The 113634-nt window shown below is 34.4% G+C and overlaps 4 protein-coding genes across 4 annotated transcripts; 3 read left to right on the forward strand and 1 right to left on the reverse strand.

Moving 5' to 3' along the window:
- Positions 1-20617: 20617 nt before the first annotated feature.
- Positions 20618-24982, forward strand: LOC133197768 (uncharacterized). The gene is made up of 5 exons (XM_061333972.1): positions 20618-20734; positions 20873-21296; positions 21682-21794; positions 22155-23860; positions 23994-24982. Exons 2-5 carry the CDS (start codon positions 20880-20882, stop codon positions 24275-24277), a joined length of 2520 nt encoding a protein of 839 aa, XP_061189956.1. The 5' UTR covers positions 20618-20734; positions 20873-20879; the 3' UTR covers positions 24278-24982.
- A 7973-nt stretch (positions 24983-32955) lies between these two features.
- Positions 32956-36607, forward strand: LOC133197769 (uncharacterized). Its single transcript, XM_061333973.1, has 5 exons — positions 32956-33043; positions 33164-33556; positions 33673-33782; positions 33999-35698; positions 35891-36607. Exons 2-5 carry the CDS (start codon positions 33164-33166, stop codon positions 36112-36114), a joined length of 2427 nt encoding a protein of 808 aa, XP_061189957.1. The 5' UTR covers positions 32956-33043; the 3' UTR covers positions 36115-36607.
- Positions 36608-41543: 4936 nt separating this feature from the next.
- LOC133196764 (non-homologous end-joining factor 1-like) lies at positions 41544-42869 on the reverse strand. The gene has a single exon (XM_061332624.1). The coding sequence runs from the start codon at positions 42837-42839 to the stop codon at positions 41859-41861; it is 981 nt and encodes a 326-aa protein (XP_061188608.1). The 5' UTR covers positions 42840-42869; the 3' UTR covers positions 41544-41858.
- A 3162-nt stretch (positions 42870-46031) lies between these two features.
- Positions 46032-108334, forward strand: LOC133197070 (uncharacterized). Its single transcript, XM_061332910.1, has 31 exons — positions 46032-46123; positions 46432-46622; positions 47294-47403; positions 58649-58687; positions 58808-58921; positions 59917-63166; positions 64512-65729; positions 66312-69636; positions 69700-70688; positions 75083-75148; positions 76068-77208; positions 77321-77404; positions 77488-77713; positions 78047-78259; positions 79652-79846; positions 82503-82684; positions 82924-83134; positions 83564-83788; positions 83972-84151; positions 84403-84564; positions 84885-85085; positions 86364-86533; positions 88253-88412; positions 95746-95829; positions 96353-96511; positions 96864-96987; positions 97108-97445; positions 97894-98044; positions 99169-99447; positions 106709-107320; positions 107591-108334. Exons 1-31 carry the CDS (start codon positions 46032-46034, stop codon positions 107620-107622), a joined length of 14523 nt encoding a protein of 4840 aa, XP_061188894.1. The 3' UTR covers positions 107623-108334.
- Positions 108335-113634: the final 5300 nt, after the last annotated feature.

Genomic DNA, 113634 nt, shown 5'->3' on the forward strand with positions numbered 1-113634 from the left:
ATCCTCCGTAAAGCTTTAGCGCTTTCATTAAAAATCTTCAGAAGCTTTACATTACAAAAATGTATACAACGGTAACATAGTAACAATGATTATGACGTTAAACTAAGCGGAATGTTTAATGTCTATATTGTGACGTCATAGATAAAATACTGCAATGATGATGAAAAAGTTCGGGAAAATCATAGGTAGTTTATAAGAGACTATTAAGTTTTGGCTTTAGAATACAAATAAAATGTTTTTCTTTTTCCCGTCTCTGGATATCACTGACACATCTGAGTTTATAAAAAGGGAAAATGTTAAATCGTTTTTTTCCACAAGTTTCCAGGTGTGCACTTAACTGGATTTGTCTATATTCAGGTGTACTGATGTGTTGCTTATGTACACGTACACGGGCACGGAGACTGTTGCCAGTTTCACCAATATAATATTCTTTGCATCCAGGACATATGATGGCGTATATGACATCTTTCGTATCACATGACATGTTGGCATTAACTTTAAATTCACGCCCGTTAAAACTATAACTCGTCCCTTCTGTAATGTAGTCACATGTGCCGCAGCGAGGGTCCGTACACTTTGACACTGTATAATTATGGTCAGCGAATTGGGAGGAAGAAAGTATTCTCTTAAGGTTTTTGGGCTGACGTTTACTGCTGATAAAACGACAGTTTTTGTATGTAGTTTTCGTTTGTTCATCCTCTCTAAGTAAGCTACTTAATTCATAAACAATTGAATTGATGTTTTTATTTCTCGGATTGTACGTGTGAACAAAGGGTATAGTTTCTCCGTCCTTCGCACGTCGTGTGTTTGAAAGTAATTGTGTTCTATCACACTCCTTGGCTTTCATAATACTATTATCTACCAGTTGCTCTGGGTATTTTTGGCTCAATAAATACAATTTTAATTCCTCCAAACGGATATCCCTCGTATTAATATTGCTCACAATGGTACAGATCCTTCTTGCGAGATTATATGGTATAGCCGTTTTAGTATGGTGGGGATGGCACGATCCGAAATGCAGATATTGGTGTGTATATCTGTCGGCTTATAGTATATATCCGTATTTAACCTGGTATTATCTTTTGATATAAGAACATCGAGAAATGGCATTTGCGTATCATCTGTTTCCATCGTGAATTTGATATCCGAGTTCATTTGGTTTAGTAGATCGTAAAACTCCGATAATTTGTCGACATCATCATCCCATAAGATAAAACAGTCGTCTAAAAATCTTTTCCATTTAGACTGTATATTATTTGCAGATTCTATTCCCCACAACGAACATAATTGTTCATGTAACTTATGTTCTAAATAACCTAAGGTTAATGTTGCATAGGTAGGTGCGACTTTCGTCCCCATTGCAGTTCCCTTAGTTTGAAGGTAATGATGGTCAGAAAAAGCAAATGAATTGTTTTCTAGAACTAATTTAAGTGCTTCTAAAATAAAATTCTGTTGGAATCTGTCATTTAGTATATCGGGATAACTTTCCATCCAAAATTTTACAGCTTCCAATCCTAATTCTGTAGGAATATTAGTATATAAACTAACGACATCAAAAGTGACAAGTTTTGTGTTACAGGTGATCTGAGTAGGTAAATGATTTATGAAATCCAGATCGTCTCTTACAAAGCTGGGTACTTTTTGACAATATGGTTTTAAAAGTATATCCAATAAGTGACTCAGTCTTTGTGTTGATGAGTTTGGTCCTCCTACAATGGGTCTGAAGCATAAATCACCTGGATCAAGACACGTAATACATACACTATTTTGATTTGCTATGGCGTCCTTAATAATTTTAGACTTGTGAACTTTAGGTTAACCATAGAATTGGCTCTCTCGGAATTCAAAGTTTGTCAGGTAGTCCTGTTCTTTATCTGTTAAACCTTCCGATAGTGGTCCATATACCAGCTTTTTTATTTTAGTAATTGTTTTCTTCTCATGACAATTGTGCAGTCTTTCATAAAAGTTGTTGTCTTGTAACATTTGTAAGATTTTATTTTTGTAAAAATCCTTATTGTGTTAAGAAAAGACAGAGGCAAAGGGAAAATCAAAGAAAATGTAATAAATAGAAAATTCAATGTTTTGTAGTTGGATGTGGAATTTATTTCTTGTATATATATATATATATATATATATATATATATATATATATATATATATATATATATATATATATATATATATATATATATATATATATATATATATATATATATATATATATATATATTCCTATGTAAAATTTTATTGCCTTTAGTGATCCCGAGGGGTCATGTTTTGAACATGCTTCTATATAAATATGATTAAGCATGGCTTTGCTGTTTTTGAGAAGATATTTAAAAAAAAATTTCTTATATATTCTTATGTAAAAATTTAATCGCCTGTTGTAGCCCCGCCCTAGCTCCGGGTGATATGATTTGAAGAAATTTATATTAACACTATTATTAGTTTAAGTTTCATTTTTTCTGGCCCAGGAGTTGTTGAGAAGAATATTTTTTTGAAAAATAGTGGAAAATGTGAAAACTTCACAGACGACACACGACAGACGGACGTCGGACACTCTTCGATTAGAAAAGTTCCCTTGAGCCTTTAGCTCAGGTGAGCTAAAAGCTCTACTTTCTGATTGAGATGCATATACAGCATGAGCTTGAGTCACTTATTATTAACTTTATTATCAATTTAAACCAAAGAACATTTTCACGTCATGTAATAGAATCAAAGAATAATAGATCAGACAATTTAAAACTCTTACACTTGTTAGAACAGGATAAATGTACCTTTAGAGATTCAGAGTCACATAAGACACTCGATTGAATTGCAATATTTGTATAATATTTGTTTTACAGCCTGTTCTATTTATCTTATTTATTTTAGTTATATATAGATAAGAGGTGTTTTTGACTTGCCAAGATTTCCGGGTGTATTTATATAATTATATTATTACCTAGTACTGGTTCCAGCTGACATAGTCTTTGTTGAAATCATTTCAATTATCAACAATTTAGAATGAGTTTAAAATGGCATTAAAGTTTCATTTGTGCCATCCTCCCTTTGTTAAATTATTTTATTAACAGCAAATTTACAAACAAATAAATAACACGCTCCATAGGGTTTCAAAATGACATTCAAATAAAAATCGTGATAATTGATTTACAAATCGGGGATATTGCAGCAGATTATTTAATGTCGTAACTTTTCATATCCAATTGGTTTTGATTTCTTTTAATTTTTCTTTTTAAAAATCGCTCCTTTTTTGTATTTCGCAATACAAAATATTTTCATACACATCGTGCAACAATCGTTTTATTGCATTTCGTTCTTTATGAGAAAAATTGTCACAAACATTTTTTATGTGTAGTCGCGTCTTTCGTCTATTCTGAACTTAGTACAAGGATTCTCAAAGGAATGCAAATTAACAATAAGCATTATTTAATTTATTCAGTGTATCATCAGATAGAACGTACTCATGCCAGAAGGCAAAACAGCAATAAAAAAAGTAATTTAGTATGAGTGAAACTAGAATACACTTGATTATGAATTGACAAAGCTGGTAACAATATAGTCTTTGTTTGTAAGGCTCATTATTTGAATTGTATTTTAGAGGACCTAGGATTTAATTCTGCAGATGGAAATCCAACTTACACCCATAGCTCCCTTTCTAAGGAGGAAATCCTTCAAAATCATATGTCCGTTGTAGATATTTTTAATATTCCCAACAATCAAAATGAATTTGAACTACCATTACCTTTACTGGGTTCGTGAACTTCATAAAAATCCTAACAAACAAAGATACATAGCGGGTTCCAGTAAATGTTCTACCAAGCCTCTTTCTTTACTCCTCACTAAAATATTTACTGTAATGAAGGAGAAGCGTCAGGAGTACTGTGCAACAGCATATTCGAGAAGTGGTGTAAATCAGATGTGGATACTTAAAAACTCCAAAAAACTTTTAGAAAATTTGAAATCACAAAATTTTACTAAAATCATTAACATCAAAACGTACGGCTTTTCAACACTTTATACAACCATTCTTCATAATAAATTGAAGTCCAGGCTTTTTGAAATCATAGACAGCTGCTTTTTCAATAAAAATGGAACTCGTAAATATACTTACCTTGTCATTGGTCATTTGCAAAATTATTTTGTTAAAAAGCATTCTGATTGTACACACAAGTATTCTGAAGTTGATTTAAAAAGATGCTTGAGTTTCTGATTGACAATATCTATGTAGTTTTTGGAGATCAGGTCTTCCATCAATGTGTTGGAATTCCCATGGGTACCAATTGCGCCACCTTATTAGCAGATCTATTTTTGTATTCACATTAAGCAGAATTTATTCAAAAACTTCTACATGAGAAGAAGAAAACACTTGATGTGGCCTTCAACTCGACATTTCGATATATCGACGACGTATTATCAATTAACCGTAGTTACTGTCATTCATATGTCGACTCGATATATCTCAGTGAGCTTATAATAAAAGATAGCACAGATTCTGACACGTCTGTTTCATATAAAGATATTTTATCAGAAAAAGACGTTAATGGTAACCTAACAACAAAGCTTTATATTAAACGTGATGACTTCAACTTTTCAATCGTCAACTTCCGTTACTTGTGTAGCGATATACTCTTATCACCTGCACGTAAGGTTTAATTATGTCTCCCAGTTGATTCGATACGCAAGAGCATGCTTTACGTTAGAACAATTTCTAAAACAAGGCAAGCTATTGACAAACAAGTTGATGAAACAAGGATATCCACAGTCTCGTTTGAAGTCATCATTTCGCAAATTTTACGGTCGATACAATGACCTTGTCAGCACATACAACCTATCATAGCGTCAAATGCTGACTGATGTTTTTCATACTAATTGTAAGGCAATTATTTATGCACTGAACTGTCTACGGATTTTTCCGGGTTCTTTTCCAATTATGACAAGGAGCACACGGCGCGTGTGATCGTTCGGCAGGGGATGCTCACTTCTCCATGGCACCTGATTCCGTTTTTTAGGTCCGTGTTTGCTCTGCTCCAAATCTGTATCGCTTCATTGGACTTTTAAGATTGAATACTGTTCGTTATCTTCATATTTCATTGATTTAATGAAAATTCATATTTCTATTGGACGTCACATCTTTGTCAACTTTTTAATGGTATACTAACAATGAATACGTCCAGATTCATGTTTGAATAAACTTTGGTGGTTGAAAATATTATTCATATTTATCTATACTCTCAGTAGTGCAATACCATTTAATAGATGACTAGGTTATGACAAGCGATACTAGAAATAATAATCTTTTCATCAACTACATCACATTGTTTGTTTTCAACTTCACAAGCCAAGTGTTTCCGGTCCACTTCTCTCTTAACAAACAGTCGACAGAATACATCACTAAACTTGTGGCCGTCATAAGAGACATCTTCTAAACGCACTAAATTTTAACTCTGGATTCCGGCCAATCAGGTAACAGTTTTCACATTATAGTTTGGTATCCATTGTAAGCAAGAAATGAAAGCAGAAATTTAAGAACTACAGGAGGTAATTAAAGGTTTATACATGGATGAAGATTATATATGAAGTGAAAATTTAATGTACATGTGTGTACAAGAACACAAGTAGCAAAACATTTATAGACGATTCTTCGTCTGTTGTTTTTTTTTTATGAATTATGTAATTGACATGAGAGCAGTCTTCTCATTGGTTCCAAGGGTCTTGCTTGGAAGAAACAACGCATCAGCCACAGATTTAGTGGCGTAATCTGCCAAGGGTCTATGAAAAGCGAAGAACAGAAAACCCTTAGCTTGCAAAGATGGTCTGTTTTGATTTTCATCCGCCTTTAACTGTGTATCAATATCAAGTATAATCTTGTATGATATATACATTGTTAGCACCAGGAGTATCTCCATTCATTATTGAGGGTCACTTGACCGTCGCATTCACGCAGCAACAGAAACTCACACTATATTATATAATTATTGTACTAAACATCAACTACAGAAAATAATTCATGATACTGCACATATTCGTAAATCACATACTTTTGTTAATAAATGGTGAAGATAACGAACAGTGATCGATCTAAAAAAAAAACAAACAAACTATAAACAATGCAATTCTCTGAAAAGGGCATAAAACACAGACCCCTGGAAATTCCAAAAGTGGGATCAGGTGCCTAGGAGGAGTAAGCATCCCTTTAACCTGTCATACCCCACGTGAGCCATACGTATTGATAAGGTAGACGGATCATTCCGTAGTCAAATTCAGTATAAAAACAAAGGCCTTACAAATGGATGGTACGAAACAAGTCTGTCAAAATATGATCCAATGTTAGGTTATATTTGCTAACAAAGTTATTAGAACGACCATAAAATTAAAGGAACTGACTTTAAACGAGGTTGTTGAAATTCCTGTAACATCAACTTAATCTGTCAGTAGCCTGCTATGGTTTAAAAATTGATCGTACTCGGAGCATGCTCGTGAGTATAAAGTATCGAATGAGTTTGGAGATGTAAACACCATATTCAGGTAATATATCGAATCGACATATGAATAAAAGTAGCTATTGTAAATTGATAATATATCTTCGGTATATCTAAATAAGATGTTTTAATATCTGTTTCTTTTCCTGAATAACACTGAATTTTACTACAACAATTGTAATAAAGACTTATTCATAGTTCTTAATTGCATGGTTAAACTTTGCACTGAATTCAGATTTAACATGAATATAAAGATAAGTTTAATTCTGATTAGATTTTGGTGGATATCGAGTAGATAGCGTATTCACTTTGAGCCCTTGTTAGTTTGAGCAAAATTAAAAACACGTATACACGCCTATTGAAAATTCCTGATAATGAATTACACCTTAGCTTGTACATGTATTTTCTTGTATTTGTCATAAAGAGATATTAAACACTCTCTTGATAATAGTGACTCAATTGTTTAATGCAGAAGCAAATTAAACTCGGACTAATTGATCTCTGTATTAAGGAAATGTTTGGAAAAGATATTCACGTATGTGATCAAAAAAACCGCTTAAATAGAATGAATAGAGATCCATACAGGAAACAAAATGCTGTATTAAAACTCAAAGAAAATAACAAAGCTGATTTATCTGTATAAAAAAATCTTAATATCTTTAAATAAAAGAAATATATCTTTCTATCTTTTTAATGTCCCAAGAAAATAAATTATGACCGTTAAAAATATCTGAAGGAAAGAGAAGATTTGTAAACCTCAGTTCACCTCGTATTGTTTTGTTCTACAAAATGTACTTGTTTAGAAAACATGTAATGAAAATTGAAAAATCATGATGTAGGAGAAATAAATTTCCCCCCTTTTATTCTCTTTCATTGTCCGTTGTATTCCTGTAGAAGATCGTCAAGATACATGACCACAATCCTAACATAATCTCCATTAACCTTAATGGTTCATCGCCCACGAATTTTTGTTGTCTTTGAACTATTTAACCTTTTAGGAAACATTATTTATCTAATGTCAACATAATAGTTACTTTTTTTCAATAAGAAAAATAGATTAGCCACAAATATATTTATGAAATTATTTCTTAAATGCGCTATATATTATACGTGAGAAAAAAAAAGTCCCCTCCAAAAATCAGAGAAACTATAAAGAGTATAAGCGGTCATAAAGGGTGAAGCACATTTAACTGCTCAATGCAGAAGTGGGGAACTGCTGAATTAAGATAGAGAATTCAAAAGCTAGGTAAGAAAGGTTTTTGATATATATATATATATATATATATATATATATATATATATATATATATATATATATATATATATATATATATATATATATATATATATATATATATATATATATATATATATATATATATATATATATATATATATAGTTTTTTAACTTGCCTAGATGGCCGAGCGGTCTAGCGCGCTGTTCCTGTACTGCTAGGAGACAGATTCCGTAGGTCGAGAGTTCAACCCCGGGTTGGGGCGGAAGTGGGTATCCTTATAAAAGTGAATTTCCTTGTGCTTTCTATATTAATATTTCTTCACTTAGGGCAGTTATGTTTCAGAGTTGTTGTAAAATGTGCTGTATAAATAAAATTAATTCATTACAATGTGTATCGGTAACGATCCTCTAATAAAACTAATGTCTAAATAACTGTATCTCACTTCTATTCTCAATGACCATGTAGTGTAGGACAGCGCCGCGAGAATTCCATCGGCATCGAAAGCAAGTTTTTTAACTTGCCTAGATGGCCGAGCGGTCTAGCGCGCTGTTCCTGTACTGCTAGGAGACAGATTCCGTAGGTCGAGAGTTCAACAACCCGGGGCGGAAGTGGGTATCCTTATAAAAGTGAATTTCCTTGTGCTTTATATATATATAGATAGATAGATAGATAGATAGATAGATAGATAGATAGATAGATAGGAAAAAGAAACTGACCCCATTATGTTTTTGAAAAGAAGTCTTGCCAAAATATTTTCCCAAAATTAAACATTAATGTTTAATAATGCCTGTAGTTTGACAAAATATGCAGTATTATGAACAGTTTGCGTTTGCACAGATGTTATAGGGACTATTTATGGACATCATAATGATTACAATAATTTTCACTGAATTATTTTTTTTAATTTAATTTGAATAATAAATATGACTTGAACTGTGCGTGAAAAAATTCTCTGAAAAGAATTACCGGAAATTAAAAAAATGTGTTTTTATTGGGAGTGTCTTGTTTTTTGCATTTCAAAAAAGCAGTCATTTAAAGTGAGGATTAAATTAAAATGAAGAAAATACAAAAATAAATAAATAAAGAATATAAATAAATCAATAAATAAAGTCGTTGCGTGTATAATTCTTTTATTTTCCTTCTGTTAGCATTTTTCTACCTTCGATTATTTCAAAACATGAGGGTTTTTTTTAACAAAAGAATGATATCGATGTTATTTTTAGTTAATAGTAATTTTCAGAGAATGCATATGTATAATTATTCTCATAATTATGTTCATTATATCACGTCATGAAGGCCGCAAAAATCTCACTTTCAAATGTTTGTGCTTCACACTGAAAATGTAAATTAATTTATAAATAAGCGTGTAACTGTCATCTTTTCATTCCGGTTTTATTTAATGTTAATTTTACCTATTCAATGATAACAGGATTAATGAATTAATTAGTCTGTTCAAATATTCAGGACTGTCACTTAGCTATTGATGAATTACTTAGCATGTTCTTTTTTTCGTCATAAATGCGTCATTTTCTTTTCAATTATTTGCTTCTTGATAATGTTATTACTTATAAAGAAAGGAAAACCTCTTAGGCCTAGGAGAACAGGAAATCCCAAATCCTAAAATCCCTTGAAGTTTCCGGTGTGGTCTTTACTGCACGTTTTCATATATCTCTACTAACAAAGGATACCAAACGTAGCCACAATGTATTAAACCGCATTAATATTGACAAACATAGAATGTATAAAGGTGCTGGAAATACAATTAAAAACACACCCACACTTGCCAGAAATATTTAGTACTCTATCGCTAATAAAAACTTTCAAAATAAAACTACTGCCTCTGGTAAAAGATTATTTTGATGAATGAAAACAAGATTATAGTTTGTCCATTGTATAGAAACGTTCAAAGCATAAGGAGGTTACACTCCTGTAAAAAGAACACTATAATTTAATGACTTGAATGAATGAAATATGTGAAGAAAACGAACAGTTATCGATCTTTAAAAACCTTCAAATACAAATTTGTGAACAGGGCATAAAATACGGACCATTGGAAATTCCTATAATTACTTCCACTGAATATTTTTCTTCTAAATCTTAAACAAAACAATTGCAGTTATCAATCCATTAACAATCAAACTAATTAGAAACGGTGTCTGAAAGCCATCTTTTTGAAAGTCTTCTCAAAAAGTAGGCTCTTCCATCAATGGAATGCTCGGACCAATTATAAAATAATTTACGTACTAGTACTTTCACCAACTTTGATAAAATTCCTTTTTTTTTTGGAGTTACAATCACTGCAAAAAATTTATATATAACTCGCTAACACAGGTTTTTGTATTTTGTTTAATATTGAAACCGTTATCTCCGCATTAAAAAACAAAGAGAGCATCTTATTATTTTATTTAAATCAATTTTTAAATCCCTTAAAGTCTTAAGGACTTTAAGAGAAGGGGGCTCGTGAATACGCTTCGACAAAAAATAGCTTATCACCATTCCAGTTAGAGATTTGACCTTCATTATGCAGCAATAATTCATCATTCGCCTCCTTTATCCAACTAAAACTATTATCTTGATTAATATATCATGAATGCTTCAGTACACATACACTAGTAATTACAATAAAATGTTTATTTTTTCTTTCTTTTTCACTTTCCAAAAAAATGATGAATGATTGAAGATGCTATTCACCTATTTCGTGTATCTAAATTAAAGGATTACGTGGCATTTATAGGACAAAAATTCCTGCAAATAATTCATTACTGAAAAATTATATGTATTTTTCACATACCTATAAATGCTTTCAGAAATAAGTAGAATTTGAACATAAGTTAAGACGTCAATAGTAATCTAATAACCAAGCTTTATGATAAACGTGATGAATTCAACTTTTCAATCGTCAACTTCCCTTACTTATGCAGCAATATACCTTCATCACCTGCATACGGGGTGTATATATCTCAGTTGATTTGATACGCAAGAGCATGCTCTACGTATGTACAATTTCTAAAACGAGGTAAATTATTGACAAACAAGTTGATGAAACAAGAATATCAGCAGTCTCGTTTAAAGTCATCATTTCGTAAGTTCTATGGTCGATCCAATGACCTTGTCAGCAAAAACAATTTATCATTGAGTCAAATGCTGACTGACGTTTTTCATACTAATTGTTAGGCCATTATTTACACACTGAATTGACGACAGATTTTCCCGTTATTTCCCGAGCATAACAAGGAGCACACGGCGAGTGTGACCGGTCGGCAGGGATGCTCAGTCCTCCATGTCACCAGATCCCACCTCTGATGTTTTGGATGCCCGTGTTTGCTCTGCACCTGTTTTGTATTGTTTAATGGACTTTTGAGCTTGAATACTGTTCGTTATCTCCATATATTTCATTTTATCACTAAAATTGTTTTTAAAATGTTGATAATAGAAAGCTAAAATCTGAATGGTGAAGTTGAAGGTAAGGAACAGTGATCAATCTCTTAGATTCTATATATAATACAAAGTGAGAACTGCAGACACAAGTTTTAAATCCAGTATAGGTACATCATTTCAATTTGGTTGTATTGAATATTGAAAATATTTAAAAATCACGTATGATTCTGTAGTATCTTTTCGTTTAATAGAGAATCACTAGTATGAGCCGAAATAATAGACTTTGTGGAATTAAAGTTCCTGTAAAATATATTTAAATTTGTAATAATGAAAAGCGCGAAAGGTATTCTTTAAATATATTTTGAATCCCTCAAAGTATTCCATAAAATATGAAGATAATAATCATTATTCAATCTCGAAGTCCAATGAAACGATACAAATTTGGAGCAGAGCAAACACGGACCTCAAAATTTAGAGGTGGGATCAGGTGCCATGGAGTAGTGAGCATCCTTGCCGACCGGTCACACCCGCCGTTTGCTCCCGTCATGATCGGAAATAAAACCGGAAAAATCCGTAGACAGTTCAGTGTATAAATAATGGCCTAACAATTAGTTTGAAAAACGTCACTCAGCATTTGACTCAATGATAGGTTGTATGTGCTGACAAGGTTATTGTATCGACCATAAAACTTGCAAAATGATGACTTCAAAAGAAACTGTTCTTATCCTTGTTTCATCAACTTGTTTGTCAATAGCTTGCCTCGTTTTAGAAATTGTTCATACGTAGAGCATGTTCTAGCGTATCGAATCAACTGAGAGACATAAACCCCATATGCAGGTGATAAGGGTATATTGATACATAAGTAAGGGAAGTTGACGATTGAAAAGTTGAAGTCATCACGTTTATCATACAGCTTTGTTGTTAGGTTACCATTAAAGTCTTTTCCTAGTAAAATATTTTTATATGAAACAGATGTATCAGGCTCTGTGGTATCTTTTATTTGAAGCTCACTGGGATATATCGAGTCGACTGGAAATAACTATTGTTAATTGATAACACGTCGTCGATATATCTAAATGTCGAATCGAAGGCCACAGCAAGTGTTTTCTTCTTCTCATATAAAAGTTTTTGAATAAATTATGCTTCATATGAATACAAAAATAGGTCTACTAATAACGGGGCGCAATTGGTAGCCATGGGAATTCCAACAGATCATTCGAAAACCTGACCTCCAAAAACTACATATTGTCAATTAGAAACTCAAGCATCAAGTTTAGGAATCCAGTAAAGGTATGGTAATTCAAATTCATTTTGATTGTTGGGAATATTAAAAATATTTAAAACGGACATATGATTTTGAAGAATTTTCTCCTTAAAAACGGAACTATGGGTGTAAGTTGGATTTCCACCTGCAGAATTAAATCCTAGTTCTTCTAAAATACAATTCAAATAATGAGCCTTACAAACAAGGACGATGTTGTTACCAGCTTTGTCAGCTGGGACCAGTACATACTGATCGTGTAATCTATCTAATTCCTTTTTCACTTCTGATTTATTAAAGGCAGAAGGATAAATAGTTTTAATACAGTTAATCTTTAGACATATTTTTAAGTCTCTGTGCCCATGACCAGAACGCCTCAGCATACTCTGATGGATAGCACTCTTCAGTGCAGACCTAAAATTGTAGTGTCTTTCTTTTCCTTAAGTTTTTGGAATAACAATATGTCACATTGGCTGAGATCTAGAGAATACGGGGCATGTCTAAGTCCTGTAAATGTTCCTTTCTTCAACATTTCCTTTACATGTCTATGCTTATTTGCAGCCGCGTTATTATGTACATGAAAACCAGTCGGGGAACCTATATGAGGAAATGATGCACCAAGCTGACAGAAATATTTCTTAGATTAATTTCTTTTGTTAGAACTCTATAAACTTTTGTGGTGATGAAATGTTTTTGGTGTCAGTACAGATTTCATACGAACAGTTCGACTTCAACTGTCCCTTTCCACCTTTAAAAGACTAGTCTTTTATATGAAAAGCAAATCGTCATGATGTGTTTTCAGTGATTTTTGTGTTTTAGAGCGCAGTTTTCACCCCCCCCCCCCATTTTCATTTTCTTAACAAATATCACTTTCAAATAGTTTTCAGCTCAGTGAAATGACCATGCTTACTTTAAAAGTGAATTTCTTTGCAAAGAGGTAGAAAATAAAGCATGCAGTTTTGGGGTATTAAGAGTCTTAAAATCGAACTTTTCGACTGTAAAATATGAGATTAATCGCTTAACTCTTCTTCATTCCTAAAAAGAGAGTAATAGACGGTGCGCAGATTTTCACTCAACAGATTAACACGAGATTTCAACAGACACCTTATACCTTTATCCATTCTGACAGACTCAAGAGGTTCTCTTTGAAATTCGACCATATGTAAAAGATGAAGATAACGTACAGTGATCAATCTCATAAATCCCGTGAAAAATACGAATAGTGAACAGGACAAAAACACGGAGCCCCTGTATTTATCAATTTTAGATATTTTCAATGAAATGTGAAGATCGAACAGTAATCATACTCAAAAGTCCAATCAAACAATACAAACCTGGAGCAGTGCAAATACAATACGCATCTCTGAACACAAAGTCTGATCAAATAATACAAACCTGGAGCAGTGCAAATACAATACGCATCTCTGAACACAAAGTCTGATCAAATAATACAAACTTGGAGCAGTGCAAATACAATACGCATCTCTGAACACAAAGTCTGATCAAATAATACAAACCTGGAGCAGTGCAAATACAATACGCATCTCTGAACACAAAGTCTGATCAAATAATACCAACCTGGAGCAGTGCAAATACAATACGCATCTCTGAACACAAAGGTGGAATCAGGTGCCATAGAGGAACGAGCATCCTCTGTCGAACCGTCATACATGCCGTATACCCCTTGTCATCATCGGGTACACGTAAAAATCCGTAAAAAAATTAAGTGTGAAAATAATGGCCAAACAATTCGTATCTAGTACGTCAGTCAACATTCCATTTAATTATAGATTTTATTTGCAAACAAGGTCATTGTATCGACCATGAAATTTGCGGAATGTGGCTTTAAACTGGGTTGTTGATATTCTTCTATCTTACTCTTGCTTCCAGGATCAACTTCGATACATAAACCCCATAAGCAGGTGATAATGCTTTATTGCTACATAAATAAGGGAAGTTGATGATAGAAAAGTTCAAGACGTCCCGTTTATTATAAGGTTAGTCGTTAGCTTGCCATCAGTTTCTTTCTCTAGCAAAACATACAAATATGACACAAATAAATCAGACTCTGTGTTATCTTTTAAGTCAGGGATATATTGAAGCAGTGTAGGAATGAAAATGACTATTGTTTATTGATAAAACGTCGTTGATATATCTTAATGTCGAATTGAAGGCCACAGCGAGACTTCTTCTTTTCATGTAGAAATTTATGAATAAATTATGCTTCATAAGAATACAAAAAAATGTTTGCTAATAATGGACACAATTAGTACCCATGGGAAGATTGTTGGAAAACCAGGTCTCCAAATGTCGTTTACTAATTATTGAATTATTAGAAATTCAAATAATGAGTGCACGACAATTAATTGTCCTGTACTCATTATTTGAATTTCTAATAATTTAATAATTAGTAAACGACAATATTATCAATAAGAAACTAGAGCATATTTTAAACATCGACCTCGGAGTACTTTAGTGTGTAATCAGAATGTTTTTTTTTTAAACAAAATTAGTTTTCAGATGACAAATGACAAGGTGTGCTTATTTAGTGTTCCTTTTGTATTGAAGAAGCAGTTGCCTATGATGTCAAAAAGCCCTTGTACTCAATATATATATATAGGTATAAAGTGTTGATATGTCATACATTTTGATGCTGTTGATTCGGTAAAATTTTGTGATTTCAAATATTCTAAAAGCCCCATGGAGTTTTGAAGTATCCACATTTGATTAACACCACTTCTCGAATATGTTTTTGTACAGTACTCTTGAAGTTTCTCCTTCTCTGTTGTTAATATTTTCAAGATAGGTAAAGAAAGAGGCTTGGTAGGGCAGGTTTTGATGAATTTTGGAATCCAGTATAGGTTTGGTAATTCGAATTTCAATTAGATTGTTGGGAATATTAAGAATATTTAAGGACTAATGACCCTCTGCTCTAAATTTCACTTTTTTTTTTAAACTTCCCAACATTGATTTTCATCAAGAGCTATAGCCCCAAATTCAAATGAAATATAGTTTGAGGTATGAAGCGCTGCTTATTTTTTCAGAAATTATTTTTATGTCAGATCATGATATGAAGAAAATTTAACACAGACAATAGGGAGAGTAATATTTATCGTCACAACATAAAATTGAAAATATGAGGTGTATATGAAAATAATATTTAGTGCCATGCCTATTAGATTCATATTAGAAAACATAATAAAGCACTGCTTTCTAATTCAGAATATCACAAAATTAGATGTTCTTGTAAGAAAAGAATACGTCCATTAGCAAGAGTTATCTTTCTTATAAATATTTTTTACAATGGAAAAAATGCAATACTAATAAAAATTCTGCATATAGTACTTCATACATTAAAGCATTTTTAAAATGGTCCATTAAAAGATACAACTTATTCAATTTGTAAGGGTTTAAAATCTGGATATGACTTTTGTCATATAATAAAACAAATTGAAAAGTATAGGCAAAAGGAAAAAGAAGTTATGTTTCCATCATATGGCAGGTTCGATCCAATTGACTACTCAAAGATGTCGATTATTAAACTCTGATAAAATAAACTATAAGTAATTTTAGGATTTTTACTTAAAAAGTAATCTCTCTTATCAGAGGGTCGGGCCCCTTAAAGTGACATATGATTTAGGGTACTATGAGTATAAGTTGGATTACCACTTATAGAATTAAATCCGAGTTCATCTAAAATACAAATTATGAGCGTTACAGACAAAGACTGGGACCAGTACATATTGATCATATGTAATTTATCTAATTCTTAACTCACTTCTGAATTACTGAAGACAGGGGGGTAGGTGATTTTTATATTATCCTTCAATCATTTAACAAACTTCAATATCCACCTTACACTTTTAATCCATAATGACAAAGTGTCAAGGTCTTCTCCTTCATATTTGACCCATCGCCTTGCATAATCTTCGACAGGATTCATAATATATATATGAAATTTTGTCTTCAGTTAAAAGATTAGAGTTCCATAAACTTCAGCCGTTTCACAATAGGTGATCTAAGGTCCTCATTTAAATCACCAGTAGTAATGATAGTAGCACTATCGTTGCAGAGAGAAGAACGTGAACAAGTAGGAAGATTTTCCTTCAGATGTTTTATTATAATCTATTGATTGAGATGAGGAAAAATGAAGATTGATTTATTAATATCGTCTCTTAATTCACTTTTTCGCTTAAGCTTACACTCAAATTGACGAGTATAATTAAAAAAGAAAATGACCCTGCGGTATGCAAATAAGACCCTGCGGTATGCAAATAAAAGCCTGTAAATTTTTTTTTTTGCCATCACCATCAAACATCATTCATAGCATTTTCGTAAATATCGGATGGACACTCAAGTGGTAGCTTTACTTCACCGATGCCTTCCCAAAAAAGTTTTTTCCTCTCTTATTATCTCTCCAAGAAAAGTATTCATCTGATATGTTGATTGATTGATTGATTATTGCTTAACGCCGAGTCGGCTATATTTCAGCCATATTTCGGAGGATCGATACTTTGAAGATCGATTTGTATCTAATGAAAAAATATGAAACTGTGTATCTATATCTAAAATTTCATCAAACTTCCGATACAGAAAAACAATACAGATGTTTCTGAAATATATAATATACAATATATCATATAAAAATGGATATGGACAGAATTTTCTACCCTGGAAAAGACTTAACGTCTTGATTAACCTTGTCTGTATTTTTGCTTAATAGCTACATGTATTTGTACATCATTTAAGTTAATTAATTTTGTACAAGATTTAACTCAATAACTATTTGTAAATCATTTTAGTTAATTAATTCTGTATAAGATGTAACACATTAGGTCATATGATGTATCTGAACACACTTTACAAAATGAAATTATGTTTCAAAGTACGTTTTTTTTTCTAATAGAAAAACGTGCAATTTGCGATTTTTCTATAAAGGAAAACGATGCCTTAGCTTCGTTTTAAATTATTCAAATCCAACTATTGCCTGACTTAAAAAAAAATGATAGATGGCTAATTGTTGATAACATAATTGCTGACCGTGAAGATACAGATCGATGTATTTACTACAAGTAAATATATACTTTTGTTCTTAGGTTTAGTACAAGTAAATATTTAGTTGATTACTTAAGTTTTCATTTCACATTTTCGGTAGTAATTATTACACATTTGTGAATTTTACCCCTCTTAAAGTGAAGTTTTTGTTTCACAGGCTGCAATAAGAAAAAAATCTTCATTAGTAACGTTGTAAGAAACTTAATATTGTTATATGCAGGCATAAAAGAAAGGTATTTTATCCATTTATACAAATATTATATTTTAACCCATGGACTGTTAATAGTTGATACATATAGTATTTTCGATACAAAGATAGATTTGTCCATCAACTTCTTTTGTATGATATATATATATATAGAGAGAGAGAGAGAGAGAGAGAGAGAGAGAGAGAGAGAGAGTAGACACTATGGATTGTAATTGAGACTGTACATTCAAACTTACATCTGAGTATGGTGACAATGCAGCATGAAATGTGTGACAGATGGTCTGAAAATCATAAACAATATCTCTGATATCTCACACATCTTCGTGGTTTTCTTGCTTTTTCTCTGCCTATTAAAAATGAATTTTAAAAAAAAATTAGTGTTCTGATCAAACATTAAAAAAATATTACGAACGTCTTTTTTTTCTTTTGTAGTTTTATTGTGTACATGAAAAGTACTTAACTGAAAAATACCGGGGTACGATTAACCGGTTTAAATGTCTTGCAGTTAACCTTGTAGGTAAATGGGTTGGTTGGTAGGTAAGTAGGTAGTAGGGATGTTTCCAATATATATATATATATATATATATATATATATATATATATATATATAAAGAATATTTTAGACTCTTAAGAATATCATTTGATACTGTCAAGTTAAAACTTAATTTTGATCAGATTTCCATCTGAAAATCACAACAACAAAAAATCTATTTAACATTCATACACAAAAAGAATATTTTTAATTTCAATCATGTGAATGCTTTGAAAAATGGATGCAATAAACTTTACTTTGATCACTTTCCTCAGAAACAATGTCAAGTGATTTTTTTCCCTAATTTTTCTTTTATATTCATTTATTTATTTTATTTTATTTTCAATTTTTATTTATTTACATTTATTTTTCAATTGTCCAAATTAGAGAATATTTATTGGCAATCTTACTGACTGCAGTATATTCCGTTTTTCCTCTTTTGTCATTAAAAATATAATCTTGAAGTTATATTAAATTTACATAGCTCGAATTTTATTTCTTAAGATGATAACATTTACATCTTGTACATGTATATATGTTTTCTTTAAAAACCCAATAAATATATGACCAAGTGCCATCTGAGATACTGAAGCCCCTCTATTTTCTAGAGATACATGTACAATGTATTTTTAAAGATCTAATTATTAAACAGACATTAAGTTACAAAGTATCAGTCGGTAGAGCGCTCCCTTAATTAGCAGAAGACCACTGGTTCGAATCAAGGGACTATGATTTTTTCCTTGACAAATGATCTTCAGAATGTTTAGAGTTTTTTCTGATGAGACCGTAAAACTATTCTATTCACTATTCTAAACTATTCACTGACTGACTCGAAGTTTTTACACTTCATTGGACGAGTTCTAAATTTAAATATTTTATCTTCAGCTGCTACCTATAAGTAAAAGTGGGAAAAAACTTGCTATAGTCCTTCATATACCTTACATTGTCATTAATTGTTAGGCTAATTATTGTGGTTTGTTTAATGATAAGGGATAATATTGCTAGAAGAAATTTCATAGCTTTCCTTATATAAATCTTGTGAAACACAAAGAGAAATGTGTCATAAAAGATAATATTTTAAGTCTTTTTACAGAAAATATTCCACATAACGAGAGATTCGATAAAATATATTTTATGTGATTTTTTAACGCAATTCCTTTTTTTTTTTTTTAAATCACAACTACCATTAAAGAAGAATATTAGAGTCAGGTAAAAAATTTAGGTTCAAGCAATTTGTCTTTTAACTTTTTTTTTTTAGTTACAGAGAATATTAAAATAATCCCTATGTATATATTGATTCAATTATACAGTGATTCATGTTGTCAGATATTGTAAAGAAACCATTGTTTAGCTTGTTTACGATATTAATTAAGGATGGCCTAAGGCAAATATTTCATGTCATTTCATGCACTTTGGAAGATTACGTTGTTACGCACGAACTGATTTTTGACAAAGATGGGCTTTTTAATGCAAATTGCACAATACGTCAAAAAAGTTAAAATTGCCAAGAATCGAAGGGCGTCGCTTCTCGAAATGTCCATTTCAATAACTTTTTTATGAATGAAAAAAAATCAGTCCAGAAAAGTGCTATTTTAGAAAGAAAATGTTTCCTTTCAACCTCAAGGAAAATTATCGTTTGTCTTTTCATTAAAAAAATAAGCCTCATAATAAAGTACCCTGAACGTTTGAAAATATTATTTTTAAAAATATATGATATCATACATTATGTTTCATCATTTTAACGTATTTCTTCTATAATCTTATGTTTTTGTTATCGCTGGACAAATTTGTCTACAAAGAGTTTATAACTAATGAAATATATCTATAATAATTACTGCATACTCATGCTGTCATATGTGTAGTCACACAATTATTTTCATTAGCTATGCAAATAAACTTGCGAAATCCTTCATTTCTTTGTCCAGTTTTTTTTTTTTAATGTTTATTTAATTTTTTTTTTCATAATTCAAAATTCATTTTTTTTTTCTAAATCCTCTTTTAGCTGAGTAATGTTGATATTTCAGATAGCTCATCATAGTTGAATTCTACATGGGATAAATATAGATACTATAAAACTCAAATACTTGTCAGAAACCATGCAAAAACGTCCGAAGTGGTTGATCAAAATAAAACGGACAAATATAAGAATAGCTAACAAATCTAGTTCATGAGGCAATAATTTGCATAAAGTAGTATTATAGTAAGTAATTTCATTCATAAATAAGCATGTTACCATGGCGACTTGTCAGGGGGTAGCCACTTCCCAGAATGATTAGGCAATGAACCGCGATATGTTTGATTGGTAGGGACGTCTTGCGTGTGATGCTCTATTAATGATGTCCGTGTTGTCAAGACACTGACAGAAGACGTAAGAAGACAATATTGTCATTCACGTGACGAATTAGCCTTCATTTAGCAGACTAAGGACTTCCCCCCAAACCTCGCTCTGTATAAAAACATCACGTTCTATATCAATAAATATCATTTGAACTGAACATAAAAGTCGAAACACACATAAAAACTGAGGACAGAAATGTTTTAAATTTTGTTTTTGGATTACGTACTATTCAATTAAACAAAGTAAGTATTTTTATAGTGTATTCATTTTGGAGGGTTTGTGCCCAACTCAGCTTAAAATAAATTATGTTATGAGACTTTAAAATAAATTATGAGATCGACTACCCCTGTATTCTCATTTTTTATTTGTTTTACTTGTAGAAACAGGATGGCAGTTACAAAGTGTTTTATAAGTGTTTTGTTCCTCGGACTTTTACCTGTCACACTAGCTATGTTAGAAACCTTGGATTACCCGCTTCCTTATGCTCAGTGTCTTTATAAAATGTGGAAAAAGTCTCATGGAATACATAAAGAAGTGGCACTTAGTATATATCACCAGTGTTACTCCAACTACCGATGGAAGACGTCACAATTAAGAAACTTTGCCGCAAAGAACGTGACAGCGGCTACTATTACGTATACGGGTAATCTAATCACTAGTGCTTTAAATAGAATCGAACACAGCCAAAGAATGAGACGACAAGGCTTAGATACACGGAGAGTCCGCAAAGAGTATCGAGTAATGACAGATGATGAACGCACCAGGTACCATGACGTCATCAACAGACTTAAGTACGAGGAAAAGGTTCGTATGAAAAAAATTCTGTATCAGGGAAATAATATACATGTACTTTACATCTCGTAGTGAAGAATTCTTATGAACTATTATATAAATATGATTCAAAGTAAATACAGCATTTAAGCTGGATATATGCACTGATCCAAATTCATTGACGAGATAAGAGTCATAGTTTCATATCTAATATCATAAGATGTAAAAGGTGAAGAGAACTAAGAGAATAACGTCATGTCATCAAAATTAGTGGTTCTTTAGAAATTTTTCGTATTCATGATTTTTCATTTACCCTTAGATATGTAAAGGTATAATCTTAAAATGCTTTTTGAAATCCTATATTTTGAAACATACGAGTACTCTTTACTGAATGTTCTTTATGAAAATCAATGTTTAGATCGATGGAGAGTCCAAATACGATGTGCTGGCCTCTTTCCATTCTGGTGCCACGCAATACACAGCTCATGGCGGATGTAATTTCTTGGGATTTCACCGTTTATACATTCTAATGTAAGTCTGACAATCTATCAGCAAGATAGAAGAAAAGACACAATGTTGACCATGCGTGTCGCCATCACAGTGTAAAGTGCGTCATGATTTACGCAAGCAAAAAAAACCACAGCCCTCAATACACATATCAATCTATTTTAAGGGACTTCCTATAAAGGACACAAACTTACCTTCGTGTACCATTCACTCTTAATTGATTTTTTTTTGTATAAACACATTCTAAGACTTTGACTTCATGGCATTTTATGAATCATTTTAATAAATTTTGATACGTTTCTATTTTTTTATTAAAAAAAAAAAGCTTGAAAAATTGGATTGAAAAATGTATAAATCTTATTTTTAAAAATTGATTTTAAATAGGTACGAAGAAGCTCTTATGCAGGTGGATCCTGACGTAACACTACCTTACCTCGATTCCACCATGGATTATAACATGGGACTGGAAAACAGTGCTAACTCGATGATATGGCATGACGACTTCTTTGGTACGAAAGAGGGATTCGTCACTTCCGGGCCATTTGCAAACTGGAATACAACGATTGGACAGCTCTTCAGAAATGTTGGAATTTCTGGTAGACCAATGAATGATGACGAGATAAAGAACATCACATCGTGTACGAGAATGCATGAAGTATGCGGGGATGACGCTACGACTTTTAACGATATAGAATTCATACATGGCCCCTTTCATTTGTTCATTGACGGAAATATGGGTATCATAGAAGTGGCCTCTGAGGAGCCTGCTTTCTGGATGCACCACGCTTTTGTTGATTATGTGTGGGAAATGCAAAGAGAGAACGCTAAGGCGAGTGGAGTCGACATCGAGAATGATTATCCCGAGTTGTTTGGCGACGTCTATCATGGTCCAGAAGAGCCTATGGGTGACATGATGGAGGGTCTCAGCGTTCGTGACGGTTTGAGTGAGGTTTACACAAAAGACATCTACAAATACGCTCCACGACCAACCTGCTCTGCTGAGAAACCTGATTGTGGTTCCCCTTATCTCTTATGTGTTCAGAATGATAAAGCCGAGTATAAATGTCGTTCAATGAGTATAGAAGAATATGAGGAATTTAAAGCAAGTGGTGGTGGGCACACAGGCATCACCACAACTACAACCACAACAACGACCACTACCACAAGTACAACTCCACAGCCAACCACAACACCTAAAGTCTGCCCCACCCTTGGGCCACCATACCCCCCTCCACCAAAGAATAAGAAAGGAGATCTTCATAAACCTATCCAGAATTCCTTCTGTGTCAACGGTAAAAAGAATATTAATGAATGGATTTACATCCCTGTCAGAGTCACAATTCGTAGACCGACAGATTTTGGGAACTATGGATCATATCCTGTTGTTAACGGAAAAGCAATGACAAACACAGACATTTACTCGTCAAAAGGGTATAGCAATTTGAACAGATACATGCGCAATGGAAGAAAACCTGCAGACTATGGAAGCTGTAAAAGTACATATAGTGGAGCCGGAGAGATCTATATTCAAACAGATGGTCTTAACTACGACGGAACGTACAAGGAATTCGCTATTGTAGATCATAGGTTGGCAGTGTCAGTTTCAATTGCATACGTTGCTATCAAAAATCCCGGATCAGGACAGTCCGACGTTCTGATTTCAGCTTATGATTCATGTGGACGAGTTTGTCGTCCATCTTGTCTTGTTCCTGGTACTACAAATCTTTATCGACCATGTGCAGGTGCTCTTCGTGTAAACACAAAACAGCCTCTAATGTTTGGGAACAGTTTTGGTGATTCAGTTCTTGGAGTCTGGGACTTTAACACAGAAAGGTCTTGTCCTCAGTTTAACATCAACCAAATTTATGTATCATTTTACTGTGACTATAGTGACCGCTGGCCTTGGCAAACAGCACTCAATCAGCCAGGTGTTAAGGGTCCAGAAAAGCCCCCAGCTGGAGTAAAGGTCAGCCGAAAGTCAATGAAACCAAGTCCACTACAAAGTGTCAGTGCTCCTCAGCTGATGCTGAAGGCTCCAGTCAATGCCCCATTGACCACCACAGAAGCTATCCCAGCAAGTCCACTAAAGAGTAAGTCTACTTCATCATTTCGTTCATATTAGAAAATCCTGTATAGCTTTATCATTCATTACAATATTTTGAAACTTGGCAATATGATTAGTGTGAACTTTCTCATTTTGAATATTTTTTTTTTATTTTTTAGAATGTCCATTGCCTAATAAAGGATGTACAATACTAAAGGCAGACTGCGATGCTGCGTGTGACGCGGGAAAGTATTATCAGTGTGTGGACTCGTGTGATCGGTTTGCAAGATGCTGGGCAGGGTTTTACTTTGTCCAGCAATGCTACAAGGCTCATTTTGATCCCAAAGAAGGCAAATGTAAACTGGGCAAAGGTCACTGTACGGATCAAGAATGGAATCCCGGAAAAAGACAGATGGGTCGAAGGAAGTTCGGCGGTGTACGCGGGTTTGGGATTGGTAAATAAAATATTTACTGCATCCCTAGTTCATGGAAAATACCAAAAACTACTAATGAATTTTAAATAAAAATCTTGAGGTTTGCAAAAGAAAATAAATTTTATTTTAGGAAAATTCAATTTCCATTTCGATTTTCTTTTGCAAATAACAAGTCAAGAAAATCCAGTAGATATATAAACAACTCGAGAGATCTCTAATTGTAACGGAAAGTGCAATGATTTTTCTAAGGGAAAAAAATCATTTACAAAGTGCAATATTTTGTTTTTCGTATGTGCCATATTTATTTTTGCATTATGTCTCTAAATGAAACCACGACAAGTCCCAAACAATATTGACAATATCAATATTCATGCAGAGTCTACAAATCGTCTTGATGGCTGTTGTTTATATATTAATGTTCTGGAATCATGATTAGATTTGTAGAATAAAGCATCAATCAAATCCCTCCGCAAGCATGTGCCAAATTTGTCTTTTTGTCGTCAATATATGCAGTGTGGTTTGGGTCTGGTTTCAATTTGTCTTCATATACTTTCCTCGGCTCTTGGTAGAGAGATCCGTGGAAAAATCTGTGATTGAATGGACAGAATAGTGCTACTTCATCCATTTTGTAATTTATTTATATTCATTTATGTAATTTAATCACATTTTGACTTGTTTTATACATATTTTAAATGTGTCTTTTGAAAATAAAAAGATATTTATTATTATTTATATTCTTTGTCTTTTAATAATTTATCTTACATTACAATTTTTCCCTGGATTTTCTCTATTTTATTTGGTTCCTATGCATGGATTTGGGAATATCTGAACATATAGAAAAAATTCTTCTTTACTTTTATTTACTAACTTGGAATTATTGATCATTACCTGACGTTTGATGCAGAGTTGATTAAATCTAGACACATCTGCATGACTGTGCATTGCTCACAGTCTTTAAGGAAGAGAGTATACATTACATCGCACTTTTTAAAAATATTTGGATTTTTATGTCTTTGATAACATTTCTTTTAAATTTAAATGTATATCCTGGAATAAGGTGACATGAGTATTAACAGTCACTATGAATGATCGGTCCTGCCCTGATCAACAGATCTGCATTGGGCTAACGTTGCTCTTTTTACTACAAATAACGGTAAGGAACAGTTTACTTCTATCAATCGGTTGTGTCTCCTTGACCTTAATTTTCCAAGTCCGAAGTCTGGTCATCATGATTTTTTTTTTCTTTTATTGAAGTTTGCAACTTTGGGAAAAAGTATTAGATTAAAATAGCACTCGATTAATCATGAATATTAATTAAAAAAAATGTCTGTTATAATTTGCCAAAAATGAAGAATCTTTGTTAAAATTATATGAATTTATAAACCTCAAATGATAAAATATGTAAATAGAAAATGTAAAAAAGAAGGAAAAAAAGTTTGATAATTTATACCTATCAGTCTCGTTTTTTTTCGAGATATACGGTTACGATATACAATACAAATTTGAACATATAGAATTTTTATTCGTAATTCAAAGTTTGGGTGGGATAGAGGAAGATGGGTAAATCAACAAAGAACAAAGAAATTTCAATTTAATGTACAATAATTCAAACTCTCTCACATTTAATAGACATGCTGGAGTGTATAAAATGTATCAATATCTAGATAGGTACATTTTATCAATTTAAAGTATATAACCAAAAGTGATGGTGTTCTTTGGTATAATTCTAACCATTCATTTCTAGAAATCGTACAAAAGTTGATGCTAAACTATTTTTTCTAATGCATTAATTAACTTTTTTAAGTAACAATCTACGTATTAAAACGTACACCAAAGTTAAATAACTATTTTGCAAGATTTATGAAGAGAGATTGGGCATTGCATAATTAGTCCCCAACTTCACGTGCATGAAAAGTTACGGATTCTTATATTGAATAATGCATCTTGATACATCATTTAAGCGTAACTTATTTATCTTAAAATTAAAAGAGATTGGATACTAAAGATGTTGTTTTTAAAGGTACAATAAGTAACCATAATTTATCTAGCCTCATGACAATGCATTAACGAGGGAAATAAATAATTCTAGAATAATTGAGCTGTAAAAGTACCACTTGATAATACTGAATCAGCAAAAAAAATTAAGCACAAAAATTTAATGTTTTTTATTATGCAATGCAATCCACATATTTCTCTCTACAAAACTTGCTCCTGTTTGGTTTCTTTACTACATCTTTCATTTAGAGAGTTGAAATCTTAAATTATTCACTTTTCTTCATGTACTAACACACGTTTAAACTTATTTGCATTGTATGACAACCTACCCCTAGCTACAAGAGTCATTCCTTAATTTTTAAAAGACGACCTATTTTGATTTCTGCTTCGATTTTAAAAATAAAGGATTGATCGCTAATACGGAAAATTAATATTGTTCAATGGGTATGTTTTATTGGAAATGATGAATATTTAATTGTTGCGTGTCATCCGTAAGTTGACGATACATGTACAAGGATATCAACAACTTCATTTAAAGTCAAAATTTCGCAAATTCTATGGTCGATACAATGACCTTGTTAGCATATACAGTCTATCGTGAAGTTGAATGTTGTCTGATATCTATCATACGAATTGTTGGGCCATTATTTTCACACTGAATGGACCATAGATTTTCCCGTTTACCCGATCATGACAACGAGCACAAGGCAGTGTGACTGTTTAGATGGGAATGCTAACTCCTGACGGCAAATGATCCCATCTCTATTTTCAGGATCCGCGTTTGCCCAGCACCCAAATTCTATTTTTTGATTGGACTTTTGAGCACCGTTGTTGTTTGTTGTCTTTATACATCATTATTTTAAAATTCTATACAAAAACAAGGAGAAATTAAATCCCCCAAAATCCCTGCAGATTTTCTGCGTACGTTGTTGTATTATCAAATAGTTGGAAATCCACAGGAAAAGCCCCCCCTTCACCTGATGCCTCAGGTATATATCAATATAATATTATACTAGACTCTGACCCGTGCGTGCACGGGTTGACATTGTTATGAATGCATCCATGTGCATATCGGACATTTACAAAATAGATACATCGACACATTCATATTGTAAGGTATTTTTTAAATAAACAATGAATGTGAATATAATTCTGGGGGTTTTTTTTGGTGTTTGTTTTGTTTTGCTTTTTTTTAATTGTTGCGTAACGGCGTAGCGCAGAATGGGTTTGACCACCAGTTAGCTATAAATCAAGTCTTGAGTTCGAATCACGCCGGAGCTTACATAAGTTTTACCCTTCCAAACAAATTAAATAAAAGAAATTATGGATGTTCATTGAAAATATGACAACAGCAAAGAGTTGAGCACACTGCTGATACATATCAAGCAAAGTAATGAAATGAAGAAATGTGCTAAGCTGGTATTTTTACACAATCAGTTATTAAAGTAAAGGTGTAAAAATTTTTGTAACAATTTTAACACTGCAGGTCTCAACTTGTTCAAAATAAAAGAGTTAAGCACGGCTAATACATATACTTTATATATACACAGGTAATAGACAGGTATATAATCTGTAAAAGACTGTCTGTTTTGATAAAAATTAATGTAATATCCTTGAATTAGTACATAGAAAAAGTAATAAAAATTGAAGCTTAATTGAGAAAAAATAAAAACAAATTAGTAATCTTCAAGTACCAATGATGTTTAAAATATATAAAACAGAAGACAGTATTCTTCCGATTTATCGGTATTAAAGGCCAAAAATTCGAGTCTATAATTTTTATATAGTAGTTATCATTGTAATTTTTGGCGGAAAAAGAATGCCTACTTCACTAAGATGTGATTCTAACTGGAGTTGTAACCCCCCCCTTTCAGTTCCCCTCAAAAAAGTATAAAAGAAAGGAGGGATAAAATAAATCGGGTAGTTACATTAATGTTGCTCCTACGATCATGAGCTTTTTGCCTCCGTTGAGATGGCCAGAGATATAAACAACATATAATAAATGTGTCTCCGAGATGGCGAATGATTACCCACGTGGCCACAATATCACATTGGAAATTTGCTATATATTCTGTTCATATCAGGGATGGGGTAATTGAAAAAAGTAATTGTAATTAACTGTAATTAATTACATTTTTTGAAGTAATTGGAAGTAATTTGTAATTGAACATTTTTTCAATTACTTGTAATTGTAATTTAATTAATTACACTGACAAAAATACTGTGTAATTTCAATTACTTTTTCAATTACATTCAATTTCTTTATATAATACACATTCATGATATATTCATGATTTATTGTCACCACTACCTCCCCATTTTACTGTTTTTTTTTTAAATTGTTGAACATATCCTAAATCTTTCAATTAAACAAAATCTTAAGATAATGTTTACAAACAAATAATTAAATGATTGGCTTGATAATAATAATCTAGTTTCATTCTAATCATTATGTAAATTTTGAATTTTTTGATTTATGTTTATAAATCTGAATTTTGAACCACCCTTCTTAGGTCTATTCAGCTATGAAACACACATTTATTATATTTCAACCTTTGTTGTTTGATCAATAATAAAGAAAATAAGTTGTGTGTCATTAATTAAGTTCTTTCTTGTTGGGAAGAGATAATTGCCCTCCAGATCACAGCTGTAAATTGCAATCAAAACAAATCAACCCCTCTTAAGAGATATTCATTCCATGATTTAGAAGACAAGGCCAATGGAGATAATTATTTCAATTAGAAATGCTCCGCTAGCTTTAGAAAAGAAAAACTTTCGATTTGATAATTATTTCAACATCTAAACAGATTTTTATGAATGAATTTCCTATCTGTACAAGTATTATTAGTGTTAAATCCAGACCCTAAAAAGGGCATGGTAATCCAATTATCAAAAGGGCACTTTATGCCGCGACAAGTTTTCATGAGGGCACTTTTTTAACGATAAATATTTTCTTTATCATGTTTATGTACTTAAATTACTATTTAATACTGAAATCTTTAGTTATACAAGTATCTAAAAGAGAAATTTATAAATCTGTCAGCTTAATTCATTTAATACACACTGAGAGGGCAATTATTGCCAAAATTCATATTCAAATTTTTTAATCAAGAAATTAATATGGTTATCAAGGTTATGCTTAAAAAGTAATAGGTGTGAATCTTTTTGTCACTTGCTCAAAAATTATTTTAGTTTGGGGTATGAATTTTTTTTCCTTACTTTAATATTGTTATTTGTGTATGAGGTAAATAACAGAACAAAATTGCAAAAGGGGGGGGGGAGGACTACTTGGATAATGAATGTAGTGGGCATTCTCTTTATTTTGAAAATAATCTACCAACAAAATCAAGTGAAACTGAACATACCAAAAAATTAAACTTGAAATAATATATAAATTGGTTAAAACTTTTTTTCTGGCTTAGAAACATTGATTCTCTGGGTGTCAACTCAAAAAGTTAGAACACAGAATCACTGAACATGTTGATAGAAACTAACTTCATACTTTGATGTTTCCTAGCCCATTTCACACATATAATATTCAGTTTTTTTGGTACTGTACATTGTAAGTTGTCTTAATTCATCAGCAGTTTTATTTTTCACATTTCTTCATCAACTCTGTTTTTTCTACTTTCAATTTAAAAAAAAACGATCCTGATTTACAATGTGTAACATTTTAATTTACAAATTAATCTATCTGTGACATTGGGCTAATTCTTGCATAATCAATGCAATCAAATGATATTTTCTCGTGTTATCTCTTATACCCTGACAGCCTGAGGCATGTTACATGGCCAGGTGGCTGTGTGCGTTCAAGCGAGAAGTGATTTCCTGTCCTGAATTCACACCTTTGCGTGCATTAAGTAAACAAAGGGGCTAATCAGCATGTACTGAATAAACAAAGGCGCTAGTCCATCTTGCCTCTGCTAGGCATATTTATTAATATAAATAGGATGTTCAGGTTACCTTTTAAGGAAATACATGTATTTAATTTGAGGGGTTACAGTTGCGACTCATTTTACTCTATTAAAATACCCACTTTTAATCAAATATCATAAGCCATGCAATTTGTGTACATGTAGGTTTTGTGTGGTGGAAACTGCATCAAACTGATCTGGGATAGTTCTTTAAGAGATTCTTTAATGTTTTGTAAATAAATATATAATTAAATTAAACCACAATGATACATAATGCCTATAGCATATTATTTCTTGTACTGTTGTGCAGTGGCTAGGCTTATATACAAATAAATGACGTTCTGTATATTCATAGACAAGGATTATAACAGTTTTCAAAAAAAAAAAAATGTAATTTGTAATTTAATTAATTACTTTTGCAAAGTAATTGTAATTTAATTAATTACACGTCTTAGAAAGCCTGTAATTTAATTGTAATTTAATTGAAGAAAAAGTCAAACTAATTGTAATTTAATTAATTACTTTTTAAAGTAATTGACCCCATCCCTGGTTCATATATATTACTGATTTCTTATTAGAGAAATTATACAATAACAAATATATATCTACTTCGTATTTACTTTTGTCTTCTCAGATTTGAACACACTCTCCACCAACGGCTCATACATTCGCGTATGAGAGAGAAACGAACGACAACTCTGCAAGGGAGATTGATTTGAACACCGTGATTTAGCGTGAATGTAATGCGCACGCGCAAGATTGTAAAATCCAAAAAATCCAGATGATTTCCGGAATTTTTTGAGGAATTTTCGTTGATTATTAATTAGCGAAGCTTAATTGAGAAAAAATAAAAACAAATTGGTAATCTTCAAGTACCAATGATGTTTAAAATATATCAAACAAAAGACAGTACTCTTCCGATTTATCGGTATTAAAGGCCAAAAATTCGAGTCTATTATTTTAATATAGTAGTATAGATATAAAGATCGTTTGAAAGGAAATCTGAAGCCTGCACAGACTGCTTTACAAATTTCTATAACTTAATTTTTGAGTATCCTATGACATTTAGCTACAAATGAAAGTTATTCTAGTGCATTCTTATCTTTGATTTTTAAAATATTACATTTAACAAGCAAACACTTGATAAAAATTTTTGGAAAAAAAATATTTGCTGATATTTTTTTACGAGTAAAAATACATAATGAAATTTTTCACCTTCTTAAAGTAATCCGGGAAATAATGATGCATAAAAAATACATTATTAACACAGGAAAAAAATAAAACGTATACTGATATTTATAGAATATATTGGTTAAGTAAAGACTACGTAGCATTGGTTAAGTAAAGACTACGTAGCAGCAGTCCAGATAACAATTGATATCAAAATTCTCCACTCTCTACAGAACTGTAACAGCAGGCTTCAGGATCATGAAACAGACTTAGACTTAAGTCAAAATTTCAAATGCCTGTAAAATGTTTATTGATTATTTATTGAATCTCTAAATTTAAAGGTAACGAGGCTTTTCTAAAGCAATATTAAAAAATATTTCAGTTTTGGTCTACTTTAATGCTACAATATTTTAGTACAACATAAAGATTTCGACTTAAGCTTAAGATCTTTCATGATCCCGGGGCCAGGTGTTGTTTGAGACTATTGAAGTACAGTGTAAACTTGATGTGGAATACACATGTAATACTAATATGGGGCGATTTTCGTATTGTTACAATAAATAGTAATTGTGAAGATTTTAATGATATGTATAAGATATTACTAGGTATACATATTAATGATAAAAAATATATTTATGTATAGTTGACACTGTCTTCGTCAGAAGTATTTTTCACGCTATGACGCTGTACGGTACTATAAATAGTGACGGTAAATGACAAAATATTTATAGTTTTTGTTCTTTGTTAGGTGTCTGGTACTATGACGTCAACAACAAGCTTGACCTACTTATAATTACTTTGGGTTTCAAGAAAATGTCGTTACCTGGTCAATCAAACCGGATGTGAAGTGCATCTACATTATTATTGCAAGATAATTAATCAAAGTGGGTTTTTTTCTTAATACAAATGATGCTATGCAAATAAACTGCAACTCTGAAGAAAAGTTTTGTATATTGAATCCCCTCTATTATACGCGCTATTTAAAACTCTTTATTAATTAATTAATGTTAATTTAATTTTTGATACATATATAGTATGTAATTGACGGTATATTAAAAGAGCAGCGGATTGTCATTGGAGATTTGCTTAGTTTTGAGATTGATTACAAATGTAAGAAGTAAATCATTATTCGAACTTAACTTTAACATTTAACTGTAATGCACAAAAGTTTAGAAAGCATTAAGCTTTTTTTTCCAAATTTGTTTAAAGACCATCTAAAAATACAAGTTTGATACACCATGAAATGAAAAATAATTCCATATAAATGATGAGTAATCATTTATTTCCTATATTTCAACCTGGAAAAAAAATACAATTACACAATGCATTTAAAAAAGAAAGTAAAAAGTTGTTTGGGAAAAAATGTAAAACAAAAGAATAAATAATTCATCACTTCTTTATAATCTAATTTTACGGTATTTGCGTAGTTCAAAGGTAATATTTATAAAACAGGTGAGAAAATCAATCACTGACAAAATGATCGGCTCATCGAACAAGTGTCATCGATGTCGCACACTCTGATACGAGCATTCACAATCTTCAAATAAAATCCATAGATGTCAGTGGACGACAAGATGTGACGTCACAGAAAATCGTGGTTATTTCCTCGTGAAACCGAGTATAAGAATAGACAGCCGCAAAAAAGACGCGATCAGAGACAAGAGACCTAGCAAGTTCAAACAACTGGAACAACATTGTCAAAAGTGCATTTAAAAGGTACAGTTTTAAAATTTTCAAAAAAGTTTTTGTATTGTTCATAAAAATATAATCTTGAAAGCATTAAATTAATCAATTAAATTTATGTAAGTGTTTAATACCTCATATATTTCTTTTCAGATGGGCTGCATCACATTTTGCCTATTGGCATTATGCATCCTGTTTATACAGACAAAGGGTCTCCTACGATCTAGAGATCTCCCAAATGAGATGGCAAAATGCTTAAACAAGTTTTACAAATCGTGTACTATCGAGGATGAGGTTGGCCTCTCTATTCTGCATAACTGTATTCAGGAATATAAGTGGAAGCCGAATCCAGAGCGACAATATCCGGTGAAGCGGCTCAGTCCAGGCGCTATAGCCTACGGCGAGAGGCTGGCAAGAAGAGTACAGTCTCTAAGTTCTGGTCGGGGTAAGAGACAGGCGGGGCGCAGAAGAAAAGAATACCGGATGTTGAACGATAATGAGAGAAACAGGTACCATAACGCCGTTAGGAGACTCAAAGAAAGCCAGGTGAGTTTATGTACCAGTATTCATTGCACTCAGAAACGTCTGATATTAAAAGACTAAAGGGAGAAGCTAGCATTAGATTGCAATTATTAATATGCTATGTTTATCTTAATTTTTAGAACGGAGAATCTGAGTACGATATGATTGCATCCATACACACCGGCGACATAGAACAGACAGCTCATTTTGGATGCCATTTTGCAGGGTTCCACAGGGAATATCTGAAAATGTAAGTGCACGTAACGCTAAGTGTTCATATTCTACGTATAGTAACATTTTTTTTAAATATTCAGCCGAAATTTTTAGATATATTTCAAGTCATTGTGACCTTGATTTTAGGCATTAAACATTGTAATTTATTTTTTATAATTGAATTCTTCTTATCCTTGCAATGATTTTGGACGGCATTATTTCAGCATTAATAAATTGTTGGATTTTCTCCTAGGTACGAAGAGGCCCTTCGAGAGATAGACCCCAGTGTGACCCTTCCTTACTGGGACTCCACTTTGGACCAGTATATGGATAATAGTGCGGATTCGCTTCTGTTCACAGCAGAATTCATGGGAAATGGCAATGGTGAGGTAACGTCTGGACCAGCAGCCAACTGGCAAACAGAAACTGGCCCTTTAAGAAGAAACATTGGTGTTGAGGGGGAACTTTACCTATACGAAGAAATTCAGAATATTACTACCCAAACACGGCTTAGAGATATTTGTGGCTTAACAAGAGATGTACAGAGCAATGGTCTGGAGTTTCATCATGGTGACATCCATCTGTGGGTTGGTGGCAACATGGCGGAACTAAACACTGCAGCAGACGATCCTCTTTTCTGGATGCATCACGCCAATGTGGACAGAATTTGGGAACTTCAGCGGAGTAATGCTCGCCGAGCCGGTGTTGATATTGACAACGACTATCCTACAGATCCAAACGACTTCGGAAATGAGTTCCATTCACCAGATGCGGAGTTCGGCTTATTTAGAACAGACCTTCGTGTAAGAGATGGCGTTCGAGGTCGGCTTATTAATGGAATTTATCAATACGAGCAACCCCCAACCTGTAGTGCCAGAAGAATGGACTGTGGTTCTAATAAATTACGATGCGCTCAACTTAATGGGCGATACATTTGCATATCTAAAACTCTTGAAGAATATCGAAGAGATTTGGAAGAAGAGAGAACTCCTCCCAGACCAGGTGGTAATAATGGGGGTTTTCCTAGACAACCTACCAATCCATGGTTCAATAGGCGGTGGTTTGGTAGTAATAACAGAAATCCCTCACGTCCGCAGCCACCCGTTAACCCCGGTGAACCAGAGGCAATCACCTATCCCCTGATTGACCAGTGCTCAGCATTTGAATACAAACCTATCCAAAACAGTTTCTGTGCTAATGGCCGTAAGGACGTCAAGGAATGGGTTTACCTCCCAGTTAGAGTTATTTCTCAGAGGGACCCATCATTTACCAGATATGATTCCTATCCCGTTAGAAGCGGTAATATCAGAGCTGGAAGCGACATTTACTCTCTGAATTCTTACACCAAACTGAAGTCCGCTTTGAATCCAGGTAGTCCAGATTGCTATCAGAAATGTAAATCCTCACAAACTGGAGCTGGAGAAGTATTTGTCAGAACTGACGGGATTTCTTATACCGGAACATATCAAGAATACGCCATTGTAGACCAGAGGCTTCCGGTCTCGGTTTCAGTTGCTTACGTCGCCGTGAAGAGCCCAGTCCGAGGGAAGACCAGTGCTGTTGTTTCAGCGTACGATTCCTGTGGAAGAGTTTGTCGTCCATCTTGTTTAAATCTTAGAACCAAGAAATATGAACCATGTTCCGGAGCGATAGACATTACCACACAATCGCCGCACTTATATGCCTATTCACTGGGCGATTCCATAATGAAGCTGTACGAGTTTAACGGTGCCCCTCAGTTCAACGACAATGAAATTTTCCTGTCGTTCTTTTGTGACTACAGCAATAAGTGGCCATGGCAGACGGTCATCAGACAATCCAATATTCAGCCCTCTCCTCGCTGGACCAGACCCACGTATCCTGGAATTCAAGGACCATCACTAAAAAATAATCAAGTAGCTCCTTCACAGAAAAAGTTCCATGGAAACAAACCACTTTCTGGCGTTATAAATCGTAAGTTGCAAATAATTTTGAATTATTTGTGCCGCATTTATTTTGTTAAATATGACATATTGGTATTTTTCAGAAAAGCCATACAGAAAATTATTTTTGAACGAAAATTTTAAGATATTTTATTTTTCGCTTTCAAAGTCAAGTAAATTTTATTTCTTTTCATTTTTCACAAACGTATTTGTTTCATTTCAGACTGTGACCTTGGTAACGGATGCATCATACAAAGACCCGGATCTTGTAATAGTTCGTGCTCTGAAAACCAGATTTACGAGTGCACTAATGCCTGTAATAGATTTGCGAGATGCTCCATGGGAAAATACTACGTTAACCGATGTTACGGTGGCCATTTTGATTCCGTCAGCAAAAAGTGTAGACCAGGAATGGGAAGATGTTCCATGCACGAGTATAGACTGTAAACTGTATTCCGTGAAAAATAACTCTACATGTGCCAATAATAAACTGCCTGTGATAGTATGCAATGTAGAAGATGAGTGAGTGAGTGAGAGAGAGAGAGAGAGAGAGGAAGGAGGGAGATAGAGGGAGAATTTCCCAGTATACGTGAATATACGAAGTGTAGAGATTCCCATGAGGTACATTGCGTACATGAAGAAAAAGGGATGTCTGTATTTGATTAAGTTGTAGACCCTACGAAGCTTGAAAATAGGAGAAAATGTATGGGAAAATTACATAGGACCAAAGAACAAGCAACTAGTGAAAAGCCTATCCAATTTTTAAAAAAACCTCATGATTTTTTAATTTTAATTAAGAAATGTTATAAATGGCTATTTTAAATGTTTTATCACATGTATGTGTGGAAAACCAAAGTGAAGAAAGTAATGTTATTGTACATCTGCGGTTTTTGTCCAATTTGTTTACAACACAGAAATCCATTAAAAACCAAACAATTGACACCTTTGTTACATTTTTTTTCCTTATTAATGACAGCTAATAGGGATATATATTGAACATAAGGGATTAACAACCTTCAAGGAAACAAAAAATAACAGATATTAGAGACTGAAATATTACGTCAATGGGTTTCCACATTTATCCTCGGTAAAACCGCGTGCCCTTTTCCCTCGGGCATCCTTACCTGATCGACGCGATACAACAGGTTAACTACTAGTATTCTTTTAACCACATAGTGGAAATTTTTATGTTTGACTATATATCTATAAGACGTTTCAATGTTCATTATCTCATTATATGAGATCATCTAAACCATTTATTACACGAATAGTTCATTTCCTTCAAATGTAGAAGTATTTATCACATTTCCTCATTTTAACACAACCAATTTTTATTTCATTTTCAAATCATCAGAAAATGTACTGATTTTTTCCCCATTCATTTGAATCATTCATGTAAATAGTGAAAAATATCTGTTTCTGTTCCATAATTTTTTTTGTCCTTGAAACATTTGATTGAATATCTATTTATTCAAATTCATAAAAGTTCCTTCAATTAAAACGGGCGTTTCATCATTTTTTTAGGTCAATGAAATTAATCATATACATTATGTATTGTCATGCCTATACTACTTTCCGATTATGTCTGTTTTTACGACACTGTTGTAATGATTAATCGATTGCCAATCTTGAATACTAGTACATCTTAATACAGTTTCCTGGAACATAAATGAAAGTAAATCAATTTTTCTAAAGATTTAGGGAAGTCTTGATTTTTGAATACTATAGTACTTAGTACCTAATTCTAATGAAAAAATATGTAGTCCCTAACCCATGCATACATATCCTAAATCTATTTTTAGATTTTGTCTGATTGCTCTTGTATATAGCAACCGCAAAATTGAAAACAATGTAAAATGCACTTTTAAGATGACAAATATAAGATAAAAATAAATATTTCAGAATAAGTACGCAAATGTTACAGCTTTAAGGTTTTCAAGGATGACGAACGTGCTTAAATATTTTTTTGCAAACTTATGCTGTCACACTGTTTGATGGGTTAGAGTATTCTTTTTTTCATATTTAATTTCTTTTTTTATTTATTTATTTATTTTTGGTTTTCTTGTGTAATGCAAATTTCATTACTGGTATACAGTGATACGTTTATGCATTTTTAATGTTCAGTATGCGGTCATGGTTATGTAGTACCTGGTATTGGTAAATTGTTGTTCTGGACGTCCATCATTCCCAGTTTATAATACTAAAGAAAACCCCTTTGTAACACTTCGTGTAATAAAGACTTACCTTTCCTTCTCAGGTAGGAGGAGGGGGCGGCACTGGATGGACAGAAATCCACACAGAGGGGGTCGTCAGAGATGGAGACCTCGGAGGCCCCTACTGAGATAGGGGACAAAGAATCAACAAGATGTTCTGTTTGTCACCGGTGGCTGTATGGATAACGTTACTCCGTCCGATGTTTAGCGACTGAATTATGTTAATTCCTATTAGCGTATTATATTTATGTTGTGATATTTCAGTCTATAAAACATTTGTAAAACTGCAGAGGTTTATTTAGTTGTTGAACATTTCAAAAGAGTGATTGTAGAGAACTTTTAAATCATAATGTTTATGTTGCTGATTATTTTTCTTTGTAATAAATTAAATTTATATGTCCATCTTGATGTATTTAATATATTTACAGGCCTGCAGGATATAGCCTCCCCCTTCCCCTAATAATTTTTCAAGTTTATATATTTTACTGTATACTGTACAATAGAAAATAATGTTTATTTACGGTTGTGTCCCTCAAAAAATTACGTCTTGTGATTTTTTTTTAAATCCCTGTTAGGTTGCCCCCCCCCCCAATGAGATAACTTCCCCCGGACCTGATATACAAAGGCTGTGATTTATCACTCGGACGCACCAGTAGCTCTTTTATGAAACGTTTCATTGTAAACCCCCCCCCCCCCCATCGGCTTGAAAAATAATGATGGGGTGTCCATCTGTACATCGGTAACACTTGGGGGTACCCATCTCTTATCCGCAACTCCTCCTAGATATTACTGATTGAATTTAATAAGACTGACTTAATAAAAAACTTTCACAGAATCTTAAACATATAGTGCCCTTGTGCACCTCCTATTTTTCGTTTCCATTTGGATACATATTTGGGGTTAATTAGCCATAGCAAAATCTGGACACTGCCATTCTGTCTATAATGTTGGGGGTATCCATCTCTTATCCGCAACTCCTCCTATACCACTGAATAAAATTTAACGAGACTTTCATTTTTTTTTTTTACATGAAGCTATTGTCCACCTCATATTTTACATTTTGATTGGACAGATATTTGGGTGCTTACCATAGCAAAAAATGGATTTTGCCATCATACTTATTTGGGAGTGGAGGGTATCATTTTTGAGCTCAGTGCTCACGGTACCTCTTGTTTAATGTTATGAATCTTATTGTGGAGGGTCCTAATATAAATTTGATCCTTTAATCGATGCCATTTCTTTTTTAAGCTGACCAGTGCATGTTGTTAAATTTTTATTTGAGCTCTGAATTCATTGATACTGACACAACTGTAAATTACTCCCGTGCCCCCCTCCCTCCCCGGGTACCTATGGGTCTGATAGGATTGATTTGGGTTCATCATCCGCTTTTACATGCCTAAAAAAACTTAACCAAATAAGACGATGGAATATATAAGATGGGGAAAATGCTATATATGGCTTTAATTGTTTTGAAAGCAAATTCGTCTTTTAAAGGCAGCTGCTTACAGAGACTTTAGTTTGCTATGTGTCTGTTTATTCGTGTGTCTCAAAATCTTTTGAACCAAGTGATAAAAATTTGATACTTTGCACACATAATATTGCATAATTACATGTAAGGGTTTTTGAAATATATATTAATTAAAGGTTACAGATCCCTTTGCCATTGAATTTGACCTTTAATTGATGAACTTTTCCATGCCCGGAACTATATAGACACCCCCCTTCACCTGGGATTTTCAGAGTAATTGAATTTCTATCGTACAGCAACTTTAAAAAAATGAGCTTGGAAACATCAAGAATATAAAAGAAAGTGACTTAATTTTCCTAACCCTAATCCCCTCCCGAAAATAGTGTTTGAGGGTTAACTTGGTTTTTTTTTCTCCTCGTCAAAAAATTTTGAGTCGGATATTTTTGATTGGGTATGCCCCCTCCCAAAGCTGGAGAAAAAATCCTTGATCCGTGCATATTTTTCAGAAATATTTTCTAATGTCGAAAAGTCGATGTATGTTATATTTTGAGCTGTTAGAAGCAATACTACAGATAGAGTAAAATTATGCAGATTAAACACATTTTTAATGTCTGCAACCACTGTCTGTGCTATCACGTTACTATGATGTTACTCAGTTTCCCCATGCACCGGTAGTATACAATGTGACGTAAGACTCAGCTACAGTACACAGATGCTAAATGAACTACTATTCCTTTCTTATCATTGATCAAAGACAAAGTTTAGGCGCTAAATCATAAATAAAGTACTTACATAATCCTAGTTCCCTTTATGTATATAGAGTTAAAACTAGTACTATTCATTTGTAAGGATGCCATCTGTAAATTGTGCTGTTTATAATGCTTGTTGGAGCCCTTCAAAAATGTGCCATTTAATAATACTGTAAAATATGTGAAACACTTTTTATTACTCCAGTCAAACCACCAAACACTGAAAAAAAGAGTCTTCTGCATTTGGTGCATTTAGAAAGCGTGGGAGGCTTCAGGTATGATAATCGTATGTAAATTTACTGTTTGTTTTTTTTTTTTTTTTTTTTTTAGTAATATGCATTGGGTATATTCAGTTTTTTTTCAGCTGGAAAGGGGGCGGACAAGGCTGGAGAAAATTGATATTTAAAAAAGATAAATTACAAGCTCTGGTTAGCTATATGCAGTGGCCTATATTAATTTCTGTTCATGTGTAGGCTAATGTGAAGTCGAAGACTTCAATAGGCGCGAAGTGTCAGTATGAGAAGGGTTCGCCTCCTTGTGTGTGTGTGTGGGGGGGGGGGGGTCAGCCTCCGAAAAAAAATAGACAAAAAGACCAGAATGGTGCGATTTTATGTAATGAAAATGAAAGAAAGATTTTATTTTGGTTCGCTATTTATATTACGTTTTTACACATGTATTCTGGTCTAAGTATCAAATAAAAAAAATTTTTTTGCCGTAGAAATTTTTTGTGAAGTTGAAAGATCGACATCCACGATTGTCATCATCGTCTCAAACCACGGCCAAAATGTACGGTCCTCTCAGCTATGAGCGGACTCCGGACCATGGCTTGAGACGATGGGTTGTCATTTGACCAGTCAATATAGTTATACATACATATTTTTTTTTAGCAATTATGAAAATAGAATCATATAACACATTCATTTCTTGTCATGAACACATTCTATGTTTCTGTCAGGTAGGTACAAATACTGGGGCCAGATAACTCAGTTGGTAAAGCACCTGAATAGTGATTCAGGGGGCCCAGATTTGAAATCTGGTCTGGTCTGTCTTGATTTTTTTTCACCAGTTACATTTGGTGCTGTGACCAGCATAAAGCATGTGAAAGACCTGCCAGGAAAGAGCCTGGCTTGGTGTCTTCAGGGTCAAAGACCTTTATGGAGGAAGGAATGTGGTGGTCAGGCAGGTTTGATTGCTAGTGGCCAGATATGTCAGTTGGTAGAGCACCTGACCAGTGATGCATCAGGCCAACTGCATTTTAATATGTACATGATCTATACTACTTCACTTTTGAAGATCTGAATATGTTACCTAATACTCATGATTTTTATTGTGTTCAGATAAAAGATTGATTGTTTTTACTGATTTAAATTGATTTGTATAATGTGTTACTAATTTTGCAGCAATCAAAAGAATGATATCCTTCACACTCAGTAACCTAAAACAAAACATTTAATCATATCTATTTTTACTGAAAAGAATTTCATTGAAACTACATTTAATTATAAATGAAATACATTCAGATGTGAACTACAAAAAATATTTACAGATCTATGTTATAATCTTTAGTGATATCTCATATAAGTTTTTATTTTGACATATAACTATCCAACATATATTTGTTCTCGAGTCCTTTCATATGCCTTCATAATCTATACTGAAAGGGTGAACCAACTGTATGTTATCCATGTTAAATTTTTGAGGTACATGTACACTGAAATCTGTATCAAATGTCCATCAGATTTAGTTTCAGAATGGTGGTTATCAGAAGGCAATCTTTTTCTTCTTTTTCTTGGGTTCATTCTTCTTTCTCTCTTCATCCTCGAGCTTTCTCTCCAGTGCTTGTCTCCTGAGTAACTCTGAATCCTTGACTGGTGATGGTTCTTCGGAGCTGCTGCTCTTGGCTGGACTTTTTTGTGGTGAGTTGTTTACAGATTTAACAGGACTGCGGTCAGCTAGAGAGGCTGGTAATCTGTTGATTTCCCATGAATTTACAGAAGGGGTCTTCTTATCATCTACAGATTCATCTGTTGTCTCCTCTGCTGCCACTGGTCTAGTTAAGTATGCGTAACGAGTCATGATCTGTCTGTACAGATCCTGATTGTCCTCAGAAAATCCAGAAGATCCAAGTCGCTTCACTTCCTCTTCAAAATCTCTTGACATAATCATGTCATTCTCAAATGCAGTGGTTACAAACATGGCAGTTTCTATATGCTTCCTAGATGTTTTGGCCCCCTGAGATTTGTAGTCATCAATTTCTTTATCTTTGGCTTCTATAATTTTTATCAATTCTTTATTTCGACGAGTTAATTCAGCAACCATTGCCAATAAAGGTACATTGAAGTTCTCTGAAATCATGCTGCTGTCTGCCTCCTCACAACGAAACTGCCAAACAAAAGCCATTCCTGCCAATTGTGAATCAACATTTATAACGAATTTGTTCTTTTTACGTGATGCTGATAAATTAGTTTTCTTTGACGGTTTCTCAAGGCAGTTCTGTATTTCATCCAGAATCCTTGTTGGTGTTGCTTTCACACTTGGATTCAGTGCAACAGTTCTTTCCTCCAAATCATCTCCTTCGAGTTGTTCAAACCAGAACTTCACGTTGTCTGTAAACAATAGTTCGTATGAACTGTGTGTGTACATGCATTTGAACAGATACTGTTGACTGGCAATCGTTATCGGTTGCCACGGACATGCTTTCAAATCTGGCTTCCATTTCCGCCTCCACTCTACTTCTGACATCTTCAGTAGCACTTATCACCAGAGGCAATCGGGGTTTAAGACCTAGTTTCGTTTTCACTTCTCGCAAAAAGGAAAGCTCGAGAATCTCGTAAACATGACTATTTGCAGTGGATTTATAAAGGCAGGATTTGTCTTTTCAATCAAATTATTTAAATGAATATGTATTCTATGCTTTTAAATTTAAAAAAAAATAGAATTTGGTTTGATTTGAAGTTGACTTTTTTTATTTGGAAGAGATGATATTTTAAAAGCGTAAGTAAACTTTTTTGACGGACCATTATAACTTTTCTGGTATTAGTCGAAGCTTAGTATTACGTAATGGCGGGAGAAAAGGAGACGGAGGCAAAATATGTTGCGAAGATGGTTGTACCTATACATGTTTTACCTGATGATTTAGACCTATAAAATGTCTCAGATTTTTTTGTAAGGTACGAATTCAATTTCCATATGGATGTTAACTCACCAAAACGTGTATATATTTGCTGGAAATAATCTGACGATTTCGCAGAAAAAATATAGAAAGTGAAAAATTGGCATTTGACAAAAATTAGTTCTGCTGGATCGAAGTTAACATTTTAACCACTCCAGTATCAACAGGTTGTCATTTGCACGCTTACAATTTCTGAATTCAATAGTATCATATGGCAACTAGGAAAGGGATTTTTTTGTGCCTCCCACAACTGCCGAGATCTGTAATTTTTCAACTGGAGTTCAGGAAGTTTTTACATGTATTGACATATTTTCAAGAAATCCAGATATACTTTTAAAATGTAGGAAGACTTCACTTCTCTTTTTAAAAAAAGCGGTCCCATGAAATAGAGGTCCTTGATCTTTTTAGCTCACCTGAGCTTGAGGCTCAAGTGAGCCTTTTTTATCAGAATTTACCCATTGCCATTTGTCATTATTGTTAACTTTTCATAATTTCATATTCTTTTGTTTACACAGTCTTGGACTGTCATATAATATAAATCTTGTGTGTCCAGGGATTCTTTTACCCTTTGAATCCAGGGGCCAGGGCTGTCAAGATTGGGAAAAATAGCGATATTTGGTTGAAATTGGGAAAAATATCTTCATACAAATAAATAGGAAAAACAAGCAAATGTCAAATATTTAATCATTTTTCTTATTTTTCATAGTATGAAGGTGGCTTAAACCAGCTTTAGTGATTTGAAATGATATCGGCTTTTGAAGTTCAGAAGCTTAAAAATGGCAAAGCCGCAGGGTATGATAACATTCTAAATGAACATATTTATACGTTGTCATCTTTTTTACCTTTATGTAAGAAGATCTTTAAAATAAAATTTGACAGTGGATTTATTCCAGATGAGTGGTTAATTGGTATTGTTTGACCAATTTATAAGAATAAGGGCGACCCAACCCAGCCTGAAAATTACCGTCCTAGGCAAACTGGAGAGACTGACATGATGCATGTTTATTTATTAAATAACGATCCTGACTTTAATTTTTAAACATCAATCCCGCTTTAAAGAGTATGCATGCAAACATCCGTAGTATTCCGAATAACTTCTCGAAACTCCTCGGATGGTTCGTACATTGCACATAGAGGAAATAAACGCCTTTTTGTCATTATTATATTTTAATAATTTACAATTTACTTTATACTTTTTTCATATTGGGAATTTTTAGGTAAAATTTTGGGAAAATATGCGCTTTTCAGCATTTGGAATGGGGCTGAATTTCAGCCCCGGAGAGACCCTAAAAAAATCCCTGGTGTCAGCAGGGACATTCGCATGTGACAGGAGAGGAGAAAAATGCGACAGACCAGACTTGGATTCGAACCCATGCCCCCTGAATCTCCAGTCAGGTGCTCTAACTAAGCTATCTGGCCACCAGTGATCTGAACCCGTCTGACTGCCACATTTCGCCCTCTTTAAAGGTCTTCAGTCCCGAAGGTACCATCCTAGGCTCTTCCCTGGCAGGTCTTTCACCTATCACTTCCAGGGCATGTCACAGCACCAAATGTAACAGGAGAGGAGAAAAATGAGTCAGACCAGACCAGGATTCGAACCCGGACCCCCTGAATCTCCAGTCAGGTGCTCTACCAACTGAGGTATTTGGCCACCGGCGAACGACCACCACACGTGTCACCCTTTCATGTCTAGCTTATATACTCTTTCAAATTATTTTGCATTGACTCTGTTGGAAAAGTTTAAACAAAAGCCACTGGCCAAAGAGAATTAGTCAGCAATCACCTGACTCAAAAATTTGTTGTTTAAAAAAAGTCTGCATTAAAGTTTCACTTAGTAACAGGAATTGTGGGTATATGCCATTGTGCAATACTTTTTACAAATCTATTCTTATATTTTCCACTCAACTAAATCTAAAATTGTATGAAGCAACAGTGAAGAATGGCTTATAGAATGAAGAATATATTTTTGTGAAGTGTAAACAAATTGCACATTTCAGTAGTCTTAAGAAATTTTGTGTCAATCACGAAATGATTTATTGTCCCCCCAAAAAAACACTATGTCAGGAGTCATGCATTTTAAATTGTAACGGAAGGAACATGTATATTATTCTGCTGAAGATCTTGTTCATGCATCATTTTTAATCATTCAGCAAATAAGTTTATTTTGACTACCCAGAGTGAGAAGTTTGATATACAGGTAATCAAAATCTTGCAAGAATTTGGGTTCATTTTGCAAGAATTGATGCCAACCTTGTACAACACACACAACTTGTCTTCATATTTGATGGAGTGCTTAACAACTAATTTTTGGAAACATTCCCTTTATTTATGCAGCGTTTTTTTTTCCTTACATAACTGGTACCGATAAATGGTGCCATTCCCAGTGCCAAAAAACTGTTAATTTTTCCCAATTTTGAGACTAAAAATTCCCAAATCAATTGCCAAGCAACAGACAACGATGACATCGTATTTCTTTTTATATGAAACATTGTACAAGTTGACTCTCAGGGATTCTTATAGCTTATTATATTGTACACTAAAATATTTTTAGAATTCTCTACATGTGCAATATTGTGATAAACTTTTTTAGGGATACTCTTGTATTTGACACCCAAAATTAAATATGTTTGTGTGATCTGCTTTTATGTTACCTTCCCAACTCGTAGTTACCTCTGTAAATAATGCTACATTTATACATTAGAATTTGATGATTTTAACTTCCATGTTCCAGTAGATTAATGCTCCTAAGTTGGTAAGTTACAATGGAGAGACTGAACAGTTCCAACCATCCTCAGTTCCATCTGAAGAGAATCGGACCAGCTCCTAATAGACCAAGGGTGGTTTCTGTCATGGAGTAAGTTATCAAAGCAGAATTTAAGGGGAAAATATTTTTACATTCTATTATAATTATAAGTTAACGTGAGGACACTTTGATGCATTAAGCATTTGATTGATAATTTTTGAAATATACTGACTAGAAAAAAGGTGAAAGGCAAAGGGTAATGTTATTTTTAAAAAGTAAATTGTGATCTAGTCTAAATTACACCTATTTTGTTTTATGTTTTTCTCCCCTAATTCTTCTTACCAGAATTGAAAAATTCACAAAAATACTCCAGGTACTTGATAGCAAATTTACCTTCTGAAGAAGAAGTCTTTTTTCAGTTTTTATAAGGTAACAAGTATCATTGGACGGAATGGTCTAGAGGTTGATTTCTACATTGATTCGGACACCAGAGTGCAGTCACAGATGATTTCCCGAATTCATGCTCGAGTGGTTATACAACCAAACAATGACCACAAATTGTTTGATGATAGTTTGAATGGTGTCTTTGTGAACCATATTAAGATAAGAGGTAATGTAAAAATTCACCAAAACAGCTGATTGGCATCAAATTAAAAAAATTATCTTTTGTTAAATATTTAAAACTTTGATAAAATAAAAAATTGAAATTGTTTTTACAAATAGTTTTAATACAATGTCATATGATGTGAGAATAGTTGTGGAAATACATGTTCTACAATACAACTGAACTTTAATATCTCGAAACGGGTATCTAGAACACCATAGATATGTCCAAGTGATTTGGGGTCCCAAGCTCTTTTTAAGTATTTTACCCTTAATATCTCGAACCCTCGAATATCTCAAAGTTTATTCTCAGTCCCATCAAGTTTGAAATAATGAATTTTGATAATATTTGTTGAAACGTTGGATTATTCCACCTCCATTTAAGTGTATAGTTTATTAGATGTGTATTTCTACTTATTTTCAATGCACTTGCTTAGAATATATAAAGGCTTGTTCCATTGATAGAATGATAAACTCTATTTTATTGTAGGAAGACAATAAATGTTATGCATTATTGCATAGAAACAAGAATTATCTTGTCCTGTTCCACAAAAGGAATGATAAACCTATTTTATTGCAGGGGAACAATAATTCATGCATATTCTTGCAGAGGAACATTATTTTGTTTGATTGCTCTTGTACAAGATTGATTTGAGAAATTGGTTATTTCTCCTACAGGGAATGTTATATTATCTGAGGGGGATAGAGTGACCTTTGGCCATCCTGTTGGACGAGACATTCCATTTGGGACGTGGGAAAGACAGGTCAACAACCACCATCAATTTATCGTAAGTTTTACCGTGTATAACTTATCAGGCATCACTTATTTATTGTAAGTATTACCAAGTACAACTGAATCAGCTTTCACTAATTTAAATTTTACCGTTTATAACTTAATCAGCCATCACTTATTTATTTTAAGTATTACAAAGTACAACTAAATCAGCTTTCACTAATTTAAGTTTTAACTTGTACAACCTAATCAGGCAACACTAATTTATTCTAAGTATTACCAGTTACAAGTTGCATACATGTGATTCTTCCGATGGGAGACAAAATATCCCTATATTTCAATCCCCTTCTGCCCCTCCCGATTAATTTTTAAATCTTCCGTGTTTTGAAAATCTTCCCATTAATGATAATTTCACTGAATTGTTATCTCATTTCATATAATTACCCAGAATGAAAAGAAATTGAGATAGCAACTCTAGTGCAATAAACAGGTCTGGGTGGCCTCCGTTTTTGGAGGATAGATTTTATCCTCTAAAAACAGAGGATAGAGGTGTCGCCACCTACCGGACTTTTCAAAACAAAGGGCTGTTAACTCTTAACAAACAAATAACAGCAACTCTTGCATTTTTGAACCTACACTGATTTTTCAACCAAAACATATAAAAGGTAAATTTTCATATGATGATGGATAAATCTAGATATAAAATCTTTATAACATTAGCCTATTTTTGTAATTGCTGTCAATCGATTATTAAGTTTAAAGCTTAGTTATCAATGATTACCTTCACCTGTCTGAGACGATAATTATAACTAAGCTGATTTTCCGGTACCATCATTATATGTTAAGAAGTTTACGAATTTTGATAAACAATTTTTTGAAAAATCAATTATTATTTCATTTAATGAAATTCAATAATCCTTAAACATGTCACATTTGTATATAAGTATGTTAATTTCTTTGTAAACATGTTACATTATTTTTTTTTTAAATATGCAATTCAAATAATTTATTGGATTTACATTATTTATTTATTAATATGTAATTATTTATTAGATCCTTTAATTTTTTTTATGTGCTTAAATTATAAGGCAGAGTATATATATTTTGTATTCAAAATACATTTACTTCTGTGTTTCCTTGTTTCTCGATTTTTAAATTAAAAGAAATCATGAAAGTAATATTATTTAAGTCCCTATTTGTTTGTCTTGATTGGGAAAAAGCAAAAAATAAAACAAAATACTAAAAAATATTAAGTAAAAATGGAGCGCAAGAAGTGCCAACTTTGAAAATGTATTGTAAAAATTCTAGACATAGAATCTCAAGAATTCTCAAATTCTCAAAAGTTATAAAGAGCAAGAGTGCCTCTTCCAAAATTGTGAAATTCATGGCCCCAGGGTCAGGGGTTCTGGTGTCAGGGCAGAGCTCTATTGATTATATAGTTAAAATGCATTAATTCTTTGAAAATCTTCTTCTCTGCTCCTGGGTATTAAATAAAGTAACTAAGTACATTGTTATGATGAGCAAGAGTGCTTCTACCAAAATTGTGAATTTCATGGCCCCAGGGTCAGGGGTTCTGGTGTTAGGGCGGGGCTCTATTAATTATATAGTGAAAATGCATTAATTCTTTGAAAATCTTCTTCTCTGCTCCTGGGTATTAAATAAAATAACTAAGTACATAGTTATGATGAGCAAGAGAGCCTCTTCCAAAATTGTGAATTTCATGGCCCCAGGGTCAGGAGTTCTGGTGCTAGGGTGGGGCTATATAGATCAGATAGTGAAAGTGCATTATTTCTTTGAAAATCTTCTTCTCTGCTCCTGGGTATTAAATAAAGTAACTAAGTACATATTTATGAAGAGCAAGAGTGCCTCTTCCAAAATTATGAATTTCATGGCCCCAGGGTCAGGGGTTCTGGTGTTAGGGCTGGACTCTATTAATTATATAGTGAAAATACATTAATTCATTGAAAATCTTCTCTTTTCCTGGGTATTAAATTAACTAACTAAGAACATAGTTATGGTGAGTATGGCTGCCTTTTCAGAAATTGTGAATTTCATGGCCCCAGGGTCAGGGGTTCTGGTGTTAGGGCAGGGCTCCATTGATTATATAGTAAAATTGTATTAATTCTTTGAAAATCTTCTTCTCTGCTCCTGGGTATTAAATAAACTAACTAAGTGCATAGTTATCAAAAGCATGGTTGCCACTTCCAAAATTGTGAATTTCATGGCCCTTTGGTCAGGGGTTCTGGTGTTGGGGCGGGGCTCTATTGATATATATAGTGAAAATGCATTAATTCTTTGAAAATCTTCTTCTCTGCTCATGGGTATTAAATAAATTAAGTACAAAGTTATGATGAGCATGGCTGCCTCCTCAGAAATTATGAATTTCCTGGCCCCTGGGTCAGGGGTTCTGGTGTGAGGGCAGGACTCTATTCATTATATAGGGAAAACACATAAAATCTTTCAAAATCTTCTTCTCTGCACCTGGGTATTTTTCAAACAAAGGAAGTGCATGGTTATGATACAGAAGAATGCCTCTTCCAAAATCGTGAAATCATGGCCCCCGGGTCAGGGGGTCTGGTGAAGGGGGGGGGGGCCTATTAATTATATAGTGAAAATGCATAATTTCTTTCAAAATATGTTTTTGTACTACTGGTTATAAAACAAAGAAACAAGTGTATAGTTATGATGTGCAAGGGTGCTTCTTCCAGAATTGTGAGTTCATGGCCAATGGGTCAGATGTTCTGGTGTAAGGATGGGGCTTTATTTATTTAAAAATAAAGTGAAAAGGCATTTCTTTGAAAATCTTCTATGCTTCTGGGCATATTCGAGGCAAACAGAGTTAAAATTTTAATATGCAACATGTGCAAGGGTATTTTTACCAGAATTTTGAACACCTGGACCATTTAGTCAAGTGTTCTGGTCCTGGCCAGGGCTCTATTAACTTGTATTCTGCTGAGCAAAGTTATTCCCCTTTCATTGCCATTCGCCTTTGATAATTAATCACTGTAAATAATGTTCTTGAAAGGTTAATAGAATAAGAAAATTATGCAAGAATATTTATTGTATAATACAAAAAGTACTTTGAAATCATAGTTTTGATGATCAGGTAGACTTGGAAATAGTAAATGAATAAAAATGAGACAAAAATAACTTATCTTTTTAAATGTTCTTCAAAGGCCAAGAGAGGCCAATGTGAGAAGTAATAATATGAGGTAAAAAAAGACATTTTGGTAATAGTGATAAATGGGGGACAGATAGATACTAGACCAATTATTTTGTTGATGCTAATCATACTATTTTTCTTGCTCCTGGGCAACAAAGCTTCATTTATCAGTTTATGGATCCTCTAAATTGTTGTATTGTACTCAGGTGACTGTTAAGGCCCTTGGGCCTCTTGTTTATTTTGAATATCAAATTTCACTTCATTTGAATAAAAGCTATATATTTTTTGAACTAGGCAATAATTTCATAAAATGAAATTTTTAAAGTAATAAACTGTTAGAGAGTGAAGTTCTCAAAATTTTCAAAACTTTTCTTTGATACTGATTATAGTGATTTTTAAAAGGTAATTTTTCCTTAAGTAAGGGGGTAGGATAGTCTTGCGATTTGAAAAAATGCCAATAAAAAATCTCCAGTTTCAAGATCCAAACTCCAGCTGAAAAATTTCAAATCTCCAGTTGCGATTGTTCAACTCTATCACATATATGAAGTTGACCAGCTGTTCCTCCTAATTTCAAAAACCAAGGGTAATTTTGACCTTTCAAAATAAATTTTTGGGAGTCAAAAGAGAAGTTAAGAGGGTCAAAATGAATTTTAGTTTTGCTTTCATCTTAATATAATGCTTAAAAATGAAAGTAAAAAAAAAAAAAAGTTCTATTTACTCTTTTTACCCATTCCACCATCTTGCGTTTGTTGTTGGACACCTGTCTCTCCAGGGCTGACTTCTACAAATTGTTTGAACTACTTGAGCCTTGTTGACCTTCAGTTACAATGTCAAGCCTGATTAATAAAGCCAAACTGGAGTAAACATTTTTAGCTCATTTGAGCTTTTCTGATCACCCATTGTCCGTCGTCTGTCCGTCCATCCGTCTGTAAACTTTCCACATTTTCAACTTCTTCTCAAGAACCACTGGGCCAATTTTAACCAAAATTGGTACAAAGCATCCTTGGGTGAAGGGGAGTTTAAATTGTAAAAATAAAGGGCCATGCCCCCTTCCAAGGGGGAGATAATCAAGAAAAGACAAAAATAGGGTGGGTTCATTAAAAAGTCTTCTTCTCAAGAACCACTGAACCAGAAAAGCTGAAACTTATGTGAAGCATCCTGGGGTAATGTAAATTCTAAATTATTAAAATCATGACCCCTGGGGGTAGGGCGGGATCACGATAGGGAATACAAGTTTTACATTGAAATATGTAGAAAATATCTTTAAAAATCTTCTTCTCAAGAACCACTTAGCCAGAAAAACTGAAACTTATGTGGAAACATCCTTGGGTAGTGTAGATTCTAAATTGTACAAATAATGACCCCCGAGGGTAGGGTGGGGCCACAATATGGAATCCAAGTTTTACATTGAAATATGTAGAAAATATCTTGAAAAATCTTCTTCTCAAGAATCACTAGGCCAGAAAAGCTGAAACTTACATGGAAACATCCTTGGGTAGTGTAGATTCTAAATTGTACAAATCATGACCCTTTGGGGTAGGGCGGGGCCACAGTAGGTATTACAAGGGGGAAAATCAGATGAAGATCAGCAGGGCCAAAGTTGCCGTAAAGTCGCTTGTATTGGCCACACTTTTTTTCTTCAGAAAATTGTTTAAAATTAGGGATGCGCTTAATACATCGGAACAAAATACAACCCCCTTTTTTCCAGGTCATGAGGACCATTTTCCCGATCCGTTTGATTAGGCCTACTCTTTGTAACCAATTACATCAAAGTTTATTACTATTACTCTAATTTCAGAGTCATATACGTCAGCCCTACCTGTTGTAGTCATATATATCTACCCTACCTGTTGAAAAAAAGACAATCGTTTCATAAATAAAATCATAATGAAAAACGATCTTTGTTTTTGTTTTATTTCCATTGCGTATTCCGCCATTTTGAACTATCGTCGCTTATATCATATACAAGAACTGCATGTCGCTTAAGGTTGTACAACAGTATTAAATTTTGCTATATATTCTTACCAAAAATGCACAACTTTGAGTAGGTGGTATTAATTGAAAACAAACTTTTGAGAAATTTCCTTTTCAGATCTTGTAAAACAATTCTTTATAAAGATTTTAGTACCAAAAAATACATAGCCATCCAGCAAGGCACGCAAGTTTGTCTCGCTCGAAGTCGAGCAGGTGCTTGAAAATCAAGTCCAGGACCTAATCACTCCCCACTCAAATACGGTATATAGAAAATTCAGCACACCCTAAATTTTAATGAATCTAGTCAATATAGGAAGTTTACATATTGTTTTTCATCTCATAAAAAAATTCAGCTCCAGTCTCGTGTTAAAATGCCCGAATCGGAAGGGAAGATTCAGGAATTATTTTGTGTCAGCCATGATTTGACGTGAACCTCAAATGAAATACTGTTATGACACCTGCAATAAGAGTGAAAATTTTTGCTTGCCAGTATAATGCTATTTTCCTGATCTGTAATGAATATTCAATGTAATAAACCAAGTTTCATAAAAATCCGTCTCAAGGTAGGAAAAATATTGGCGACACTCGGTGACAGGGGTGCTCGCGGTGAACACGGATTTCTAAAAATATGGCAAAAGTTGAACTGTATGTAATGATCTTGTGTGTTGAACATTTGTTGTTTTTTAGTCTCAAATTTTTAATTAATGCATACTGATTCACATAAGGATTAAAAATTATTTAAAATATGTTTGCTTTTTATAAACAGGGCGAAAGAAGTAGTCTTTGTCATAAGGAAGGGGGTGGGGTTAAAAAGAGCATTGAAATGATACATATTATTGAAATGTCATGGCGTTTTCTGCTTAATTACGATTGATTTGCCTAAATAATTCTTTTTACGAACCAGATTTCTTTATCTGTTACCACTGTGTTCCAAATTAACGGATATTTACACATATTCAGAATTTTTATTTTGCTCCGGGTTTAGTCTAAATTCTTTAAATTTATAGATTTTGAAATTGTTTATGAGTAAATAATGTTAATGAGTGTGATGGCAAGGTATTTGTTAAAGTGTCCTCTAATTTTCATGCATTTCTCTCAACCCGATACATCGAAATCAGGCCCTTGTGTGATCAAGATAAATTATTTTAGAGGAAATCTGGACTAATTTTCTATGCTCCATTAAACGCGAACGAACAGCAATGACGGCCAAAAAATGCCATTATTTCTCATTTTCCGTCTAAACTCACGAAATTAAACCTTAAATTATAGACTACAATATTTCGAAGTATAAAATCTGCTTTTACTGCAGGTTGCACAACAGTATTAAATTTTGCTATATATTCTCACCAAAAATGCGCAACTTTGAGTAGGTGATATTAATTGAAAACAAACTTTTGAGAAGTTTCCTTTTCAGATCATGTAAAACAATTCTTTATAAAGATTTTAGTACCAAAAAATACATAGCCATCCAGCAAGGCACGCAAGTTTGTCTTGCTCGAAGTCGAGCAGGTGCTTGAAAATCAAGTCCAGGACCTAATCACTCCCCACTCAAATACGGTATATAGAAAATTCAGCACGCCCTAAATTTTTAGCTCTTCTGAGCCAAAGGCTCAAAGAGCTAATGCTATGGCCATTTGTGCGGTGTGCGGTGTGCGTAAACTTTTTAGAATATGGGCCATAACTCAAGAACCCCTTGGCCAATTATTGTCAAATTTGTCACAGGGTATCCTTGGCCCAAGGGCTCCCTTTTATACTAAAACTGGGGTTGTGACCCTTTAACAAGGGGAGATAATTAGGAAAATAGAAACAAAAGTACTGGTTGCTAAAAAATCTTCTTGTCAAGAACCACTGGGCAGATTATCACCAAACTTACACAAAAGGATGAGGATATGTTGTAGATTAAAATTTGCACGGGGATTTACCCTGGGGCAAAGGGCGTGGTCTCAAGGTCACTTCAAAGTTGACCAAAAATTACATTTTATTAAAATGTTGATATTTTGCTTACTATAAGGACTAGGATCATCAAATCTTGTCAGTTGGTGCATCTAAGGACCTCATATCATGTTGACTCAAAAGTAGGTCACGGTGACCTACTTTTTAAATTTTGCGGCCATTCTTTTTCAAAATGATTTAGAGGCATATTTTGAACAATTTAAGGCCTATGATCATCAAACTTTGTCAGTTGATGCATCTTGGGTCCTCAAAGTACGTCAACTAAAAAGTAGGTCACCTTGACCTACTTTTTGAATTTTATGGCTAATCTTTTTTAAAACAATTAAGGTCATTAATTCGAATACGGGAAGGCTTAGAATCATTAAATCTTGTAAGATGATGCATCTTGGGGCCATAAAACATATTTATTAAAAAGTAGGTCACAGTGACCTACTTTTTGAACTTTGCAGGCATTCGATTTCAAAGCATTTTAGAGGCATAATTTGGACATTTTAAGTCCTATGATCATAAAACTTTGTAAGTTGATGCATCTTGGGTCCTCAAAAAAGGTCAACTGAAAAGTAGGTCACCATGACCTACTTTTCAATTTATATGACTATAATTAAATATTTCAGGTACTAATTGGCTTAGAATCATCAAACTTTGTCAGTTGATGCATCTTGGGTCTTCGGAGTAGGTCAACTAAAAAGTAGGTCACAGTGACCTACTTTTGAAAATTTATGGCGTTAATTAAATATTTCGGGTACTAATTGGCTTAGAATCATCAAACTTTGTCAGTTGATGCATCTTGGGTCTTCGGAGTAGGTCGACTAAAAAGTAGGTCACAGTGACCTACTTTTGGAAATTTATGGCGATAATTAAATATTTCAGGTACTAATTGGCTTAGAATCATCAAACTTTGTCAGTTGATGCATCTTGGGTCTTCAGAGTAGATCGACTAAAAAGTAGGTCACCGTGACCTACTTTTGAAAATTTATGGCTTTAATTAAATATTTCGGGTACTAATTGGCTTAGAATCATCAAACTTTGTCAGTTGATGCGTCATGGGTCTTCGGAGTAGGTAGACTAAAAAGTAGGTCACCGTGACCTACTTTCGGAAAATTTATGGCTTTAATAAAATATTTCGGGTACTAATTGGCTTAGAATTATAAAACTTTGTCAGTTTAGGTGTCATGGGTCCTCGGAGTACAACAACTGAAAAGTAGGTCACCATGACCTACTTTTGAAAATTTATGGCTTTAATCAAATATTTCGGGTACTAATTGGCTTAGAATTATAAAACTTTGTCAGTTGATGCGTCTTGGGTCCTCGGAGTACAACAACTGAAAAGTAGGTCACCGTGACCTACTTTTGAAATTTTATGGCTGTATTTAATATTTTCAGGAATTATTTGGCTTAGAATCGTCAAAATTTGTCAGTTGATGCATCTTGGGTCTTCGGAGTAGGTTGACTGAAAAGTAGGTCACTGTGACCTACTTTTGAAAATTTATGGCTGTAATTAAATATTTTGGGTACTTATTGGCTAGAATCATCAAACTTTGTCAGTCAATGTATCTTTGGTCCTCGGAGTACAGCAACTGAAAAGTAGGTCACGGTGACCTACTTTTGAAAATTTATGGCTTTAATTAAATATTACAGGTACTAATTGGCTTAGAATCATCAAACTTTGTCAGTTGATGCATCTTGGGTCCTTGGAGTAAAACAATTGAAAAGTAGGTCACTTTGACCTACTTATAAAATTTTATGATTATAATTTTAAAAAATATTTTAGGTATTAATTGGCTTAGAATCATCAAACTTAGTTGATGGGTCCTCAGAGAATGACAAGTGATAAGTAGGTCACCATGACCAACTCTCAGGTACTAATTGGCTTAGAATCATCTTGGGTTCTCAGAGTGTGAATTGGAATTTCAAGGGTTTATGTAAATATAAAGGATACTTTGAGGCTTCAAATAGAAGTGATAGGTTGTACAGTTTATCAGAAGAGCAATTCAAGGCCCATGGGCCTCTTGTAATGAATCTAGTCAATACAGGAAGTTTACATATTGTTTTTCATCTCATAAAAAAATTCAGCTCCAGTCTCTTGTTAAAATGCCCGAATCGGAAGGGAAGATTCAGGAATTATTTTGTGTCAGCCATGATTTGACGTGAACCTCAAATGAAATACTGTTATGACACCTTAAGACATAGATATATTAATACTTATAAATGAGTCAACAACTATAATCTTTGTGATATATTCTGAATTATCCATAATTCAATATCTTATTTTTATTTTTTTTAAATTTCAGATATGCAATTAGAGGTGCAAATCGCTAGGGATTCTATTGTTGCGTCATTGCTATACATAACTTCAGTCTATGTTGTCACGTAGGACATGACCATTGTTTATTAAACAATTATCACCTGGACACCTGCAATGAAAGCGATGCGTTTTTAAAAAGAACTTTATTAAAACATATTTCAGTCGGAAGCACATATAAAAACGTATTTTGTAACATTCAAGAAAATATTCATAAGACATAAATATTAAAATGTTCATTTAGCACATCATCATGGGCACAGCACTGATTGTTCATTGCACTAGCTAACTAAAATAATTATCAATGGATACCAAGAACTGTTTAATTATGCAAAGCCAAACCTTTGACACTAATATCGCTTGGGTATGATTTTTGTTTACGTAAATACGGACACACGCTTGTTATGCATTATACTGGTAAGCATAACTTCATAACACGCTTGGAATTAATTTGAAAAGAAAATAATCAGGTATTTCTTTTATCATCTCTGGTTAGATAATTATTTAAAAGATTAAATTTAAATGTTCACACATGCACACTTATGATACGTAGAGTAAAAAAGCTGACTTGCTACTTTCGTTTTAGATTCGTAAATTTTCTTACTTTCATCTTTAGTTACTGTACTAGAAAAATTAAAGTCACATCCAATTTATGCATTTTTTGGATGCGCATTTTACATAGGACCTGCGTTTTTTTCAGGATTTTCACCCCAACTTTGGGGGTGCGTCTTTTACACCATTGCGGCCAATACTCGCGACTTTACGGTACTCAGGTGAGCGTTGTGGCCCATGGGCCTCTTGTTTTATAGTAGAACAACAATACATGTATAACAAAAAACCTTAAAATGTAGTTAAGTTGAAATATTTACATCCACAGAATATTATTTCCTTTATTTCTTACAAAAACCATTGCCGTTAATCAGTCCATAAACAACACTAAGCAAGCCACCAGCATAGATTTCTTAAGCAAGCTGTTCCATCAATTATGCATACAGTGACATACTCATCTATAATACAATATTTAACATATTTAATTTACTTTGTTTTTTTTTTTTATAAAGATATAAATATAAACAATAAAATGTCTTTGTTTGTTAGTACGGGAATGAACGTCGCAGCTATTGCAGAAAAAATTCACATTACCCGCTGATGCGGGTTATGTATTTTTTCTGCAACAGCTGCAACATTAATTCCTGTACTAACAACCAAAGAAAGCATATTATTGTTTAAATAAATTTACAAAGCACTATGTAGAAAGAACTATATGCGGTATATGCACATTTTTGCCCCCACAAAAGTCATATTTTGAAAATTTCTTGAAATGTGCTGAATTGTGTATATTGTGTGAGAAATCTAAATTAACAAAAAATATTAGAGTTTCGAAGTAGATTATTGGCAACTTTTGTTTCTATGACGTCACAAACTATTCGGATTTTGTGTTATTTTTCAGAAAAAGGAAAAAATGGACAAAATTTATTCAATTTTTACTATAGAATTTATAGAGTGCAGGCCTGCTCAAGAACAATAATTACATATTTCATTGATATTATCATTCTACACATTATATCAAAATATTGAGTTGGAGCAGACCTGCGCTCGATGACTTTTACTCAAATTATCGACGTAATATACACTTTTTCTGTATAAATCATTGAAATTTTGAATTTACGTCATCTTTCTGACGTCATATCTAACATATGGCGTCATGGCTTATGAAAATATTCAGTGCTTTGAAGTCTGCAGATATTCCCCTGTATCAGAACATAATTACATATTTCTCCGTCAAAGTTTGATTTTGGGGGCAAATATTGGTTATTACCGAATATAGTCCTTTAGAATAACTTTTAACATTCATGAAAACAAGAATTTTGCACCATATTAATTTGCTCAATTTATGAATATTTTCAGTTTGAAAAGTGTTGCTGTGAATTAAAACCTACTAAAAAAGTAAGTCCAAGCAGGAAATTGTAATAAATGAATACAAAGTTTATGTTTTTAAAAACAATTTAGTGAAGCTATAGGGATTTTACGAAGTTAATGTTATTACAATGTTTTTATTCTCTGCAGACTCCAGTGAAAGGACAATTTGCTGTTCCTAAGAAACTGACTCCCAAGAAGTTGGCTTCCAAAAGAGAGAGAAATCAAACTCGGACATTTACCAAGAAAGATATTTTAACACTTGTAAGTACTCTTCCATTTGATCAGTTGTCTGACTTTTATTTGGGATTATGTGATTAGAGATGTTATAGGTCATTGTACTGCAAAGTTGAATACAAGTAAATTTTGTTAGAATAAAGTATGGATAATTGTTTTCCTGAATAACAATTGTAAATGTCAATGTTAATTTCAAATGTAAATTTCAATGTCATTTTAATAATAATCAAATTTTATGTGTTTATGTGGAATATGCTATTTGACTTGCAAAATGCACCCTTAATATTTGTTAAATGATATAAATGTGTAGAATTCAACTATCTCTTGCACTCAGAAATCCACATAGATACCAACCGTTGTAGTAACATTTATTGTTTCAACCTGTTAAATTAATAAATATTTATTACAAAATAAATAGTAGTTCTTTAATTTCAGGACAGTATGTTGATAAATGTACAATTCTCATTATTATTTTAAACAAATAACTCGCACATAAATCATGTTTTGCCATTTTTGGAGGAAATGCATTTCAAACTGGATATCACAAGGTTAATAATAAAATCCAAAACTATATGGATGGATTGTAAAATCCCGTAACGCACACTGGTTACATCTTACTTTGAATTTAAAGTCTCCAACTTTGTGAACGAAAAAAAATTACAGTTAATCATGTATATACTTTTGATTAATTTTTGGATTCCAAGAATTTGGAATAATTTAATCTTTTTCCAGCATATACATGGTACTTGTGAATAAAACAAAGGGAAATTAATAACAATATGACTATATTCCTGCATTTTTCCTGCACTCTGGATTCTGTCTAATGTGACCAATTTTCACGGAACCACTGTATCTGGTTTTGACAAATTATGTTGTAGAACTTTGATCAGTTAATTTTGTGTTGTGGTATGCACAACTTTGGAAAAATTTAAATTGGTATTTTAAAAAAAATTAGAGCATAGTATGTTGAAATACTCCTGATACTCAGGTGACCATTAACACCTCTGATTCTTTTTTTTCAGAAGAGAAAAAGTGAAGAAGCAGCAGCTGTTACAGGGACAGACAATAACTCAACAGTATCACAGACTGACGACATGAAAATTCCCCAGACAACAACCTCCTCCTCAGGAGGCATAGAGAAGTCATCCACTGAGAAGCCTATGGAAATCTGTCCTCGTGATACAGAAATTCTTTATCAAAGAATCCCAAATGAAGAGTCTGGAGCAGAAGAAGCTCTATTATCAGATAAAGAATCTCGAAAGAAAACTGGAATACATACCGAGTCAAATCACAGTGATGAGAATGCACCATTACAAACAGATCATGATGTTCTAGCAAGTCCAGAGGATAGAATTCCTGTTTTAGCAGGTCCAGTGGACAGAGCGCCTGTTCTACAAAGTCCAGAGGAAAGGGCACCTGCACTAGCAAGTCAAGAGGACAGAGCAACTGTTCTACAAAGTCCAGAGGACAGGGCACCTGCACTAGCAAGTCAAGAGGACAGAGCAACTGTTCTACAAAGTCCAGAGGACAGGGCACCTGCACTAGCAAGTCCAGAGGACAAGGCACCTTTTCTACCAAATCAAGAGGTCAGAAAATCTATTCTAGCAAGGATAGAGGACAGGGGACCTGATCAAACAACTCCAGAGAAAACTTCACCTGTTCAAGCAAGTCCAGAGGACAGAGCACTTGTTTTACTAAGTCAAGAGAACAAAACAGCTGTTCTAGCAATTCAAGAGGACAGAGCACCTGTTCTACTACTTTCAGAGGACAGGGCACCTGTTCTTCGAAGTCAAGAGGCTGGAGCATTTATTGTAGCAAGTCATGGAGCACCTTTTCTAGCAAGTCAAGAAGATGAAGCTCATGTTTTAGCAAGTCAAGAGGACAGAGTACCCATTCTACCAAGTCCAGAGGAGAAAACACCTAAATTAGCAAGTCAAGAGGAGAAAACATCTGTGCTAGGAAGTCCAGAGAACAGGGTACCCATTCTTGGTAGTCAAGAGGACAGAGCATCTGTTTTGGTAAGTCCAGAGGACAGGGTATTTGTTTTAGCAAATCTAGAGGTCATGACATCTGTTTTAACAAGTCCAGAGGACAAAACACCTGCTTTAGGAAGTCCAGAGGACATGACACTTGCTCTAGCAAGTCAAGAAAACACAGGCCCTGTTTTACCAAGTCCAGAATACAGAGCACCTGTTCTTCCAATTCAAGAGGATGGAGCAAGTGTTCTAGTGAATCAACAGGCCAGAACACCTGTTTTAGCAAGTTCAGAGGACAGAACACCTGTTCCAGGAAGCCAAGATTACAATCCTCATATTTTAGCAAGTCCAGAAGACAAAATACCCATTCTACCAGGTCCAGATTATAATACACCTGAACTGGCAAGTCCAGAGGACAGAGCACCTGTTCTACCAAATCAGGAGGACACAACACTTGTTCTAGAGAGTCAAGAGGACAAGACATCCTTTCCAGCAAGTCCAGAAGTTAAGACATCCCTTCTAGCAAGTCTAGAGGACAGAGCACCTGTTCTGGCAAGTCCAGAGGACAAGGCACCTGTTCTAGCAAGTCCAGTGGACAGAGCACCTGTTCAAGCATGTCAAGAGAACAAAGCACACTATTCTGCAGATCAAGTGGACAAAACACCTTTATTAGAAAGTCAAGAGGACAGAGCACCTGTTCTAGCAAGTCCAGAGAACAAAACATCTGTACTAGCAATTCAAAAGGACAGAGCCCCTGTTCTATCATATCCAGAGGACAGAGTACCTGTTCTAGCAAGTCCAGAGAACAAAACATCTGTACTAGTAATTCAAAATGACAGAGCACCTGTTCTATCATATCCAGAGGATAGAGCATCTTTTCTATCATGTCCAGAGGACAGGTCACTTATTGAAGCAACCCCAGAGGACAGAGCACCTGTTCTAGCAACCATACCTAGTCAAGAGGATGAGGCACCTTCTGATGGAGATTTAGAAATGGTTTCTTGTCCAGTTACCATGCAGATTGCTACAAGAGAAAAAGCAGTGGATAGTCAAACTTGTCCAGAGACTGAGTCTTCAGTTCAGCAGGAAGATGCAGCACAAACAAAAAACATGAATACTAATTCACCTGACATAAGTAATTCATCTGAACTGAGTTGGTCCTCTCATCAGGAGCAGAATGCAGAGACAGTCAGTACTACAGTTAAGGAAATACTTAAGAAACCATGTGAACCTGAAATTGAGAAAGAAAAGAATTTAGACTTGTTACAAAGTTGTGATGAATATGAGTCTGCCACAGACAGTAATACAAGTAATCTTTTATATGAATCAGAAAGTAAACCTGATTTTGTTTCTCATGAGATGGTTACTACTGTATATGCTAATGAAGTGACTCTTTCAGCTGAAAATAACTTAGATGGATCTCGATTCGTTTTGTCAGACTCAATAGATTATACCTATGATGAATCTGAGATGGACAATGATTTCTTATTTGATGAAACTGATGACAGAGTTGTTGTAAATGAGGTGCAAGAACAGGAGGCAGATGTTGAGAAAGAGAATGAAAATGATATTCTGATGGAAAAAGATGTGGTAGAGGGTCTTCATGGATCTCCTCAGAAGCTGACTTCTCTGTGTGATGGAAATGGCCAACATCAAAGTGTAGAACTTCAACAGGTATTTACTTCTGAAAAGGATGGTATTTATACAAGTGATAAAGAAGAATTCAGAAATGCAGCATTAACTTTTGAAAAGTATGGAAAAGGTGCAGATCAAGAAGAATATATACAGACAGCAGTGACATCTGTTCTAGATCAAAGTGGTGAAGACTGTATTCAGGAGTTAACCTCTGAGAAGGATGTTTATGAACAAGATCAGAGTAAAGAAGAGGATGAACAGACAGTTACTTCTCAGAAGGATGTGTATGAACAAGATCTGAGTAAAGAAGAGGGTGTACACACTGTTACTTCTCAGAAGAAAATCCAGGAATCAGCAAAGAGTAATCAAGAGTTTGTAGAAGCAACAACATCCAAGAATAATGTGTATGAATCAGATAAGAAGATTGATGAGGGTGCACAGGCCTTTTCAGATCGGGGTAAAGAGGAAGAACAGGCATATTCCTGTGCTATTGAGAAAAATTTATATGAACCAAATCAGAGTAATGAAGAAGTTGTACAGGCAACAACATCTGAGAAGAGTTTTTATGAACCTGAGAAGAGAGTAAATAAACCAGATAAGAATGTTGAAAAATGTGAACAGGCAGCAGTAACATCAAAAAGCCATAATGAAAACCTAAATGGTATGTAGCTTGAATATAAAGAAAATTTTTTTTTTCACAATTAACTCATTTGAGACATAGGCTCAAGTAAGCATTTCTGATCATAATTTTTCTGCATGACTATGTATTTGTGGACTGATGCTGTAAAATTAATACTATGTACTAACAATCTTTATAGGAAACATAAAACAGCAAAAGTTTAAGAGGTGTGAAAAATATTAGCTTGATATATTGGTAATCTGCCGATTTATTCTCAAATACAAAGTCATTGCACTTGTGCCATTGAATTATCTTAATGTTCCACAACATCATCATTGCTTCTCGGTGTCCACTCTATTTGCCTCACCATACTTTTCTTGGTGAGATAATCTAGAATTAAATATTGATTGAAAGCGCTCTGGTATGTATGACTAGAATTTGCTAAACAGTTGATTTCAATGCACAATATTGTAAAGGGATATGTACAAAAGAGGGAGATCCTTTTCTTGACTTTAGCAGCTTAATTCTCTTGTTAGAGTTCAATTTCTACCACACACGAGCAATTTTACTTTCAACTTGAATGACTGGGCACCACGCTGCGAATCAGCATTCAACATGTCTTTCCTCTCTCTGAATCTTTTTTGTGGCATTTAAAAACAGTCATTTAAACTGATTTTGCCTCTTCCTGGCCTGTTTAAACATTTTCAAAGTCTAACAATGTGACTTTCTGAATGAATTTCAGGAAACGGTAACCCTAGCCCTTTAATTTCTACCGTCATGTTCAACCACTAGTTTTTTTTAACCACTCTTATATAGAATTTACGATAAGATCTCATACAAATTACAAAATGAGGTGAAAACTGTATATTGTACGAATTGTATCATGTCACATGAGTGACTTATCTTGACAAATTGGATTACAAATGCTCATATATCAAAAGGTTCATCACAAGTAGACTCATGGTCAAAATACATCGTAGTTTGAGGTTGGGCCGCATGGTAAAAACATTAATTTTTTATTCAAAGATAAAACGTTTAAATAATTAATTCTGATGATAGGAAGTATATTGTTACATAAATGTGTAAAAATTGAGAGGTTTTGATTTTATGGTGCCAGTCCACGAACTTTTTGATAATTGATAACCCCTTGTACATGGATGTAGTTTAAAACTAAGTTTCCAAAAAGAAGCATTGTGTATAGAGGGGGGAGGGATAATATTTTACAAATGGAGGGATATACATGTACACTACTCTTTTTTTCCCCAAAGGGAGATACAAGAATATGTAAAAAAAAAAAAAAAAAAAAAAAATAGCATGATTTTATATGGAAATCACCTTTTGGTGAAGATAGAAGACTAAGTTAAGATGTGTTCTTGTTTACTTTCAGTAGATGAGCCAGTGTTGACTATTTCTCCACAGAAAGTGACCAGGACCAGCTTTCTGTTAGCAGACTCTGTAGACTACAGTGTAAATGATTGGGTGGATGAAGATAAAGCAGAGAATGAGGAAGACAATGTGGAGGATAAAGATAGAGCAGAGATTGAGGAAGACAGTGGGGAGGATGCTGTACAGACAGAAACCAAAAATGTAACAGAAGAGTTCAATTGTACTGAAGGTGACGGGGAAGAAAAATGTTTTAATGATAACGATGATGGATTTAGTGAAGTATGGGAAGAAGAAGTGATGATGAGCATGGAAGATGAAGAAGTGAGGGAAGGATATCAGAACAAAGAGATGAAGACTGGGAAGGACATTATTAGTGAAGAGATGATAGAAAGTATAGAACAGAATATAGATCGGGATGACATGGAAAATGTCAGGAAAGGGGAAGATCAGAGTGAGGAGGAAGGGAAGAAGAGTGTGAAGAAGCAAGAAGAGGAGGGAGAACAATTAAATGAGAAAATACTAAAGGGGATGATAAACAGTGCTAGTGAATTATATGATGGAGTCAATGGAAAGGACAACATACAGAAAGTGAATTTTATACAAGATCTAGAAGAACTTGTTGATGAAGTAGGTGAAGATGGGAAGAGAATATTGACTGTGAGGGCTGTTACTGATGAAACAGACCAGGAAAAGGGGGATGAAAGGGTTGTCAAGGAGGAAAACAATGATTCAGAGATCGATGAAGACCTTAGAAATCCTTTGTCAGCAGATGATGAATCTCTAAGTGTGGATGAAAAAGATGAAGAACAGAAAAATGTGGTAATCAAAGCATGTGAAGATTTAGAGGGAGGGATCTCAGATACTGGTGAAGGAAACCCTGAAGTATATCCTTTGATGGATAATGATGTAAAGAGATGTATAGAATGGATTATCAAAGTGGTGGAAGACCAAATGCAAAGTCATCTCTCGGCATTAACTAGAATAGGGAACTTTGATGATACTGAAGAAAATGGTATCATGGAGATTAGTACAGACATATCTGATGAAGCTTCTCATCTGAGTCAGACGAAGTACTTGGGCACCTTGGAAAAAATAATGGTCCAGTCTGAAAAAGTTTTACCTCCAAATGAATCTGAAACCCAAGTACAGATTGTGGACACGTCGGACAAGGTACTGCAACATCAGACTGAGGACCCCAGACAGGGGGAGTGTATAATAGGTAAGTCTGACTTTAGAGATTCTATTGTGATTAAACTTTCTTTTCTCTCAAATACTGAAAAGAATGACATTTTCCAAGATATCAGAAGTGAATCTTCTAATCTCCTTTCTTTAATATCCTCATCTTGTTTGTTTTCATCCTCAGATCATCATTGTTTCTCTTGTAATGTCTTCAAAGTTAGATATTTAAGATTTAAAAAGCAGATTTTCTATAGCATGTTTTAAAAATCTTGAAGGTTTCAATTTTACAGTATGCTACAGGAAATATTTATTGCAAACTTAATTAGTCTCTTATATTTTCACTATGCTTAAAAATGCTTTTAGATCAAGAAAACGTTTTGTAAAATATTCTTTGACTTCAGTCTTGACTTTGACGTGCACACTAATTACAGTAAAGTTGCACATGTATATCTTGCCTAAAGTCTTATAGCAAATAATACAAATTCCTGTAGAAAAATTATTCAGGGGTTAACATTAAACCCTTTTTAAAGCTTACAAATAATTTGTGATAGTTTCACTATGAATATGATGAAGTGATAACATTTAGACTGAGGCCCTGATGGCTTTGGTGTTTTTCTTTAAGGATCTGTGAACCATCAGAGTGAAGACCATCCTAAACCTGTAGAGGATACAGAAGTAAAGAAGAATGTATTAAACTCCAGCTCTGGAGTAAGTTTTACCCAAGAAGCTTCACTGTCACACTCGCAAGTAAAAAGCCCAAACAGGCCCGATCATGTTACGGACGGTTCATGTGTGGAGAGAGATGTTTGTAGTGATGTAATATTAAGCAAAGGTGTGATTGATGAAGACATTCATATACACACAGATTTGAGTCCAGATATTGAGCACACCATTGAACAGAGGGAGAGGGTGAGTGAGATACAAAGCAGGTGGGAGGATGTGGGTCAGGATGGGAATGAGGAGACAAATGACAAACTGTCTCCTGACGATCAATGTAATCTGAAGTGTCAGGAAAAAAATACTGAAGAAGTGGAAAAGGATGAAATGTCTAGCAATAAGGAAACAGATTTACATAAAGATTGTGTTTTAAAATCAGAGTTGGAAGTTGATGAAGAACCAAATGGTGACATATATAGAAGTAAAGATTTAGAACATGAAGACATTATTGAGAATGACAAGTTAGACAAAGAAAAGTTGGAGAAAGATGAACAAGATGTAAACAATGAAATGATAGAGAAAATGGTTTCCAATGAAGGCAATGCAGAGACAGAATCTTGTGCAGACATGATGGAGCCTTTAACATCCAGTGTTACTTCTAGTGATCTAGTTTGTACCTTTTATATTGATCCTAATCAGTTAAGCTGTTCCACGGAGAAATCTAGTTCAGTAAGCAATAGTTTGGATCGTATAAATTCAGTTGGTTCAGACCAGATCAGCTGTCCAGCAGAAGAATCCGATGTAGTAAGCAATAGTCTGGATCTTATGAATACAGTTGCCTCAGACCAGATCAGCTGTCCAGCAGAAGAAATGGATGTTGTAAGGAATAGTATGGATGATCAATCAGTTGAATGCCTTCATTTAAGCTGCTGTGTGAAAGAATCCAATATGGTAAGCAGTAACCTGGAAAGCAAGTCAGATGATCTGCATCAGCTCAGCTGCTCCACTAAAGAGACTAATTCAGTAAGCAATAAACTTAATGATGAGTCAGCTCATCCAAATCAATTAAACTCGTCCACAGATGAATCTGATTCAGTGGACAAGAGTGTCAGTGTTCAGTCAGTTGATTCTTACCCGGTAAGATGTTTAGCAGAAGAAGCCGATCCAGTAAGCAATAACCTTGAATTTAGTAACTCGTCTGCTTCACATGGGTTAAAGTGCTCAACTGAGGAGACTAATTCACAGAATAATGTTGATGTTCATAAACTAAGCTGCTCCGCAGTTAACAGTAGTGCGGGTGTGAATTCAAATGATGGAACACCACTTATCTGCCCCACGAAAGAATCCAATTCAGGAAGCAGTGTTGTACATGTCAGTTCAGTTCATTCACACCAACTTAGCTGTTCAACAGAAAATTTTGATCCTGTAAGTAATTATCTGGATGATTCACATGGAAGCCATGAACTCCACTCTGTCAGAGAGAATATTCCGAACAAATCCAGCTCAGACAGTCAACAAGATGAAAGTTGTGATGCTGAGGACAGGAACTCTTTGTTTAACATTAAAGATGAGAACTTATGCTGTAATCCTGACAAAGGGAAGTCTGTGGAGAAACAAGATTTTGAGGAAATTTCAGACATGATTTTACCTGAAAATGCAGCGGAGAAAGACTCTGATATAAGGACTTCTTCAGTCTCTGAATCAAAAGCAACTAAGTGTGAGGTTGAAATAGGATCTGATGCTGAAAATTCTGTTTTTCCCACTGAAGATGCAGAAGGATACAGCCTGTCTGGAGGAAAAGTTCCAACCACAACCTTAACAGAAACTGTTTGTACAAACCTTTTAGAGGAATCTTTGGAATTTTCTTCTGAAAAACAGGAGCAGGAAGTGTTATCAAAGAGTCGGAAAAGAAAGACAACAGAAACTGAGACGCCACCATGTGGAGGTGGTATTCCAGCAAAGAAACAGAGACTCCTCTCTGAGGAGGAGATTAAACCAGTGAAGAAAATAGTTTCTAATTTCTTCAAAATTCGAGCATACTGGGAAGAGAGGAAAGAAACTGATAAGAAAGTTTTAAGATGTGATCTGGTGAGAAATCTTGTCAAACATTTCTTTCTGGTGAATTCCTCTCCAGATTTACAAGTGCAGAGTAAAGGTGAAGTAGAGAGTAATTCTGTGACTACTGGCTCTGCGAAAATGATTGTATTGGATGATGGTTTATCTGACAAAGACTCGAACAATAACAGTGGACAGACTGACCAACCAGGAAAAGGATTGACCAGTTCCTCAGCTGAGCTTCTTGACGAGAAAGTCAGGTGTGGTATTGATCATGAGTCTTGTCCAGATGAGACCCAGGAAGAAATCAGGGAAGTTTTAAGTCTGTCACAGGAGTCTTCGTCAACCTTGACCAGTTCTCAACAAAAAAACATTCCCATTTATCAGGCATCTATTGAACAATGCTGTGGTATTACCATGGAAATGGGTAGACCAAATTCTCAAGGGAAAAATGTTATGGACACTCAGGATAGTTCTCTAACTTGTGAAGTACAAACACAAGCAGATAATCTGGAAATTGATGTGGAACAAGACCAGGAACATGATTCAGATCAGACCTACTTGGATGAAGACAGTGATCAACATAAATATCCAGGAGAGGGTGACATACATATTGTGAGTGGTAGAGGAAGATCCATCACTACTGAGTCAGAGACAAGTCAAATGAGTGAATTACTTCTGGAAAATGTTGCTTTTCCTGATGTAGGATTAGATGTGGAGGAAACTGATGGTTCATCGCCTGAGAATTCCATCTCGGGAGTACAATCAGTAACAGAGGATTCCATTGGAAATGAAAGCTTTCCTCAGGTTGGGGAAAATTTTGAAGCAGCCAAAACAGAAGGTTCTCCAAGGAGTTTACATTCTTCTACCAGTATAGATTACACCGCAGAGTATTGTGCTGGAATTGTGGATTCATCTAATGACCTGCAAGAGCATGAAAGTGAGAGCTTTGAACAACAAAGTGACCGTGATGAAAGACTGATAAACAATAAAGATTTTTCTGAAGATGGTTCAGAAGATCACAAAGTGTTGGAGTCTAAGGCAGATGAGCAGAATTCCGAGGAGAGCAGAGGAATAAGTGAAGGTACTGTTGGATATAGTGTAGAACATCAGTCAGGGAGTAGTGAGTTTGACTCAGAAGCTATAGAAGTTCTCAGCACAAAGTCTACCAGTGAAAGCGAGTTAGAAATGCTGTATGGTCGGTCATCCAAAAAGCCTTGCAGATTATATAGCTCGTCTGACTCAAGTCAGGAAGTCACATGCACAAGTCCACGCAAGAAGCCTTGCAGATTACAAAGCTCTTCTGACTCGAGTCAGGAAGTCCCATGCACAAGTCCAAGCAAGAAGGATTCTATTATTTTGAAAGATGCCATTATTAAAGTGTCAAAATTGGAAGTCACTCCCACAAAACAGGAGGAATGTATGCAACAGTGCAGTTCCAAGGATGAAAATGATGATGAGGAAGATGGTAAAAAAGAATACAGGAGCCGTCTTCCAAGGCTTGAAAGTGACAGTGACTTGGAAATAAAAGAAGAGAAACCTGCCTTGTCATTGAAGTCTTTAGATGATATCCACATTTCCTTGTCTGATTCCAGTAGTGATGAGTTACCTGAGGTATTGTTTCTCAGAGAGGAGAAGGCTGATCCTGCTTTATCTGTGTCATATAATAGAGCACTGACTATAAAAGAGGAGCCCACCACCCCAGCAAAAACTCCTGCACAGTCTAAAGCTTCCCAGAGGTTGGAGAGGACACCAGTCAAATCTGCAGATGGTTCAAGTCCAAGAAAGGTACTCAGAAAAAGGTTGTCTTTGAAGAGGACACCATTGAAGAAGGAGAAGGAAGGTAAACTAACTCCTACACCCAGAAGAAGAAGTCCACGAAAACCAAAGAAGAATATGGACCAAAAACCAGTGAAAAGTATGTACATTGACAGTGACATAGAAATTGTCTCTGGGTCAGAGAGTGATACAGACTTTACTCCTTCAAGGCTGAAGTTAAAACAGGAAGTTGTCAGTGGATCAAACAGTGACTCTGACGGGGACTGCAGTAAAAGAAGACTCACTCAGTCCAGACAAGAGTTATCTGGACGTAGGAATCGCACAACGCTCAACTCCAACCAAACAGAAAATGAAAGGCCAGAGACATCTAATGAACAAACGGACAACGAAAAACCCATGCCATCTAATGATGAGGAGGATGGAATAGAGAGGATTTATCCATTACATGAAAACGATGGAATTAAGAAGATGCATCCATTACAGAAACTGTCCTCTTTGGAAAGTCAAGGTACTTATTTATTTTTTTTTTATGTATATAAGAAAAAAATGTCATAACTGCAAGACCATGTAAATCATATTGAAGCATCCACATGTTGTGTGGATTCAGACCTTTTTAGACCATGATATGGGGTGACAATTTTTTCATGCTAATATAACAATTTTTTTTTAAAAAATCTGAGGAGGAACAGCAAGGCTGAAGTTATTCAGGTGAGCATTGTGGCCCATGGGCCTCTTGTTTGTATACTGATCCTGATTTTTAATTTTGTTTTTTTCTGTTAAGTTATTTTTTTTTCTAATAATGAAGACTTGAATTTTAGGAGTGAAACGGTTCACCGCGGTATCGATGCACCGCGGTATTTTTTCTCGGTTTGATACACGGTGCAAAATCTCTAATTTTCGGTTCGGTTCATTTTTCGGTCGGGATCGTTATTCAGTCGGGTTTGGCATAAGGTATAACACGTTACTCAGAATAAATAAGTATAGAAAACGTAAATGTTTGATGATTGATAGCTTGTAAAATAATTTTTGACAGTCAAATAATTTTAATCAATTTCTTCTAGTGAATTTGCAAATAAAATTCGTAAAATATGTGACTAGATTTAGAAAAAGAAAGCATAAAACTACGTAGAATTTGTTTCCTTCTATCAAAATGTATCGTATCGAAAATAACCGAACCGAGACAAAATTATACAATACGTATCGAACCGTGAAGGAGGTGTATCGTTTCACCCCTATTGAATTTAGAAATTAGTTTACTGTGGCCTTACCTGTAGTACACTTGTAGATACTAAATGAAATCTCTATATATCACTGACAAAATAGTAAATGTGATTTTTTTCCCTCTAGACTCTTTAGATTTAAAAAATAATAGCAATTTAGCATTCTTTTTAAAGTTTGCTGGATAATTACTATGGAGAAGTTGAAATCCATTTAATATCTTAATCTGTTGTGGCGCATTGGATGTTTGGGTGCTCTTAAATGCTCTGATACTACAGTACAGCTCACGAGTATCTTCCGGAAAACACCGGCCACGGCGGACCCTTGGTCCACGCTTTTGCGTGGACTTTGAAAAATGTCGATGTCTTTGATGTTTCGTTTTCAGCGCAAAGCTGGCGACACGGTGTGTACACGGTGGGACACAGTGCGTTTGCTCCTTGGAACTCCGTGCTGGTTAATTAACGTTAAGTGGTTTGAAATTACTTTAAAATAATTCATTGAAGATTTTAGAATAAAAATCATTGAAATGCATATCATCCGCAGCATGCATTTTCCTACTTTCGATATTGTACTGACGTGTCAATGAATTTAACAAAGACGGAATTTTACTATGCAGTCAGCAATCTTGTGTTATTTGGAAGATATCTTCTTAAATATTATTTTGTTTGTAAAACAAAAGCTAAATCTAAATTTAAAAAAGATAGGAAAGGAATATTCTGCATTTGTACTATGCTCAGGAAATCCATGTGGAATTGTCAATTGATTATCTTATCCGACGTACTTTTTTTTTAAATTATAAATTACTGTAGAAACTGGTGTATATGTAAATAATTACTACATCAAAATGCGATACAGAAAATATATTGTTTAATTTAATTTGAATCGGATGAAAAAAATAGCTATGAAAAGATTGACTTAAATTTCCGTCCTGTAATGGAACCCATATTGAGATGAGACCCAATGTAGTCTCTGTGTAATGAGTAAATCTCTGCCCAGCCCATCAGAAAAAATGAAATGTTGATATTCAGGTATTGAACATGCCCCACTTTTTCATCTGTGTCTGTTTGTAATCGTTCAGAATTATGTTTAAAATATAAACCTTAATATTTAACTTGCATTTTGTGTACAGATCGAAGCATTATGGGCACAACATTTTTCACAAAACTTGTCGCCAAGAATAATCACAATATGTAAACGATAAGATGTAAAACGTTATAATTATGCTCAACAATAATGTCAATGACGTCGATAATGGAAAAAATTTCCAATGATACTATTCAATGAAAATGATATTTCTGCAATATGTTCTATGTTAAACAATGATGTAAAAAGCCAAACAGTTTTCTTCCGTAACATGTATGAAAAAAAGTCTATAATTGTTAATAGGTTCACTGCCTAACTAAGCATATGCATAGGAGATATGTAAAACTACATTGAAGATTTTATATTTTACTAGTACCTAGCGGAGACTTTTCAAACCATTAAATAAAAGCAAGCATACTGTATATGTGCTCTCCCTATATGTAATAACAGCCCCCCCCTTTCCATAATGAGTTTAATGGATAATTTCTACACGGACATGTTAAAAAAAGAACAATATTTACATATGCCTATTTATTGTATTACCTGTCCTTTTTAAGGATTTATTCTAATCCTTTTCAAAAATAGCATTTTAATGATAAATAAAATCAACGAAAGAGAGACAATTTTACGACATAGAGAGTTATGATTTCTTTTTTCTTCATTTCACCAGTAAGTTATGTTACAGTATATAACGACTTTATATAACCTAGATACAGTTGAATAATATTCGTTTGTAACTGTAACTTGTTTTTTAGAAATATGCTGCTGTACTAAAAATTCTATAAACAATTAAATAAATACTAGTAGTTGTTTATTTTTCAAGTTCCAATTAACTTCCCGAAACGTGTAAGTTTCGAAGCCAGTTGAGGTGTATAGTATACACTCGTCTAGAGTTTCAACATGTGAATAATGTCCCAAGGGCCACAGCTACTAATATATTTTTTTTCTGAACAGGTGTGAAATATATTAGCCAAGGAGCGACTCCATACATACAGGAGAAGTTTCTGCAATTCATCGCACGTGGATTCCGTGTGTGATGCGTTGAACTTGTACCTAAATTGCACCGATTCTATTTCGTTTCGATTAATATAAACTGGACGTGAACTATAATTTCTTTGAAAAAAAATAAGAGAGATACATTATATGTAAATGAGAAAAAAAAAGAACAGAAGGATGAACCTGAAAGTAAAATCTCTCTCTCTCTCGTATCTTAACATTATAAAATATGGAATTCAAAATAATTTTTAGTTACTACGAAAAAAGTGAATAGTATATAATTTGTAAAAGAATTTTCAGAATGCTGCATTGGCAGTTCAAGCGATTTTTTTTTTACTTTTCGTACTGATCGTAGAAGATTAAGTAGTAATAAAAAAAATATCCAGGTAGAAATACTGACACTTTACATATTTGACAGAAATAAACGTTCAAACATTGATTTTTTTTTTTTACATTTATGTCTCTTAAATAATGTCAAGTTTAATCAATGGATGCATACAACTGCTTGATTTTCATGTGAATTTGCCGATTGTACGACTACCAAACTGCGTATAAGATTTTTTAGTGAATGCTACGTGTTTTGCTTTTTTTTTCTTGCATGTACATGTACTTTGTAGCAAATTAGTATCTTCATTGATAAGTGGTCTACACTTTTTATTTTATTTCTGCAAAATAAGACTTTATTCATATACCATATGAATATCATAATATACTGACTCGACATTTTTTTTCACTATTATTATTTACGATGTAGTGATCAGATGATGCTAAATTAATTATCTGATATCATAGGTATTATTTGTAAATGCCTTTACTGTCAATACCTTTAATACCATATTATTTCACAGAGAAAATAACAACTAAAATTATCGATCCGTATCTATGTTTCACATTGAATAATTATTAAGTTCAAAGACAATGTACCTGTATTTGGATTTGTACCTGCGCACTTATAGCATACGTCAGAAATATATTAATTTGCACAATCGACATGTAGTTGTTTTTGTTTTCAATTGAATATGAAATATGAATTCAACAGAAATCAAAATAAATTTATTCAATTGATATATACATGTATACCGTCAACGGTGAACCAAAGTCTACACTGAACGCCGCTGTTATGTTACGACCTTACATGTATGATAGTGAGCTGTTTGAATTAAATAATTTTTCATTTACTATTTCTTTCTAGCAATTAAACCAACATACCTATAATTTCAATTCTAAAATTATTTTTATAAACAAACCATTTTCTTCCGTAGTTTTCTTGCACGGTGGATCACGGAAGGTCACCCAATGAAACGGTAATGTCCACGGTGTGACACGGTGCGTCTTTGGTGTAATCGCAATATACGCACATGGTGGAACTCTGTGCACACGGTGTAACACGGGGTATTTTCCACCGTGTGTTTTCCACGGTGGGGTGGAAGAAACTCGTGAGCTGTACTGTAGTTGCAGACTCCGACATTTCTGTATTAAAGATTCATTAATCTAAACTTGGTATTTTAATCAAATGAGCACACAGCTACTTTCTCATCAATAATATTTTTATTAGTACTTAAGAACAAAGATTTGTTCTGAACTGAGAGCAAATTGATTTTGTAGATGCTGGGTCTATGTCAGATATCTTCCAGTCAGAGGAGTCCAAAGATGATGACCTCATCCAATCAGGTAACACTGATTTCTTCATCCACATTAACCAATTATGTTAGGGTGATCTGTTTATCCACATCAACCAGTCATGTTAGGGTGATATGTTTATCCACATCAACCAATTAGGTAAGAATAATCTGTGCATCTGCATCATCCAGTCCTTTTGGGTGATCTGTGCATGCACATCAACCAATCAGGTAAGGATAATTTATTCATTCAACCAATCAGATAAGGGTACACTCAGTGATGAGTTAAAGATCAAGTTTGGGTATTGTTCTGCTCCACTGATTTTTGAGGTAATTATGGCCTATGTAATTTTTAGCAGTTTTCTGCACTTTTTTTTCTAAATGCTTGGAGATATTGAGCTGATCTATAGACCAATAAACTTGCTTGTTATGAATTTGTTGTCGAATGGCATAAAATTCACAACAAGTGAGTTTATTAGTCTGTAGAGACGACTGGTAAGGAGATGGATAAAATATACAGATTGATTATAGAATATATCTAGAATTAGGGAATGAAAGGTAGTTGATTGACAAATGCTGGAAAGTGGTGAAATACATCCCCAAAGCGCAGAAAATCTTGCGCCGTAAATTGCACAATATTCGCATTAAGGGATCTGTAGTGTTATGGTCAAAGACTAAAATATAAAACCATAACGCTACAGTTCTGCAGCTATTTAACAACATGATCTTTAATTTTAGAAGAAAAGGAAAATTGGGAATACACATATAACACATTCAATTGGGGAAAAGGTGCCTCTTTTGAATGGGGAATGTGGCCCCCAAATACGGACAATCAAGAGCCCTGCATCCTGACTATTTGTCACAGATTCTTCTTGTGTGGTTTCTTAATACCTGTGCTGTTCTCATGATCACCTATGAAAGGGATTTCAATTCACCCTTAAGTTCTTGAATTTTTCTGTTCTTTTTTGTAGATGGTGAAAAAACAATAGTGGAAAATAGAGAGAAAGGAGATGAGAACAAAGGACAGACTCCACAGACCACAGCTGATAATGGTGCAGAACATTCTAATGATGTATCAGATGCCACAGAAAGAGCTGGCTCAGCAGGTGTAGCAGAAAAAAAGCTTCAGGATAAAAAAGGGGCAAGTGAAGGTCCAGAAAAAGAAACAGCAGATACAATGAAAGAAAATTTACAAATGGCAGATAGCAAACTTGATAATATGGAAAGGGATAATGAGGATGTACTTACAGATCCATATAAAGACAAAGTGAAGGATGGAATTGATATCCCAGACATTGATCACTATGGTGAGGATTATGTGGCTGACACTTGTCCTGAGGAGAGTGAGGAGGAGACATGGGGAGTACCCCCTCCTTTGTCACCATACTGTTCCCAGGCCCTGTCTCCTCTTATTCCAGATGCAGGATCAGAAAATGCTGGACTGGAGACCAGCACAGACGTGGGGGATAGTACCAGCAAAGCTAGATCACAAGAAAAGACACCTCAAAAAACTCCAATAACAATGGAATTTGACAGTGACAGTGAGTTTTCTGAACCTGAGGTCAATTTTGATGCATTGAATTCGCCTGATGTAAATCTTCACAGTGGAATGGGTGAGGAGAATATTGATTCTGATGGAGACACCAATGATATTGGAGGCAGTGAATCTAACAGGTTGATGGAAATGGAATATGATGATGATTTACCAAGCATTAGTCGGAAGAGGAAATCTCAAGATGATAGTGATGATTTCATTTCTACGCCAAAGAGGTCAAAGACAAAGAAAAGCAGAGACAAGGCCAAAGACATCAAAGGAATGACCCTTGGTACACAGGCTGCTACCAACTTATCGAGTGATCAGAAAGGATCACGTGATGTGAAAAAAAAAACATCGTCACAGATGTCAAAAGTCAGACAACTAATGCAGAAGCTGAAAGCTAAGAAATCTGGTGGGCAGGTGGTGGAGGAGAGTCCAGATCCTGAAAGGTTCCCTGTACCCACCAGATCTAGTCAGGAGACACCAGGTGATGTTCCAAGCTCAAGTCGGGCCCAGAGAAAGCTTTTACTGGATACTGGCAATTCGTATCAGACTGCTCAGAATCACATTCAAAGGTAGGTGGAAAATTGCTGCATAAGGTAGTCCAATTTTTGGCAAAGATTTAAATGCTGTTAATTAAACTATACATATTTGCATTAAACTAAAAATATTGATTTCCTGTTTAAGATGCAGAGACATTTTGCAGACACTGAGGAGAGAATTTCAGCAGTCCCCTAGATTAATAGAAAATCCCAGAGTAATACAGTGGATGTAAGTGTGAAAAATATATCATTTTTTGTCTGATTTATTTTCACTACTTCTTATTGTAAAATGTCTTCTTAATGTCAACACAGGAAGAATATGAAGGAGCTGGAGTCCAAGTTAGAACTGTCTAAGACTGTGATAGCTGTAGTGGGGGACACAGGGTCGGGGAAGTCCTCCCTAATGAACGCTTTACTGGACCAGCTGGACATTCTACCCACGTCAGGAATGCGGGCATGTACAGCAGTGGTGGTGGAGGTGGTCAATAATCCCAACAACACAAAGTATGAGGCAGACATCACCTTCCTCTCAAAACAGGTAGGTTATTCTAGATTTCATTCTGTGTTCCAAACGTTCAGATGATTTTTTTTCTCCTTTTATCTCAAGTTGAATTGAAATCATTTTCTGTTAGTTCTAAGAGGCAAGTCTTTCAGGATCTAACCAAAAGTTTATTTTTCTACTTTACATTATGTCATTTTCTAACAAATTCTTGCAGTAATCTTACAGGTTATATTTTATATTGCAAAGTTAATAAAACTTTGAAATAGTGTTGACAGAAAGTAGAACTACAATAAAACAAGATTTATTGTTAAAGATTTTCACCCTGAAGAAAATGTCTCTGGTCTTGTAATGCTTTGTCCGTCTCTGCAGGAATGGCACACAGAACTCCGCCTATTGTTGAGGGATCTTACTGATGTAAATGGGAAGATCAAGAAGGGAATTCCAGATCCCAAGTCCGAGGCTGGTGTGGCATTCCTTAAGATTAAGGCTGTTTATGGAAAGATTGACACATATGATGTACTCATTCGTCAATCAGTAGTCACCAGGTGGCTTGACAGAGTCCGAACCATTGCAGAATCAGATGTGAGTATACAGTATTGCTGATTAAACAAGATCAACTAATCAGGATCTTCATGAAGGAAAAGGAATAAGGAAACACCTGTTTTTAGCTCACCTGAGCTTGTCCGTCGTCCGTCTGTCTGTCTGTCCGTCAATCTGTAAACTTTTCAAATTTTTGACTTCTTCTCCAGAACCACTGGGCCAATTTCAACCAAACTTGCCACAAAGCATCCGTAAGTGAAGGGGGTTCAAGTTTGTTCAAATGAAGGGCCATGCCCTATTCCAAGGGGAGATAATTAAGAATTGGAGAAAATTTGTTGTCATCTTTTAAAAATCTTCATCTCAAGAACCATTGGGCCAGAAAAGTTGAAACTTAGGTGAAGCCTTCATTACATAGTGAAGATTCAAGTTTGTTCAAATCATGACCCCCGAGGGTAGGGTGGGGCCACAGTGGGGGATCAAAGTTTTACATAGGAATATATTGGAAAATTCTTTAAAAATCTTTTCAGGAACAGGAAAGCCAGGATTGATATGGAAGCATCCCCAAGTTTTGTAGATTCAAGTTTGTTCAAGGCATCCTCCAGTAGTAAGGTGGGGCCATAATGGGTGATCAAAGTTTTACAAAAGAACATATATAGGAAATATCTTTAAAAATCTTCTTCTCAAGAACAACAAAGCCATGATTAGTCATATTGATAAGGAAGCATCCGCAGGTAGTGTAGATTCAAGTTTGTTCAAACATCTTTAAAATTCCGTTTTCAAGAATAGCAAAGCCATGATTAGTTATTTGAATATAGAAGCATCCTCAGAAAGCATAGATTCAAACTTCATTCAAAACATGGCACCTGGGGGTAGGCCTAAGGGTATGCCTAGAACAGGCGATCAAAGCTTTACATGTGAATATATAGGAGAGGAAATCTGCTGACGAAGAACAGCAGGGCCATATTGACTCAGGTGAGCATTGTGGCCCATGGGCCTCTTGTTAAGATATATATATTTTTTTGAAAGGGAAATGCTGAAAACATGTAATTGCAGACAGTCATATACATACATGTATATCTCAATGGATTTTATAACCTTACTGTCTAGTCAATGGGTTAAGAAATTTGAAAAACTATTCTGTTAACTGTATTTTACAATAAAATTGTTATTTTTCAACGAAAAAAAAAAATAAAAATAAAAATGGCATATTTTGATATGAAAAATTATACATGTACATGTATCAATCTAAAATTAAACTCTCATCCATAACAATGTCAATTTTATGGTGAAACTTTCTCCTCTTTTGTTATACTTCCTTACTTTTACTAACATACAATATTCTTGTTAGAATAAGTTAAATTTATTGATCTGATGCTGGCATTGAAAAATTCTACAATCTTAGAAAGAATTTTAGCAAATTTTTAATTTTTGTAGCCTAAAACCTTCAGGAATTCCATCGATAAATACATAGAAACTGCTGACCCTGGTGCTGGGGGTCAGTATTGGCCAATCGTGAAGAAGGTTACAATTCGTTTACCTAACTGTGATGCCTGCAGTAGTGGAGCAGTACTTGTGGATCTTCCAGGTGTGAGGGACTCGAACGCTGCCCGAGATAAAATAGCTCGAGATGTGAGTGGGTTTTCACTTAAAGAAGTAATTCTAGGCATAATCAATTCAGTGAGCTTTGTCATAAGTACAGTCCCTGAAACGTTCTACTTTCCCATTTTTCCGTTCGCTCACCGTTCGTTCACCGTTCGTTCAGCGTGCGTTCACCGTTCGTTCACCGTGCGTTCACCGTTCGCTCTCCGTTCACAGTTTTGTGTTCACCGTTCACCATGCGCTCGCGTTCACCGTTCACAAAGCGTTCAGCGTTCACAAAGCGTTCTGTTCACTTTGCGTTCACCTTGCGTTCAGCGTTCACCTATCGTTCAGTTTTCATTGTCATTCGGAACTCCGAAGTGAAAGGACTTATCTTTTTGTAGGTTAGTAGTTACAGGTTTTTTAATTTAATAACTTACATATCGTGTTTGAAGAATCATTATTTCATGGGGGAAAATATCTACGATATATATTTTTATTATTCTTACTTAGCTGTTAGGTTATTTATTAAATTACTCTGGAAAATAAATGTTGTTATAAGCACATTCTGTACCTATGTAGAACGATGCTGAAATATTAAATTTAACTAAAGGCAATGTGCAAGTACTTCAAGCACTGCAACATTTTGTTGTTTTGTTAAAGACGACAAATCGTTAATGGAGATATAATTATTCAAGTCAAATAATTACGCAGCAAAATTACGAAAATATTTATTTATAACACATTTTTTTTCAATTACTACAGAAAATATGATAGAACTAGTTCTGAGAGTTATACATAGTACTGCGGATATTGTATTAATTTATTATCTTTAGAGCGAATTAAATTGATGGTGTGGTTAAAGGAAATATTTATTTAAAATGTAATGCACTACAGAATTTTCTCTACTATAATATGTAAAGTCTATAGTTATAGAGAAAAAAAAATCTTTCTTCACCCTAACTTTGTATGTTTGTCATTCGATATGATTAATACCCCCCTTTTCCCCCTAAATTGGTTACTTAGTCAGTATTGTATTTCCAGAATATTTTAATTAACATTTTAAAAAAAAAGTTAAGGTCTTTTTTAGAACAAAAATTTCAGTCTCAAAACAAACTAGCATCTAAAAAAGTCACAAAACAATAGTAGTTCAAAATGTACACGTGTCGGCGGTGGTATTTGGAATTGGCAGAGAGTATGTTTCAAATTCAAGTGTTAATGCCCTATGTATTTTATTCAATTATTATTCAAATGTTGGAATCAAATCTAGAAATGATAAAAATAAATGTTATAACTTAAATACTCGCACTTCGTCTTCGATGTGACGAAACTTTCACACCTGCACAGTGTCGAATGATTTTGATTGACAGGACAAGCACGTGGACTTCGTGTGAACTTGAAGCAGGAAAATAAAAACGAGTATGACTGTCAAGCAAATGGATTTGATTTGTTGATTAAAAAAAATGTTACTTTCACTGTCTGATATACTTAGAAAAAAATTTCCAGAGTTTGATATAGGTACAAACATGTAGTGAAGCCTGAAATGGGAGGGGGGGGGGGGGGCTAGCTAAAACGGAATATTTCTCTCTCTCTCTCTCTCTCATTTGTCTGTTTAATAAAAACTATAACAGCATATTACTTGAATATCAAGTTCTGAAAATTGAATTTATAACAAATAATATGAATATGTATCTTTGTATTATCTTGTCCGAGTATAATCACGGCCATCTACATATAAATGAAGAAGTCTGCTCAGTAAACATGGCCGTAGGAACCGAGGGGGGGGGCAAGGGGGGCGTGCCCCCCTCCCCAATAATTTTGCCGATATACAGATTATTATAGTAAACATAGATACTATATGCTTGTGCCTCCGCAATAAAAAGTCTGATGATCTTCTTTTTTTTTTTTTTTTTTGCTTGTCAGGAAATTTTTAGTAGTGCCCCCTCAACTATCAACTGAAAATGTATGGCTGTGCCCCCCCCCCCCCCCCCCCCCCCGTATAAATGTAAAACGTCCACTGACCTATGTAATTATTTTTTTTTCATTACTTTACACGAAATTGCCTTAACACGGAGATATATGAATGGATGTTACAACCACTTTAATTCTTTCTATAAGTCAGAAGTTTTCTCTGAATTGTTATCAAATAAGAATAAACATTTTTATTTTCCAACTAAAAAAATATCTCTTATACTTCAGCGTTCGGCAACAATTGCAATGTTTTGATGTGATAAAAATCGTGTGATTAAAAACTTAATGTGCATGCATCGTCTTTCTCAGGACAATTTTGGAGACTTTATTTTATTGACTTATTTATTCATTCATTTATTGGTTTACTTATTTATTATTGATTTATTTATTTATTTATTGGCACTTGACATAATAAAACAATAAAATAGTTTCAATGCAAGGAAAAGATCAGAGGCATTCCGAATATATCGTTCATCTTGCATTCACCGTTCGTTCACCGTTCACTTTGCGTTCGCGTTCTGCGTTCGCTCACCGTTCAGCGTTCACACATCGTTCACAAAGTTGCGTTCAGCGTTCACACATCGTTCACTCACCGTTCGCTCTGCGTTCGTTCAGCGTTCGTTCAGCGTTCGCTCACCGTTCAAGGTGGAAAGTAGAACGTTTCAGGGACTGTATATTCTGATGGGATGTTGGTTTTCAGAGTTAGATGAAAGACCCTTTGAATGTTTTCTTTTAGCATTTGAAGAATTGTACCGCTGTGTGGGTTGTGTCCTCCATTCATCGGGCCATTGATGATAAGACAGCCAAGGATCTACTGGGAGAGAACTTCCGCAGACAATTGTTAATGGATGGACAGTATGGAAATATAGCGTTTATCTGTACAAAGACAGATATCATCAAAAACTCGGAAATTATCAGGTCTGTACTCCAGTATTCACTAGTTGTTTGTTCTAAAATACTGGAGGGCTAAAAATTTAAGAATTTTTTTGACAAAATTTCTTTGAACTGCAGAATGACTTCTGTGAAATTTACCAATCTCTTGTTTCAGTTTGATTTCTGTGTGTAGATTAGACAAGCTTGTATTTATTATTTTGAACGCATGTAGTTCTTGAGGGAAAATACTGGCTGATAATAATTTTAAACTTTGTTATTTTTAGAGGGCTGCATCTTGAGAAGGATGTGCAAGCTCTTGAGGCGGAGATAAATCGTCTGGAGATGGAGAAGAATGATTTAGAGGTCAGCAAAACCACCAACAAGCAGTGTATAGACCAGATGAGGAAGGAGAACCGAGAACTGAGGCAGAACATTGAGGAGATTGAGGAGTGCCGGAGGTCAGAGGACATTGATGGGAAAGAAGATTCACAGGAGGTGAGATATTACAGAAAACTGTATACCAACTTCTACTTAAGCACCTTTTATTTCTGAATCACCTGTCTATCCACATCTTAAATTGAGCAAATGAAGAAACATTCTACACTAATGCTTAATTATCTAAAAAAGAAAAAAGAAAGAAAAGGAGGGGGGGTTCCCAGTGAGAAATGCTAGTAAAAAGATGGCCGCAAAACTTGCAGATATATCTTGCACGCAAATAAAAGCTGCCTCACAGGGACAACTGTCGGGGAAATATTACAGAGGCTGGTGATTTTCACCTATGTAGAAAAATATTCAGAAAAAATAATGAAAATTTTATTATCTTAGAAATCTCTGTGTATTAAATAGCAAAGTTTAGGTTTTTAGAAACTTAGACCTTACAGTATACAGGAAAGTGAGATTAGCGCCCTCCTGCGATATTTACAGGTCCAAGAAATAAAGGATGTGCTGGTTGACAAGCAAGAAGCAATCCGAAAAAATAAAGAGCTGATTCAGTCGTACCATAAATCTATCACTGAAGCTGATAACACCTGTCTACAGCACGAGATGACCATTGGTCAGAAGAGAAAAGAACTTTCCAGCTTGTGTGCCAAGGCCAGGAATAACTACTCCAAAAAGGAAATTAAAAGGGATTTCAAGGCTGGACTAAGGGTAAATATATATTCAAGTTTGTGTTACAATAGAATGAATTTTCTCTTATATAATATAATTCCTTTTCATTATAAAAAAGGAAGTACATGTACATGTATGTGTGTATTAGATATGTACTGTAAATGAATGTATAATCTAAGAAAATTTTTTGTCATTATTGAAATATCATTATTTTCCACACAGGAAATGAAGAGGAAGGCCGGGATGTCTAACGTAGAGGAGATGGATGAGGATGATTTATACAACAGCGAAGATGATGATGAAGATATTGGATCTTCAGCTGAGAACCTGAGGGTGTTCTGTGTCAGCGCCAGTGAATACCAGAAAATGAGGAACATCATCATTGACGATGGACCCCCTACTGTAAGTTATCAGGCATCGCTCTGTTTTAATTCAAGATTTTACAAAATTCTATTTAACTTGCATACTTCTGATTTAAAAAGCAGAAGAATCATTGAAAGCCATTTTTGTGTGGCCCAGATGACTTCCCAATATTTTAGTTCTAGAAAATTTCAGCACAATTTTATTGCATTTTCAAATCAACTTGGGACGTGTGTTGAGACTTTGAAAGAGTTTAATGGATGATGAGGAAAGTTTTGACATTACTATTCCAGGTGTTTAGTATGGAAGAGGACACTCAGATTCCGGCCTTGCGGTCGTACATCCACCAGATGACTGCTGTTCGACACCGAAGCAGTATAGAGAGGATTCTACAGAGGGTGGCACAGTTTGTGTTTGATGTCCAGAATTATCTCACTGAAAATGGAACCATTCAGGTTATAATCTATAAAAGCTAAAAATTCACTTAGTCTTGATAAAACTAGTGTTAATGTTTTTGAGTAGATCCAATGTCTTGCTTACAACTTAATTTCATCATTACTTGCTTAAGTTGCATTGTCAAAAATAAATTACAGAATTAATAATAAAATAAAATAAATTAAAAATCAAAATTAAGTTTTAGAAAAAGTAAGAGTAAGCAGACCTGAAATTTAGGATGCATTGTTCTTATAATAATATATTTATCAAAAACTTTCCCTACAATATTCAGACATTTAGCCGATGGAGTTTTTATTTTTTTTTCCCCTTTCAATAACAGACAAAGGGAGAAAGACAGAAATCACAAAGTGCAATTGTGCAGAGGACACAATTACTTGTGCAGAAGTTTGATTCCTTGATAGCAGATCTACAGCAGGATATAGAGAAGGCGTTCTCCAATCAGATCAGACCTAAGCTAGGAGAGGGTATCACCGCAGCCTCAACAAAAGCCAATGAGCAAGCAACTAAATGGGGTTCACCGGTATCATCAATTTAACATTTAGAATGAGTTAACTTTCAAAGTATTTGCTTAATTAGATACATTGTTGAATAAATATGGCAGGGGTTGAAATTTAACATTTAGAGTGAGTGAACTTTTAAAGTATTTGATTAATTAGATACATTGTTGAAAAAATATGGCAGGGGTTAAAATTTTCCTGGAAAATTCACTAGCCCAGGCTACTGATCAGTAAAAATTTACACGCCCATACCTCAAACTAACTAGCATAATTTTTTATACAAAATGAAAACAACACGAGTAAAAGCTCAAACGCTTTGGTGATTGAAACAAATTAAACTAGTTCTCAGTCAAAAGAAATCAGTCTCCATGGAGATAAATAAAAAAATTTTTTCTGGTCTGCTAGTCCGACGTACTATCATTACATATAAATTAGCTAGCCCGAGTCTTAAAACGATTAACTACTGTATATTTTAACCCCTGAATATGGTGGTCTTAAAATTTAAGAAAAGTGATAAATACACTGTATTTTATCTGATTATAAGAACATAGTCCATACTTAGATCAAAGCAAACTAAAAATCTTCAGCTATATATAGTAAATGTACATGTAGCTGCATAAGGCCATGATAAAAAAAAAATTGGATTTTCATCCTGGCAAACCCTGATTTTTTACCATGGCCTAAATTTTTTTTTTTTTTTTTTTTTTGTATTTTTCGAACAAATTTTAGAGATTCATTTTGATTTTGATCGAGATTTGTATTCAACTAACCATTCAACTTTTGTTTTAAATCTCGCAAATATCAGTTTGATTCGACAGCTAACAAGATGATGTGTGCTGTAATTTGTATTAAGCAAGGATCACTGGTTGTGAAAGATTGATGGAAGGCGTATAGTAAGAGATATGTACACTTAAATGCAACTCTGCAATGACTTTTCATTAGGCATAATATATAGATCTGCATTGTTTGATGAGGTCAACAAAATATCCAATCATACAAAGAAATAAAAAGTAAAGTCCACCCAACCCTTGATTCATAAAAATAGAATTGGATGAGAATAGGAATATTTTTATTATGGCATAATTGTTTCTGATGGATGTTGCAGAGAATCTAGAAGATAATGATGTTTTTAAGTTAATCCCCTTATTCTCATTTTAAAATGTTCAGTTTATAATTTCCACTATCTCTGTGTGTGTGCCTTAAATGCTCTAGTAATCCCTGTCTGTGAAAAATCTTAATTGCACTAGTTTGTTCTTTATGTGCTCGTTGTACACGTTTGTAGTCCCTGACATTTTTTTCAGATGAACAAGGAGAACAAACAGGCTGGGGGACTACATTGGTGTACGTACCGAGCAGCTGTACAGAGACAAGGGGTTTATCAATCCCCGTCATACGGACCGGTCAATTTCAACGAGGATCTCACAGCTCCTATGTATACAAGGATATCCATCGTATGGGATAAAGTCTTTAGGTAAAGATAAAAACAGTGCAGCCCTATAGCTTACTTCAAAATCTGCACTTTATATTAAAAATTCAATATGTTTGATTGGAGCTTTAAAAAGACAAGTCAAAACAAATTGCTCACCACATGTATAACATTGGGAAGTGGAGTAGGCCAGAACAGATGGACGTAAATACCATGTAGACTCAAATTAACTCCAAATCTGTAACATTTAGATTCATTATGAAGAAAATATGATTTTCTAAATTAGACTTCTTTTAAATTTACCTCTTCTAAAATAAGAGTTGTAAATAATAGAGAAGGAGACAAAAATACCTATCTTTGTTCATTAAATCTTTTTCAAAGAGCAAGAGGGCCAAAGTGAGAGGGAATGAAATTAGTTTTGCATTATGCTCAAGCACTATTGCTTTGTTTAGTCAGAATGGTGATAGTTACAAATGGGGGCAAGTACAGGCAAGTAAATAGATCTACGACAAGATATGGTACTTAGTACTAGACTAACTATTTTGTTGATCCCTGATCATCCTATTTCTCTATTGTTTGGGCAAGAAAGCTTCATTTATCAGTTTATTTTACCCCTACAAACAAAATTTTGGGGGGGTATATTGGAATTGCCTTGTTCGTCTGTCCGTCCATTCATGTGTTTAGCTGTCGGTCTGTGCAATCTTGTCAGGGCTATTACCTTGTTAACGAGAATCACTGGAAGCTCAAACTTGGCACAGAGATTGCTTTTGAAGGGTGTGTATGAAATTCTTGTCAGGACTACAACTTTAACTTTGTAATGGAGAATAACTAAAAGCTCAAACTTGGTACAGATATTACTTATGATCCGAGGGTACGTCTTGACATTGACCCAAGGTCATTCTGGCAAGTTCAAAGTCACTAGCAAAAAAAGTATAAAATTCTTGTCTGGGCCATAGCTTTGTAATGGAGAATCACTTGAAGCTCATACTTGGTAAAGCTATTGCTTATGATCCATCCAAGGGTGAGTCTTGGGTGTCTTGACCTTAATCTAAGGTCATTCTGGCAAGTTCAAGGTCACTTGCAGAAAAAGTATAAAATAATTGTCGGGGCTTTAACTTTGTAATAGAAAAATCATTGGAAGCTCGCACTTGGTGCAAAGATTGCTTATAAAAAGTGGGTTTGTCCTGATCTCGACTCAAGGTCATTCAGGCAAGTTCAAATTATTGTCTGGGCTGTAACTGGTATTGATGATCATTGAAAATTCATACTTGGTACAGGGATTGCTCATGACCTGAGGGTGTGTCATAACCTTGACTCAAGGTCATTCTGGCAAGTTCAAGGTCACTGGTATAAAAAGTGTAAAATTCATAATCTTGTATTTCCTAATCGAGAAACATTGCATGTCCAAATTTCACAGAAAGATTACTAATGACCAGAGAAAGTGTTATTTTCTCAACCAAGGTCTTTATGGCAAGTTCAAGGTCACATCTACAAGATCTGAATGGGCACTTTAAAGAAAATTGTGGCGAGGGGTATTATTTTGACAGCTCACTCACAGTACCTCTTAGTTTTGTTTTTTTATACTTGTATGGATCCTTTACATTGTTGTATTATACTCAGTGGTTGTTAAGACCCTGGGGCCTCTTGTCTTTCTTTCAGTAGAAACTTGTCATGATTATAGTCTATACTTTCAGTGGATCTTTGTGACAATATTTGGCTTTGCTTTCAGTGGAGTTTTGTGACAATATTTGGCTTTGCTTTCAGTGGAATACTATGGGGTTACTTTGAGAAGTTTAAGACAGCAGTACTGACTACACTGAATCAATTTATCCAGAACCTGATTCAAGAGCTTCATACACATGGTGTACAGCCAAGCAGTACACAGAGGGTCCAGGCTTACATCTCAGACAATGCTAAACATCAGGTGAGTCAAATTACACTATTAACCCTTTTGACGCCAAAGCAACATAAATGTCGTTTACTGTGTCAACTCCAAACCGACAAAAATGTCGTTTTTCAATAAATGTTTTACTTTTTCTTTTATTTACCATATACCTTGCATGTAATTTAACACAATAATATATGTATTTTGTCACAAATATAGGTCACTATTTTTACATAGATACTGGTCTAAATATGACATCATATTTCTTGCGTTGAAGTTAAATTATGAGTTTATGAGTACGCTAGCATTGTAAATAAAGTATGGCGCACTTTATGTTAGCATATTTATGGTTCATTGTTGCCGGAAAGTTTTACACTTATTTTCCCCGGTGATATATACATTTACATGCATAAATTTTTTTCAGAGAGAGAGAGAGAGAGCTCTGTGCACATATATAAGCATTTTTTTTTATTTTATAAGTGTTTTTTTTATTCTGAATAACATCTTATAAAATGTTTTTAACCATTTTGATTTTAATCCCCAGTTAATCATATTGATATACTCGATTAGACACTATAGACAGGCTCAGGGTGTATAGCGTCGATTTCCAAATGGGTGTTGGTTGGTTGGGGGGTGGGGGTTAAGCATGCAGAGATAATTGACAAGCAAAAAAAAAAAATCTCCGAATGAAAAGGCAACCGCTAATAGTTCAAACTGAAAAAAGAGACCTCATCGTTGTTTGAATATAAATACCGGTAACATGGGATGCTTGAACCTACATTTAAACGTTAAACAACAACAAAGAGGAGGGGAGGGGGCACACAGCTGTACTAAATTAACACATAATAAAATGGAGTAGGGGGCATGGAAAAAATCTAAATTATACTTAAATAAAAAAATTGAAATAATGGATTAAATGCATAAAAAAAATAGTAGTCTCTGAAAATAATATGAAATTGTTCTGATAAAAGCCAGTTTAAAATGAACTTGCAACTTTTTTAGGAATTGAATACAACTAAATAGATGTGGACTTTTTCCAAGAGCATTATACTCAGAGTTGAAGAAAATAAGAATTAAATCAACAGTGACTTTTTGCTTAAAAATATGTATGAAACAGAACAACAGTAGATTAAATACTGATGACCGTGAAAAATGTAAGGAATCGTTTTTTTAATTGACTCGAGAATTCGTGTATGTAGTAATTTAGCCATGTTTAGCATTGAAATCTTGAACGTCAAGTTTCAACTCTGATATCTCGACACCCCAGATATCTCGACATTTTGTGAAAGTTCCGTTGAATTGTACATGACTTTGAAGAAAAAATATGTTTTTAATCTTTCCTGTGGTAACAGGCAAAAATACCAGTCATGTTCTGTAATTTCAAGATTCCACTAAGCCTATGAAGAGAGACGAGTAGAGTGGTAGAGTTTCAAACATTAAATTACCTGCTTGCCTTATACAAAAAATTATAAACATGTGTTGGATGTATTATTTAACGATGTTCGCTCCTGAGCTTTTGAGCAGATTTATATCTTAACCTATATTTCAAAAATTCTGCATAAAGTTTCAATTCTTACAATAATTTTGGATTCTACAATGCCAATTAAACTATATTCAGTTAAAACTCCATGATTAGATTCCATACCAAAAGCATTAAGTGAGGAACTATATTTTGTGGCGAAAGGTTTTTTTTTAGAAGAAAATGATCATTTTTTCTCTCTCGAAGTATTTAAAGTATGTTAAGTTTAGATTCCTATTTTTACGTGCAGTCTGCACACAGAGTTATTTTGTGCAGTGAACTGTTTTATACTGGTCTTAAATTATGTATTAAATAAACTATCATGAATTCTATCATCATATTTTATAAATATAACGAATATATTGTGAAAATCAAGAAAAAAATATCCCTATTTTAAGCTTAAAATTAGCACTATTTTAGTAATATCTAAAAATTAACATCACAGACCCCCACTTTTTGTTTTCTTTTCTGAATATATAAGATACTTTTAACCATTCTTCTTAAATTCAGTAAAATGTCATTACTTTCAAATGATATTTTTGCTTGTTAAATTTTTAATGCCAGAAAAATGAATTTTTTTGAGTGCAAAAAGGTCAAATAATTGAACATGCAGAGTAATTTGAAAAAAGTTTCGTTGTTACAAATTTTAATGTGTCTATTCAAGATGAAATAAGACTGTGTTTGTTCCCATAATTTATTTGAATAAAAAATATTGGAGGAAAAACTTTAACAATTGATTTATGTGTAAGACGTATTTACAGTGCAAAAAGGTCAAACTAAATGCTCTGTAGCGCCAAAAGAAGCGCATTGACCCCCATTTTTTGTTTTGATTTTTAATTAAGCTATGTCTATAAATTCTAAAAATATACTTGATAAAAAATTCTCATTACTTTGGATGGCAGGATCCAACCTCCTTAATTATTGCTTGAGACATAATTATATATGCATCGAAGTATGAAAAGCTTTAAGATGTCAGATAAGCTGATGTCACGGAGGAAGAGGACTGCGTGAAAATATATTCAAGTCTTGCAAAATATTCAGTTTCAATTTCAGATTTCATCAAAATTGTAATACAGCTTTATTTCACTTTGCTCAGAAAAGTCCAGCTGCGTTAAATATGCATATAAAGAAAAAAGAGCCAAGAGCAGTACAACCATCTATTTGATCAAACTCTACTAAAAAAAAATTAATTTTAGAACTTTCCTTATCCGAGTTGGAAACCAGACAATAAAATCTCTCGCGAGATTTTTTTAATTCCAGAAAGTTCAATATTTCAGATCAAGCGCAATGCTACAAGAAATTCTATTTTTCCTAGGATTGAAATTTCGAACTTTAGTAAGCTTATAAACATGACACGTGACTGATGGCTATATTTCTATGTCCAGCAGGTGATAGTAAGTATCTGGCAATATGATCGCGAATTTCCAATTAATTCCGACATTAAGACCGCGGAACATTAACTGTCAAGGTTTGGAAATATGCAGCTTACGTCATTTTCATCTATTGGAGTCAAAACATTTGAGCGGGTATTTATAATAATTTGACACGGGTGTCTGAGAATACATGGATTAAAATGCTAGTTCGAAATTCATTTTAAATTCACCTCAGCTACTCCTCTACGGTAGTCATTTCCATCTGTTACAGTTAAAATATTTGATGATCGTCTGAAGACAATAAATGTCAATTTCAGAATAGTTTGACACTTATATATATTAAATCAGAGATTTCTGTCCAATGTTTTTGTTTAAAGAAATAATAAGAGGAAAAACAATTGTTTCCAGGGGGGGGGGGGGGGGTAGTTCTTAGAAATAAGCAGAAAGTTTTTGAGTTTGGACAGCCCATATCAGTGTCGTCTCGATAATCAAATATTTTAATCGAACATGTAAGCTGTATATTTCCAGTCTTGCCAGTTAATGTCGCACAGTCTTAGAAATCTATTTTAAAGAAACCAATTTCCTTTGTGTTTAATTTGAGATTACAGTTTCGGCACTTTTAAGAAATGATGTACGATTGTCGTGTCCAAGTGATAAGTGTCGGAAGCACAGGTTAAAAAAAGAAGACAGCTTTTGATATAACCGGATTTACTTGGGAAAAACTGGAAAAAAATGACTAATAGTTTCAATTTTCATGTATGAAATATACTTTCACAAAACAATCTTTTGACATCATTATGTGCCTCTTTTTTTATGTTTGTATTCCATACTTTAATTGGAAGAAATTGGTTTTGTATGAACAACATGGCCGTAGGAACCCACATTAATTTTGCCGATATTATAGTGCCCCAACTGAAAATGTATGACTTTTTATGAACGGAACAAACTTAACTAAAAAAAAACAAAACAAAACAAACAAACAAACAGTTACCGTATTTTACACATCATGCATCTGAATCAATTTCCCGTTAGAATTCATCGGTGATACAGAAAATACTTGGAGTACTTCTCTTTTAAACAAAGTTAAAGGGGGGAAAGTAACACGCTTGTGGATGTGGGTGGGTTGTGGAGTGAATGCATGCTTTTAACTGAAAGTATTTTTAGCTCACCTGAGCCGAAGGCTCAAGTGAGCTTTTCTGATCACATTTTGTCCGTCGTCCGTCCGCCCGTCTGTCCGTCCGTCCATCCGTCTGTCTGTCCGTCTGTCTGTCCGTCCGTCTGTAAACTTTTCACATTTTTGACTTCTTCTCAAGAACCACTGGGCCAATTTTGACCAAACTTGGTACAAAGCATCCTTGGGTGAAGGGGAATTTAAATTGTTAAAATGAAGGGCCAAGTCCCCTCACAAGGGGAGATAATCAAGAGAAGACAAAAATAGGGTGGGGTCATTAAAAAATCTTCTTCTCAAGAACCACAGGGCCAGTAAAGCTGAAACTTATATGGAAGCATCCTGGGGTAGTGTAGATTCTAAATTGTTCAAATCATGACCCCCGGGGGTAGGGCGGGGCCACAATGTGGAATCTATGTTTTACATAGAAATATATAGGAAAAATCTTTAAAAATCTTCTTCTCGAGAACCACTGGGCCAGAAAAGCTGAAACTTATGTGGAAGCATCCTGGGGTAGTGTAGATTCTAAATTGTTCAAATCATGACCCCCGGGGGTAGGGCGGGGCCACAATAGGGAATCCAAGTTTTACATTGAAATATATAGGAAAAATCTTTAAAAATCTTCTTCTCAAGAACCACTGGGCCAGAAAAGCTGAAACTTATGTGGAAGCATCCTGGGGTAGTGTAGATTCTAAATTATTCAAATCATGACCCCCGGGGGTAGGGCGGGGCCACAATAGGGAATCCAAGTTTTACATTGAAATATATAGGAAAAATCTTTAAAAATCTTCTTCTCAAGAACCACTGGGCCAGAAAAGCTGAAACTTATGTGGAAGCATCCTGGGGTAGTGTAGGTTATAAATTGTTCAAATCATGACCCCCGGGGGTAGGGCGGGGCCACAATAGGGAATCCAAGTTTTACATTGAAATATATAGGAAAAATCTTTAAAAATCTTCTTCTCAAGAACCACTGGGCCAGAAAAGCTGAAACTTATGTGGAAGAATCCTGGGGTAGTGTAGATTCTAAATTGTTCAAATCATGACCCCCGGGGGTAGGGCGGGGCCACAATAGGGAATCCAAGTTTTACATTGAAATATATAGGAAAAATCTTTAAAAATCTTCTTCTCAAGAACCACTGGGCCAGAAAAGCTGAAACTTATGTGGAAGCATCCTGGGGTAGTGTAGATTCTAAATTGTTCAAATCATGACCCCCGGGGGTAGGGCGGGGTCACAATAGGAAATACAAGTTTTACATCGAAATATATAGGAAAAATCTTTAAAAAACTTCTTCTCAAGAACCACTGGGCCAGAAAAGCTGAAACTTATGTGGAAGCATCCTGGGGTAGTGTAGATTCTAAATTGTTCAAATCATGACCCCTGGGGGTAGGGCGGGGCCACAATAGGGAATCCAAGTTTTACATTGAAATATATAGGAAAAATCTTTAAAAATCTTCTTCTCAAGAACCACTGGGCCAGAAAAGCTGAAACTTATGTGGAAGCATCCTGGGGTAGTGTAGATTCTAAATTGTTCAAATCATGACCCCCGGGGGTAGGGCGGGGCCACAATAGGAAATACAAGTTTTACATTGAAATATATAGGAAAAATCTTTAAAAATCTTCTTCTCAAGAACCACTGGGCCAGAAAAGCTGAAACTTATGTGGAAGCATCCTGGGGTAGTGTAGATTCTAAATTGTTCAAATCATGACCCCCGGGGGTAGGGCGGGGCCACAATAGGAAATACAAGTTTTACATCGAAATATATAGGAAAAATCTTTAAAAATCTTCTTCTCAAGAACCACTGGGCCAGAAAAGCTGAAACTTATGTGGAAGCATCCTCAAGTAGTGTACACTCTAAATTGTTCAAATCATGACCCAGGGGATAGGGCGGGGCCACAATAGGGAATCCAAGTTTTACATTGAAATATATAGGAAAAATCTTTAAAAATCTTCTCAAGAACCACTGGACCAGAAAAACTGAAACTTATGTGGAAGCATCCTGGGGTAGTGTAGATTCTAAATTGTTCAAATCATGGCCCCTGGGGGGAGGGTGGGGCCACAATAGGTATTACAAGGGGTCTGGTAATGAACAGCATGGCCAAAGTTACTCAGGTGAGCGATGTGGCCCATGGGCCCCTTGTTTTATATCGAGATCGATTTGTTTTTTTGCAAGGGGATGGCCCTCTTTACGCACTGTCCCCTTGTTTGGATTGGATTTCTTTTTTTCTCTATAGGGCATCTGCGATTTTGGGGGGGGGGGGGGGGGGAGGGGTGTAATGATTCAAGTGCTTTATATCCATTTTTAATTGAGCTAGATTATTGAATATATAAAGAATAATTTGTGTGAAATTGTAATATTTTTACTGAATATAAACCATTCCCAGATCCTAAACATCTAGATCCCCCTCCTCCTTAATTAATGGATCTGCTTCTATAGAAATATGAACTACGGCGTCTTTTCTTAGTTAGGAATAATTACTTACTAGTAGCTTAGAAAAAGAAATCAAATATTTAATCAAGTTTTTATGTGTCAAAACGATTAGGATTATTAAATAATTTTAAGAATGTTTGTAAACTGAAATTGCTGAACGCGACATCAGTACATTTACTGTGAGTAACGTCAACATTGTTCTGAAGTGCCTTTCTAAAATGCTTATAAAATACTGAAAAAGCATATATTTTTAAAAGTTATATATATATTTGCATTCAAAAAGGACCAGGCTATTTAAGGGCCCCTTTTCTCGTGATGGCAGTCATACATTTAGTAGAAATATTACTTGAAAAAGATTAAACGTTTCTTTTGTTATATTTAAAGAATTTCCATAACTGGCTTAAACATTAGTTGAGTATGACTGTGATAAATCAGGAAAGAATAGGCCAAGAAGAAGTACCATTCTGAAAATATGACGTCATCAATTTGATGCATTTCTTTATTTTAATAGTGTCCACAGCCGTCACCCACCTTAATTTTCGGATATGTTGCATAAAATTCTTTGAAAAATCACATATCTCAAAATCTTTGTGGGGGGATGCCTGTAGACAATATTATCTGAAAGAAAATTCCATTGAAAATTGATGTCTTCTGCAACTTTTAAAGAAAACACAGGAAATTGCACAAGTTTATGACGTCACAATTAGCACTTAGAAAGTCATGTGAGAAAAATGATTTGTTTGATCTTCCAGCGTGGAATTTCAATGATTCAGGAAGCATGGGTTTTAATTTTTTACATCACTTTCATTTTTAAGAAAAACACAGGCAAGATTTGTATTGAAACCATACCTTGTTCTTTGTAGTTACAAATATCTGTTGTAGTTGACGGAGATGGTGGCTGCCCTTAAAGAATTTGTGACAGAGAGACAGAGGGATGCTAACCGAGTTCTGACACCTGGAATACAGGTAAGCTGTTCTGACACCTGTAATACAGGTAAGAAGTTCTAATGCTTGTAGTACTGGAAAGGTGCTAGTAATATTTTCACTATAGAAATTATGGAAATCATAGCAAAACTCTTGAATGTCTTTCCCCATATGGAAAATTGTAAAGTAAATACTCTCAGCTATGGTTTCACAGCCTACAACATTGGGCTATGAAAAGGAAAACCAAAGAAAGGTCAGAAATAGAAAATTCAATCTTTTCTAGTTGGATATGAAATTTACTGTACATGTACATAAATTGGTGTATTCAAAATTTAGCGCAATCCCTGGGTATGGAGATGTTAGTGTGATCATGAATTAGCGCTACACATTCTGTGCCGTGTATTGTATTTATAAATGATTTCTTAGCAGTATTCATGAATTAGCGCATCGGTGTCGACACAAAAGCGGCTAAAATATGAATATATATATATATATTTATAGATTTATATATGCATATGTGATCAAAATAATGCATTTATACATGTGAAAAAAAATCTTGTTCCAGGAGAACATGACTCCAACCTACAATGCTTGTGCTGCAGAGAGTGGAACAGGAACCTATCAGAGGATGAAGGATGGCATGGCAGCTGGTATCGACAAAGCAAGGTTTTATATGTTTGATGATGCCTCTCGTAACCTGCTGCAGGAATTGGAACAAATCAAGGTAGGTTGATTCTTAAACCTAGCTTTGATTAGATTTCTTCTGTACAGATGCTGACTGTATTAATTTTGCTTGAATGTCTTCACTGTGTTTTGAATATGAGGAGAATGGTCAAATGCATGTAGTTACTGTATAGCTCTAAATCAGAATGTTCTCCTTGATCTAGTCAGTTCTACTCCAACTTAAATGTAATTCTGATAAATCTAGTTACCTTTGAAACAGATCATGTTTATTTTTAGAGGGTTTGAAAAAGTAACTTGTAAGTACAAATAAAAGTAAATGATACATAATCAAATGTCATGGCAGTAAACAGGATACTTGTGTATTTATGAATGAATTAAAACATCTGATTCAGGTTGAGGTGACAGAAATCGTACAGGGAGTGTGCCGTGGTCTTTGTTGTACTGTACAGGTGGCCTTTGAGCCCCTTTGGGAGGCCCCGGGGAACAATCTGGAACTCAGAGACACACTTATACCAAGTAAGAAAACAAAGAGCATCTGACATTCCAGTACATTTGATATCTTTAACTGCAGGAAATGATTAAATTTTGCTTTGTCACTCAAAGAACACACAGTTCTAGTATATAATTTTGTTGTAGGTGTAACAGAGGTTTCACTCCAGGTGTGTAAGATAATGGAGGAAGCAGGAGTAGAGGTACCTGTAACTAATCCAGGATCACTTCCTGTCACACCCACCAATGGGGCTTCTGTCCAATCAGCAGCATCACTTCCTGTCACACCCACCAATGGGGCTTCTGTCCAATCAGCAGCATCACTTCCTGTCACACCCACCAATGCGGCTTCTGTCCAATCAGCAGCAGCATTTCCTGTCACACCCACCAGTGGGGCTTCTGTCCAATCAGCAGCATCATTTCCTGTCACACCCACCAACGGGGCTTCTGTCCAATCAGCAGTGACAAATGCAGAAGGATATCAGGTTTGTTACCCAGTAATGTTCAAAGGAAAAAACAAAGTTTTTACAGACCAGTTTCAACTTAATTATGTGAAAGGTTCCTTTTTTTACTGCAACAAAAAGCTTATTAGCAATACACTAGATTTAAATGTATCCAATCTGTCAATATTCAGATACAAAATAAATGTAATAAACAACCAGCAGAGTGGTCGTATTTACCTTAAAAACAGTAAATATCTTCTGAAGTTTTACTTGATTTTTATTTTTTCAAATTTAAAATTTCATAATCAGTAGTATATGTATATGAATACTGGCCATTAGAATGCATTCTTGGTCAACTGTTTTTGAGTTTGAGCTTTGTAGTTTACAAATCTTTCCAAATGGAAAAAAGCATTTGACTTGTTTGACAAAAAACAAAATTGATGTAGTGTTCTTTAAAACATGTATGTGGTTCTGTTTTTTTTTGTTTTAGGGTATACAGAGAACAGATGGTAACTCATTAGAATTGCTGTTGAGTTTTGTTCTTGAGGAACTTCTAGCCGGATCTTCAGATTCTGAACTTCTCACCTCAATCAAAACAGAACCATCATACAATGTTTCCAAAATCAAGAGAGAAAGGACAGGTAATAACAGTAATTCAGTAAAGACAAGATAGAATCCTTCAGTGATTACTAACAGACAGATGGACAGGATCAGAGAAGGTAGAATCCTTTATAGTGATTACTAACAGACAGATGAACAGGATCAGAGAAAGTAGAATCCTTTATAGTAATTACCAACAGACAGATGGACAGGATCAGAGAAAGTAGAATCCTTCAGTGATTACTAACAGACAGATGGACAGGATTAGACAAGATAGAATCCTTTATAGTGATTACTGACAGACAGATGGACAGGATCAGACAAGGTAGAATCCTTTATAGTGATTACTAACAGACAGATGGACAGGATCAGAGAAAGTAGAATCCTTCAGTGATTACTAACAGACAGATGGACAGGATTAGACAAGATAGAATCCTTTATAGTGATTACCAACAGACAGATGGACAGGATTAGACAAGGAAGAATCCTTTATAGTGATTACTAACAGATAGATGGACAGGATCAGACAAGGTAGAACCCTTTATAGTAATTATTAACTGGCTTTCATACTTCATGTGTAAGACTTTCCCTTGGCTATAAATATTTTTTACCTTGAGCATAGAGTTTCACATACTTTTGAAATATTTTAACCTTGAACATAATTTCTGAATGATTGGTGCTAGGGATTTGATACTTCACATGTGTAATATGGCCAGAGCATGTTGTGTGTGTCATTTCTGTCTTCCTTCTTTCTGTCTTTCCTTCTGTTACACTTTGGGTTTACCTCAGTTTCAAAGAAACTATTCAAGATGACCTTGACTTTTCCTTTGACCTTGACCTCACTTTTCTCAAATTTGTGTTTAGCTCAGTTTCAAAGAAATTATTCTAGATATTTTATGTAAGCTTGTGCACTGATACATTAATTGGTGAGAATTTATCAACTGTGTCCAGTTTATTTTTACCTTGACCTTACCATTGACCTTTGACTTTACCACACTAATACATATTTTTATGTTACATTTACTAATGAACCATGGTCAGGCCTTCATTTCCTATGGATGTATTTCTTGTTCAGATAATGAATTTAAAAAAAAGATGCAAATTGCCCTGCTGTGTGACAATAAACCATCACTTAATAATAGAATTTTATTGGTTGTGTTTTCAGTCTCTACTCAGTATGCAACTCCAGTCAGATTTTCCTCCATAAAATCAGAACCTTCATCTGGTATTCAAGTTTGTTGTTTTTGTGGACACCCAGGGACTAATCCCAGTGAATGTGATAAGTGCCATGTCCCCAGACGATCCCCTCAAGGCCATCTATTCAAGAGTTGTAAAGTTTGCAAACAGATGGGAGAGAATGCCCAAATATGTGAAATCTGTAAGAGATGCCGTCAATGTTTGAATATCATCACATCTCTAAACCAGCAATGTGAACACTGCCAAGGTAACAGTCTTTTTTGCTCACATGAGCTTTTCTGATCAAATTTTATCTGTTGTTGTCATTATACCCCCCGCAAACGAAGTTTAGGGGGGTATATTGGAATCAGCTTGTCCGTCTGTCTGTCCGTCTGTCTGTAGACGAGATTTTGTCCGCACCATTTCCTGGAAACTGTTGCAAGGATTTGTCTGAAAATTTGTACACTTATTATTCGCCATATGAAGGTGTGCCCCTGGTATTTTCATCATGATTGGATAATTTTTTTGCATTTTACAGGTGTTTTTTTTTTTTCATTTTTATTATGTGGTTTTGTCCGGATCTGTTCCCAGAGACTATTGCATAGATTTGTATGAAAATTTGTACACTTATTATTTACCATATGAAGATGTGCACCTGGTATTTTCAACATTATTTGATAATTTTTCTGCATTTTACAGTTTGTTTTTTTTTTCATTTTTATTGACTTAGTCATTTCGGGTTCATGTCTAAGGTTTGAGACATAGAATCTAGAACATCTGTACAAAAATGTGAACTACAGCTTAAATCAACTCATTAGAACTAAAAAAAAAATCACAAAATATTAAAAACAGTTTTTACATTACACAGCAGATATAGTAAAATCATTTGTCCCTTGGGAGTAATGAGTGGACATGCATCCAGTTAAAGATTAATTAATGAGTTCAGTGTGGGAAGCTGTTAGGGCATCTCTGATCAAGCAGGTCTTATCTATATCTCCTGGGAATTGGGCACAAAGAAATAAAGATCTCTGTTGTCTAAGTCTCTTAATTGTAATTTATGTCTGTCAAATACATAGTTACTGGTACCAGCCTTTTATTTTTAAAATGAGTTTGATATAAAGGTATTAAGATCAATTTGATTTTGTATAATTAATTATGATAATTTTTTTTTCAACAATCAATTTGCAGAGTGTCATGTCTCACAAAGATGACAGATAGTTGCAAACTATTTTTTCAATGTAATAAAAAACACTGTAATTATAAGTATTGATGTTTTATTAGGCTGCACCTTACTTTCATTCATTAAAAAAATATAATGAGTAATTAAATTTTCACTCTAAATGTTTAAGCAAATTGTGAACACCTCTCACATCTAGAGAACATTAGTGATTTGGTACCTTCGCTGAAAAACCCAGCGGGGGGTATTTGTCCCTTTTGGACAGTTCTAGTTGTTGTTGTTGTCGTCCTGTTAAACTTTTTACAATTCCGTCGTCTTCTTTAGAACCACTGGGCATGTTTCAACCAAACTTGGCATAGAGTATTCTTGGCTAAAAGGGTTTCAAGTTTGTTTTTTTTTTAAAATGAAGGGCCACTCTTTACCTAGGGGAGATAATTAACAAATAGTAAAAAATTAGGTTGGGTTATTTAAAAAAAACTTTTCAAGAACCACTGTGCCAGAAAAAATGAAACTTATATGGGAGCATCCTCAGGTAGTGTAGTATTTAACCCTTGATATTTTGAATCCTCGGATATCTTGAAGTTTTTAGGTCACCTGAGTCACTCAGGTGACCTATTGCTATCCGTTTTTGTCCGTCGTCGTGCGATGTGCGTTAACATTTGAACATTTTTAGCTTCTTCTCTGAAACCGCTCAACCAATTTCAACTAAATTTGGCATATAGCATCTATGGGTGAAGGGGAACAAAAATTGTGAATTTCATGGTCCCTGCCCCCCCTGGGGCCTGAGGGGTGGGGCTAAAACCACCAAAATTAATGCAATCTTTAAAAATCTTCTTCTTTACTCCTGGACATCAAGCAGTCAAACTGTTGGCATCATTGTGATAAGCATTGAGTCCTCTACCAAAATTGTGAAATTCATGGCCCCAGGGTCAGGGGTTCTGGTGCTAGGGCAGGGCTATATAGATCATATAGTGAAAGTGCATTATTTCTTTGGAAATCTTCTTCTCTGCTCCTGGGTATTAAATAAACTAACTAAGTATATAGTAATGATGAGTAAGAGTACCTCTACCAAAATTGTGAAATTCATGGCCCCAGGGGCAGGGGTTCTGGTGTTAGGGTGGGGCTCTATTGATTATATAGTGAAAATGCATTAATTCATTGAAAATCTTCTTCTCTGCTCCTGGGTATTAAATAAACTAACTAAGTATATAGTTATAATGAGTAAGAGTGCCTCTTTCAAAATTGTGAAATTCATGGCCCCTGGGTCAGGGGTTCTGGTGTTAGGGTGGGGCTCTATTGATTATATAGTGAAAGTGCATTAATCCTTTGAAAATCTTCTTCTCTGCTCCTGGGTATTAAATTCAGTAACTAAGTACATAGTTATGATGAGCAAGAGTGCCTCTTTCAAAATTGTGAATTTCATGGCCCCTGGGTCAGGGGTTCTGGTGTTAGGGTGGGGCTCTATTGATTATATAATGAAAGTGCATTAATCCTTTGAAAATCTTCTTCTCTACTCCTGGGTATTATTGAAACATATTAAATACATAGTTATGATAATCAAGGATGCCTCTTCCAAAATTGTGAATTTTATGACCCCAGGTTTAAGGGTTCTGGTGAGGGGGGGGGGGGGGGGGGGCTTCTATTGATTATAAAGTGAAAAAGCAAAATTTCTTTGAAAATATTCTTTTCTTCTTCTGGTTAAAAAAGCAAAGAAGCTAAGTGTATAGTTATGATGAGCAAGTGTGCTTCTTCCAGAGTAGTGAATTTCATGACCCCTGGGTCAGATGTGCTGGTGTGAGGGTGGGGCTCTTGATAATTTAGTGAAAATGCATTAATTCTATTAAATAATCCTGTTTGCTCCTTAGTGTTAAGCAGATAAACAAAGTGATGATGAGCAAACATATGGTCCCAGGGTCAGAAGCTCTGGTGTTTTGGGGGTGGGGGGTTGGGGGGGGCTCTATTGATAATATAGTGAATCTGTAGTAAAAATGCATTATTTATTTAAAAATTTTCTCTGCACCTGGGCATATCTGAGCCAAACAGAGTAAAAGTTTTTATAAGGAAGGGAATTTTTACCAGATTTTTGAACATCTGGACCATTTGGTCAAGTGTTCTGGTCCTGGCCAGGGCTCTATTAGTTTGTATTCTACTGAGAGGAGTTATTCCCCTTTGCCATTTACTTTTGATAATTTATCACTGTAAATAATGTACTTGAAAGGTAAGTAGAATAAGAGAATTTTGCAAAAACTTTTATTGTATAATACAAAAAGTACTTTCATAGTTTTAATGATCAGATAGACTTGTAAGTAGTAGATAAATAAAAATGAGACAAAAATAACTTGTCTTATTAAATATTCATCAAAGACCAAGAGATGCCAATGTAAGAGATTTCAACAAAGGATTAAAATAGTACAGAAGCATTGATGATTTGTTAATATACTGTATAGTGATAGTGATAAATGGGGAACAGATTAGAACCTAATTTATGAACTGTTAATGAATATTAAGACCAATTATTTTGTTGATCATGATCACCCTATTTTTCTTGCTTTTGGGCAACAAAGCTTCACCTTTCAGTTCATTTTATACTTTATGCATCCTTGAAATTGTTTTATCATACTCAGGTGACCGTTAAGGCCCTTGGGCCTCTTGTTTCTTGATCCCATCGAGTTGGAGATAACAAGGTTTTACTCTGTATCAGAAAAATCTTTTAAAAATCATCTTCTCATGAACAGCAAAGCCATGATTAGTCATATTTATAGGGGAGCATGCTTGAGGTAGTATAGACTCCAATTTTTTCCAAATCATGACCCCCAGGGGTTGGATTGGACCACAATGGGGGATCAAAGTTTTACATTGTAATACGAGGGGTGATCAAAAAGTTCACAAACTAATTGAATTACTTCCTTAAAAGAAATAAAATGAGGTTTCAATGTTCATTATTTTTTAAAGCAGTCCTCTCCGATTTTAATGCACATCTGCCATTGTTCAGCCCATGCATGAATCACATGATCCAGGCGGTCAGGTGACATGCTCCGTAGCGGTCTGTTCACACAAGCTAAAAGATTTTTCCAAGTCTTACATTTCTTACCATGCAAAATATTTTTAGCTCACCTAAGCCGAAGGCTCAAGTGAGCTTTTCTGATCACATTTTGTCTGTAGTCCGTCTGTCTGTCTGTCTGTCCGTCCGTCCGTCTGTAAACTTTTCACATTTTCGACTTCTTCTCAAGAACCACTGAGCCAATTTCAACCAAACTTGCCACAAAGTATCCTTGGGTGAAGGGGATTCAAATTTGTTCAAATGAAGGGCCACGCCCTATTTCAAGGGGAGATAATAAAGAATTAGTGAAAAATTAATAGCATCTTATAAAAATCTTCTACTGAAGAACCACAAAGCCAGGGAAGATGAAACTTATGTGGAAGCATCCTCAGGTAGTGTAGATTGAAGTTTGTTCAAATCATGATCCCCGGGGGTAGGGCGGGGGCCACAGTGGAGGATCAAAGTTTTATGTAGCAATATATAGGAAAAACCTTTAAAGATATTCTTCTCAAGAACAGTAAAGCCATGATGAGTCATATTTATATGGAAGCATCCTCAGGTAGTGTAGATTCAAGTTTGTTCAAATCATGACCCCCGGGGGTAGGGCGGGGCCACAATGGAGGATCAAAGTTTTACATAGAAATATATAGGAAAAATCTTTAAAAATTTTCTTCTCAATAACAGCAAAGCCCTAATTGGTCATATTTATATGAAAGCATCCTCAGGTAGTGTAGATTCAAGTTTGACCAAATCATGACCCCTGGGGGTAGGGCGGGGTCACAATGGAGGATCAAAGTTTTACATAGAAATATATAGGAAAAATCTTTAAAAATCTTCTTCTCAATAACAGCAAAGCCCTAATTGGTCATATTTATATGAAAGCATCCTCAGGTAGTGTAGATTCAAGTTTGACCAAATCATGACCCCTGGGGGTAGGGCGGGGTCACAATGGAGGATCAAAGTTTTACATAGAAATATATAGGAAAAATCTTTAAAAATCTTCTTCTCAATAACAGCAAAGCCCTAATTGGTCATATTTATATGAAAGCATCCTCAGGTAGTGTAGATTCAAGTTTGTTCAAATCCTGACCCCCCTGGGGTAGGGCGGAGCCACAATGGAGGATCAAAGTTTTACATAGAAATATATATGAAAAATCTTTAAAAATCTTCTTCTCAAGAACAACAAAGCCCTGATTGATTATATTTATGTGTAAGTATCCTCAGGTAGTGTAGATTCAAGTTTGTTCAAATCATGACCCCCTGGGGTAGGGTGGGGCCACAATGGAGGATAAAAGTCTGAAATAGAAATATATAGGAAGATATCTTCTGAGGAAGAACTGCAAAGCCATGATTAGTCATTTTGATATGGAAGCATCCTCAGGTAGTGTAGATTCAAGTTTGTAAAAATGATGACCCCAGGGGATAGGGATGGGCCATAATGGGGGATCGAATATTTTACATAAGAACATATAGGAAAATTTCTTCTCAAGAACTGAAAATCATGTTTAGTCATTTTGATATGGAAGCATCCTCAGGTAGTGTAAATTCAATTTTGTTCAAATAATGACCCCCGAGGGTAGGGTGGGGCCCAATAGGGGGATTGAAAGTTTTACATAAGAACATATAGAAAAAAAATTCTTCTCAAGAACAGAAAAGCTATGTTTAGTCATATTGATATGGAAGCATCCTCAGGTAGTGTAGATTCAAGTTTGTTCAAATGATGACCCCTGGGATAGGGAGGAGCCACAATGGGGGATCAAATTTTTACAAAGGAATATATGGGAAATTTTTTTAAAAATCATCTCAAGCACAGCAAAGCCATTTGTTATATTGACATGGAAGCATCATCAGGTAGTTTAAAATTCAAGCCCCCCCCCCCCCCCCCCCTTTGAACTGATTTGTGCTTTTGCCTTGCCAATGTGCTCAGGTGAGCGATGTGGCCCATGGGCCTCTTGTTTATAACAAGAACAGCCCATTTGTCAGAAATGGCCAAATCTCGGCAATAGGATGGGTGGATAAGGATATCCCTCCCCAGAATTAGCATGGTGACCATCACAACCCGAGTCCTCTGTCTCATGCGTCATTTTTTCTAATGCAGATAAAGTATGGGCACCTTCTTATTTTCATATCTCATATGTTTAAAGTCTATCATTGATATCCTAAAATCGATGATAGACATCAAATCAATACTAATAGTAAATAATAGTAGATAAGAGTAAACGATATTTTAGGGATTTGATAATTATATTATTGTTAAGATATTCAACTATTTTTCTGTTCTTATCTTGGCGATCTTTCATAATAAATTGCTCAACTAAGGACACATCTTTTCCCTGGCTTGCTTTTGCTGGGCAACAGAACAAACATCATTTTCAACAATCTCCCTGCCTTCACTAAAACAATCAATCCAATTAATGATTGAACTTCTGGTAAGTCTTTTGTCTTCATAAACCTTGTACAAATTATCATATTCTACTGCAAAGGAATTTCCAAGATATGTTAAACTTTACATCCGTTCATTGCTTGAGTATGACTGAGTCAACCATTTTTTGTCACAAGTCACCTACATATTGACATCATTTTTCACATTATGATGTCACAAATATGGAGCAAAACATTATATAACATCTGCTATATATGGAACATGTGTATGACTATACATGTATGTGTGCCAAATTTCAATCTGATCTGAATTGTGCTTTTGTTAGAATAGAGATAGTTCGCAAACTTTTTGATCACCCCTCATATAAAAAAATATTCACAAATCTTCTCAAGAACAGCAAATCCATGATTAGTCATATTGATAAGGAGGAATCCTCAGGTAGTGTAGATTCAAGTTTGTTCAGATCATGACCCTTAGTTGTAGGTTGGGGGCCACAATTGGTGATCAAAGTTTTATATAGGAATAGAAAAAAATCTGCTGATGAAGATTAACTGAGATGAGTGTTGTGGCCCATGGGCCTCTTGTTTGTTTTTGGAGTATATACATGTAAATAAAGAAAACCTCAAGGTTCTGGAACCAAGGGTTCACAATGTATCTGAGACTAGCAATACAGCTTTGTTTATCAAACAAGAAAGAACAAAAAAAAAAATAAAATGCAACAACAAGTATATTTTATGCACAAATGCACTAAGGGGCTTTTGGGACAATTAACATTTAGTGCAAAGTAATTGTCTTGTACAAAAATTTATGTGTTCAGTATCTTTCAGTTACATAGGATATATGTTTGGTGACATGTACAAACATAGATGATGCTCTAGGGAGCCAAAAGGTTGATCATTATTAATGCTTAAGATTTTGTATTGTTTCAGCTCCAAGATCAAGGATTGTAGGATCTACAGGCAGTGTTTCTATGAATCAACAAAATGTTGTGTCTCAAACCATCACCTCTGCAAGTGTCAGCTCAGTTCCACAGAATCCGTCCACACGTACAGCAGATCAAAGCGGTGCCAGAGTCAGTGATGGATCAGCTTTTAGAGTAATGTTCTCCACACTTCCACCAAATGTTGTTCAGCAGACTACCTTCCCAGCCAGTTCATCTTGCCAAATTCCGTCTTCCACACTTCCACCCAATGTTTGTCAAACCTCCAGTAAAACTCGCAACCCATCAACATATACCAATAGTGGTAAAGGTCAACCACACCATGAAATGTTTAATACATTAAAGAGACTAGCTGATAAAGTGGGTTCACCCAAGCATCAGCTATCTGCTTCCCAGCCTGTACGACAGGGCAGAAACACAGCCACTCATTCCCAGGGACCAACTATGTCACAGATAAGAAGTCTTACTCCACAGTCTAGTAATCAGATCCTGTATGACAGACGAAGTAGTACGCCTTATAGCAGACTGAGTAGTAGCCAGCCATCTGATCAGAAAGATAGGAAGCGTACCATGAAACCACCCTCCAGAGTGCCAAAAAATTGTAAGTAATTGGTAATCATGACTTATTAAGAAAGTCAGCTATATGTACATGTATCTATCTTTATTTTAAAGAAAGAATAACAACAATATCTGAGTAAAATTTGAAGTGACTAAAATGAAGCATGAGGATTATTCATAGTAATCTTTAACAATTTTAACTCAATGTGATAAAATGCAATTATATTTTTTGTCATAGTGATAATTTGTAAAAGTGGTGTTTTGAAAAGAAAAGTTTCCTGACATTGATTCCATGTATTTTTATTTGGTTCAGTAGGATTTAAGGACATGAGGAACAATCCATGATTCAGTAGGATTTAAGGACATGAGGAACAATCCATGATTCAGTAGGATTTAAGGACATGAGGAACAATCCATAATTCAGTTGGATTTAAGGAGAACAATCCCTAAGAAGAGAGTTGTACAGCTGTAGGAGATTGTTGTAACCACAAAATGGTGGATGCCACTGAAATACTGTGGAATCATTAGATTTTATGGTGGCCTAATATTTGTGGAATGACATCCACAAATTAATATCCTCAGAGAGTTATTACATTCTCGTTTCAGAGTTATCTTTCCTTCTGTATTTATGATTGAATACACAAAATTATGTCTCCATGATCTGGTAAAATCAAGCAATCTATGAAAATTAACCCCCATGAATTTTAATGACTCCACAGTAGTATAGGTTATAGTGCTACATGCAGTGCTTTTATACCAACACTTTTTTAAACTTTTTTTTCAATCATGGTCAAAAAATGTTTAAGCTCTCCTACATGTACTTACTGTTGAACTGTTTTGCTGAATAAATTTGCATAATCTGATGGTTTTATATTGTAAATGACATGTAAATTTTGATGTTTTTAACCTTTTGAATGTGTTGTAATTAACTTTTTTGTTTAATTCAGAAAATCAACTATTAGAGATCTTTAAATTAAATATTGGAAGGTTGTTGCTATTTTGACATTTTTTTGTATGTTTTTTTTTTTTTTTACTTTTTAATTCCACTTTTAGTAAATGGCACCTGAATGTTAAAAAGTTTTATATTTTTATTGAGTGTGCTAACAACTCAATTGTCAAAGATCACACTAGGTTCATAGTAGTTACATATTGAGTCTTAATTAACTGTGGAGAAACTAATTAATATATTCAGGTCACTTGTTTGCTATCTGTTTTTTATACTTTGTTGTGCATTGTCCATAAACTTTTCAAAATATCCAACTCTGAAACATCTGATTCAATCTTGATAAAATATGGTTTAAAGCATTTATGGATGGAGAAATGAAAATGTTAAATTTTGTGGTCCAAGTCTCCTTTCCTTTAGGCAAGAGGGAGGACCAAAATATTCAAATTTAATGCAGTGTTAAAGATATTTTGTTAAACAGGCACCCTGTTTGCTCTCTTCTAAAGTTTGAAAGTCTGGACCCCTGGGAGAAAAGTTCAGGTCCCAGGCTGGAACTTGGCATTCTTCTTATACACAGGTGACAATCCTGGCAAATAGGCATCTTGTTTATCAGAAATGTTGAAAAGGTAGTCCTGCATGTAGTAAGGCATTTGAATAGAAATGCAATGAAGTATTGAATCTTTAGCAAAAAACAATCTTGTTTCTTTGAAGGTGACCATTGTGTCAGTCATGTTGATTGTGCTAATTCTTTAGTAGTGAAATGTACATAAAGTAGTTAGTACATAATATCCAAAGTACAGCAGTTAGAACCTGGTTATTATTCATTCATCAAAGTCAAAGCTCAAATGAGTGTTTCAAATTGAAGTTTGTCTGTCATTTATTAACTTTTCAAATGTTTTATTCTTAACAATGAGGCTGATTTTAAAAAAATTAAAATATTTCACGCAGCTGCCTTCAGGGAAGGGAGTTAAGATTGTTCAAATTAAAAACCAAAATTGCTTTCATGGGTTAATAAAGACTTGTCGAATTGGATGTGCCCATTTCAAAGATATTGGCAAAATTTGTGTGAAAGTATTTTATAATATGTAAATTCAAGTTTGCTCTGGATCGAGTGTGTGGTTAAAATGGTGGTGGTGGGTTAAACTTTTACAGTTATTCATATAGTAAAAAAAACTTTACAAATCAGAGCCACCATTAGTCAAACAAATAGGCAAGCATGTCTATATTTGTCTAGATTTAATAATAATCGATTGTGACCTTTTGTGTGTGTGTGTGTGTGTGTGTGCGTTTGTAAACACCTTCAACTCAGCTCAGGTACTTATTGACACATCAATCAACTCACTACAGTTTTCCAAGTCACTACAGTAATCACTGTAGTGAGTTGCCGTTTTACGAAAAATGGGTAGTTCTCGATTATTTATGCCCAAAAAATCGAGAAAAAAAGTTGGTGTCATTTGACGGTTTACACCCGTATTTTCACACACCGACTTATGATCAAAAAATGGCCCTTACACACTTTACTCGGTTTTGATTCTAGCGCATGCGCAATGCAGACTAATACTATGGCCGACTTCCGGTATGTAATGATCTCGATTTTTCTACAAAGCAACAAATGATCTCATCAGGTAAGTTAATTTTCTGTTGATTTTACCGTGAATTAAAGCGTTAATTACAAAACATCACATCGTTTCCATATACAAAGATATTAATCAATCACTCGATAAACATAGAGTATTTAGATTTCGTTGTTTATATGCCCTTGAAAAATTTATGTTCAAATCCCTTAGTTATATTCCACAAAATAAAACTTTAAGGTTAAAGAATTATTTAAATATATTTCCATATAACTTTAAATCCACTACATGGCCCAATCCATTTGTTAAGCATAATTTGCAGTCGTCATCGAGTCTAAGTTCGAATTTTCTCGAATTATTCATAATGTTGACATGTTTCTATTTCATGCACTCGTATCAATTAATTATGTTCAACTTATATAAAAAATTATACTTCATGTAATATATCAAACGTATCTGGTTCTTTGTTCTAGTTATGAACTGAACTGGAATTATCTCTATCCTTTATAGTCACACATATTGCCATCAACACATCTTCAGTTCAGAAGTTAAATAAATTATTTTATGAAGTTAGAAATTATTTATCTTATTTATCTTTGTCCAAGACATGCACTTCATTTGTAATTTATTCTTTATTTAAAAAAACTGCTTCAAATATGTATGATTACAAAAGTATTTAAGAGTACGTTCTCACTATATAAGAATCACACTTTTCGATTTTAAATGTTTCTTGACTGATTTTACAGAATTTCAAATGAACAAATTCATTTAAATATTTTCTAATACAATGTCCCTGATGTATGTCACAATGGAACACCTGCACATGTATTGTATAAAAAGAATTTAGAAAGATTAGATATCTTTATAATGGAGGTACGTGTATGATAAACTGTTTTGATCGGAAGGGGAAATGCATTTTTAAAATACTACGGCTAATGTAGACAAGATCAGAGTTCTCTTTCATCCAAAAATAAAGTATGCTCAGTTCTTCTTGTATGTGTCCTTAAAGCTGGTAAACTAATCAAAATATGAAAATCTGCAAGTTTTTGTACATGTATTCAGATTGGAAACTTTAATCATTAGTTGCTTACCTGTCCGTGTAAGAGAAATAATTACAGTCTCTAGACTTGATGAGGTGTGATTATGGTAATTGTAAAATGTGGTTTCCAAGACTTTACCTTATTTATTCATTAGAGTTAGTGATTCATGTTCACTTAGTCTATTGTTTCCTCAGAAGGAGATGATCCAGGAATTCTTCCGGGGGGGGGGGGGGGGGGTCCATGCCCCCCCCCCCCCCAAAATCCAACTGAGAAATTTACCCAAAACTTAAAAAATAAATAGATAAATTTTAAAAAACGCAAACTTGTCCATCCCCCCCCCCCCCCCCCCGAGAAAAACTACAATTTGAAAACTCAAAAAAAAATAATAATAATAATAAATAAATAAAAAATAAAAAAAATAAAAATAAAAAAAATATGAGTGGACTGGACTGGATCGGTGCATGAATTGCTAAACATTGTCCATCGTATATATAAAGAACTGCATAAATTTTACACTTAGTCTAATCAGGGACTATATATAGAAATATCTATTTGAACATTGTTAATGCCTCCCCCCTACCCCCCTCTCCATTTACCATGTTTATTTCTAGTAAAAAAAATTGTCTGATTAACCTATTCTACTCAAATTTACTCAAGTAATAAACTTTTTTTTTTTCTGTGTAAAATTTCATTCCGAGTCATCACCGGAACGAATTACTACTTAATCGTAACTGTTGTGGCGTGATGCTTGATTGTGAACCTAATAACATAGAAATACTTATTGGATTATACCTTCGATGTCATTCTGTGATTTATTTTAGTATGTAAATACCCCTCATGGTAAGTATAGAGTAAGAAACGTTATATAAAGGTGTAAATGACAAGTTCAAAATGTTTACATGATAAACAAATCAGAGGTCATTCGAGTCACGTATAAAATTATTAAGTCATGCATGTGATATCAGTCAAGTGCAGATATTTCACAAAGGTTTGGTTGTGCATATATTTTAAACCTTTCACTGTGGTGTTTGTGAGCGTGATACGTGATACAGCTGTGATACCAACACGTACTAAAAGAAGATAGGCTAAGTGAGACTCTTGTAAATTCACATACACACACAAAAGATGTAAAGGTTGCTCCACACCTCTTCAAATTAAGGCTTTGCCACACTACAGCATGTACAAAGCTTAAAAAACTTGCATCGACGTACAGAAAGATTAACATACTCGCTGGCATATGCTGAAGGCTGTGCACCATAATCATGATAATTGCACTGAAGTAAAAAAAATTTAAAATGGTCATTAAATCAACCATATTAGCACCAAAGTGTGCATTCAATTTTCCCTTGGCTCTGTTCATTGGAAAGATTTCGACATTATATCTTTTAAAGGAAAGGTTTGTTTTGTTTGTATGTTGTTTAACGTCCCTCTCGAGAATTTTTCACTCATATGGAGACGCCACCACTTGCCGGTGGAGAGCTTCGAATTTTGTCCTATACTCGGCATTTATGGCCATTGAGCAGTGAGGGATCTTTTTTGTGCCAGCACCTACTGCGACATGGGATCTCGGTTTATACGGTCTCATCCGAAGGACCAGTCTCCACGTCCCACAGTGGGATTCGAACCCGCGACGTAAGAATCAACTCCTTACTCCGCGACTCTAGAGCAGACACTCTAACCACTGTGCCACACGGGCGACTTTAAAGGAAAGGAATTGTATAGTTTGATATGTGCACACTCTAGATTTGGGAAATGTAAATGCTCTACTTTTATTGTTTTAATTACTTTCATTTTCAGATGTTTATTTTTTGCGAATGTGTGCATTTGGCCGGAAAACAATCTGACATTCCACCTTGAGATGTTATTTGAGAGTTGTTCCATCCTTAAATGTAAAGCAAGGATTTAAAACAGTGTGAGAAAAGGTTAACATTGTCGCCTATGGGAAATGTATTGGTGGACTGTATACCCCATATATATTGAGTACGTCTATTGGTAAGCATGCTAAGAGAAATTCTACTTGTTAAAAAAATTGTACTTTCAGGCTGAGTTGAAGTTTGTAATTTAATAATATTATCATTTCCAATTGTTGAAATCTATGAAATACACAACTTTTATTTTGCTTAATGTGCATATTTTAAAACAAATCGAGTCGCAATATAGTGTCCTTCCAAAATTTTGAGGTGAAATAGACATAGTGTATATAGACACAGTTAAGGCACGGAACCATATATGAAATTTAGAAAAGATGTACGGGCTCCACAGACCCAAGATATGGACAAAGAATCTGAGGTTGAAAGCAAGGTGTTCTTGTGCACAGAAACCAATGTGTAGGCAAGGAATACTTGTCCCAAGAAGACAGTTTCTAACTTACAAAATTTGAATGAGGCAGATTTGGTTCAAACTATATACATGTATTTTTAATCTCACGGCTTTTTACATAGCATGATCATAACTTCCTTTGTGCAAATCAGATTAGAAGGATTCATGATCCTGAGCTAATATAGCTTGTGTCTTTCTTAATTTATAAAAGATACATAACTAATATACATGTATATCACTTTGAATTGTACCTAGGTCAACTTGAATGATTTTGTCACTTTTGAACTAAAAGTCTAAGTAAGTAAGTCTAATATAGAAGCCATTTGAAATCTTTATCCTTGGATGTTTCAATGCAAGCTGACAGACATTGAAATAGTCTTTGTTGATCAATGATGATTTAACCTAAGTTAACAATCTCATTTCATTTTGTGTCATCACATGATAAAGAAAGTTATGATTTTATTAAATTCAAATTGAACAA

Source organism: Saccostrea echinata, unplaced genomic scaffold, assembly GCF_033153115.1.
Source record: "Saccostrea echinata isolate AGI-Se365-2 ecotype Australia unplaced genomic scaffold, CSIRO_AGI_Sech_v1 ptg000030l, whole genome shotgun sequence".
Classification (NCBI taxonomy): Eukaryota; Metazoa; Mollusca; class Bivalvia; order Ostreida; family Ostreidae; genus Saccostrea; species Saccostrea echinata.

Coding starts and splice junctions, on each gene's coding strand:
- LOC133197768 (XM_061333972.1), top strand. CDS start 20,880: ATGGCAGTTACAAAGTGTTTTATAAGTGTTTTGTTCCTCGGACTTTTA. Junction 21,297..21,681: donor GACTTAAGTACGAGGAAAAG/GTTCGTATGAAA, acceptor ATCAATGTTTAG/ATCGATGGAGAGTCCAAATA. Junction 23,861..23,993: donor CCCAGCAAGTCCACTAAAGA/GTAAGTCTACTT, acceptor TTTATTTTTTAG/AATGTCCATTGCCTAATAAA.
- LOC133197769 (XM_061333973.1), top strand. CDS start 33,164: ATGGGCTGCATCACATTTTGCCTATTGGCATTATGCATCCTGTTTATA. Junction 33,557..33,672: donor GGAGACTCAAAGAAAGCCAG/GTGAGTTTATGT, acceptor CTTAATTTTTAG/AACGGAGAATCTGAGTACGA. Junction 33,783..33,998: donor CACAGGGAATATCTGAAAAT/GTAAGTGCACGT, acceptor ATTTTCTCCTAG/GTACGAAGAGGCCCTTCGAG.
- LOC133197070 (XM_061332910.1), top strand. CDS start 46,032: ATGGAGAGACTGAACAGTTCCAACCATCCTCAGTTCCATCTGAAGAGA. Junction 46,124..46,431: donor AGGGTGGTTTCTGTCATGGA/GTAAGTTATCAA, acceptor GTCTTTTTTCAG/TTTTTATAAGGTAACAAGTA. Junction 82,685..82,923: donor AAAAACTCGGAAATTATCAG/GTCTGTACTCCA, acceptor TGTTATTTTTAG/AGGGCTGCATCTTGAGAAGG.
- LOC133196764 (XM_061332624.1), bottom strand. CDS start 42,839: ATGTCAGAAGTAGAGTGGAGGCGGAAATGGAAGCCAGATTTGAAAGCA.